Below are 122579 nucleotides of genomic sequence, written 5' to 3'. Positions count from 1 at the left end.
CAGCTCTTTGCATCAGGTGGCCAAAGTATTGGAGTTTCAGCTTCAGCATCAGTCCCTCCAAAGAACACCCAGGGCTGATCTCCTTTAGGATGGACTGCTTGGATCTCCTTGTAGTCCAAGGGACTCTCAAGAGTCTTCTCCAACACCACAGTTCAAAAGCATCAATTCTTCAGCGCTCAGCTTTCTTTATAGTCCAACTCGCACATCCATACATGAATACTGAAAAAACCATAGCCTTGACTAGATGGACCTTTGTTGACAAAGTAATGTCTCTGCTTTTTAATATGCTGTCTAGGTTGGTCATAGCTTTCCTTCCAAGGAGTAAGCATCTTTTAATTTCATGGCTATGATCACCATTTGCAGTGATTTTGACTGTGTGGATCACAATAAACTGTGGAAAATTCTTCAAGAGGTGAGAATACCAGGCCACCTGGCCTGCCTCTTGAGAAATCTGTATCAGGAAGCAACAGAACTGGACAAGGAACAACAGACTGGTTCCAAATAGGGAAAGGAGGACATCAAGGCTTATATTATCATCCTGCTTGTTTAACTTATATGCAGAGTACATAATGAGAAACACTGGGCTGGATGAAGCACAAGCTGGAATCAAGACTGCTGGGAACAATAACAATAACCTCAGATATGCAGATGACACCACCCTATGGCAGAAAATCAAGAAGAACTAAAGAGCTTCTTGATGAAAGTAAAAGAGGAGAGTGAAAAGTTGGCTTAAATCTCAACATTCAGAAAACTAAGATCATGCCATCTGGTCCCATCACTTCATGGCAAATAAATGGGGAAATAGTGGAAACAGTGACAGACTTTATTTCGGGGGCTCCAAAATCACTGCAGATGGTGACTGCAGTCATGAAATTAAAAGATGCTTGCTCCTTGGAGGATGAGTTATGATCAACGTAGACAGCACATTAAAAAGCAGGGACATTACTTTGCCGACAAAGGTCCGTCTAGTCAAGGCTATGGTGTTTCCAGTAGTCATGTATGGATGTGAGAGTTGGACTATACAGAAAGCTGAGTGCCGAAAAATTGATGCTTTTGAACTGTGGTGTTGCAGAAGACTCCTTGAGAGTCCCTTGGACTGCAAGTGTTAGGGGAAGCACACTGATTGAAACCACCCATCCTGGCCAGGCACCATAGTAACCATTTGCATGAGTTGTTTTATGACAGGAGATCCTGATAAGGAATACTGAACTAATAAGCCACCACAAACTGGAAGAGTTCGGGAAAGGTCTAAAGGAGACACCGCGTGTCCATCCACTGCCCAGAATCCCTCTCGCTAGCATCCATCTTGGCTGAGCTATGCGTGTGCCACCAGGAAAGACTCTGAATTAGAATGATTGGCCAAAGACCACCCGGAAACTAATCCCATCACCATAAAACCTGAGACCGCGAGCCATGCAGCAGAGCAGTTCTCCTGGGTTCCCTTCCCCTACTGCAGTCCACCCGGGTGCCATTTCCCAATAAAATCTCTTGCTTTGTCAGCACATGTGTCTCCTCGGACAATTCATTTCCAAGTGTTAGACAAGAGCCCAGTTTTGGGCCCTGGGAGGGGTCCCCCTTCCTGCAACACAAGGGGATCAAACCAGTAGAGCCTAAAAGAATTCAGTCCTGAATATTCATTGGATGGACTGATGCTGAAGCTGAAACTCCAGTACTTTGGCCACCTGATGTGAAGAACTGACTCACTGAAAAGACCCTGATGCTGGGAAAGATTGAAGGTGGGAGGAAGGTGACAACAGAGAATGAGATGGTTGGATGGCATCACAGACTCAATTGACATGAGTTTGAGTAAACTCCGGGAGTTGGTGATGGACAGGGAAGCCTGGAGTGCTGCAGTCCAAGGGGTCTCAAAGAGTCAGACATGACTGAGCAACTGAACTGAACTGAGGTTGGTCATAGCTTTCCTTCCAAGAAGCAAGCATCTTTTAATTTCATGGCTGCAGTCACCATCTTCAGTGATCTTGGAGCCCAAGAAAATAAAGTCTGTCACTGTTTCCATTGTTTGCCCATCTCTTGCCATGAAATGTAGGGATGCCATCATCTTCATTTTTTGAATGTTGAATTTTAAGTCAAATTTTCCACTCTCTCACTTTCATGAAGAGGCTCTTTAGTTCTTCTTCACTTTCTGCCATAAGGGTGGTGTCATCTGCATATTGATATTGATATTTCTCCCTGCAATCTTGATTCCAACTTGTGCTTCATTCAGTCCCACATTTTGCATGATACACTCTGCATATAAGTTAAATAAGCAGGGTGACAATATACAGCCTTGATGTACTCTTCTCCCAATCCAGAACCAGTCAGTAGTTCCATGTGCGGTTCTAACTGCTGCTAATTTAAAAAAAAAAAAGAGGAAATTCCTTGGTGGTCCTCAGGGGACCACAGGAGGGCCACACTGTCACTGCCAAGGGTGAACCAAACAAAAACAAATGAAAACAACAAAAAAATGAGTCTATGGGGTAATGACTGAAAAACTTTTAGAGTGTACCCAAATCATCTAACGCAGTTCAAACTTTACAGTGTTTCAGAAACTCACCTCAACTTAGGAAAAACGAAGATTTCTTGGGTCCACCTTCCAGCAGTTCTATGACTAAGGAAGCCTTGCTTTCAGAGAAAATTCCAGGTAGTTTTGATGTGGACAGGATTCCACTGCTCTTTGAGAATAAATGATTGTCAGATGGTGCTAAATGCAGGTTGAAAAGACTCCCACTTAGTGCTTGCCATTTGCAAGGTTTTGGAAGGAGCCAGGAATCAGGGTTTTCATTATACACACAATTGGAATTCAACACAGGTATTCCAAAGACTGCCCTTTGAGAACTCAAGATAAGGACTTCCCTGGTGGTCCAGTGGTTAAGTATCTGCATTCCAGTGCAGGGGGTGCGGGTTTGATCCCTAGTAAGATCCCATGTGCCCCGGGGCAACTAAGCCACAATGCTTGACCTCTCCTGCCACAACTAAGACCGAACGCAGCCAAATAAATATTGAAAAAAATAAAGAACTAATGATATAATGATATGGTTACTGTCTCTCACACTTCTAAAATTGCAAGCCAAAGAAATACATTTAACCTTTTATTGAGTACATATTTATGTACGTATATGTAAATATGTGTGTATGTTCAAAATGGGTACAAAATTCTGGGAACAATACTTACCCTGACATAGCCTAAAATTCTAAAGGTTAATGTAACAAAAAATTTCATTTTCCTCCCTCTAGGTCCGGTTTCTCTTTTTTGTTCCCCATAAAGGGGAGAGTCCTCCACTTCTCTTTTAAATGTATATTTGGGTCCCTTTCCAAATGCAAATTCTACCTTATCTATAGTTATTTAGGGTAGATTTCAAAGCTTGTGATTTCAAAGGTAGATTGTGTTTACTTTTCAGGACTTCCCAGACTGCAGTGTAGATATTCAAACCAACGGTATTTGGAAGGTGAGGGTGTCTCCTTTTGTTCTCTAAAAGCACCCATAAAATTGTGGAAATGGGAACTGTAATGAAGTTAACTAGTGGTTTCTTGATGATGGATACTCCCCTCAGTCTTCCTTCTTGCAGATATTGAGAAAACAAAAGCCCTATTTCAGAAATACCTGAGTCTATGGACTCATTTCCAAACTAGAGCAATGTGCTCTGATATTTCATCTCCACTAGTCTCTTCTTTTAAAAAAAAAAAAAGTGAGTGTTGCCCCACTACATTGATTAACCCATGTGCAACTCACAGGGTGAAATGCACCAGTCTAAGACCTGTTGGGAAAGGAGGATTTGCTGCAAGGTCCCAGGTTTAAAGGGTTCCCAGGTTGTGCTAGTGATAATCTGCCTGCCGATGTAGAAGACACAAGAGATGCTGGTTCCATCCTTTGTGTCTGGAAGCTCCCCTGGAGAAGAAAATGGCAACCCACTTCAGCATTCTTGCCTCAGAAATCCCATGGATGGAGGAGCCTTGCCAGCTACAGTCCGTGGGGTCGCAAAAAGTCATACCGGACAGAACAATCCAGGTTAAAAGAGCTCCCTGTTCTCATTCTGAATGGCATTCAATAGGTAACTTGCAGATTTTTTTTTTTTTTCTTAATCCCCCAATAGGAAAGACCCTGATACAGGGAAAGATCAGAGGCAGGAGAAGGGGACGACAGAGGATGAGATGGTTGGATGGCATCATCGACTCAAAGGGCATGCATGAGTTTGAGCAAGCTTGGGGAGATGGTGGAGGACAGGGAAGCCTGGTGTGCTGCAGTCCATGGAGTCACAAAGACTCAGAACAACAACAGGAAATGTGCTGCTGCTGCTGCTAAGTCGCTTCAGTCGTGTCCAACTCTGTGCGACCCCATAGACGGCAGCCCACCAGGCTCCCCCGTCCCTGGGATTCTCCAGGCAAGAACACTGGAGTGGGTTGCCATTTCCTTCTCCAATGCATGAAAGTGAAAAGTGAAAGTGAAGTCGCTCAGTCTTGTCCGACTCTAGCGACCCCAAGGACTGCAGCCTACCAGGCTCCTCCGTCCATGGGATTTTCCAGGCAAGAGTACTGGAGTGGGGTGCCATTGCCTTCTCCAAGGAAATGTGCAAAAGGTGCTATCAGAGAAGTCACTGGAAGTGGCAAGAAAGGGAAGGCAAATTCACAAAACCTGGAGAGTAGTTGTAGTTTGAGAAATGGAAGCTCAGAATCGGGCGAGATTTTCCCTGTGGCGATGGTTCTCAAATATAAGACCAGTTTTTTATTTGCAGATGTGAGGAATCCCCGCAGGCACAGACCAGCAGGGGGCGCAAGAAAGCCCAGGGAGTGCCATGCCTTTTGTTCCTGCTCATTCCTTCTATTTCTGTCATCAAATCCAAACAATAGAGAGGCATGAACCTGCTAGCTTCTCCTTCTTCCTCTTCTTTTTTTCATAAATCTCCCTAAGAAAACTACTTGTATTTAAAATTTCTTTAAACAACCTTTCACCCTAGAAATGGGAGAACTGAAATTCTGGTTAATTCTGATTTCAAACATCTGCCCAGCATTTTTGGAATAGATATTGATCCCCGAAACCTCCCGCAATTTCACCCTTACAATGGTGTTAGGGCCAACACGAGATTTTCTTACAACAGAGTTGGTGTCACAGAACCAAAGTTGGTAACGGGTCATTACCTACTGTGATGGGCAGCTCCTGGGTCTGGTCATTTGCAGGAGTCCAGCGCCAGGGGGTAGGCTATTTGAAATATATTGCCCACCCTCAGAAATTCCTGAGCCAAGGCAAAATGTACTTGGCTAGATGTGCACACATCTGGACCCTCCCCTTCCCAGTCCAAGTGACTGATTAGGAGGCCACAGTTCTAGACTCTCCCTTATGGCCAGCCCATCCCTCCCTCAGTTCGTGGCCTTTGTAAGGCTCAACCACCCCTGCGTCAGAGAAATTGGCTCTGGCAGGGCAGGCCCCCAGAAACTCCTGGAGGCTGGTGTGTGTGTGTGTGTTGGTGGGGGGTGGGGGGTGCCCACAGGTTGAAATGGTCTAGGAGAGACATCACTTTGAGGACAAAGGTCCATATAGTCAAAGTTACGATTTTTCAATAGATGGATGTGAGAGTTGGACCATAAAGAAGAAGGCGGAGCATAGAAGAATTGATGCTTTAAAATTGTGGTGTTGGAGAAGACACTAGAGAGTCCCTTGGACAGCAAGATCATACCAGTCAATCCTAAAGGAAATCAACCTTGAATATTCACTGGAAGGACTGATGCTAAAGCTGAAGCTCCAATACTTTGGCCACCTGATTCGAAGAGCCAACTCATTGGTAAAAACCCTGATGCTGGGAAAGATTGAAGGCAGGAAGAGAAGGGGTCGATAGAGGATGAAATGATTGGATGGCATCACTAACTCAATGGACATGAGTTTGAGCAAATTCTGGGAGACAATGAAGGACAGGGAAGCCTGGTATGCTGCAGTCCATGTGTTAGGGGAAGCACACTGACTGAAACTGCCCACCCTGGCCAGGCACCACAGTAACCATTTGCATGAATTATATTTTAAGACAGGAGGTCCCAGTAAGGAACACAGAACTAACAAGCCATCACCAATGGATGAATTTGAAAGAGGTCAAAAGGAGACGCCCCGTGTCCTCAGTTCAGTTCAGTTCAATTGCATCTTTGTGACCCCATGGACTGCAGCATGACAGGCTTCCCTGTCCATCACCAACTCCCAGAGCTTGCTCAAAGTCATGTCCATTGAGTCAGTGATGCCATCCAACCATCTCATCCTCTGTTGTCACCTTCTCCTTCTGCCTTCAATCTTTCCCAGCATCTGGGTCTTTTCCAATGAGTCAGTTCTTCCCATCAGGTGGCCAAAGGATTGGAGTTTCAGCTTCAGCATCAGTCCTTCCAATGAATATTCAGGATTGATTTCCTTTAGGATTCACTGGTTTGACCTCCTTGTAGTCCAGTGGACTTTCAAGAGTCTTCTCCAACACCACAGTTCAAAAGCATCAATTCTTCAGCACTCAGCTTTCTTTATAGTCCAACTTGCACATCCATACATGACTACTGCAAAAACCATAGCTTTGACTAGGTGGACCTTTGCAGCAAAGTAATGTCTCTGCTTTTTAATATGCTGTCTAGGTTGGTCATAGCTCTTCTTCCAAGGAGCAGGTGTCTTTCAATTTCATGGCTGTAGTCACCATCTGCAGTGATTTTGGAACCCAAAAAAATAAAGTCTGTCATTGTTTCCATTGTTTCCCCATCTATTTGCCATGAAGTGATGGGATTGGATGCCATGATCTTCATTTTCTAAATGTTGAGTTTTAAGCCAGCTTTTTCACTCTCCTCTTTTACTTTCATCAAGAGGCTCTTTAGTTCTTCACTTTCTGCCATAAGGTGGTGTCATCTGCATATCTGAGGTTATTGATGTTTCTCCCCATGTCCTACTACCTCCCAGAATCCTCACTGGCATCCATTTTGGTTGAGCAATGCTTGACCCACCAGGAAGGACCCTGAGTCAGAGTGATTCGCCAGAGAAAATCTGGAAACTAATCCCATTACCATATAATCCAAGACTGTGAGCCATGTGGCACAGCAGTTCTCCTGGGTTCTCTTACCCTACTCTTCTTTGCATAGGCACCTCTTCTTAATAAAGTCTTTTGCTTTGTCAGCTTATGTGACAATTCATTTCTTAAACAATACATTTCTGAGTGTCAGACAAGAGCCCACTCTTGGGCCCTGGAAAAGGGGTTCCCTTCCTTCAACACATGGGGTCTCAAAGAGTCAGACATGACTTAGCAATTGAACAACAACAAGGAGGAATTATGAAAGGTGAGAGGGTCCAGTGGAGAACAGAAGAGAAGGCCAAGGGCATGGATTGTCCAGCCTCCAGCAACCAGAAGGCTCTGTTATAACAGACCAGGCAGCAGTCCCTGTAAAGAGTCCCAGAAATCAGAGGTCAGATGAACTTGTTGAGTCCCTGGAAATTCCTTAAATACCCTGTTAACTTTTCCAGGCTTTGTTTTCAACTCAGTTAAGAAGTTTGATGCTGGATAACTTCTGAGGATTTTTCAGGGTGTTAACTCTGCACTAGTAGAATAAGTAAATTTTAAAACAAAACAGGAAGACCAAGTTGGGTCTCTGCCACCATTGTGCCAGCTCTTTGGATCTCAATGAGGCTGGGTGATGCTTCAGAATGGGAGACAAGCCAGTTTGGGAGCAAATTGGCTCCAGCTTCATTCAACATTACTACCAGTTATTTGATAATGATAGAATCCAACTAGGAGCAGTTTATTTCGACACCTCAGGATTCACATGGGAAGGACAGCAATTCCAAGGGAAAGCTGCCATTGTGAAGAAATTGCCTAGCTTCCATTCCAGAAAACCCAGCACAGCATCATGGCTCAGGACCATCAGCCCATGCTGGATAGTTGCATCATCAGCACAGTTTTGGCCAGCTCAAGGCCAATGAAGACCCCATCATGTGGTTCCACCAGATGTTCCAATTAAAGAGCATCAAGGTTGCTTGGATTTGTACCAATGACATGTTCAGGCTTGCCCTGCACAACTTGGACTGAACCCCTCCCAGCCAGGCATTCATGCTATTTCTTCTTCCTCTTCCACTTACTATTCAACTATTCACATTCCTTCAGATGCTCCTAATATCAACAAATAAGCAGGGCCTTGGTGGGAATGGATGCAGTGTGCTGCTCTACTGAGCTGTTTTGCATGATATTTGGATTCTAGACTAGCTGCATCTGATAGAAGCTTGTGTTGTACCAGCGTATACCTTGGAATGACTTAAGTAATGCAAAAGGTTGTCTTTTTTTCTTTTTTTGAAAATCTACTGACAAATTGCTTTAGTAACCCATAAAAGTGAAGGAGAAAGCCTCATTACCCAGATACTGATTTGTTCAGATGTTTCAATGCCTCATCATGCAATAAAACCATAAATATTTTCCTAACAACAACAACAAAAAGAACAAGCAATTATATCAAGTAATTGTGAGGATAAAGGCAGATTTTTTTTTTTTTTTTTTTTAAAGTGAGGCTAGGGCTTCCCTGGTAGCTCAGAGGTTAAAGCGTCTGCCTGTGATGCGGGAGACCAGAGTTCGATCCCTGGGTTGGGAAGATCCCCTGGAGAAGGAAATGGCAACCCACTCTAGTGCTCTTGCCTGGAAAATCCCATGGATGGAGGAGCCTGGTAGGCTACAGTCCATGGGGCCGCAAAGAGTCGGACACGACAGAGCGACTTCACTTTCACTTTCAAGGATACAAGTAGATGATAACCTTTCATCTAGCCTAAATAATGTAAAGAAAGAAAATAAGAATACAAAGTAACATTTAAACTATCTGTTTCTAGTTTGGGAGGCCTGGATCATTCAGGCCACAGAGGAAGACAGCTGTGTTCGCATTGAGTTGGTTATAGACCGTACATCTGTCTCATTTGTTAAGTCCCAGTAGCCTGCCTCCCTTCTGACACAGCTGGGGAGTCTCCAGGAAGGCTACCAGCATGAGTCAGACCCAGGGCCCACCCTACAATTCAGAATTCTGGGTATTACTATTTGTGATGAGGTTTAGGAGCCAGACCTTTATTCCCAAAGCCCACAACACAGGCTTTAGAATGTTATTTCTCAGCAAGTTACTACAAGATGAGTTTTTAGTTCCCAGACTTTCTACAGTTCTGGGAGAGAATTTTTACCTGACAATGCCTTTCCACAACCTAATGGTGACTGAGACATACAAGACCCCTCATCAGTGATTGGACTCAATTACAGTTACGGGGCAGCTGACTTTCTGGCCTTCAACTCCCATACTCACTAACAACTGTCTGTTTTCTTGTCAAGTCAGTAAGCCAGCAGCCCACCTCTCTCCTGGGTTTTCCCAAAATACTTAACTGAACTCTGGTACACATCACAGTTCCCTTAGCCTAAGGAGAATGCTTCATTAACACTCCACTGTGTTAAAAGACCCATAAGAGCCTATAATAGTATTAAAAAAAAATTATTCATGACACTATTTAAAGCACAATAAGACAGTCTTTATTCAGGGGACTACTGGGATAGGTGTACAGACCACCGAAGTGGGATTCTGTAATGGAAAGAATGATTGGGCTCAACTCCAAAGGCAAAAAGGAAAGGTTGAAATTCATAGCCAAGGAGCAAGGTCAGTGGATAGAATATTACCAAGGGAAAACCTTAGGAATAAAGGGGCATTCAGGATAAAGCAACCTGACCTAAGGGGATTCTTGTTTAAGGTAGGCCAGGGTAATCAGATATCACCTGAGGGATGGTGGGGAGGATGAGCAACCTGATCAGAGATTTCAAGGGTAATCAGAAATCTTGAGGGTGGGGGCTTCTGGTTAAACTGACTGAGCAGGATTCCTCCTAAAGTTGGACAATGTAAAGCAAGAATGGAGGCCTGAAAGTCAGATCTAGTTGGAAAAATGCTCAGGGAAACCTGGGTAGAGTTTGGCTGAATAGAGCATCTGCCAACACTCCAGCCTTTTTTCTGCATAATAGAATAGAGCAGAAATTATTGGCGTGAATCATGATTTGTATGTCTTTGGGCTGCAGGCAAAAAAAAATCGTGAGAAGTACTAGCTTACCAGTGAAATCCAAATTCTTTAGCCTCTAACCTCATCTGCAGGTTGGTCACACAATTCCCTCCAAATAACAAGTATTTTGCATAATGGTCATTCATTCACTTATTTCATCTTCGTGTTGTGCCAATGAGGTTTTCCCATCTTCCAGAAGAAGCTCCATTTGCTCACCCTTGAGCCAGGCTGCTCTGAGTTGACACCCAGTAAATGCTAAATTGAATTAACTCAGAGAGGAGAGTGATTAGGACAGCATATGTGCTGGCAATTATCTCTGTGTTCCGAGGAGATGACCTCAACAAAAACAACCAGAATGCAAAAGAGATGAATGGGGGCTCTGTCAGTTTTAACCAGTTAGGTAGGTCGGGGAGGTAAAAAGCAGAGAAAAGCAGATAACTTTCACATTTCAATGCGGGGTCTCAAATTTATCTACAAGAGACTATGAGCAAGGCTGGAAATAATCACAAACAGGCAGAAGTAAGACTGTGACAAGTATTCTAATATTGTAAGCCAAATTAGTGGGTGTGTGAGGGTGGGTGGGTCAAGGCCTGTGTTTGTTTGTTTGTTTTTAATATTTACTTATTTGGCTGCACAAGGTCTTAGTTGCGGCATGCAGGATCTAATTCCCTAACCAGGGCTCAAACCCAGGCCCCTTGCATTGGGAACACGGAGTCTTAGCCACTGGGCCACCAGGGAAGCACCCAGGCCTGTGTTAGTTCCTTAGGGCTGCTGTAACAAATCGTACAGACTGGGTAACCTGAAACAACAGGAATTTCTTCTCTCAAGTTCTGGAGGCCAGAGTGTGAAATCAGGGCGTGGCAGGACCATACTCTAGGGGGAGAATCCTTCCTTGCTTTCTCTTAGCGTCTGGTGATTACCAGCAATCCCTGGCATTCCTGGCCTTGTAGACACACCACTCCCATCTCTGGCTTCATGGTCACATGGCCTTCATCCTGGTATTTATCTTCATATGACCTACGAACCCATCATTGGACTTCAAGGTCACTCTAATTCAGTATGACCTTGTCATAACTTGTTCACAACTACAAAGATCCTATTTCCAAATAAGGCTACTTCCACAGTAATAAGAGATCAGGATTTAAGTATATCATGTTGTGGGATACATTTTGACCCATTACAGGACTCTCACTGCCATCCCTATCTGCACGTGAAATAAACTGAGCTTGAGAGAATGGGGCTGAAGGGAGACTGGAAAAATTAGAAGGGTCAGTAGTGTCAGGAAATTCCTGAAATAGATCATGCTATGTTTAAAAGATTTAGTGAAAGCACTCAGAGTATCTGAGGAATAAGGACTCAGAATTCAGAATTCTCTATGTCTGGAGCAAATATACATAGTGACTACCATCCAGGTGTTCAGTAGCAGAAACTCAAACTGAGATGCACTATAATTACAGGTGTTGAACACTAAGAAGTTTAAAAGTTCATGTACAGCTAACTGAGGAGGAAAGGGGGACTATGACATGTAAGTACCTCCTAAGTATCCCTGACTCTGTGCTGGGGTGCGTGTGCATGTGCTAAGTCACTCAGTCATGTCTGACTCTTTGCAAACCTATAAACTGTAGCCTGCCAGGCTCCTCTGTCCATGGGATTCTCCAGGCAAGAGTACTGGAGTGGGTTACCATGCCCTCCTCCAGGGGATCTTCCCCACCCAGGGATCCAACCCATATCTCCTGCAAATCCTGCACTGCAGGTGGATTCTTTATCATTGAGCCACCGGAGAAGCCCCTGTCACTGGAGTACTTATGCAAAAAATTTTGTTTGATTCATGTGACCCAGGGATTGTATCATCATATATGAGTAGAGAAACTTATCCACTGCCTCCCAACATCTAAGCAACCAGCAGAGCAAGGGAACAGAAATAAGATTTCCCTGTTCCTGAGACTGACTGAGAAAAAATACCTAAGATAAAGGTACTCCATGGTTATATGACTTAAACCACACTTGAATAGGAAGGCTAGATAGAGATGAAGGGGCTAGCATAGGTTCTGTGCTCTGAGAAGGGATCAGGACACACCTTAGAGTATGGGATCCAGCATGTAGTGAACACTTCTGTCCTACAGGACAGACTCCAAGCTCTTCATGTGGCCCTGAGGGCTCCAGCTTCCTGGGATTCCAGTGTGCATTAAGTGATAAAATGCAGATGGTAAGCCTAACATATGCTGAACATATTGTGCATGACATCTGCCTTCCCCACCCCGATCCCCATACATCTGGGATCCTTGACCAGTTTTCTCTCCCTGAGCTCCAGCTTCCTGAAATTCCAGGATCCTGGGATTCACCTCACTTAAGGAACAGACAGAATGAAAGGGAACATTCAAAGAACTGCAATAGCCAGGGTTGATTCCCTCCAGAAAGAGTCAAAGACTATGCAGGAGCAAAACTGAAAATTAGAGTGGACAGAGAAAACAGGCAGGAGGATTTCCCTCATGATACAGTGGTTCAGAATCCGCTTGCCAGTGCAGAAGACACAAGTTCCATCCCTGCTCTGGGATTTTCCACCTGCCTTAAGAGAACCAAGCCCGAGGGTGAGCTCTAGAGACTGTGAGCCACAACTTCTGAAGCTTGCCTGCCCAGAACCCGTGCTCTGCAAGGCACAAAGCCATTACAATGAGAAGGCTGAGCACAGCAACTAAAGAGTAGCCCTCGCTCGCTGCAACTAGAGAAAGCCTGTGCACAGCAATGAAGACCAAGCACAGCCAAAATAAATAAAAATTTTTTAAAAAAACAGGCAGGAAAGACAGACACAGTAAAGCATCTATGTGTTCACAGGAAGCATGGTTTTCCTAAGGTTTTAATAAATAAAATTTTTTAAAAAAGAACAGGCAGGAAAGACAGACACAATAAAGTATCTATGTGTTTACAGGAAACATGGCTTTCCTAAGGTTTTGCCACAACTGTGAAATGCCACAGTGCACCCATCTTGGAGTGACTCTTATTTTCTTACCACCCACACCCCAGATCTGCTTGCTACACTCATTTGTGACTATTCCATTATGTCACCCTCACCTCCTGACAACTCATGATCCTTAGTTAATCCCACCTGTCCTGAGTCCACCTCTAAAGAGCATCCAAAGTGCAAATGACCCCTACTTCCCTAACACCCTCCTCCTTCTCCTCCATCCTTGGCACCTTTTTCCAGTGAACAACTGGGTTATTTTAGGTGCTTTCATTGGAGCACTTGAATAGTTGGTTATGTTCGTCTTTGTGTAGTTCTCAAAGTCTTTTTGACTTTGGCAAAAGGAACAAAACAAAACAAAATATAAAAATAGATGAGCAGCCTTCACGTGACAGCTGGGAGGCCTGTATTGCAAGAAAATTAATCAAGCCAAATTTCTTCACTCAGTGGGTTCTCAGAGCCCTTTTTATCAGCCATAACCTCTGCTGGATATTGGGGTACCAGGTCAGAACCCTACTGTCCTTGCTTCCTAGAAGTCTATGAATAAGTCATAGTAATACTCAGCACTGTTATTCTTAGGACTGCTAGTCAAGCTATAGTTTGTTGAGCATCTACTCTGCCCAGAATCATGCTGACTCCTTTACAACAGAGCTTCCCAAACTGCAAAGAGCTGGACTTCCCTGGTGGAAGTGGAAGTGGAGCTTCCACTGCAAGGGGCATGGGTTCAAACACCGGTCAGGGAACTAAGATCCCACATGCCATTCAACTCACCCAAAAAACAAAACAAAACAAATTGCAAGTAACTAGAAAGTCTAGTCCTAGTATTTGGTTAACGATTCAGACTGTGTTTGGGACCCGAGGGTTCTATTTCTAATGAGCTCTCAGGTAAGCCAGATGTGGCTGTCCAGGAATCAGACAACAAGGTGGCACATTTTATACACCTGTATTTGTCATTCATCTACAAGTACATCCTGTGGAATGATGACCTTCTCCCCAGGGGAAGATGTAATTGCTGCCCTTCTGTTTGTAGATACGGCATTTTTAGGAAAGCTATACATGGTACTTTATGGTGCAAAGTTCACTTTCCATGTTTGGCATAATCTATGGTTTCCTTTGCTACAGTCCATTCACCTTTCTACTCTGCAAGGTGAGTGTGTCATGCCTTCCTCCTGCTCTCACATCTCTACTATCTCTTGTTCCTTCCTGTCAGTCAGGGTTCTCCAGAGAAACAAAACCAATAGGGTGTGTGTGTGTGTGTGTATGAAGAGGGGAGGGGACTGATTGATTTATTTCACAAGACTGGTTCACATAATTGTGGAGGCTTGCAAGCCCAAAATGTGCAGGGTAGGCCAGCAGATCAGAGACCAAGGGAAGAGATGATGTTGCAGTTCAAGATAAAAGGCAGTTTGCAGGCAGAATTCCTTAAGTGTGGGATGGGGGGAGGACAGTGTGTGTAAACCTCAGTCTTTACTCTTGTTTTAATCTTTTGGCGGTGCTGCAGGGCATGTGTGATCTTGGTTCCTCAACCAGGGATCAAACTCATGCCCCCTACATTGTTAAAACTCTGTGCCGTCGTAACCACTGGACCACCAGGGAATTCCCTTGGTCTTTACTCTTAGAGACTAACTGATTGAAGCCCATTTATTTATGGAGGATAATCTGTTTTATGCAAAGTCTACCAATTTAAATGTTAATCTCATTCAAAAAGTATCTTCACAGCAAATTTGAGACTTCTGTGTGATCAAATAACTGGGTACCAAGACCTTGCCAAATTGATGCATAAAATAAACCATCACATCCTGCTTCTTCTTTTGCTGAAGTGTCTGTGTATTCAGAAGTCCACCATGGACTTCCACTCACTTGCTCCCTGTTAGGCTCAGGGTCCAAAGACCACCTTGCCTCCTCTTCTCCCTTCTCTGCTCCTCCTGGCTCCTGCCCAGCCCCTCCTTCCTTTAAGCCACACACTGTAATTCTCCCATCTTTAAGATGGGACCCATTCTCCCTCAGCCACTGCCACTTTTTTCTACCCAACTGTCTCCACTCCCTCACCTCCTTTCTCTCTCTAAACTACCCTATCCCAGCAGCTCTACCTCTGTTCTGCTCAGGGAGCCTCTATACCAAATACTATGGGTCAATGCTCTTATCAGTGGTTTTGCCTCATTTCATTGGATCTTGCAGCAGCACTTATCCTCATTGACTATCCCTCTTTCTTGAAAACACCTTTGCCTGTATGGGATTCCAAGGCTCAGCACTGCCCAGACTTCTCTCCACCTCATAGTGGCTGCTCCTTCTCCTCCCCCTACCCGCTTCCCCCTTTCCTCTTTTTCCCCTCTGGATCTCTCTCCTCTCTTTCTAGTCTCCAAAGCTAGTGTGGACCATTCAACTCCTCCAAGACAGCTCCTCTACCCATGCTAGTCTATTCTAGGATCTCAACTCCTATTGCGTGCTGTGACAACAGATTTCCACCTCTAGCCTTGGCTTTCTCCCAGAACCATCATAGCTATTTGTCTTGAGCATTTCAGACCTAGCAAGTCCAAAACTCATCTTTGTCTCCCAACCCCTTCCCAGAAACTGTTTTGCAGTTTCCTGGGCAGACTCTCCAGTCACCCAACTGGGGCCAAAACTACACACGTTTCTCACTCCTTTCACACCCAGTAGCACACCATGGAGGAAACCACTACTGCTCACCAGCCTCACCTCCACCAGCTGACTCTGGAATGGCCCATGTCCTGCTTGCATTTCTGTGGCTGCTTCAAAAATAGCCTCTGCCTCCCTCTATCCAGATCCAATCTGCTCTGCACAGTGATAATGATAAAATTAAAACCCCATCAAGCCATGCCCTCACTTGAAAATTTCTAAGTGTAAAATCCATGGTCACTCCATTCCAGTCTCCCCTTTCTCTAACCAGGGGACAAACCTCCTTCTTTATGGCCTTTGCATATGCTGTTCCTCTGCTGCACACTTCTGTTCAATTTGCCCTCCACCTGCTCTCTGCTCAAATGTTATCTTATGAAGGTCCTACCCAACCACCCTAGCAGGCTCCTTCTTACTTTATTTTTTCATGCCATCTATCATTTGATTCCTCTTCTAGCTTCTAAAAGCCAGGACTGTCTATCCACTATGATCTCCCCAAGGTTGACAAAATTGGTGGCACACAGCACTTTATAAAAATACATTCAATCAGCAACATAATAGAAACCAAATGAAACATTACTTGTGAGATGGCTCAATGGTCCTTAAGTAGGATTTACATTCAGGGTTTTCTGTTGCTTTACTCGTGGTATCTGTCATAATCCCATTTGATGTCAAAGAAAGTACCTTCCCATGGTCTCCAGTTGCCACCCCACCTCCACCCCAAGCTGACACAGCATGGCCCTCACTAACTGCCTCCCTGTGCTTCTACATGTTTAGGGCCTTTGCTGTCATGGTGGCCTCCACTTGGGACCCTGTTTTCACCCATGCTTGGGCTTGATCAACTCCCTCACCTCAGATGTCACTATCACAATGGAACCTGCCCTGACCTCTTTCTTAATACTGTGACCATCCCCAGCTCATCCCCAGTATTCATTACCTGATATTGCTCAACGTTCTTCTTCCTCTCCAGTGCGAATCAAACATAGCAGATCATGTTATTGATTTTGTCCTGCCCTTCTCACCGATCCCCTCAGCCAATCACAGACACACCCTGAGAACCTGGAATAGAACCTAGCACCATGAATGCCTAGTGAGTACTCAGTACACATTTGTCAAATAACTGAATGGCCCCACACATTCAGTAAGGTAGACAGCATTATCCATTTTTTGGGTGAAGAAACTGAGCACAGAAAGGTTAAGTATAGCCAAGATCATCTGGTTAGGAATTGACAAGGCAGGTTTTAACCTGGGTGCTCTGACTCATAACCACTGTACTGAGCAAAATGCAGTAAATAAACACAAAGCTTCGAAGAGAGAGTTCACAGAGAGGTGTCAGTTCAGGGGAAGAAACTAGACAGGGCAGTGAGGACTGATCTGATGCTGTGAGTTAGGGATTTCTGGGCTCTGAATGTACCTGCTTTAGAACTGCAATGGACAGAACTATGAGCTCAGATTACCAACACTTAACAGGTAGTTCCCTCACCCAAGCGATCACAGGGCTGGAAACTCAGGCATATAGGATCTGGACTTTTAGAGCAGGCTGTACTATTTGCCAAAGCACCTTAGTCTGACCTGCCTTGGCTAATCCTTGGTTCCTCCCCTGCTCTCCTCCAAACCATGGTACCTGGCTGGTGCTCCTGAGAAAGGGGTACACATGAGTTCTGTTGAATCCAGTTAAATCTGAAGGGGGTAGTTCCCACTGGTATCTGCAGGTTCCAGGGAGATGGGTGACCCTGCCTGCACCTGGCTGTCATTTGGGGGACCAATCACTGTTCACAAAAATGAATTTTACTCCTTTGCTTTATCTCCTGCAAAAGTCACAGAATCCAAGCATATCCCAAACGGCGGCTCCCTGTTAACTCCCTTACTCAGGAATGATTATTTGTTATTTAGAGGAAGGAACAAAAGGCTCCCAAGTCCTTGAAATGAGGAAAGCAATGCCAAGAAATCCAGTTCCAGACCCCCCTTGGTGGTCCAGTGGTTTAGATTCTGTGCTTCCAATTCAGAGGGTGCATGTTCCACCCCTGGTTGGGGAACTAAGACGCCACATGCCATGCAGCACCACCAAAAAATATATAAATAAATAAATAAAGTTTCAGGGTCCATCCACCTCTTTCACATCTGTTCAACCAGCCCACTTCCTTTCTTTAGGGGAACTGGTATTGTTCTGCTTGATCTGACCAGACATTAGTTATCTGCAGTAGTGTATCCTCTCTAGTCTGTCTGCATGCTCAGTCATGGCAAGAATACTGGAGTGGGTTGCCATTTATTTCCTCCTTCAGGGGATCTTCCAGACCCAGGAATCCAATCCGCATATGCAGTGGCTCCTGCATTGGCAGGAGGATTCTTTACCAATTCTTTACCACTGAGCCACCTGGGAAGCCCATCCTCTTCAGCAGATAGAGACATCTCTGCCTTCTTCTATGGGAAAGTTCAACTTCAGTGCTCAGCAGATGAAAAAAGAGAACTGTCGGTGTCAATCAGCTCTGCTCAGGACCCCCAGACATGCTTTCTCCCAAGCTCCAGAACTGGAAGATTAAGGATGGTCCCAGGAAGACCTGTCTTCGAGCTACATGTTCAGCATAGTGTAGTGGCAAGGAGCCCTGTCTAGAAGTCCAGAGGCCCTAATTCTTCCTGGCCTTCGCCACGACTCGACTTCAAGTCAAAGTCCATTAGCCCGTTCCCCTGACCCAGTGTGAACAGCTAGCTACACCCTACACTTAAGGGAGCAATAAGCACCCCGACCACCCACTGGGGGCCAAGACGGACCGAAGTCCCTCTGGGCCCTCCCTGGGTTGTCCTGATGCCCAGAAGGGACGTGTAACGAGTAGCTGTGAAACTCCGCAAACCCTCTGAAAGCCAGGGCTGACACCTTGGGCATCCGATAGAGGACAGAGGCGGGAGGTGAGTCTTCCTTTCCCGAGCCTTCCTTGCCTCTCCAGCGGCCGCGGGTCGAGGGTAGAGGAGGGGTTTAGGCTGGAAGGAGGTTGGGCCTGCAGGCGTGGCGGAGGGGGGGGCGGGTGCCACACCGGGATTCTGAAATGTAACGGCCCGCGGTGCGCCGCAGCCTTCTTCCTCCGCTCCCCCTCCCAACTCCAGCATTCAGCCTCGGCTCCCGGATCGGCCCTTCTGGGAGTAAATAAGCCACTCGTACGAGTCCCAAGGCGGAGAACAGAGAAGAGAGGAGCCCCGAGACCAACCTTCCCACAGGCGGCCGCCCACAGCAGGGCGCACCCGCGCGACCCTCCCGCTGGCCCGGTTCTCTGCCCCGCCACTTCGCCACTCGCCTCCAGGCGCGGTCCCCGTCGCGCCTTCGAGGCCCCTGCCTCCAGCCCCGCCTCGACGCGCGCCCCCGGCGCAAGCCCGCGGGGAGGCCCGGCAGAGACGGCTTGACGGACCCACAAAGCCCCCGGCCAGGCGCCGAGGCCTGGGCGCGCGCGAAGCGGGGCGTGGCAGGGCGGGGCGCGCCGGCCGGGCCGGGCCGGGGGTGTCGAATGTCACCCCTAGCGCACACCTCGGCCGGGGGGCGGAGGAGAGAACCACTGAGATGCGGAGACCTCCCCGGTCCTAGAGCGGAGCAGGAAGTGTCCCAGGGGAGGGAGCCGGAGGGCTTCGGCCTTTCCTTTCCTCAGCGTCCGGCGGGCTCCGGAGGCGGTCAGGCCTGTACGGCCCGCCAACTGGGACTCGGCGAGGAGGTGAGTGCGGCCCCGGCGGCCCCGGCTTCTGCGGCCCGCGCACGCGACTGCGCGCTCCTCGGTCCCCTGGCTCCCAGCCCCGCGCGCTCCGGCCTCCCTTCCCAGGGCTGAGCTCTGAATCTCTGGGCAGGGGGATGAGACGACACAAATGTTTTTCAGGCGCCTGCATTTGATCCCACTTCTTCCCTCTTAAGCGGAGCCGTGGTTTTCTGGATGAGCAGGAAACAGGATCTTGGCTAGCCAGGGACAGAGTGGCCCTCGCAGAGAACCCGCCTCAGGAAGGACACCCGGGAGACCGGGCTGGAAGGATGAGGAGCTGCCGCCGTAGACTTCCGCCGCAGGAGGGCTTTGAGGTAGACGCTGAGAAGGAGTTCCATGCTGTGAGGTGAGGAGCCGGGAGCTGGCTAGAGTGGAGGTGGGTGCGGGTGTATAGGGAGGGAAAAAGGAGAGAAATCTGGATCAAAGGAAAGCTTGCCCCTTTCCTTGGCATACGGTATGCTCATCCCCTTCCCTTTCAGCTCGTCCAGCTCCGTTCCTTCTCGTAGAGCGGCTTATAAGTACGCCCCGCCCCCTGTTGGATCCTCTTGAATTAATCAACGTTAATTCATTCATCACTCATCATTTCTGAGCTTCCTACGTGCCGGTGCCAGGGTGACAGGCTGTCTGGTTAGGGATGATGGGCTAAGCCCAGAGCCAGATGCCCTAGAGTACTAAGGGTGGGTGCAGACCTGAGGAACCTCAAGGCCCTGGAGGTGTGTGATGGCCGAGTTCAGGGAAGGTGGAGTTGAGTAGGACTGAGATTGGGTGTCAGATGCATGAGCAGACACTGGGGGAAATCCGGTGGTTGGGGCAAACTGTAATGTGTGCTGGCATGCTGGGGAGCCTCCTAAACCGGGTGTTGAGAGCAAGGGACCACGTCCAATGATCTCAGAGGCCTGATGGTGGGGGAGGGGACCGTATTTGCCATTCGTTTTCCCTGGGTCCCGTACTCTGGTTTAGTGGCTGCTACTCTGATGTTGCCCTGCATATGTTCACTGAGGAGATGCAGGGGCTCCTGAGCCCCTCATATGTGGAGGCTGTGCCATTAGTGCCCCACCTCTGTCCTGCCTGGGGAAGGTCTGTGAGGTGTGTGTGGTTTTCTTCATTGTGGTTTGAAGATGACAAGAGAAGAGAAGGCAAGATGGGTGGAGGCCAGGTCAAAAGTCCAGACATCTTTAAATATATACTGAAGTTTACTATTCAGACTTTAGTGAATTGGGTGGAGGCTCCTTTTAAAACCCCGATGCTTTTAAATACTTACTGTTATTTTTCTGTAGTTAACTCAGGGTGTGCCTCTTTTGACTCTCCCCATCTCTTGTTTGGGGGCTTCCCTGGTGGCTCAGCAGTAAAGAATCTGCCTGTAATTCAGGAGATGCAGGTTAGATCCCTGGGTCGGAAAGATCCTCTGGAGGAGGGCATGACAACCCAGTCCAGTATTGTTGCCTGGAGAATCCCCATGGACAGAGGAGCCTGGCAGGCTACAGTCCATCGCATCACAAAGAGTCGGACACAACTGAGCAACTGACATGCACACATGCTTCTTTTGTCTGGGTGTCTTCTGGGCTGTCTGCTTTCTTCCCTGCTTCCTGGTGCATACTCCACTGAGCAAGGCTTACTCGCTCTGTGTTGGTCTAACTCTGATAGCACTCACTACCAGCAGGGTGAATTTCCTGTCCTGGATCAGCTTTGAAGGCTTTTCCTGTGCATGTCTGTCTTTGTCTTTTCAGCTCATTTTGTAAAGGTCTCAAGGGCAAGGACGGTGACTTTGGCTCTGAAGCCTCAAGATAGCGGCCTTCTCAGCTCGTCCATTTCAGGTCCCTTCCAGGAGGACCTGGCCATCGAAGGTACCACAGAGTGTTAATTACCATCTCTCTCCTGCATGCGGCCCCATTGGTCTCCTGGGATGCTTGGAACACCAGTGCCACGTTGAAATGTCACTGCTTTTCTCCTGGACTGCCTGCCTTGTTCATCCAATCCTCAGTTAGGGAAATCATATAATGATGCTTTTGGGAATGGGGTTGTTCCTTCTCTGCCTTTATGTAAGGATCATCCACACTGACAAATGTCACATATCCTGGTGCTTCTCCCAAAGGCTGATCTCTGTGGGCTTTTTCACTTTTCCCATCACCACCCCCAAAAAACTACTACAGGAGACCAGAACATTGAAGCCAGTGATTTCTGTTTGGAAATAGGGTCGTCTTCTGCTGCTGACCCCCATCAAATCCCATCATGCCCACAGCCCTGTGCCCCCGAGTCTTGGCTCCAAAGGAAAGTGAGGAGCCCAGGAAAATGAGGAGCCCACCGGGAGAGAACCCTTCCTCCCAGGGTGAGCTTCCCAATCCCGAGTCCTCCCGCCGCCTCTTCCGACGTTTCTGCTACCAGGAGGCTGCAGGCCCCCGGGAGGCCCTACACCGCCTCTGGGACCTATGCCGGGGCTGGCTGCGACCTGAAAGGCACACCAAGGAGCAAATCCTGGAGCTGCTGGTGCTGGAGCAGTTCTTGGCCATCCTGCCCCGGGAGGTCCAGGGCTGGGTGCGGGCCCAGGAACCTGAGAGTGGTGATCAGGCTGTGTCTGCTGTGGAGGCCCTGGAACGAGAGCCGGGGAGACCCTGGCAATGGGTGAGCAGAGGGGGCTGGGCTAAGCTGGCTGGGAGGATGGGAAGGGAAAGGGAGAGAGTGGGGCTGGGCAGCAGATGTGGAGAGGGTGGCCACGCGCTTTGATGCTTTGGTGGGGTCACGTATTCCCTGGCCAGGGATGAGGAATTCCATCTAGAGCCATGTGCTTTCGTTATGTCCACATTGAAGTTTGATACCCCCAAAAGGCAGAATCCATTACCTAAAGGCTCTAATTTGTGACACGGTTATGTCATCTCTCTTTATAGCCTGAACAAGGTGGGTCTGTGCTTCTAGTGGTTGTGTTAATGGTCAGCAGGCCCAGGGAGGGGGAAGTTTGCCCAGTCCCTGGCACCATTGCTGGTCCTCATCTGGCCAGGGACCTCTCCACCGAGCTCTAAAGAGCCCTCTCTGGGATTGCAGCTCAAGCACTGTGAAGACCCTGTGGTGATTGACGATGGGGACAGCCCTCCAGACCAAGAGCAAGAGCAGCTGCCAGCAGAGCCCCACAGTGACCTTGCAAAGAGCCAGGATGCCCAGCCCATAGCTCTGGCTCAGAGCCCTGGGCTTCCAAGCAGGCTCTCAGGCCAGCTCAGCGGGGACCCAGGTAGGGTGCCCATGGGAGTGGGGGAGGGGCGTTTGTTCCTGGCCCTGTGCGCTTGGAAGTAGCTCTTGACATTTTTGGTTCTCTCCTGCCCCCTGAGTGGCTCTGAACCTTTTTCAGGGTCTGGTCCTTCCCTAGAACAATTGAATGAGAATCTCATGAGAGTGTCCTCTTCGTGGTGCCAGGTCTGCCCAGAGGGACCTCTTCTGTGAGTAGGTGTTTTTTGAGGCTGCATCATCTCACTGCTTTGAGGGCGCATCTCTGAGTTTGTTTTGTTGGTTTGGAGACAGCTGGGCACCATCACTGTCCAAATAGGGCCTGCGTGGGGAGCTGAGTATAGCCATGTCCTCTTATCTCTCTGAACATCTCTTTTCTCACTTAAGTAGCTTCTGCTCTCAAGATTTTATAATGTTGAAAGAAAATATAAAAATGCCCCCTAGGGAACAGGGTGATATGTGTGTCTCAAAATTGTACTTATTTTAATTGAAAATATTTTATTGTTAACCATTGTGTGAGCCTTCAGCAAGTTGAAATCTTTTTGCTGATGAAAGGTCTTGCCTCCGTGTTGGTGGCTGCTGACTCATCAAAATGGCAGTTGCTGAAGGTTGGCGTAACTGGCAGTGTCTTAAAATGAGACAGTAATTAACTTTTGCCTCATCGATTGAATCATTCCTTTCAGGAACAATTTTTCTATAGTATATAATGCTGTTTCATAGCATTTTACCCACAGAACTTCTTTCTTTTTAAAATAGAATCAGCCCTCTCACTGTCATTGCTGTATCAATTGAGTTCATGTAATATTCTAAAGCTTTTGTTGCCATTTCACCAGCAGTCTTCACAGCACCTTCACCAGGAGTAGATGTCATCTCAAGAAACTGCTTTCTCTACTCATCCATAAGAAGCAACTCTTCAAGTTTTATCATAAGATTTTCACAAGTCAGTCACATCTTCAAGCTCCACTTCTAATTCTGTTTCTTTGCTATTTCTACCACATATGTCATCTCTTTCTCCACTCAAGCCTTGAACCACTCAGAGTCATCCATGAGGATTGGTGTCAACTTCTTTTAAACTCCTGTTGTGTTGATGTTGATATTTTGGTATCTTCCCATGAGTGGTTTTTTTTTTCCTGGCCATGCCGATTTGTGGGATTTTTGTTCCCCGACCAGCTATTGAACCTGAGCCCTGGCAGTGAAAGTGCTGAGTCCTAACCACTGGTGGTGGTGGTTTAGTCGCTAAGTTGTGTCCAACTCTTACGACCCCATGGACTGTAGCCTGCCAGACTCCTCTGTGCATGGGATTCTCCAAGCAAGAATACTGGGGTGGGTTGCCATTTCCTTCTCCAGGGGATCTTCCTGATCCAGGGATCAAACCTGAGTCTCCTGCATTGCAGACAGATTCTTTACCTACTGAGCTATGTGGGAAGCCCCTAACTACTAGACCACCGGGAACATTCTCATGAATATTCTAATGGCATCTAGAACAGTGAATCCCTTCCAGGAGATTTTCAGTTTACTTTGTCCAGATCCATCAGAAGAATCACTGTGTATGGCAGCTATAGCTTTGTGAAATGTATTTCTTACCTTAAATAATAAGACTTGAAAGTTGAAACTACTCTTTGATCTATGAGCTTCAGAATGGATGTTGTGTTAGTAGGCATGAAAACAACATTAATCTTGTATATCTCCATCAGAGATCTCTTGGGAGACTATTCAAAAAGCAGTACTATTTTGAAAGGAATCTTTATTTCTGAGCAGTAAGTCTCTTCAGTGGGGCTTAAAATATTCAGTTAACCATGTTGTAACCAGATGTGCTGTCATCTAGGCTTTGCTCCATTTATAGAGCACAGGCGGAGTGGCTTTAGCATAATTCTTCAGGGTCCTAGGAGTTTTGGAATGGTAAATGAGCATTGGTTTCAACTTACAGTCACCAGCTGTATTAGTGCCTAACAAAAGAGTCAGCCTGTTCTTTAAAGCTTTGAAGCCAGGCATTGCCCTTTTTGTAGCTATGAAAGTCCTATGTGGCATCTTCTTCCAATATAAGGCTGCTTTATCCACACTGAAAATCTGTTGTGCAGTGTAGGCGCCATCGTTAATGATGTTAACTTGATCTTCTGGATAACTTGTTTCATCTTTCACTTTTATTTTATGGAGAAGAGCTTTTTTCCTTGAATCTTGTGAACCAGCATTTGCTAGTTTCAAACGTTTTATTTATGGCTTTTTTACCTCTCTCAGCCTTTGTCGAATAAAAAGACGTACGGCCTTGTTCTGGATTAGGTTTTGGCTTAAGGGAATGTTGAGGCTTGTTTGATCTATCCAGACCACTAAAACTTCCACTGTACCAGCAATAAGGCTGTTGCACCTTCTTGTGTGTTCATTGGAGTAGCACTTTTAATTTCTTGCAATAATTTTTTGTTTGCATTCGCAACTTGGCTGTTTGATGCAAGAGGCCTAGCTTTTAGCCTGCCTCAGCTTTTTTTATTTTTAATATTTATTTATTTGGCTGATGGCATGCAGAATCTTTCATTGCTGCATGCAAACTCTTAGTTGCTGCTTGTGGGATCTAGTTCCCTGGCCAGGGATTGAACCCAGGCCGCCTGCATTGGGAGTGCAGTCTTAGCCACTGGGCCGCACAAGGGAAGAGTTTCAGTCTGTTTCAGCTTTTGATATGCCTTCCTCACTGTTTTAAATCTTCTAATGTGAGAGGTATGTGGCCCTTCCTTTCATTTGAATACTTAGAGGCCCTTGTAGGATTGTTCATTGGCCTTATTTCAGTATTGTTGTGTCTCACAGAATAGAGGTCCAAAAAGAGGGAGAGAAATCAGGGAGCCAGCACAACACACACAACATTTATCTGTTAAATTTGCTGTCTTATGTGGGCAGAGTTTATGGCACCCCAAAACAATTACAATAGTAACCAAAGTTACTGTATAGTAATAGTAATCAAAGATCACTGATCACAGGTCACTGTGACAGATAGGATAATAATGAAAAAGTTTGAAATATTACAAGAACTCGCAAAATGTGACACAGAAACATGAGGTAAGTAAATGCTGTTGGGAAATTGGCACCAGTAGGATTGCTTTGAGGCAGAGTTGCCAAAAATCTTTACTTTTTAAAACACATAATATCTGCAAAGTGCAATAAAATGAGGTATGTCTGGCTACCCATAAAATACTGACTGGGGGGGTGAGTTGCCCATGATTTTTTATTTTTTCTTGGCTGCACTGTGGCGTTCACACTCTTAGTTGTGGCATGCAAACTCCTAGGGTTTTTGTTTTTTAATTTTACTTATTTCTTTTTGTCTGTGCCAGCTCTTCGTTGCTGTGAGGGTTTTTCTCCAGTTGCGGTACATGGGCTTTTCATGCAGAGCCCAGACCCTAAGGTGTGCTTCAGTAGTTGCGGCGCATGAGCTCAGTAGTTGTAGTTCCCAGACTCTAGAGCACAGGCTCAATAGTTGTAGCGTACACACTTAGCTGCTCCAAAACTTGTGGAATCTTCCTAGACCAGGGATTGAACCTCCTGCATTGGCAGGTGGATTCTTTGCCACTGAGCCACCATGAAAGTCCAGGGAGTTTTTTTAAGATTTTTTTTTTTTTTGCTGCACCTTGTAGCATGTGGGATCTAGTTCCCTAATCAGGGATTGAATCTGAGCCCCTACATTGGGAGCATGGAGTCTTAAACGCTGGACCACCAGGGAAGTCCCCTGCCCATGATTTTTAGTTGTAATCACCATGGAAAAAATTGGTGCTCTCAGGTGGAAGAGAGTGACCTGTATGGTGTGAGGATTAGCTCAGGTGGACTTACCACTTTGTACTACAGTTATAGATGGCAGAAGAAAGCATAAGGAGACCAGAAATCCATTCTTGATGATTCACAGAAATTGTCTTTACTGTAATAAGCTTTGGAGTATAGAAAAGTTACATAGTACGTTTCTTTATGTGTGAAACTATACTAATTTTTGTACAAATCAAATAAACTCCAACCTTTCCTTGGTTAAAAGTCAAGACAGATGTGCTAGTTTTTTGGAGCTGCTGTAATACAGTCCCACAGACTGGGCAGCTGAAACAACAGAAATTTCTGTGTCCTAACATGGTCTTCATTATGTATGTCTGTGTCTTAATCTCCTCTTCTTATGAGAGCATCAGGCATATTGGATTAGGGCCCACTCCCATTACCTCATTTTAACTTAATTACTTCTTGAAAAATCCTATGTCCAAATATATTCCCGTTCTGAGGTATTGGGGGTTGGGTCTTTAATATGAATTCATTGGAGATGCAATTCAGCCCACAACCACAGGCATGAGAAACAACCATTTGCCCAGATAAACAATGTTTCCCAGGTGGTACTAGTGGTAAAGAACCCACCTGCCATTGCAGGAGACCCAGGAGATGCAGGTTGAATCCCTGGGTTGGGAAGATCCCCTGGAGGAGAACCACCATGGCAACCCACTCCAATATTCTTGCCTGGAGAATCCCATGGACAGAGGAACTTGGTGGCCTATAGCCCATAAGGTTGCAAAGAGTCAGACACGACTGAAGTGACATAGCATGCATGCCCATGCCAGCAGCCTGGGTTCTACAGGTTCTACAGGTGGCTATGAGAGGGTCTTAAGGAACTGTGTCAGCCTACTCACTTCCTGGTAGAGTTCTGAGATAAGCCAGCTGCTGCGTGTCAAAAGGGTCAGTGCTGCCATTTCCCTGAGCAATAATAAATGGACAAAGAAAGCATGATGAGAGTTAGCTATTAGCAATACCTTAAACGTTCAGGTGATTGATCACTGGGAAGAATTTCCAGTAAAAACCATATAGTTACTAGTCTTGAAGATTTTCCCCAAAATATAGTTTTTATTTAGAGGCTGAAAGCTTTTCAAAGTAATCCTCAAAGTATTGATATGCTCATTTATCATGCTGAAAGGTAGGGTAGGGCTGTGTTTTATCCCTCAGAAGGTGGTAGATATGAGAGCAAAATTAAAACATCCCTTCTTCAAGGGACTTCCTGGGTGGTCCAGTGACTGATACTCACTCTATGCTCACAATGCAGGTGGCTCAAGTTTGATTCCTGGTCAGGGAGCTAGATCCCACATGCTGCAACTAAGAGTTTGCATGCTACAACTAAAGATCCAGCATGCCACAATGAAGATAAAAGATCCAGAGTGCCACAGCTAAGACCTGGCACAGCCAAATAAATTTAAAAAATAATTATTAAAAAAAAATCCCTTCCCCAAATCCATACCCACCAACCCTGAGCTTCTGGCAGCAGAGTGATGAGGCTGCATCCCATAGGGAACTGCTCCCCAAATGTCACTGCTGGCTGAGCTGGCTCCTGTCTTGGGCTCTTGTTCCAAGTAGTCACACCTGCCCCTGTTTGCAGAAAGCTTTGCATCCCAGGTGTGAAAGGTGAGGAGCATTGGCTTCTATTTGGCACTGATTTTGCATTATGAACTGGGGTTAATCTGAATTTTCTCTAAACTGAGAGATGATAGTACATCCTTCCAAGTTTATTCTATGAAAGGAGCACTTTTTGAAACACAGCTCATTTGACATGACTGCACTGCATATACATGAGCCAGGTATATGGCTCACTTCTTGCAGAAGTGCAGGCAGGAGCTTGTCAGGGGAGAGAAATCACATGAGAATATAGCAGAGGCTCTTGATAGCCCAGGATAAGGGAGAGTGAGATGATCCCAATGCTACACTCTACATTTTTTGTGTACATTTTTGTGTGATTAGTGGTTAGGGTATTGTGCCAAGTACTCTTCCAGGAGCATCTAATAGAGATAAGAAAGATAGGCTTCCTTAAGGAGCTTTGCAATTTATAAACTTATAAATGTATAAATTTACATTACACTAGAGTCCCACAAAATCTTTGTTGCCAACAGCTCTTACTGACCTTTTACTCCTTGGAGTTTTAACCTTTATTTCCCTCATATTATGGATGATAGAGCTGAGGTCCCTGGACCTGCAGGGAGTCACATAGCTGGTTGGTGGCAGAGCCAACTGGAACCCAAGCATTTCGTTTTAAAGCCCACATTGACATGTCTTAAAGCAAAGCAATAGAAACCCTTATGATTTGCAAATGCTTTTTACGTACATCATCTGGTAATCCTTTTTCTACAGGTAAGAAAAGAGATTCAGATTTTTATGGGATTCTTTTCTGATCTCTTTCAGTCCTGCAAGACACTTCCATTCTTCAGGAAGCGAGTTTGAGGGATGCACAGCAGGTGACTACCTTCCAGCTACCCCCGGTGAGTGATTTCTGGGGCAGTCACTCATGAGCCTTAGTGCTTGGCACATGTGTTTCAGTATCTATCAGGTACTGTGATGGTTGTTGAACATACACGACCCAAAGGAGATGAAACTCATATTTCTTATTAAAAATTGATATATCTTTGATTAGTGTGACACACAGGGAGATATTGTAAATTCAATATCTAATGAGCCTTGATATGCATCTTGTGGGAAAAAAGATGTATATTTTGATATTCAGTGTTGTTTTATCACTCTGTTGAAGATAGTTGCTGCCTAATGAACTAGAAATCACCATCATGAAAATCTTTTTTTTTTTTTTTTTTTGGTTTTAAAAAATTTATGGTAGTATAGGCATAACAAAATATACTATCTTAACCATTTTTCACATAGTGTTTTTAAGTGTTCAGTAATATTAAACATTGATATTGTTGTGGAGCCAACCTCTAGTGTTTTTTCATCTGGTGGTGGTGGTGCTTTAGTCTCTAAGTCATGTCTGACTCTTGTGATCCCGTGGACTATAGCCTGCCAGGCTCCTCTGTCCATGGGATTCTCCAGGCAAGAATACTGGAGTGGGTTGCCATTTCCTTCTCCATCTGCCCAAGTTGAAATTCCTCACAAATTAAGTAACTCCCTCTATTCCTCATACCTCCCAGCCCCTTGAAGCCACCATTCTGCTTCTTCTATGATTTGACTACTCCAGATATCTCCTATAAGTGGAATCATACAGCATTTTTCTTTTCATGACTGGCTTATTTCATTAAGCATAATGACCTGAAGGTTCATCCTTGAAGTAACATGTGCAGAATCTCCTTCCTTTTTAAGGCTGAATAGTATTCCCTGTTATGTATATAATGCATTTTGTCTATCTGTTCATTCATTGATGGACACTTAGGTTGCTTCGGCCTTTTGGCTATTGTTAGTAATGCTGTTCTGAGATCATGGTGCACATGAAATTTATATATTTTTAATTTTTTTACATAACTAAAATCACATATAGTTCAATTTACATGAAGTTGAATCTCTTATACTCATAAGAGATCCCTTCACTTTTATACTAAGTATAAGATTGCTTATACTTTTATACTAAGTAATACTTGTTATTGTTCAGTCACTAAGTGATGTCTGACTTTTTCTGACCCCATGGACTGTAGCATGCCAGGCTTTCCTGCCTTCACCATTTCCTGGAGTTTGCTCAAACTCTTGTCCATTGAGTCAATGATGCCATCCAACCATTTCATCCTCTTGTCACTCCCCTTCTCCTGCTGCCCTCAGTCTTTCCCAGCATCAGGGTCTTTTCCATTGTGTCCGCTCTTCGCATCAGGTGACCAGAGTTTTGGAGCCTCAGCTTCAGCATCAGTCCTTCCAATGAATATTCAGAACTTATTTCCTTTAGGATTGACTGGTTTGATCTCCTTGCAGTCTAAGAGACTCTCAAGAGTCTTCTCTCACACCACAGTTTGAAAGCATCGGTTCTTCAGCACTCAGCTTTCTTGATGGTCCAACTCACATCCATCCATACATGACTGCTGGAGAAGCCATAACTTTGACTATACAGAACTTTGTTGCCAAAGTGATGTCTCTGCTATTTAATATTCTGTCTGTGTTTGTCATAACTTTCCTTTCAAGGATCAAGTGTCTTTTCATTTCATGGCTGCAGTCACCATCCACAGTGATTTTGGAGCCCAGGAAAATAAAGTCTGTCATTGTTTCCCTATTTGCCATGAAGTGATGGGATTGGATGCCATGATCTTAGTTTTTTGAATGTTGAGTTTTAAGCCAACTTTTTCACTCTCCTCTTTAGAGCCTCTTTAGTTCCTTTGTGCTTTCTGCCATTAGGGTGGTATCATCTGCATATCTGGGTTATTGATATTTCTCTCGTATTTCACATGTTAGTAAGGTAGTCCTCAAAATCCTTAAAGCTAAGCTTCAACAGTACGTGAACCAAGAATTTCCAGATGTACAAGCTGGATTTAGAAAAGGCAGAGGAACTAGTGACGAAATTGCCAGCATCCATTGGATCATAGAACAAGCAAGGGAATTCCAGAAAAACGTCTATTTCTGTTTCATTGACTACGCTACAGCCTTTGACTGTGTGGATCATAACAAACTGTGTAAAGTTCTTAAATGGCAATATCTTGTGAAAATATACAGTGTCACAACTAGCGAGTTGACATGGATACATAAAGGATACAGGTCATTTGCTTCATTGGAGAATCCTTCATTTTGCCTTTTATAACCAAACCCACTTCTCTTTTACACCATGCTCTCATCTTTCTCTGACAACTATTAACTTGTTTTACATCTCTGTAATGCTTACTCCTTAGAAGAAAAGTTATGACCAACCTAGATAGCATATTGAAAAGCAGAGACATTACTTTGCCAGCAAAGGTCCGTTTAGTCAAGGCTATAGTTTTTCCAGTGGTCATGTATGGATGCGAGAGTTGGACTGTGAAGAGAGCTGAGCGCCGAAGAATTGATGCTTTTGAACTGTGGTGTTGGAGAAGACTCTTGAGAGTCCCTTGGACTGCAAGGAGATCCAACCAGTCCATTCTAAAGGAGATCAGCCCTGGGTGTTCTTTGGAAGGAATGATGCTAAGGCTGAAACTCCAGTACTTTGGCCATCTCATGCAAAGAGTTGACTCATTGGAAAAGACTCTGATGCTGGGAGGGATTGGGGGCAGGAGGAAAAGGGGACAACAGAGGATAAGATGGCTGGATGGCATCACCGACTCGCTGGACATGAGTTTGAGTGAACTCTGGGAGATGGTGATGGACAGGGAGGCCTGGCGTGCTGCGATTCATGGGGCCGCAAAGAGTCGGACGTGACTGAGTGACTGGACTGAACTGAACTGAACTGAATGTTGCCGTTTCAAGAAAATTATATGAATGGATTCATATAGTATGTAACATTTGGGAATTTACAGCATAATTCTGTGGAGCTTCAGCCAGGGTTTTGCATGTATCAGTAGTCTGTTCCTTTTTTAGTACTGAGTAGAATGTCTTGGTATGGCTATACTACAGTTTGTTTAACCAGTCACCCATTGAAGGACATTTTGGTTGTTTCTAGTTAGGGCTCTCTTGCTGATCCTGCTCACAGTGCCAATTGTCTCTCTTTTCACACTGTCCACACTGTTCGCTGAACCCAGGGTAGGCAAGGCACAAGCTAAGAGGCTGGAAGAAGACTTGAGGAGCCATAGGAACTGCAGACACGTTTATTCTTTCCTGGCTGGCATGGCAGCCATAATACAGCCTCTCTCCTGGCTGTTGTGGGAGCCATAGCAGCAGCCACAATGTAATCATAATGTAGCCATAACAGAGCCATAATATAATCTCATATACCATAATCATGATGTTCCTCCAGCATGGCCCCAATGTAGCAGCAGCCAGAGTTTTTCATGGTGAAGCTCATACAGGGATACCCCACAAAGTAGCCAAGGGAGTAGCTCATGAGTGCATGTGCAGTGCTATAAAAATGATTTCAACTGTTAATAGTCATTATTTACAAAATGTGGGGCGAGAGAGCCTGAACACAGCCATCTTGGCTAATTTGCTCTCTCCCCACAGAGGCCATTTTGCATAAAGCTGCTGTAAACATTTGTGTACAGGTTTTGTGTGAATGTCAGTCTTTGTTTCTTTGGGATAAATGCTCAGGCATGCAGTTGTTAGGTTTAATGGGAAGTGTATATTTAGTTTTGTAGGGAAACTTTTATTTTCCAGAGTAACTTCCTTTTCAAGAGTAACGGTTCCATTTTGCATTCCTGTGAGCTATGTATGAATAACGACATTGTCTACATCCTCTCACCGTTCATTGTTGTCACTTTTTTTTTTAGCCATTCTGATAAGTGATATTGTGGTTTAAATTTGCATTTCCCTCAAGGCTAATAAAGTTGGGTATCTTTTCCTATGCTTCTCCGCTATCTGAATATCCTCTTATGTGAAATGTTTCTTTATGACTTTTGCCCATGGTTCTAATTGGACCATTTACTTTTTTACTATTGTTTTAAGAACTCAATATATATTTGTCCTTTGTTGGATATGTGTTTTGCAGATTTTTCCTCTTACTCTGAAACTTGTCTTTCCATCCCTTTAACAGAGTTTTTAACAGAGCAAAAGTGTTAAATCTGGATTAAGTCCAGGTTGTTAGTTTTTCCTTTTAAGTATCAGGCTTTTGGTATAAAGTCTAAGAACTCTTGGCTTAGTATTAGATCCCAAAGATTTTCTCCTATTTTTTCCTAAAAGTGAGATAGTTTCACATTTTACATTTGAGTCCTTTTTACCTTTAATCCATGATCTGTGATCCATTTACATTTAAGTCCATGACCTCTAATTTTGTATAAATGTGAGATTGAGGTCAAGGTTCATATTTTTTACCAGTGGATGTCCAGTTGCTCCAATACCATTTGTTGAAAAGGCTGTCTCTCCCCCACTGAATTGCTTTTGTCCCTTTGTCAAAAATCTGTTGAGCATATTTGTGTGAGTCTTTTCCTAGGTTCTCTATTCTGTTCCATTGATTTATTTGTCTCTTTCTCTGCTAGTACTGTACAAGTTTGATTACTGTAGCTATATGCTAAGTCTTAAAGTTGGGTAGATTGATTTCTTTTATTTTATTCTTTCTTTTTCAAAATTATTTTAGCTATTTTAATCCCTTTGATTTTAGCTATTTTAATTCTTTTCTCTGTAAATTTTAGAATAATCTTGTCCGTGACTACAAAGGATCTTACTGATATTTTGATAGGGATTTTGTTAAACCAACCTATATTTCAGTTTGGGGAACATGGGCATTTTTATCATCTGAGTCTTCCAATCTATGAATGCAATATTGTTCTTCATTTACTTTTTTAAACATTTATTTCATCACTGTTATATAAATTCTTAGATTATATATTTTCTATGTGTTTTGTTAGATTTAGACCTAGGTACTTCACTTTATCAGCAGTTGTAAATTATAATATATTTAAAATTGTGGTGACAACACATTTATTTATAGGATAAGAAACATACTTGATTCTTGTAAGTTTATTTTGTATTCTGAGACCATGCTAGAATCATTGGTGAGTTTAAGAAGGGTTTTGGTGGGGTTTTGGTTTTTGTTTTTAATTTTAAGCAGTTCTGGATTTTCTGTACAGTTATGTCATCTGCAAATTAGGGCAGTTTTATTTCTTTCTTTTCAGTTTTTATTCTTTTATTTCCTTCTCTCGCCCTATTCCACTGGATAGAACTTCCAGCATACTGTTGAATAGCAGAGGCGGGAACAAATCTCCATCCTTGCCCTGTTCCCCATCTTGAGGGGAAAGCATTTAGTCTTTCACAGTTAAACATGTTAGCTGTAAAATTTAAATAAATTCTCTTTATCAAGTTGTTCAAGTTTCTTAATTCCTGTTTTTCTGGAGTTTTTATTATGTGTGATTGTTGAATTTGTCAAAACCTTTCCTTTATCAGTTGATATGATTATTTGAATTTTCTTTAGACTGTTAATATTGTGGATTGTATTGATTGACTTTTGAATTTGAACCAGCTTTTCATCCCTGGAATAAATGCTTTCTTGTCATTCATGACTTCTTGATGTGAAATTCTCTTTATATATTGCTGAATTTTATTTGCTATTATGTCATTAAGGATTTTTTATTCTTTATTCATGAGAGATGTCTGTCAGTGTTTTTTGTTTGTTTTCTTTACTGTCTTTGCCTAAATTGGCCAGGGTAATACTAGCTTCTGAAGATTAACTGTAAAGTGTTCCCTCTTCTTGTTTTCTAAAAGAGATGGTGTAGAATTAGTGTTCATTCTTTGAATGTTTGGTAGGATTCTTTAGGGAAACTACATGAACTATAAAGATTTGAGGGTGGAGTGGGGTGTGTGTGGTATTTTAATTATAGATTCAACTTCCTTAATGGTATAGGACTGGTCATGCTATCTATTTCACAATGGATGAGTTGTGGTAATCTGTGTTTTTCTTTTCCTTTTTAAAAAATATTTATCTATTTATTTGGCTGCATCAGATTTTAGCTCCAGCATGCAGGATCTACATTGCAATGCAAAAGCTTTAGTTATGGCACACGTGCTCTAGTGTTTGTGGGCTCAGTTGGCCCCAAGGCATGTGAAATTTTAGTTCCCTGACCAGGGATCAAACCTGTGTCTCCTTCATTGGAAGACAATATTCTTAACAGGTAAACCACCAGCTGCTGCTACTGCTGCTGCTAAGTCGCTTCAGTTATGTCCGACTCTGTGCAACCATAGACAGAAGCCCACCAGGCTTCCCCATCCCTGGGATTCTCCAGGCAAGAACACTGGAGTGGGTTGCCATTTCCTTCTCCAATGCATGAAAGTGAAAAGTGAAAGGGAAGTCACTTAGTCGTGTCTGACTCTTAGCGACCCCATGGACTGCAGCCAACCAGGCTCCACCGTCCATGGGATTTTCCAGGCAAGAGTACTGGAGTGGGGTGCCATTGCCTTCTCTGGTAAACCACCAGGGAAGTCCCCAAATGTAAGCTTTTCTTATGTAAGCATTTTCATGCTATCCTGCTTTAACAACATCCCACAAATTGTAGTACAGTGTGTTTTTGTTTTATTATCAATCACTTTAGTGTATTTTTAAATTCTCTTGAGCCTTATTCTTCACCATACTTTAGAAGTGTGGTGTTCAGTTTCCAAAGATTTGAAAATTTTCCTTTTATGTTTCTATTATTGATTTCTAGTTCAATTTCATTGTTTTCAGAGAACATATTGTATGATTTCAAATTTGTTGGGAGTTTCTCCTCTTCTTCCAGGATTTTGATGATCCAGTATAGGGTTGTCTAGTTTATATTCTGTGAGCATTTAAATTAAAAAAATGTTGCAGTTGTTGAGTGAAGTAGTGTATAAATGTTGCTTAGATCTTATTTTTGATGGTGCTATTGAGTTCTATATTCACGCTTCTTTTCTTTTTTAAAAAAGTTGCTTTTTTTTTTTTTTTTTGACTTTACTGGATCTTTGTTGCTCAGTTTGATTCAGTAGCTTGGTTCTGTCTGACTCTTTGCAACCCCATGGACTAGAGCATGGTCCATTACCAACTCTGAGAGCTTGCTCAAACTCATGTCCATCAAGTCAGTGATGCCATCCAACCATCTCATCCTCTGTCGTCCCCTTCTCCTCCTGCCTTCTATCTTTCCCAGCATCGGGGTCTTTTCAAATGAGTCAGTTCTTCCCATCAGGTGGCCAAAGTATTGGAGCTTCAGCTTCAGCATCAGTCATTCCATTGAATATTCAGTGTTGAATTTCTTTAGGATTGACTGCTTTGATCTCCTTACAGAACGAGGAACTCTCAAAAGTCTTCTCCAACACCACAGTTCAAAAGCATCAATTCTTTGGCGTTCAGCTTCTTTACAGTCCAACTCTCACATCCATACATGATTACTGGAAAAACCATAGCATTCACTAGGTGGACCTTTGTCGGCAAATTAATACCTCTGCTTTTTAATATGCTATCTAAGTTGAACATAGTTTTCTTCCAAGGAGCAAGTGTCTTTTAATTTCATGGCCACAGTCACCATCTGCAGTGATTTTGGAGCCCAAGAAAATAAAGTCTCTCACTATTTCCATTGTTTCCCCATCTATTTGCCATGAAGTGATGGGACTGGATGCCATGATCTTAGTTTTCTGAACGTTGAGCTTTAAACCAACTTTATCACTCTCCTCTTTCACTTTCATCTAGAGGTTCTTTATTTCTTCTTCACTTTCTGCCATAAGGGTGGTGTCATCTGCATATCTGTGGTTATTGATTTCTCCCAGCAATCTTGATTCCAGCTTGTGCTTCATCCAGCCTGGCATTTCACATGATGTACTCTGCAGAGAAGTTAAATAAGCAGGGTGACATTATACAGCATTGACTTACTCCTTTCCCAATTTGGAACCAGTCTGTTGTTCTATGTCCAGTTCTAACTGTTGTTTCTTGACCTGCAAACAGATTTCTCAGGAGGCAGGTAAGGTGGTCTGGTATTTCCACAGTTTCTTGTGATCCACACAGTCAAAGGCTTTGGCCTAATCAATAAAGCAGAAGTAGATGTTTTTCTGCAACTGTCTTGCTTTTTCTATGATCCAGAGAATGTTGGCAATTTGGTCTCTGGTTCCTCTACCTTTTCTAAATCCAGCTTGAACATCTGGAAGTTCATGGTTCTTGTATCGTTGAAGCTTGGCTTAGAGAATTTTGAGCATTACTTTGCTAGTGTGTGAGATGACTGCAGTTTTGAGGTACCTTGAACATTCTTTAGCATTGCCTTTCTTTGGGATTGGAATGAAATTTTTCAAGTCCAATGGTCACTGCTGAGTTTTTCAAATGTCTGCCATATGGAGTGCAGCACTTTCACAGCATCATCTTTTAGGGTTTGAAATAGCTCAACTGAAATTCCATCACCTCCACTAGCTTTGTTTGTAGAGAAGGCCTGCTTGATTTTGCATTCCAGGATGTCTGGGTCTAGGTGAGTGATCACAGCATCATGTTTATCTGGGTCATTAAGATCTTTTTTGTATAGTTTTGTGTATTCTTGCCACCTCTTCATAATATCTTCTGCTTTTGTTATGTCCATACCATTTCTGTCCTTTATAGAGCCCATCTTTGCATGAAGTATTACCTTGGTATCTCTAATTTTCTTGAAGAGATCGCTAGTCTATCCCATTCTATGTTTTCCTCTATTTCTTTGCATTTATCACTGAGGAAGGCTTTCTTACCTCTCTTTGCTATTCTTTGGAACTCTGCATTCAGAGGGATATATCTTTCCTTTTCTCCTTCGCCTTTAGCTTCTCTTTTTTTCTCAGCTGTTTGTAAGGCCTTTGCAGACAGCCATTTTGCTTTTTTGCATTTCTTTTTCTTGGGGATGGTCTTGATCCCTGTCTTCTGTACAATGTCACAAACCTCCGTCCATAGTTCATCAGGCAGTCTGTCTGTCAGATCTAATCCCTTGAATCTATTTCTCACTTCCACTGTATAATCGTTAAGAGATTTGATTTAGGTCATACCTGAATGGTCTAGTGGTTTTCCCTACTTTATTCAATTTAAGTCTGAATTTGTCAATAAGGAGTTCATGATCTGAGCTCCCGGTCTTGTTTTTGCTGACTGTATAGAGCTTCTCAATCTTTGGCTGCAAAGAATATAATCAGTCTGATTTTGGTATTGACCATCTGGTGATTTCCATATGTAGAGTCTTCTCTATTAGTCTTTGCCCTGCTTCATTCCGTATTCCAAGGCCAAATTTGCCTGTTATTCCAAATGTTTCTTGACTTCCTACTTTTGCATTCCAGTCCCCTATAATGAAAAGGACATCTTTTTTTGGTGTTAGTTCAGAAGTTCTTGTAAGTCTTCATAGAACCATTCAACTTCAGGTTTTTCAGCGTTACTGGTTGGGGCATAGGCTTGGATTACAGTGATATTGAATGGCTTGCCTTGGAAATGAACAGAGATCATTCTGTTGTTTTTGAGATTGCATCCAAGTACTGCATTTCAGACTCCTTTGTTGACCATGATGACTATTCCATCTCTTCTACGGGATTCTTGCCCACAGTAATAGATATAATGGTCATCTGAGTTAAGTTCACCCATCCAGTCCATTTTATTATTATTTTTTTTTTTTTTTTTGCATCCAGTCCATTTTAGTTTGCTGATTCCTAAAATGTCGACGTTCAGTCTTTCCATCTCCTGTTTGACCACCTCCAATTTGCCTTGATTCATGGACCTGACATTCCAGGTTCCTATGCAATATTGCTCTTTACAGCATCGAACTTTGCTTCTGTCACCTGTCACATCCACAGCTGGGTGTGCTTTTTGCTTTGGCTCCATCTCTTCGTTCTTTCTGGAGTTACTTCTTCTACTGATCTCCTGTAGCATATTGGGCACCTACTGGCCTGGAGAGTTCATCTTTCAGTGTCCTATCTTTTTGCCTTTTCATGCTGTTCATGGGGTTCTCAAGGCAAGAATACTAAAGTGGTTTGCCATTCCCTTCTTCAGTGGACCACATTTTGTCAGAACTCTCCACCATGACCCATCCGTCTTGGGTGGCCCTACACAGCATGGCTTATAGTTTCACTGAGTTAGACAAGGCTGTGGTCCATGTGATCAGACTGGTTAGTTTCCTGTGATTGTGGTTTTCAGTCTGTCTGCTCTCTGATGGAGAAGGATAAGAGGCTTATGGAAGCTTCCTGATGGGAGAGACTGACTGAGGGGGAACCTGGGTCTTGTTCTGATGGGTGGGGCCATGTTCAGTAAATCTTTAATCCAATTTTCTGTTGATGGGTGAAGCTGTGTTCCCTCCCTGCTATTTACCTGGGGCTAAACTATGGTGGAGGTAGTGAAGATAATGAGGACCTCCTTCAAAATATCCCATGCCAAGCACTGCTACACTAACTGCCCCAAACCCCGCAACAGGCCACCACCAACCCACACCTCCGCTGGAGACTCCTGGTGCACAGAAGGTTCTGTTTGTGCCCTGCAAGAGTCTATTTCCCAGCCCTGTATAAGTTCTGGCAGTTCTCTGGTAGGGTTAATGGCAACCTCCTCCAAGAGGACTTACGCCATACCCAAGTCTGCTGCACCCAGAGCCCCTGTCCCTGTGGCAGTCCACTGCTGACCCATACCTCCACAGTCAGTCAGCTCAGTCATGTCCGACTCTGCAACCCCATGAACCTCAGCACGCCAGCCCTCCCTGTCCATCACCAACTCCCAGAGTCTACCCAAACCCATGTCCATCAAGTGGGTGATGCCATCCAACCAGAGAGTCAGCTCTTTGCATCAGGTGGCCAAAGTATTGGAGTTTTAGCTTCAACATCAGTCCTTCCAATGAACACCCAGGACTGATTTCCTTTAGGATGGACTGGTTGGATTTCCTTGCAGTCCAAGGAACTCTCAAGAGTCTTCTCCAACACCACAGTTCAAAAGCATCAATTAATTCTTCTGTGCTCAGCTTTATTTATAGTCCAACTCTCACATCCATGCATGACTACTGGAAAAACCAAAGCCTTGACTAGACGGACCTTTGTTGACAAAGTAATGTCTCTGCCCTTTAATATGCTGTCTAGGTTGGTCAACTTTCGCTTACTTTCCTTCCAAGGAGTAAGCGTCTTTTAATTTCATGGCTGCAATCACCAGGAGACACTCAAAACAGTTCTGTCTCAGTCTCTATGGGGTCCCTGGGTCCTGGTGCGCACAAGGTTTGTTTGAGCCCTCTGAGCGTCTCTGACAGGAATGGGGTTTGATTCTAAATGCGAATTCGCCCCTCCTACCCTCTTGCTGGGGCATCTCCTTTGCCCTTGGATTTGGGGTATCTTCTCACAGCTGCTCGAGCACCACACAGCCGCCATTCCAGCGCCTTCTGTCTTGCTGAGGTTTCTCTGACCTTGGATGCGGGGTACCCGGTCACGGCCACTCCAGCAAAGTTTAGCCGCAGCTCCTGACCTTGGATGTGGGGTATCTCCTCAGTTCAGTGTAGGCTTCAAACTCCTATGAGAATCTAATGTTGCCACTGATCTGATGGGAGGCAGAGCTCAGGCAGTAATGCAGTGATGGGGAGCATCTGTAAATACTGATGAAGCTTTGCTCACTTGTCCACCACTCACCTCTTAACTGTGTGGCCTGGTATCTAACAAGCCACAGACCGGTACCAGTACATGGCCCGGGCACTGGGGACCCCTGGACCAGGGTGATCAGACATGACCTAGGGGGTGGTAAGGGATGAGGAACACAATCAGTTGTGGAAGACAGAAGATTCTGGTTAAACCACTCTGCTGTGCTAAGCTTAGTTGCTGGTTAAACTGACTTAATGCTGAAATTGGGTTTTATGAGGAAGTGCACAGAGGGCATAGGGGAAGGTTCAGGAGCCTGACTAAAGTTTGATCAAGCAAAGAATTTTTGTCATATAACTTTTTAGTGATAGTGTTGCAGAAAAAATATGGCACACAGGAGAGGATGGTCATGTCCTAGGTCTTGAATGATTCCCTGGGACAGTCCACCAAGTGAGGGTCCTTGGCTTTGTGCAGGAGGGAATACACTAGCAGACCATAGTAAAGTGGAAGCGAGTTTAGAGAAATACACACTCTGTAGATGGGCTTCCTTGGTAGCTCAGGCGGTAAAGAATCCTCCTGCAGTGTGCAAGACCCAGGTTTCATCCCTGGATTGAGAAGATCCCCTGGAGAAGGGAATGGCTACTCACTCCAGTATTCTTGCCTCGAGAATGCCATGGGGTCACAAAGAGTCAGACATGACTGAGCAACTAACACTTTAACTTTCACACTCTGTGGACAATGTGGGTCATTTCAAAAGTTGAGAGCAGCAGCCCCAGAGCATGAGGTCAGGGTCTGGGGAAGTACGAGGCACTGGGAGAAAATACTCCACAGTGTATATGGTCTGGGAAGGCAAGAGTGGCCCTGAGGTGTGATGGTGGTTATTTTTATTAGCTGAGTAACTTCATAGGCTAACGAATGGGAAGATTATTCTAATTTGGGGAAGGAGCAGAGATTTCCAGGAATTGGGCCACCACTCACTTTTTGGCCTTTTATGGTTGTCCTCTGAACTGCCGTGGCCTCTGTGGATATGTCATTTAGATACTAATGTGTTTCAAGAGTGTATAATGAGGCTCAAGTCCACTAGAAGGGAAATCTTCCACCCTCCTGGGCTTAGTTGGTTCTAACCCATTTATATCCTATTCTGTTGTTAATGGTTGTGTCATAATGGTTGTGCCCTGCCCTCTTCCTTCCTGTCTCACTTTCTCTAGGTATTATACGGAACTTATCCCAATGCTTTACATCCCTTCACCCTTCCCATTTTATAATACGATTGATTTAAATATTTTTTCTGCATACATTAAGAACCATGTCTGATACTTAGAACTATGTTAGACAGTGTTACAACCTTTGCTTCAACTGTCAAACATTATTTAATAAACCTAAAAAGAAGAAAAGCCTATTGTCTTTGCTCATATTTTGGCTTAACATTTTCTTCCTTTCTTATGTTCCACAATTCCTTTTATTGTTTCCTTGTTTCCCTTCTGTTTAGGGAACTTTCTTTAGCCATTCTTTTAAGATAAATCTGCTGGTGGCAAGTGTAACTATTTTTTATTCCTCTGGGAATGTCTAGATTTTCCCTTCACTCCTGAAGTATATTTTCATCAATATAAAATCTACAGTTGACAGTTATCTTTCAGCACTTGATAAGTACGTTTCGTGCACAGTTTCTGACCAGAAATCTGCTATCACATGAATTTCCTTTCTTCCTATAGGAAAGATCCCATTTTTTAAAATTTTGTCTTTAGGTTTCAGAAGTCTCTTATGATGTATCTTCTGGGTCCTTCACTATCTCCTGGAGTTTGCTCAAATTCATGTCCATTGAGTTGGTGATGCTATCTAACCATCTTATCCTCTGCTGCCCTCTTCTTTTGCCTTCAATTTTCCCCAGCATCAGGGTCTTTTCCAGTGAGTTGGCTCTTCACATCAGGTGGCCAAAGTATTGGAGCTTCAACACCAGTCCTTCCAATCAATATTCAGGACTGATTTCCCCTAAGATCTACTGGTTTGATCTCCTTGCAGTCCAAGGGACTCTCAAGAGTCTTCTCCAACACCACAATTCAAAAGCACCGATTCTTTGGCTCTCAGCTTTCTTTATGGGTCCCACTCTCACATCCCTACGTGACTACTGGAAAAACCATAACTTTGATTGTGGACCTTTGTTGGCAAAGTGATGTCTCTGCTTTTTAATAAGCTGTCAAGGTTTGTTATAGCTTTTCTTCCAAGGAACAAGCGTCTTTTAATTTCATGGCTGCAGTCACTTTCTGCAGTGATTTTGGAGCCCAAGAAAATAAAATCTGCCACTGTTTCTACTTTTTACCCATCTATTTGCCATGAAGTTATGGGACTGTATGCCAGGATCTTACTTTTTGGAATGTTGAGTTTTAAGCCAGATTTTTCACTCTCCTCTTTCATCCTCATCAAGAGGCTCATTAGTTCTTTGCCTTCTGCCTTCAGAGTGGTATCATCTGCATATCTGAGCTTATTGATATTTCTCCTGGCAATCTTGATTACAGCTTGTGATTCATCCAGCCCAGCATTTAGTCTGATGCACTCTGCATGTAAGACATACTCCCTTCCCAATTTTGAACCAGTCTCTTGTTCCATGTCCAGTTCTAACTGTTGCTTCTTGACCTGCATACAGGTTTGACAGGTAAGGTGGTGTGGTATTCCCATCTCTTTAATTGCGCTCATTAAGTACAACTAAAATCCCAGGAAATTATACATTTTTTAAAAACACAGCAAAATCTTAAAGATGGAGAGAGGAAAACGAGCAGGTAGGCTACCATATTACTGACAGGTGAGGGAACAAATCAAGCTTCCTCCTTAACTTGTCTCCATTGGCTCCAAAGTCAGAGGGCTCCTGAGGGGGGTTGGTAGTTCCTGATACTGGTTGGTAGTTCCTGATATGGTCTCCACTGATGCAGTGGTGGTAGTGGGGAGGACTGTTAGCAGCAGCAGGGACGGAAGTTCCAGATCCCTGCTTGGCATTCTCTGAGACCACCCCAGTGGGGGTGTTTAGACACTTCATTGCAGCCTAATGAGGGTGGAAGTTTAGACTCTCACTCACTCCTATTATGAACAAGGTTGGAGAGTTTTTTTCTGTGGTGCTTGGCTGGAGTAGAGCAGGTATTGTCTGTCTAGCTACTTTCTCAGTCCTGTGCCTGAGAGAACAGGCTTTTGTTAGGGTTTTATTTTTATCTGTGCCTATTGGGGTTTTCATGCCTGGAAAATCCCATGGACCGAGGAGCCTCGTGGGCTACAATCCATGGGGTCGCAGAGAGTCAGACATGACTGAGCAACTTCTGTGTATTGGGGTTTTGGAGTCACTGGCTCCTTCAGCTTCAAGTTTTGATTTAATATATGAGGCCGAAAGAAAAATGAGGGTACTCACCACTGTTGTTCCTCCTGATCCAAGGTTTCTAGCTGGTGTGCCTCTCTTTCTCCACTTTTCATAGTCTGCTGTGTTTGCTTGTTTTTTAATATATCATTTCCTAGGATTTTAGTTTTACTTAGTGGGAGCACTTAAAGAAAGGTATGTCTCCTCCATCTTCAAGAAGGAAACAGAGGTCTCCTCTGCAAATCTGATTTTAAGTGGACCTGTATATTTCCCCCACCCATTCCTCTTATAAAAATTGGCATGATTTTAGAAAAGCAAAACAATATTACATGTTTCCAGTTTTCTGAGATTTCTGAGTGTTTTCATGAATTTCTTTCTTTTCTATTTTTTCTGATTTCTTTCATATTTCATCAATAGTGTCAGTTACTATCTTTTCCTTATCAATTGCTCATATGGAGAGACTTCCCAAGGAGGGGGAAAATAAAACTTTTTCCTCTACTTTCTAAGGTTTAGTGGCCAGGAAACTGCAAATTGAACTAATAGAAGACAGATTAACAGGTGAAAATTTTTTATTTTGTATGCCTATGGGATGCCTTACCAGATCCAGAGATTTATATACCACTTTAACCACGTGTGTGTGTGCTCAGTCATGTTAGACTCTTTGTGATCCCAAGGACTGTAACCCACCAGGTTCCTCTGTCCATGGAATTTTTCAGGCAAGAATACTGGGAGTGGGTGGCCATTTCCTCTTCCAGGGGATCTTCCTGTCGCAGGGATCAAACCGGAGTCTCTTGTGTCTACTGCTGCTGCTAAGTCACTTCAATCATGTCTGACTCTGTGCGACCCCATAGACGGCAGCCCACCAGGCTCCCCCTTCCCTGGGGTTCTCCAGGCAAGAACACTGGAGTGGGTTGCCATTTCCTTCTCCAATGCATGAAAGTGAAAAGTGTAAGTGAAGTCACTCAGTCATGTCCGACCCTCAGCGACCCCATGGACTGCAGCCTGCCAGGCTCCTCCATCCATGGGATTTTCCAGGCAAGAATACTGGAGTGGGGTGCCATTGCGTTCACCAGCAGGCAAATTCTTTACCACTGCACCACCTGGGAAACCCATTTTAACCACAGGCAGTTCATTTATGGAGAAATGACAAGAGGATTTTGAGCTTCAAGGGCTAATAAATTGTGGGAAGGTGGATATGTAAACTAATGGAAGATAAAGATGATTTAGTTAAGTTCACTGTGCTGTCTCTGGGCTGATAAGAGTCTAGAATTCTGTCTGGTGATTAAGTCACCTTACCTCCCTGGTAGGAGGGGAGGCATACTTTCACAGAGGAACATTTACGACCTGCCTTTAGGCAAATGGGGGGAGGGTACTTTTTTTTGCAGTCTTTCTGTTTATCCATTCCCTACAACTCAAAGATCTTTGGGCCAAAGCAGTGTATTTCAGGGTGACGTATTTCCTTTAAGACCAATAACAATTTCTCTCCTGCAGGCCCTTGAGAGGAGAGCCTGTGACTTCCTGAGCCTTGTCTTCCATTCTGTGGAACTTATCTTGAAGGACAGATTTCTCTCCCCCACTGGCCTCTGGCTAGCAATAAAACCCCTTGAGAAATGTGAGCTCTCAGGTTCCACCCTAGACCTGCAGAGGCAGAATGTGCATTTTTACCAAGGTGCTTGAGTGATATGTATCCAAGTTTGAGAAGTCCAGTTCCAAACTGATTCAGCCTTAGAAAGTTTTGATTTTTTTTTTTTTTTTTTTCTTGCTGCACTGCACACCATGCAGGATCTTAGTTCCCTGACCAGGGATTGAACCCATTCCCCCTGCAATGAAATCAAGGAGCCTTAACCACTGGACTGGCAGGGAAGTCCCTGAAATATTGTGTTTATTTTTATTTTTAACTTTTTCTTTGGCATTGATATCAATTTTGGGGAAGATTGCCAGGATAGTAGACTTGCAAAGAGCCTTACTTTATTTATTTGTAATTTATTATATTTTTATTTTTGGCTGTGCTGAGTCTTCATTGCTGCCAGGTTTTCATCTAGTTGTGGTGCACAGACTTCCCATTGCAGTGGCTTCTCTTGTTGCGGAGCATGGGCTATAGGGCATACAGGCTTCATGTGGCTTAGCAGTTGCAGCTCCTGGGCTCTAGAGCACAGGTTCAATAGTTGTGACACATGGACTTAGTTACTGTGCGGATCAGGGATGGGACCCATGTCACCTGCATAGGCAGGAGGACTCTCTACCACTGAGCCACCAGGGGAGCCCTGGTCTTTGCTTTAATTCCCCCATCCTCGGTCACTTTCTCTCGCTTGTCCCTCCCTCTCTCCCACTGTCTTTCTGTCTCTGCCTCACCTCTACCCACCCCCTCCCCCATTTTTTTTTCCCCAGAATTTTTAGGGAGTTATATGTAGAAATTCTACCCCTTTTATCGCTTTGTTCATGCCAAGGGGGCATATTTCCTAAAAGCCAGGGCAGTTCCTTGCATAACCATAATGCAGTTACTACATTCTGGAAATTCAGCATTGAAATAGTAATCTTAGACCGTCATGCTTCCCAATTAGTTGTCCTGTGTCTGACATTCTCTCCTTGGAATTTCAGTGTTTGCACAGTGTCAACAGTTCTGAAGGGTGAAGACTAGTCATACTGCAGACTCTGCTCGGATAGGTTTTAACTCACATTGAGATTCAGGTTGCATGTTTTGGTGGAAGTGCCAAGCTGGGTAGTGTCTTTCCCCGTGTGGCATGTTTTGGCCATTGAAGTGGTTTTCCCTATATGGGTGATGTCAACTCTGACCTCAGGGGTAAGGATCTCAGGTGATTTTTAATGTGACCCACATATGTAGAATTTATGTATAATTGTTACATAGGTATTTTTTAATATTAATGTTGTTTTTAAATCTTTGTTGAAATGATGGCTGAAGATGGTCTCTATATTTTCACTTTTTTTAATCTAGTTTTTGTGCTATAATTTGCATACAACACACCTATTTTTGGACATGAATCTGAGTAAACTTTGGGAGATAGTGGAGGAGAGGAGCCTGGCATGCTATAGTCCATGAGGTTGCAGAGTCAAGACATGACTTAGCGACTGAACAACAACAACACCTGTTTTAAATGTAAAGTTTAGAGAGTTTTTGACAACTGTCTACCCATGTAACCATTAACCAATCAAGATATAAAACATCTCCATCATCCTAGGAATTCCCTGTGTCCTTTTGCATGCTCTTTTTCCCAGACCAGCATTGATTTCCTTTTTGTCACAATAAGGTTTGTTCTTGTTTTAAATTTTTATATAAATGGAATCATATAGTATGTATCTTTGGAGTCAGGCTTCTCTTTCTCAGCCCAGTGATTTAAGCATCATTCATCCTGTGTGTATTAGTAGTTTGTCCCTTCTTATTGCCGAGTAGTATTCTGTTGTATAACTGTGTCACAGTTAGTTTATCCAGGGTAATTCTCTGGCAGTCCAGTGGTTAAAACTCCCCTCTCACTGTAGAGGGCCCACACTGGTCAGGTAACTAAAATCCCACAAGCCATATAGTGTGGCCAAAAACAAACACACATAGTTGCTTTATCCACTGACCTGTTGGTGAATATTTGGGTCACTTCAGCTTTTGAATGTTATGAATGAAGCTTTTATGAACCTTCACATGCAAGTCTTTTTGTGAATATATGTTTTCCTTTCTCTTGGGCAATTACCTGGGAATGAATATGGTATATACACTTGCCATAGGGGAAGTGTATATAATGAATTATAGAACTGGCTGTTTTCTATAGTGATCTAACCACTTATACTCCTACCTGCAATGAATATGAGTTCCAGTTTTTACATATCTTCACCATAACCTGGCACTGTCATTTTTAAAAACATGTATTTTGGTTATTGAAATGGATATCTTAATGTGGTTTTGATTTGTACTTCTCTGTTGACTAATGAAGTTGGGTATCTTTTCATGTGCTTGTGCATCATTTCTGCATCTTTTTGGAAGTGTCCAAATGTTTTCCTGCTCATCGGGTTGCTTGTCTTTCTGTATTTTAGGAACTTTTTAAAGCATATATGTTCTAGATTAAGTCCTTTGTCAGATACATGTATTGAAAGTATGTTTTACCAGTCTTCAGCTTGCCTTTACATTGTTTTAATGATCTTGAAGATCGTAGCTTCCCTGGTGGCTCAGATAGTAAAGCGTCTGCCTGCAATGCGGGAGACCTGGGTTTGATCCCTGGGTCGGGAAGATCCCCTGGAGAAGGAAATGGCAACCCACTCCAGTACTCGTGCCTGGAAAATTCATGGACAGAGGAGCTGATAGGCTACAGTCCATAGGGCTGCAAAGAGTCAGACATGACTGAGCAATTTCACTTTCACTTTTGAAGATCGTATATCTTCAATCTTAGTGAGACTGAATTTATCAGTTTTTTCTTTTATCATTTAATACTTTTTGTGTCCTATCTAACAAATCTTTGTCTAGCCTATGGCCACAAATATTTTCCTACTGTGTTTTATAGTTCTGGGTTTTGCATTTAGGTCTTTGCTTCCTTTTTTTTTTTTTTCTCTTTTTTCCCCTCCAGCTGCAATGAGCAGCATGTGGGAATCTTAGCTCCCTGACCATGGATTGAGCCCCCCTGCCATGGAAGCATGGAGTTTTAACCACTAGACAGCAAGGGAAGTCCCTTTGGTTCCTTTTAAAATATTTTGTGTATGGTACGAGGCGTAGGGTTTGTTTTTTATTTTGGTTTGGTTTGGTTTTTTTATTTTAATATTTAGTTATCCCGATTTACTGAAAGATTTCCCTTTCTTCCATTGAATTGCCTTGGGACCTTTGTCATAAATTGATTGTCCACATATGTCTGGACATCTGGGCTCTATACAGTGCACTGATTTATGTTTTGATCCTTTATGTCAAGAACACTATAACATTATACTTTGTCCTTGCAGTTGGTAGTGAGTCCTCCAGGTTGACTTTTGTTTTACAGAGTTCTTTTGGCTACTCTTAAGTTCTTCAGTTCAGTTCAGTTCAGTTCAGTTCAGTCGCTCAGTCGTGTCCGACTCTTTGCGACCCCATGAATCGCAGCACGCCAGGCTTTCCTGTCCATCACCAACTCCCAGAGTTCACTCAGACTCACGTCCATCCAGTCGGTGATGCCATCCAGCCGTCTCATCCTCTGTCGTCCCCTTCTCCTCCTGCCCCCAGTCCCTCCCAGCATCACAGTCTTTTCCAATGAGTCAACTCTTCGCATGAGGTGGCCAAAGTACTGGAGTTTCAGCTTTAGTATCATTCCTTCCAAAGAACACCCAGGGCTGATCTCCTTCAGAATGAACTGGTTGGATCTCCTTGCAGTCCAAGGGACTCTCAAGAGTCTTCCCCAACACCACAGTTCAAAAGCATCAATTCTTTGGCGCTCAGCTTTCTTCACAGTCCAACTCTCACATCCATACTTAAGTTCTTAGTATGTCATAAATTTTTGAATCAACACATCAACTTAAATAAATAAAGCCTCCTAGAATTTTTATATGAAATTTCACTGAATTTATAGATCATTGTGGGGCAATTGACATCTTAATAGCTTGAAGTCTTCCCATCTAGAAACATTTAAATCCTTCCATTTACTTAGTTCTTCAGTGTTTGGATAGGGTACATATTTAGTAAACATTTTCCTTAAGAATTTCATGATTTTTGATGCTATTGTAAGTGGTATGGTTTTTTAATATTTTGTCTTCCACTTGTTCATATATAGAAATAAAATTGATTTTTGAATATTGACTCTCTATCCAGCAACCTTGTTAATTTTACGTATTGGTATAGAAGCTCTTATGAAGATTCCAGGGGATTTCTGTGATTGGATTGTAGGACTTTTGACCTCTGGGGTCAGATGAAATTTATCACCTTTCTTTTTGAAACTTCATCAAAGAGAACATTGGTACTGGTATTTTATATACATTTTTTTCATGTACTAGTACAGGTGAATTTTTTTTTATATGTTTTAAAATATTTACTTGGTTCCCTCACCTTTTTTTACTATATTAGAAAGCTATACCAGTTGTGTTGTAAGGGCTCCATATACTTTAAGTACTCTTTGCCTTTCATTAATGGTATATCTTTGTTCCCAGTTTGTCATTTGTCTTTTAATTTCATTCATGATGTTTCATTACTATGAATATTTATAATTTATGTGGAGTATCTGCCAATTACTTTTTCATATGGCCTCTCTATTTTTAGTGCTTGAAAGCTTTTTAGTTGGGGGATGGGCCTCAAGGCTTTTTTTTGTTTGTTTTTGTTTTTTGTAGTAATTATGATAAAAGACCAGAATCTAGTTTTATTTCTAAGTAGTTAGCCAACTGTATCAGGCACATCAGATGAAAATCATATTCCCCCCCCCCCCCCACTGATTAGGGTCCTGTTTTTACTTATAGATTTTTTTCCATAAGTAAAATTTATTAATTAAATTTTTACATATTACCAAATTTTGTTTCTGAACTTTTTCTTCTCTTCTGTGTTGCCCTGTTTTTGTTCCAAAACCACATTTCTGATATTGAAGCTCTTTTCTAAAATGATCACCCTACTAACTTGTTAAACATTTTCTTGCAATTCTTTCTGTGTCACTAATATTACTGATTAATTACTCATACCACCATAAAGTGATTGAAGTATACTTAGAATTTTTCTAATTGAAATCGTATTATTATTTTTTATTTTATGATAGTTAAGTATAGCCACAGTTAATAACAAGCTGATTTTTCTTAAAAAAAGGAAGAGCAACTCATTAGATAAACAAGCATCTTCTCAACATTGCTAATTATTATTGTTGTTGTTTAGTCTCTAAGTTGTGTCTGACTCAATCCCACCAGGCTCCTCTGTCCAGGGATTTCCCAGGACAGAGGGCAAGAATACTGGAGTGGTTACCATTTCCTTCTCTAGGCATTCTCAACCCAGGGATCAAACTCATGTCTCCTGCATTGGCACATGGATTCTTTACCACTAAGCCACCAGGGAAGCCCTAAGCTAATTATTAGGGAACTGCAAATCAAAACTGCAGTGAGGTTACCACGTCACACTGGTCAGAATGGTCATCATTAAAAAATCTACGAATAATACATGCTAGAGAGCGTGTGGAGAAAATGGAACCCTTCTACCCTGTTGGTGGGAATGCAAGCTTGTGCCACCACTATAAAAAGTAAGTGGGAAAAAATGTATGGAAACATATGGAGGGTCCTCAGAAAACTAAAAATAGAACTGCCATATGGTTCAGCAATTCCACTCCTGGAAATAAACCCATATAAAACTATAGTTCAAAAAGATATATGCACCCCAGTGTTCATAGCAGGACTATTCCCAATAGCCAAAACATGGAAACAGCCTAAATGTCCTTGGACAGATAAATGGATAAAGAAGATGCGGTGCATATATACAATGAAATACTACTCAGCCATAAAAAATAATGGAATATTGCCATTTGCAGCAATATAGATGCAACTAGAGATTACCATACTAAGTGAGTCAGAAAGAGAAAGACAAATACCATATGGTATTATATGTGGACTCTAGAACAATGGCACAAGTGAACCTATCTACAAAATATAGACTCACAGACAGAGAACAGACTTGTGGTTGGGGAAGGATGGAAGGGTTGAACTGAGATTTGGGATTGGTAGATTCAAACTCTTACATTTAGAATGGATAAACAAGGTCCCACTGTATTGCACTGGGAACTATATTCAGTATCCTGTAATAAACCTTTATGGAAAAGTATGTGGAAAAAAGGAATGCACATTTGTGTATAACTGAGTCCGTATAGCAGGGACTGGCACAACATTGTAAATCAACTATACTTCAGTGAAAACTAGCATAAATGAATAAATGAGCCTCTTAAGACAAAACCCAATTGACCAGTAAATCCACAACAAGATGTTCATCGAGGTAAGGGGAGTTACACTGCCATGACTGCCTCATACCCACAGTGTTGCTAGAACCTTAGATTTTTCACAATACCCAATGTATTGGCAAAGGTGTATGGAAACAGGCATGCCACTGGGTTGCCAGTGGAAATGTCCTTTAGGTACTCTACCTGAAAACCAATGTGGAAATACTTAATATCAGTCAAAATGTGTGTTCCCATTGCTCCCTCTACACATATACTCTGGAGACACTCTTACACATGGATGAGGTGACAGATGAAAACTTACAGAGCAATGCTGTCATTTCATGCTGTATTCGTATGTAGTGGGAGTTCGAAAGACATGCACAGAATATTAAACACCAATTCCATAGCGAAGCCGCCTTCTGGGAAGGTTTAGTGGTGGGACCTTCAGTTTTACTTACATCTCTAATGATTTACTAGAAATAGAATTACTAGATCACAGGGTATCCTTCTGCTACACTCTCTCAAATGTTGTTCAAGTGTTCATTTTTCCTAATTGTGTATAAAGGCCTACTTTTCTACATCCTGAAGTACCTAGGGGAGAATCACACTTTTAATTTTTTCTAATCAATGGATTTTGGCAAAAAAAAAAAAAAAAAACCCAAAATTATAAATAAGTAATTGTAAGCATACACCTATGGTTATATGAGCATAAGACTGTTGAATTTTATTTATATTCAGATGATTGACATTTTAAGGCAATGCATGTTTAGAAAGACTTCTAGGGGCCTATTAGAAAGCTTTAACCCAGCAAATTCCTATCTTGACTTCTTGTCATAGTTACCTATGTAATTCTTCATGATTTTTTTCCTTGAAAGTATAATGCTGTTTCATAATTCAGAAGATGCTTATTGAACCAGTGTTGTTTCTTGGGTGTTGTAGAACAGTTTCTTGCCCATGGCTCTGTTGACATTTTGGCTAGATAATTCTTTGTCGCGTTGGGCTGTCTTGGGCACCACCACCCAGGGATGTGTTAGGCAGCATCCTTGGCCTCCACCCCCTCGATACCAGTAGCACCCACCCCTCAGTGGTGATAAAAATGTCTCCAGACATTGCCAGATATCCTCTGAGCACAGAATCAGTCCTCCTTGGTTGAGAACCACTGTGCTAAAAAAAAAAAAAAATTGTACTGATGTCGGAGGATAACTTTTTAGTAGTAGGAGATTCACATTGATGCATGTTGGGAGAAACGTACTGTGGACAAAATGTTAATTTATTGACTCTAGCTGCAGAATTGTATATCCTTCATGTTTATTGTATTACTCTGTTTTCTCTATGCTAAATTTGAAAAAATTAAAAAGTATGTATGTGGCTGGGAGGAAGGGTCCTAAGATACTGGAGGAGATTCACTGAAAACTCTCCTGGGACTCCCCTGGTGGTCCAGTTTTTAAAACTCCATGCTTCTAATGCCGGATACATGGGTTCAACCCCTGTTCAGGCAATTAAAATCCCACATACCACATGGTCAGTAACAGAAAATTAACAAAAATTCTCCTTACCCAGCCATTCCCATGTCCCTTCCTCCTGGCACCTGGCCCCAGGGCAACCGTATGGCAATAACTGGTAATATTTTGAAGTCTTTTCCAATTAAGTGTATAAAGGGCTCTTTTTAAAAACCCCAAATAGAATTTTATTTTAAATGCTTTGTGATTAAAACCCTTTGCAGAAAATATGTGCACGTTAAGCCAATGTATAGTGACATGCTTAGTAGAAATGTACTTATGTATTTCTGTTCTGGAATTAGAAGGTGCAAACAGAAATCTCAACTAGACCAGTAATTGTCCATCTTTCACATTTTACATCTCCCAACTATTCTGTCAAATGATCGAGGTTCCAGATTACTACAAACTGAGTAATTTTTCAGTGACATTTACATTTGCCATTAATCTATTGTTATATCAGTATTTACAGGTAATTTGAGAACCTAACATCATGCTCTAACTGGCAAAGTATTGTAATTCCATATTGTAAAAGACTTATTTTTATGGTCTCTTGATATTATGTGGATGTGCCATCATGTCACAAATCAAAGTTAATTTTTGATACATTCCCATGGTTCATGACACAAAGTATAAGAAAAGTCTCAATATTACACTTATCTGGGAAGTCCTAGCTCACTCTGCAGAAGCAGCCAATGGTCAAGACTTCTAGGTGGGATCTAGACCATCTTTGCACGATGCTTTTTTCATGTAACAATACACCTTGGAGGGCTTCCTACTCAGGACAAATAAGCTCTTATTTTTTTCTAATACTGGTGATTATGCTTTATAGGATATTCTGCAGCATACATAAACAGTCTTCTATTGAGAATAAATTTAACAATCATCACCAGTGCTGCAGCAGAGGAGCTCATATAGACCTCATGCTGCACATGTGTAGAATAAATTCTAGAACTGGGATCTCTGCATTACATTGATCATTTGAGCACATTCTGCATTTGCCTGCTTAGGGTTGTAGATATGCAGCCTCTCCAGCACTGTGTAGGAAGACCTGTCCTACACATCCTTGGCCACCCTGTGAGGTATCCACTGTTTGGATTCTGCCAAACCATATACATCTGAGGGTGGATCTCAGGCTAGAACTGGGGAGACTGTGAGCTCTGGAGCAGCCTCTCTGCTTTGTCTTTATCCCAGCTGTATGTGTTGCTAGGGGCTTTGCCTCAGACTCATCTTCCTTCCCACATCCCTCTCCTAGCTTGTGCCTGGATTGAGGTGTACTTGTTCTGTGGTTTCAGAACCGGGTTTCTCCTTTCAAGGATATGATCTTCTGCTTCTCAGAAGAGGACTGGTCCCTTCTAGACCCTGCCCAGACTGGCTTCTACGGAGAGTTCATCATTGGAGAAGACTGTGGGGTCTCACTGCCTCCAAGTAAGACTTAACTCAGCTCTCTCCTGAGACCAGGGACCTGGGGGTCCACATCTTACCTCACTGTCCACCCTAATGGGAGGCACCTGTGCACAGCGGTGCCAAGGCCACTCTGCAGATTAACCATTGCTTGGTGCTATCACATGAAAGTTAGGCTTGTTACCTGTTTTACGTACACAACCAAGTATAACTTGTATCCCTTGCATTTACTCTTCTTCTATCGTTCTTATTCTGACTCTTTTCATTGCTGGTTTTCTGATAGGCCTGAAAGAGTTATCCCAAGCCCACAACTTCCCCTTTAGTGTCCCCCTCCCCTGCCCTCTCCCTGCTTGCCCTGGTCCTTCCACATTCCCTGCATGGTCCCTGTTGGTATTCTTGGTGTGTTGTGTGTCCCTCCAACTTCTCTCTCCTCTACCTGTCTCAGAGTCACCACTGTCCTCCCACCCTGGTTTCCTGTGGGAGCAGAGGCCTGATAAATGCATATCCTTCCCTTTCTGTGAATAGATGATGCAGCTGCCCAGCTGGATCTCTCCCAGGGAGAAGAGAATGAGCCACGTGTTCCAGAGTTGCAGGACTTCCAGGGGAAGGACGTGTCCCAGGTCTCCTACTTGGGTGAGGAATGATACCAGAACTCAGTGGAATGGAAGGCTGCTGCTGGCCAGAGGCAGGCCTGCTCCTTCTGCCACTCCCTGAGACCTCTATCACCCCTGGACCATGTCTTGGTAGAATGAATCCTGCCCCATCCCTCATTCCTTATGGAAAGAATGTGGTATTTCAGTTTTCCCAGGTGTGGGGATGCCCTCTTTCAACCAGGAACTAGGATATAATAGGAATATCTTTCTCCTCTGCTGTAAGTAACACCTGGCTTGTGGTAACAACGCAATGACCCCTTTAAAAGTGAGGTCAGATACTCTCCAAAAGTCAGGTAGGAGAAGAGGAGGGCATGCCACCTCTTAGCTGCGCACTGGACACAGTGCCTCTGGGTGCCTCACCTGTCTTCTTCCAGCCACATACTTCAGGAAGTGTAAGGAAACTGAGGCTTGGGGAGGTGCTGGGGTTTGGTTGACATGCCACAGCTCAGAAGCAGCATTTCCCACCCCTCTACCCCTACCCCCAGCTTTCCATGTCACCAGAGCTTGTGTTTGTAGCCACTGTGCTTTAATGCCTTAAGATGCCTGCTTCTTCAGGGGAAAAGCTTTGTACCGTGCCAGCAGTACCACCAGGCCTCCTTTCTCTTGGGACTTTGAGCTGGCACAGAGCAGACCAGTATTCCACTCGCCACCCCCACCTGGAACAAGCAGCCAGGGCCTCTGGTGTGCTCAGTTTCCCATCCCGTCTCTGCCCCAGCAGACTGTCCAGACCGTGTTTATGCAGGGTCTGCGTGGAGTACTGGAAATCCCACCACGGAAAGTGAAAATGACAGCGTGGGTGGCAGTTCCTTGTCCGCAGTCAAGTGGATGGGGCAGGACCCAGATCCACGTTCATGCTCTCTAGCTTCAAAACCCACGTTTATGGTGTTGGCCCATTTTGCCGGCAGATTCATTTGCTCATCAGACATTAATTTACTGAGAGACTGTCCTGAGAGAGAGCCCAGGCCTGCTCTTGGATCATAGCCTGACATCTCTTAAGATGCCTTTTCCAGGTAGTGCTGCAGCAGCAGGAAAAATGAATTTTTCATTTTCTTCTCTGGAAAGACTTTCCAAGTCTCCAGCCATTCCAGGTAGAAGAAAGAAGAAAGCGGGATGAGCTGCAGGTGCCAGAGTTCCAGACAAGCCAGCAGACAGTGCTCCCTCAAAGCACCTGCCCAGGTAAAGGAATTCTTAGGAGGGTGTGGGGCTGGGTGCACCTGTGTGTGATGTGTGGCTTGAGTGTGTATATATGTGTGTAGTATGTGGGTGCATGTAGCATGGGGGTATGATGTGTACATGTGCATCCGTGTATGTGTGTGCATGAATGTGGTAATGGCATGTATGCTGTGTGTGTATGTAGTATGTTTGGTGTATTGTGTGTGAGTGTGTACATGTGCAGGGTATGTGGCATGTGTTGTATACATGTGAGCATGCCTGTGGGCATTTATGTATGTGGTACATGTATGTTTATATAATGTCTGCTGTGTTGTGTGTGTGAAATTGTGCATATGTGATATATGTGCATGCATGTGTGTTGTATATGTATATACATCTGTGCTGGTGGTGGTGGGGGTGATGTAGGTTCAGGAATTGAACTTTCTGAAATTTCTGCTGACAGTTCCTGAGAGTTCCTGAGGCTGCTTGCCCTAGCTTTGTTTTTCTAGGATCTTTTCCAGCTGACTCCCAATCTGAGGCCTTCCCCTCCATGCCTTTCTCTTGTGGGTTGGTTGAGGCAGGGTGCTGACATAGTGCTTTTGGACACATGGTCTGTGTATTTCTTCTCTGAGCATAAAGACCAGAGTCCCTGGGCAATGTTGCAATTAAAGAACAGGTTAGCAGAATGCTAAAAGGAGGACCACTGGAGAGTGTGCCCAGCAACATTTAGACTCCTGAGTCTCCAGTCCTTACTTAAATCCACTACAGTGACTCATGCACAATTTGATACCTTTTGGAGGCAAGATTTGCGTGATATTCTGGTATTTCCACCTAGTATCATGCAGAGTTCACAGTCATTTGCATTCACCCCCTATCCTGTGTAGACTAAAGGGATTTTCTGTTTTTGTAAATCTACAGCAGATCTAGGTTGACAGTACTCCCTCCCCACAAACTTTGATGCCCTGGTTTTCTGAGGAGCCTGCTTCTGCGTGCCGAGGGTGATCGTCCCTGTGTGGCTTATTCCCAGTTCAGCTTGATTCTCAGGATGAAGTTTGAATCCTCTCTGCTTCTGCCTGCTCACAGGAAGTCTCAGCCCTGGCAGCATACTTAGAGAATGTGGATTTTCATTACCACAGGGGAGTTTTTACTCTCCCATTGCTGAGCTCTGATACCAAATCTATTTTGAAATGGCAAGAAGCTAAGGGTTGCTATCTGTCTAAGATCAGTGAGATGATAGATTGCAGAGAATAGGCATCGTTTTTATTTTGGTAGTTCTTCCCACACTTCCTGACAGCAGGTGAAGGGTCTGCATAGCCACATCCACGCTCAACAAAGGATCCTTCCAACCAGTTCCATTTGTGTCAGTCCAACCACACATTATAATGCTACCACTGAGACTGAGTATCTTGCTTATTGTGTTTTTTCTGTGAATTGCCTAGTGAATACTCTTTGGTCCTTTTCTTTTTTCTTCATTTTTGCCCTTCCCCCTTCACATTTGGTAAGCTCTGTGTCTTTATGTCCCAAGCACTGCACCAGTATAAGGTCTTTATGTGATTATATTCATGTATCTTTATGCACCTTCTGAGATAAATACCATCTTAGTCAGCACAGGCTACTAGATCAGAATACCAAAGAGATATGTTCTGTTAAACAGTATAAATATATTTCTCACAGTTCTGGAGATTGAGAAATCGGAGATCAGGTCAGCAGCAGATTCAGTGTGTGGTGAGGACTCTCTTCCTGGCTTTTAGTTGGCTTCCTTCTCCCTAATGTGCTCACATGACCTTTCCTTGGTACACAGAACTCTTGTCTCCTCTTCTTATAAAAGTACTAATCCTATCACAAAAGTCCCACCTTCAAAATCTCATATAAACCTAATTACCTTCCAAAGACCCCACTTTACATACCATCACATTGGGAATTAGTGCTTCAGCATAGAAATTTTGGAAAGACACAAATCCTTGGCCCATAGTATCAGACTGAGGATCTGAACCCATGTGATTAGGCTCCAGACCCCATGCTCTTTATTCCATATCTGCTTGCCTTTTCCGTGAATTGCCTCCTAAGTGCATACGTGCGTTCTCAGTCGCTTCAGTTATGTCCGACTCTTTGCGACACCATGGACTGTAGCTTGCCAGGCTCCTCTGCCCGTGGGATTCTCCAGGCAAGAATACTGGTGTGGGTTGTCATGCCCTCCTTTAGGGGATCATCCCAACCCAGGATGAATCTCCTGTGTCTCCTGCATTGCAGGTAGATTCTTTACTGCAGAGCCACTGGGGAAACCCTGTTCTAATTATTTGTACATAATTCTTACTACTTTTTAACTTTAAGTGTCTTTTAGCACATAATTTTTAAATTTTATTTATTTATTTATTTTTGACTGTACTGAGTCTTTATTGCTGCTTGCCAGTTTTCTCTCGTTACAGTGAGCAGGGGCTACTCATCATTGTGGTACATGGGCTTCTCATTGCGGTAGCCTTTCTTGTTGTGGAGCATGGGCTCTAGGCACTCAGGCTTCAGTAGCTGTGGCGCATGGGATTAGCTACCCTGTGACAACATGGCTCTTTCTAAAGAAGGGGTCAAACCTGTGTCCCCCACATTAGCAGGCGGATTCTTAGCCACTGGACTACCAGGGAAGTCTGCACAGAAATGTTCTTTTAAAAAACATTTTAAATATGTAAATACAATTATTCATCTCTTTTTTTGTGTATCTTGCTTAAGAAAGCCTCCCCATCCTAACGTTATAAGGATATATTTGTTACGGTGTCTTTATTTACTTATTTTTTTACATATAGCTTCCTATCCTCCTGCTTCTCTCCTTAGCACCTCCAGCTGACAGGGAATGATTTATTCCCAAGCCACAGCTTACCCTTCTTGAGGAGTTAGCCATCAACCTGGTCATGAGCTTTTTGTTCTTGAAAATACAAAGCAGCCTTTGTTCCTTGGCCTTGGAAGAGCATAGTCATAATCTTAGTACATACCCCTACCCCCATCCCCAGTTAAGCACAGTTCCCCTGAACCTTGGGCTATTTTATCTCTGTTTTAAATTTTTCTCCTGTAAGATAGAGATAATAGTCAAGTCTACCTTATGGGGTTATTGTTGAAGATTGATACAATACAAGTAAAAGCACTTATAACCAGTAACTTTTCCCTGTTTTCTCTACTGTTATCCTAACAGTTTAGCTTCTCTCTTGCCCTGCACCTTCCCCCAATCACCCATAATATTATCTCAGTGCTGAGCTGAGACATCCCTAATGTTACTTTCTCTCTGCAGTGTTATGGACACACCTCTGTAAGTCTCATCTCATCTACTAGAAATTCTTTACACCGTTGTGTCAGTGGCACACAGCAACATTATTGTTGAAGTATTTTCCCCTTTTTAGAAACTTTGCATCCATTTTTAGTCACTTCATCTGGTTTCAGGGGGCTGTCATCCCATATGTGGGCTTCCCAGGTGGCACTGGTGATAAGGAAACCATCTGCCAATGCAGGAGACCTAAGGCACACAGGTTCGATCCCTGGGTTTAGGAGATCCCCTGAAGGAGGACATGGCAACCCACTGCAGTATTCTTGCCTGAAAAATCACATGGACAGAGGAGCCTGGTGGGCTACAGTCCACAGTGTTGCAAAGAGTCAGACACTACTGAAGTGACTTAGCACATATGCATGAATCCCATATGTATTACATTAGTCTCCTAGGAATGATATAATGAAGTACTGCAGACTGGGAGGCTCAAACAACAGAAACTGATTTTCTCAACATTGTGGAGGTTTAGAAGATTGAGATCGAGTTTTCAGTAGAGAGGTTTCTCCTGCGGCCTCTCTTCTTGGCTTGCAGACAGCTGTCCTCTCCCTGCGTCTTTGCATGGTCATCTCTCTGCATGTCTATGTCCTAATCTCTTCTTCCAAGAGGTCTCTTGCATATTATCTCTTGAAAGATCTTATCTCCAACTATAGTCACATTCTTGATTACTGGGGGTTAAGACTTCATCTTGTATTTTTAGGAGGGTGCAATTCAGCCTGTAATACTTCACCCTCTGTTCCCTCATAATCCATACTTGTTCCCGTTCACTCTGTTCTCCCATAATTCATACTTCTCATATATAAAATACATCCATTCTATCCCAACATCCCTTAATCTCTTCCAGCATCAGCTCTAAATCCATAACTTAATCTAAATATCATCTAAGAAGAAAGACTGATGGTTCCCAGGAAAGTCTGAATCCTAACAGGGCAAATTCCATTAGATGTTAGGGTTTGAGATTCATCTTTGGCTCAGTGCTTTGTCCATCCTATGTGCCTGTGGATGCAGTGGCAGCTCTGTCAACCTCTGAACTGCCTTTGGGGCTGTCTTCCTTTTCTTTCAAGGATAATCCATGTTTGCATCCAGATAGCTCTATTAGTTTATTTTAGAAGTTTGATAGAGGTAGTAGTGTTAGTTGCTCAGTCTTGTCCAACTCTTTGACATCATGGACTGCCTTTGACATCTGAAAGCCTTCCTTTAGTTCATCCTCTTTCCTTTTTATTCCAAGATGGATATTCTCAGAAACTCTGTTGGTCGCCCATGAAATTTACAAGGATCCAGGCCATCGGACAAGAGGGTCCTCTACAGACCATTCCTGGATTATCTCATCTCCACTCTTGGCTTCTTAGATGGTCGATAGGATCCGTGGTTGTCCTGCCACATGCTTGGTATTCTCTCCAGAACATACTTTCTCATTTTTTGCAGAATAGATAGACTGAAAATTTTCTAATCTTCAAGTCTTTCCTTCCTACTCCCCCATTTCACATTGTACCCAGTCCCCTCACACTTGTGCTCTGATGTATGGGTAAATACCCGCATAGACTCTTCCACTGCCCAGTGTCTCTCCTGCTTGCTATGGTATTGGGTGTTCCTGCTAGGTTCTGTCCAGTTTCACCTGCCCTCACTTCCCTAAGCTGCCACAACTCTCCTTCTTCTAGCAGTTAAGTCCAGAATAACCATATTCCTATTATTGTCTCAAAGGACCTGGCACCACTATCCCCCACCCCTGTTTTAGACCTGAGCCCCTCATTTCACAAAAATGAGGAAACAACTGTAAGGAAAGCTGTGTAATGGTCTCTGGGCTGCAGGCAAGGACCTCATATCAGGGTCCCCACTGCCCACCCAGCTCCTCCCCACAGTACATCTTTCCAACATCACAGACTCAAGATCCATTGAGCCAGCTTTAGTTAGTTTATAAAGTCCAGTGCATCTTTATGCATTACCACTAGTGGCTGTTGGTTGGCCTCTGATATGATACAGAGAGGGAGAGATGACCTTGAGTAATCTGGAGCCTTTGAAAAGCCCTACCATCACAGCAGGGCTCAATATCACTAGCCCTGAGCCCTTAAGCATGTGACCTGAGTTTGCCTATGTTTATAATGGCAAGTAGTACATTATTGGCTTGTGTCCAGGATCAAATGGCCTTGTGCATGTCAGAAGTCTTGAACAGCCCCTAGGGAATTTAAGTGCCTAGAATATGGTAGCTGGCAGCCTCCTGTCACTGTTTATAGAATACAGGACCCTTCTCTGTCTTAAGACTTTTAATGCACCCTGACAATTTTTCCCTTGTCTCATTAAGAAAGGTAGAGTTAAATAATGTGTAAATGGTCAAGGCTTACACAGATAGATACAGTCTTAGAGCTTGGAGGGATCTCAGTGGCTAGAAAAGAAATGAATAAAAGGACTGGATCTGGGGATTTAGGAGAAAAAGGTAGGGAAGTGAGAGAAGAAAGAGGTATGCAGAATGGGTTAGCAGTGTGGCCCATGCTAAGGGATTCCTTCTCACAAGGCATACCACAGAGATAGCTGCAGGGGAAGATTCCTTACAAAAATGTGGGTTTCTGGACCAACGCAGAACCTTCTTGGGTAGGGTTTGCAGGGGCTCGAATGTGGCCTGGGCAGCATCACTGATCACCTTGTTGCTTTCTGGTAGTGGGAGGTGATGCACCATTCCCCGAGAATAGCCTGGATGAGGAGGTGACAATCGAGATTGTGCTGTCCAGCTCTGGAGATGAGGACTCCCAGCTTGGCCCCTACTGCACAGACGAGCCGCGGAGCCCCACAGAGAAGCAGCACAGCCTCCCCATCTCCCACCGGAGCGGCATTGAGGCAGCGGGTGAGGTGCAGACCTCCTCTAAAAAGTCCTACGTGTGCCCTAACTGTGGCAAAATCTTCCGCTGGAGGGTCAACTTCATCCGACACCTGCGGAGCCGCAGGGAGCAGGAGAAGCCACATGAGTGCTCGGTGTGCGGGGAGCTGTTCAGTGACAGCGAGGACCTAGACGGGCACCTGGAGACCCACGAGGTCCAGAAACCTTTTAGGTGCGGTGCTTGTGGGAAGAGCTTCCGCCTCAACTCCCACCTGCTCTCACACAGGCGGATACACTTGCAGCCAGACGGACTAGAGTTAGTGAAGAAGAAAGAACAGGAGGCATCAGGGACCACGGGTGGGGATTCTGACGACCTGCTGACAAAGGGCAAGGCCAAGCTGCGCTGCCAGTGCTGTGATTGCGGGAAGGTGTTCCAGCGGCCTGAGCACCTGGCCCGGCACCGCAGTAACATTCACATGGACAAGTCCCAGCCCTTTCAGTGCAGGTACTGCGTCAAAAGCTTTTCCCAGAACTCTGACCTCCTCCGCCACCAGCGCCTGCACATGAAGCGCCGGTCCAAGCAGGCTCTGAACTCCTACTGAGTCGGGGGCTTAGCACACATTTTTGCGTGCAGCTCCAGCGTGGGTAAAGTGTATCCCACTTGTGCTTGGTACTGACTGGTTTCAGACTCCCCCAGGACAGAGACCACGTCCTCCTGACCTTTAACTCTCAGGTAGAAACGAGACAGTGGCCAGTTAAGTATTTGCTCTGTCTCTGCTGTGCCGAAAACCAGGAGAGTGTGTCAGCACCAGCTTTGACTTGCCCGGTGATTCGGGTCTAAGAGAACCCTGTTCAGTGCTTCCCACCTGGTGAAGGGACTGGGGTACCCCCTACCACAGGAAACCTTTGAGGGGTCTGTCCCTTGCCAGCTTGCAGTGTACTCCCTTCCTGCCCTGTCTGAATTCCTACCCCATCCTGACGTCTGGAGGTAATTTCTTCCTACCTGACAGCAGGAAGCAGGTGGGGTGATAGGTTAGGAGGAAGACAGTAAGGTGGGGCTGGACCTGTTGGCACAAGGGCAGCAGGGCCAAGCACACCAAGCCATGTCACGTCATCAGAAGTCTGTGTCCCAGGCACCATCTGGTCCATAAGAACACCTCAGAATGATCAGATGGCCCTTCCAGGCTCAGAAGCCTTTGTGGGGGACTTTATAGCTTGCCAAAGGGAAGTCTGTCTTTTATGGTGGTGACTGGTTATTGGGAATTGTGAGCTCATTCATGGCAAAGCCCACGTTAAAGCCCACATTTTAATTTGTTTGTTGGCACACACTACAAAGAAAGTGTCCTTTCTTTGTACCTTGAAGGTCCTTGGTATACTCAGTTGTGGGATAGAAGTGACAGCACCATCATTTGAAAGGCGCTTAACTTTCCCTTCCCCATTGTGTCATGTCTAGGAAAGGAGAGCTCACTCAGGGCCCGTAAAGGAGAGCTCAGGTCCATGAATGAGAAGTTCTTGTGTCTGGATGAGCTGAGCAGGAGAAACATAACTTTTGGTGAAGTCATTCTATATATATATTAACTTCGTGTGCCAGTTGTATTAATTCCTTAAGGCTGCTGTAACAAAGTACCAAAAGCTGGGTGGCTCAGAACAACAGAAATTCATCATTTCAGTTCTGGAGGCCTGGAGTCCAAGATCAAGGTGTCAGCAAGGTTGGATTCTTGTAAAGGAAGGATCTGTTCCTTGCCTCTCCTTTAGCTTCAGTGATTGCTGACAATTGTTGATGTTCTTTGTCTTGTTGAAGCATCACCCCATCTTCTCTGTCTTTACATGGTGTTCCTGTGTATGTGTCTGTCTCCAAATTTCCCCTTTTTGTAAAGATACCAGTCATGTGGAGTAGGGCCTGCCCTACTGATTCCAGACTGTTCCCATCTTAATTATATCTGCAATGACCCTATTTCCAAATAAGTTCACATTCTGAGGTACTGGGGTTAGGACTTCAATATGAATTTGGGGGATGGGAAGACAATTTAACCCACAATACTAGATAATCCTGAGGTTCTGCTGATATTTCTCATTCTCAAATGAATTAGTACAAAGTTGATTTAGCTTACTCTGAGTTCCATTGGAAGCAGAACTCAGATTCAAGATTCTGTTCCCAGAGTTGGGAATCCTCTGCAGGATAGCCTTTAAAGTTCGTAGCCTGGGGTTCTGGACTGGGAGTGACACTGGTAGTGAAGCCTCAAGCAATGAAAACCATCGTCTTGATCCTGAGAGACTGGCCAGATTGGCTCAGCTCAGTGATGAAAAAGCATGGAAGCTGTGGTGTATCGATGGCTGAGTCAGAAAGCCGGCCACCAGGCCTGTGTTTTATATTTATATGTCAGGTCCCATTAGCAGGCAGTAAGGCCGGGCAAATGAATGCAAGACCCTTTGCTCTTTGTCACTTCATTACCACATCAAGAGATAACAAAGCCAATGGAATAGTAACAGTTTTACAGTTATGAGTTCTGTGCCTGTGTAGATGCATCTATATACCCAGGAACAGTAAATACAATAAAATAATTTGGTTATACCCTGAACAAGAAATAAACTATTGGGGCTCTTTGTTTTCTAAATAGTTTCCCTCTTGGGTTGACCTTGCCAGAAAAGGGGAAAATATGTATCTTGAAGGACAAGGGAAGAGAAAATTTCAAATAGAGGCCAGATTCTGTGTACATTTGCCCTACCCACCTATGCACTCTTGCCCAACAGTCCCATTAAGGGAGGAAGTTATGAACTCACCCACTTTAGATATTTGTATAAAAGAAGAAAACTGGTCTATTTAGTATATTTTATCTGTAAAATCAGATCATAAGTAAGAAAGACAAAAGGGGGTATAACAGAATTGAAACCCATGGGGAGGCTATATATCTTATCAGTACCCACCAGATATTGTGAGGGAGTATCAAATTCACTGACTCAGACCTGACCAGGGTACCTAGCTAATCAGAAGTTCACCTTCCCCCTGGATTCAGAAGCCCCTCTGGATGGTGCAGCTCAAATCCTAGGTTCTTCCCATGCAGAGGAACCATTGGGTTCTGGAAAAAGCTTCTCCAGAAGATAGAACCAACTCACTTCATCCTTCCTCCCCTCCCTTCCTGGGTGGCTGGGCAGACAGATGAACTGTGTGTGTACCTTCCCGTGGATGTGCAGACCCCACATCCAAAAAGTATCTGTCCTCCCCCTTCCTCTGATCCCTTGGCATTGTTCCCATAAATTCACAGGTGCAAAATAAAAATTTGACTTGCTGAATTAATATTCGTGTTTGACTTTTCAATTAAAACAGTATGAGTAGCACAGCTGAGAGAGCTCATCAGTTGGCCTGACAAAGAGAACTTGAGGGCTCCCTGGTGTCTCAGTGGTAGAGTCCGCCTGCCAACGCAGGAGTCTCGGGTTCAGTCTCTGATCTGGATGATCCCACATGCCACAGCGCAACTAAGCCTGTGCGCCACAACCACTGAGCCTGTGCTCTGGAGCCCGTGCTCCACAGTAAGAGAAGCCACCGTAATGAGAACCCTGCGCGCCACAACTAGAGAGCAGTCCCTGCTCGCCACAGCTGGAGAAGGCCTATACAAAGCAAGGAAAACCGGCACAGTGAAATAAATATAAGTTTTAGAAAAGAACTTGAAGTGGGAGGATGCTGAAAATAGCCCTTCTGGATGTCAGACATCACCTTATAAAACTTTTAGGCCTCAGATAGGTAGTCCTGGTCACCTGATCTGATTACCTGTCTTTTTAGAAGAGAGAGGAAGTAATGACTTACTTTTTTTTTAATGTTTTGTTTATATATATATATTTGACTGTACCAGGTCTTAGTTGTGGTATGTGGGGTTTTTCTGGCATGCAGGATCTTTAGTTGCAACATGTAAACTCTTAGTTGTGGCATGTGGGATCAAACCTGGGCCATGGAATCAGCCATTGGACCACTAGGGAAATCCCTGTAACCAGGAACAGGATTAGGATACACTCCTGATCGCACCATAGCTGTTAGCTGTTTCACCCAACTTCAGCCATTTTCATACAACCTCTCCTAACCTCTTGCCCCAGCTGGGAAAAACCAAGATTAAGCCAATGGTGGAAAGGTCCCTTGCTAATAAGTTGTCAACTACAAATTGGCACTTGCCAAGAGCATTGCCAGTGACTGAACAAGGGGATCTGCCTCTGTGGACATTGAACCCTGTGCCGCTGCAGCTGTTGACCTTCAACACCCCGAGGGAGTTCAGGATGGAATGGAGGCACTTTGTGCTCCAGGGAATCTCGTGGAACCAGGTCTTCAGATAGTTTTTCAGGAACTGATTTCATGATCCCAACCCTTGCATCTATTCATATCTTGAAAAGCACTAAATCACTAAATGATGCCATCAGCTCCTCATGACTGGCAGAAAGACTTTCATAAAGTGAACATTTCATTGTATTGAACTCCCCTTTCACCAAAATCTTATGTATTGCCCTTCCCCCACCGCCTCTTTGGAGCAGTCTCAGAGCTGTCTGAGGTGCTGTCCTCCAGGTTGCAGTCCTCATTTTGCCCTGAAATAAAACTTATCTCAAAACTCTCAAGTTGTGCGTCTTTTTTAATCAACAAAATCATGATACAAGTGGAAGAGAAGGCACAAGTCTGTGCCAACCTTAGAGGTTGGTCCTGGTTGCTTTTCTGCCATGGGATAGTTTCCATCCTCTACCAAAAGCAGAATTTTGATCAGGCACAAACACTTCTGCTTGCAGTGTAATACAGGGAATTTGATGACATTTATGTCACCTCCCCCTCCCACACACACCCCGTTCCACCAAACAAGCCCAGGTGTTTTTCTGTTAACAACAGAAGTTAATGCTGTTTTATCTTATAAGTAATAGTCAATGCCCACCAGTGCTCCAATGCAAACAAGTCTACAGATTAGGTAACATGTGAACCTGTGCTTGACTAGGAAATGAACATCAGGATGAAGTTTGGATGACAGGCTCTCCTGCTGCCTCATCCCACATCTAAGGCATCCAGCATCTGCTGGCTAGTTATTAAGGGCCATAAGTTCATCAAGTACAAAGCCCTGGGTTCCATCCAAACCTGCTTTGACCATCCCATACAGACTGGGAATTTTATCCTCTCTCTAAATCATAGTCAACAACCAAGGTACCATGATTAATGTGCATATCATCACCAAGGTACATTGCAGTGTTATCAATTCCCCATTTAAAAAAAAAAAAAAATGCAGACGAAATGGAAGACCAGATTCATATATAAGTGGGAAGGGCCAGGCTTCCCTTTTGTATCTAGGCTATAGCCAAGGATATTGAAACGGGAATCTGAGTTCTTGTTCTCAGAGTTAAAGAAAGAACTTCACAAACACGCAAACACTCAGGGTAGCAAGCAGACAGAATTTATTTCAGAGAGAAGACAAGTACAAAACTCTCAGCATAGATATTGATAGGGGATGAAGTGTCCCCTGAAAGCGTTATCTGTAGTAGTTTATATTCTTACTAGTATTGATCTATACGTTTCTGGTTGGCTCTACCCTTAGCATATGTCATTTTTAACCAATCAAAGGTCACAATTTTTATTGTAGCATTCCTGAGTTATCTTTTGATCCTCAAGTTTTAAGTTGTCTTAGACATTTAGTTGCCAACCATGACCCTTTTATATGACCTCCAGCCATTTTACAATGGACCAGATGTATGTGCTAAAAATTAATGATCACCAGTTGTTTTTCCCTCAGGCATATGGAACAGAAGTTAATTACCTTTCCTGGATCTGAGTGCTGATAATTTATCAGACCCAGAACACATTTCTCTGAGAGCCAGGAATTTGGGACAAAGGATATAATTTTAGGTTAATGGAGTGGGATGTTTATTGAAATAGGCTGAGGTCTCAGAGTTCCTACACTAACTGCCTAACAATTTCTACCTCAGTGTTACAGCCAGGTTGGTAACCTTCACAAGTCAAAGGACTGTACTCTTAGCATGTAAGTAAATGGCATCACCTTTTCCATCACTCATTAAAAAAAAAAAAAAAAAAAAATTTGATACAGTTGTGTCTATACTAGCCTATTATATACAGGTCTTGCTACATCTTGTCAAAATATAAAGGGGCCAGGATACCTGCCCTGAAAATGAAAAAGTGCAGATTTAATAGCTGGGGTAAATTGATCCTATCCAAATCAAGCTGCATCCCCTTTGAAGGTGTCTGGGTGCTCAGAAGAGATGGGAGCCTGCTTCTAGTCCATCAAAGGTAAATTCAAAACGAGATTTCTACACATTTTTAAGTGTTTTCCCTGAGTATTTTTGAGGAAGAAGATCTGGGTAGAAAAGTATGTAAACTCATATGGGAATCACACCAACAGTTTTCATCTTCAGCAAACTTTAAGCTGTCAGGTTGCAGATAGGGGGAGTGGGGTGTGGGGTGTGGGTTTGCTGAGTGGCTGGACCAAATTTATCTTGAACTCCCTTTTTTGCCACGCATGTTTTTCTAGAATGGCTTGCCTAATCTCAAGATGATATGGGAGTCATGATCTGAAAACTTAACTAGCAACTTCCTTTAACCATCTGCTCGAGAAGCCAAAAATCTAACCAGATGTGAACTCACCAAATTTATAGATGCAGAACCAGGTGTTCCAGCAAAGATGGCTACTGAAACAGGGGCCCCAGCATCCTTAAAGCTTTCTCTCATGCCTTTGGAGAGTTTCATGTGGTTACCTTTGATGACAGACAACACATAACTTTGGCTTGGGCACACTCTGTCCTTTGAGAAAGTGCTAGGCAGGTGGGCAGTATTGGAGTTTAGAGAGGGTGGCATAGATCCACACTGTAGTTGAGAAGGAGATTGCTCAATGCTTTCTCCACTGCTAATCACCAAGAGCAGAAATCTCATTGAGTTTATCTGTCTACATTGTCAGCTCAGTATCTGATACAGAGTTGGATATTGATAATGTGCAATGTGCACCTTGTCACTTTTGGCCTCCCAAGAGAGAATGGACTCCTGTTGGACTCCTGAAAACCAGCTTGGGTCCAGATGCTGAGAAGAGCCTGCTGCTATCCTGACACCACTGCTCTAACACCAACTGGGTGGGTGTCCACTGTGGATAGGGAATATTGCCTATCATTCTGTAAACAAGGATCAAGCTATCAGCCACTGTAGCCCTACCATCCCCACCCCCTACTCTCCTGACTGTGTCCTGAGGGGAATTCATGAGACAGAAAACCAGGAAGCATTGTGTGCTTTGCATCAGTTAAGTTCAGTTCAGTCACTCAGTTGTGTCTGACTCTTCCCGACCCCATGAATCACAACATGCCAGGCCTCCCTGTCCATCACCAACTCACTCATACTCATGTCCATCGAGTCAGTGATGCCATCCAGCCATCTCATCCTCTGTTGTCCCCTTCTCCTCTTGCCCCCAATCCCTCCCAGCATCAGAGTCCTTTCCAATGAGTCAACTCTTTGCATGAGGTGGCCAAAGTACTGGAGTTTCAGCTTTAGCATCATTCCTTCCAAAGAAATCCCAGGGCTGATCTCCTTCAGAATGGACTGGTTGGATCTCCTTGCAGTCCAAGGGACTCTCAAGAGTCTTCCTCAACACCACAGTTCAAAAGCATCAATTCTTTGGCGCTCAGCTTTCTTCACAGTCCAACTCTTACATCCATACATGACCACTGGAAAAACCATAGCCTTGACTAGACGAACCTTTGTTGGCAAAGTAATGTTTCTGCTTTTGAATATGCTATCTACGTTGGTCATAACTTTTCTTCCAAGGAGTAAGCGTCTTTTAATTTCATGGCTGCAGTCACCGTCTGCAGTGATTTTGGATCCCAAAACAATAAAGTCCGACACTGTTTCCACTGTTTCCCCATCTATTTCCCATGAAGTGATGGGACCAGATGCCATGATCTTCGTTTTCTGAATGTTGAGTTTTAAGCCTACTTTTTCACTCTCCTCTTTCACCTTCATCAAGAGGCTTTTTAGTTCCTCTTCACTTTCTGCCATAAGGGTGGTGTCATCTGCATATCTGAGATTACTGATATTTCTCCTGGCAATCTTGATTCCAGCTTGTGCTTCTTCCAGCCCAGTGTTTCTCATGATGTACTCTGCATAGAAGTTAAATAAGCAGGGTGACAATGTACAGCCTTGATGTACTCCTTTTCCTATTTGGAACCAGTCTGTTGTTCCATGTCCAGTTCTAACTGTTGCTTCCTGACCTGCATACAGATTTCTCAAGAGGCAGGTCAGGTGGTCTGGTATTCCCATCTCTTTCAGAATTTTCCACAGTTTATTGTGATCCATACAGTCAAAGGCTTTGGCATAGTCAATAAAGCAGAAATAAACGTTTTTCAGGAACTCTCTTGCTTTTTTGATGATCCAGCAGATGTTGGCAATTTGGTCTCTGGTTCCTCTGCCTTTTCTAAAACCAGCTTGAACATCTGGAAGTTCACGGTTCACATATTGCTGAAGCCTGGCTTGGAGAATTTTGAGCATTACTTTACTAGCGTGTGAGATGAATGCAATTGTGTGGTATTTTGAGCATTCTTTGGCATTGCCTTTCTTTGGGATTGGAATGAAAACTGCTTTTCTGAAAGGTCACATCCTAAAAGATGATGCTGTGAAAGTGCTTCACTTAATACACTAGCACATTTGGAAAGCTCAGCAGTGGCCACAGGACAGAAAAAGGTCAGTTTTCATTCCAATCTCTAAGAAACGCAATAAGTAATGATAACCCTGTATACGAGACAGCAAAAGAGACACTGATGTATAGAACAGTCTTATGGACTCTGTGGGAGAGGGTGGGAAGATTTGGGAGAATGGCATTGAAACATGTGAAATGTCATGTATGAAACGAGATGCCAGTCCAGGTTCGGTGCACGATGCTGGATGCTTGGGGCTGGTGCGCTGGGAAGGCCCAGGGGGATGGTGTGGGGAGGTTGGGAGGGAGGAGGGTTCAGGATGGGGAGAAAAAAAAAAATAAATAAATAAATTGAAACAATCAATGAAAAGGGGTGGTGGAGGATGAGGACAGCAATAGCAACAACAAAAAAACAAACCTGGAAGGAGAGAAATAATACAAATCAGAGCAGAAATAAATGACACAGAAACAAAGAAAATAATAGCAGAAATTAATAAAGCTAAAAGCTAGTTCTTTGAGAAGATAAACAAAATTGATAACTTTTAGACAGGCCCATCAAAAAAAAAAGAGAAAGAGACAGGATTCAAATCAGTAAAATTAGAGATGAGAAAGGAGAAATTACAACTAACACAACAGAAATACAAAGGATTATAAGAGACTATTACAAGCAACTATATGCCAACAAAATGGACAAGCTGGAAGAAATGGGCAAATCTTTAGAAAGGTAGAATCTTCTAAGACTGAACCAGGAACAAATAGAAAACATGAACATATCCATCACAAGTAAAGCAACTGATAAGAAGAGATTAATCTTCAAAATACACAAACAGCTCATGCAGCTCAATATAAAAAAATTAAGAACCCACTCAAAAGATAAGCAGATTTAAATAGCCATTTCTCCAATATGCACATGAAAAGATGCTCAACATCACTAATTATTAGAAAAATGCCAATCAAAACAACAATGAGGAGTCACCTTATGCTGGTTAGAATGGCTATTGTCAAAAGATGTACAAACAGTAAATGCTGGAGAGAGTGTGAAGAAAAGGGGATCCTCTTGCACTGTTGATGGGAATGTAGATTTTACAGCCACTATGAAGAATGAGATGGAGTTTTCCAAGAAGTCTTGGGTGGTGTTCAAAATAGGAGGAGTTAATGAATCCTTATAAAGAGAAACCTTATAGGAATTGTCAATCATCTCCAGCTATCCAGCTATCGTTATTGCTGTGGAGGGTGTCATAGTCTAGCAGTGAAGCATACAAAGCACGAATGGTTTGAAAGCAGCCAATAGAGAACAAATTAAAATAACCAGTATAACCAGGTGCAATCCAGATCACAATAAGGCATCAAGACAAGAAGGGCGCCAAGTGAAGAAGATTTTATGGGTTGAAGCTTTTTTTTTTTTTTGCAATTTGAAATGTCTCTGATTATGTCATTGGGTGTTCAGGTAAACTTTCTGAGTAACTCATACAGCATTAGACATGAAAATTTCATGTGAGCTGTTATGGTGATTTCTCTGAAGTTTATGTCATGTTATCCAATGTTAGCTTGAGTGTCTTCAGAAAAGGAGCAGTTTCGGTTCTTAACAATTTCAAGTTAAGAGAATGGGAGAAAAATGGAAATGTTTGAATAGTCGATAGTGAGAAAACTAGAATAATTCAGGACATTTTCCAGTTTACAAGTATCATGACAAATTGTGGGAAATTCTTAAAGAGATGGGAATTCTAAACTACCTTACCTGTATACAGGACAAGAAGCAAGAATTAGAACTGGACATGGGATTACTGGTTCAAAATTGGGAAAGGAGTAAGTCAAGGCTGTATGTGGTCACCCTGCTTATTTAACCTATATGCAGAGTACATCATGTGAAATGCCAGGCTGGATGAAGCAAAAGCTGGAATCAAGATTGCCGGGATAAATATCAATAACCTCAGATATGCAGATGACACCACCGTTATGCAGAGGCGTTAAAGAGCCAGTTGATGAAGGTGAAAGAGGAGAGTGAAAAAGCTGGTTTAAAACTCAACATTCAAAAAATGAAGATCATGGCATCTTGTGCCATTACTTCATGGCAAATAGATGCAGAAACACTGGAAACAGTGACAGACTTCATTTTACTGGGCTCCAAAATCACTGCAGATGGTGACTGCAGCCATGAAATTAAAAGATGCTTGCTCCTTGGGAAAAAAAAAAAGCTGTGATCAAGCATATTAAAAAGCAGAGACCTTACTTTGCCAGACAAAGGTCCGTATAATCAATGCTATGATTTTTTCCTGTAGTCATATATGTATGTGGAAGTTGGACCATAAAGAAGGCTGAGCACTGAAGAATTGATGCTTTTGAACTGTGGTGTTGGAGAAGACTCTTGAGAGTCTCTTGGACTGCAAGGAGGTCAAACCAGTGAATCCTAAAGGAAATCAATCCTGAATATTCATCGGAGGGACTGATGCTGAAGCTGAAGCTTCAATACTTTGGCCACCTGAAGCGAAGAACTGACTCACTGGAAAAGACCCTGATGCTGGGTAAAATTGAAGGCAGGAGGAGAAGGGAATGACAGAAGATGAAATGATTGGATGGCATCACTGATTCAATGGATATAAGTTTGAGCAAGCTCCAGGAGTTGATGGACAGGGAAGCCTGCTGCAGTCCATGGGATTGCTAAGAGTTGGACATGACTGAGTGACTGAACAACTTGACTGTAGTCTGACCTGTGGCATCCCAACTTGTAGCCATTTACAAAAAGTTTTGAGGATCCTCCCTGGACTTATGAAATTCATTTTATTTTTTTTTAAACATTTGCCCCATAGACTTCTTCTTCTTCTTTTTTTTTTTTTTGCTTCACTGGTTTTTGTTGCTGCACACAAGGTTTCTCTAATTGTGGAGTGTGAGATATATTCTCTAGCTGTGGTGCATGGGCATCTCTTTGTGTGACTTCTCTTGTTGCAGAGCACAGCATCTAGGGTGTGCATGCTTTAGTAGTTGTGGCACATACGATCAGTTGCCACGAGGCATGCGGGATGCTAGTTCTGAGGGAATCTGTGCCATCTGCATTGGCAGGTAGATTCATTTTTTTCTTTATTTATTTTTTAATTGAAGGATAATTGCTTTACAGAATTTTGTTGTTTTCTGTCAAACCTCAACATGAGTCAGCCATAAGTATACATATGTCCCCTCCCTCTTGAACCTCCCTCCCATCTCCCTCCCCATCCCACCCCTCTAGGTTGATACAGAGCCCCTGTTTGCCCTGAGCCATATAACAAATTTCTGTTGGCTATCTATTTTACATATGGTAATGTAAGTTTCCATGTTACTCTCTCTATACATCTCGCCCTCTCCTCCCTTCTCCCATGTCCATAAGTTTGTTCTCTATATCTGTTTCTCTATTGCTGCCCTGCAAATAAATTCTTCGGTACCATCTTTCTAAACTCCGTATATATGAGTTATTGTAAGATATTTATCTTTCTCTTTCTGACTTACTTCACTGTATTATAGGCTCTAGGTTCATCCACCTCATTAGAACTGACTCATATGCATTCCTTTTTATGACTAATATTACATTGTGTGTATGTATTACAACTTCTTTATCCATTCATCTGTCGATGGACATCTAGGTTGCTTCCGTGTTCTAGCTCTTGTAAATAGTGCTGCAATGAGCACTGAGTGCATGTGTCTTTTTCAGTTTTGGTTTCCTCAGGGTATATGGATGAAATCTCCATACCATCTTCTATAGTGGTTGGATCAATTTACATTCCCATCAACAGCACAAGAGGTTTTCCTTTTCTCCAACACCCTCTCCAGCATTTATTGTTTGTAGACTTTTTGATGATGGCCATTCTGACCAGGGTGAGGTGATATCTCATTGTAGTTTTAATTTGCATTTCTCTACTAATGAACAATATTGAGAATCTTTTCTTGTGTTTGTTAGCCATCTGTATGTCTTCTTTGGAGAAATGTGTTTCAGTCTTTTCCCCACTTTTTGATTGGGTTGTTTGTTTTTCTGGTATTGAGTTGTATGAGCTGATTGTATATTTTGGAAATTAACCTTTGTCAGTTGTTTCATTGGCTATTATTTTCTCCCATTCTGAGGGTTGTCTTTTCACCTTGCTTATAGTTTCATTTGCTGTGCAAAAGCTTTTAAGTTTAATCAGGTCCCACTTGTTTACTTTTCAAAAAATTTCCATTAGTCTAGGAGGCGGGTCATAGAGGATCTTGCTTTGATTTATGTCACCAAATGTTCTGGCAGGTGGATTCCTAACCACTGGACTACCAGGGAAATAGTTTGTTAGTATGCCTTTCAGTTTGGCCTTGTCCTGAATAGGATCACGTACAGTCTCATGTAGTCCCATTTTTAAAGGCAGCATTTTAAGTCTTTTCACAGTGGAAAGGCAATTCAAACAGAGGATTGCTAGAGTGAGTACTCGAATAAAGGAGGATAGAGGGGAGCAGCAGTTACATAGGTCTTACAAATTTTTGTTTTAAATACCTTTTATATCATTAGTCTTTGATTAGCCTTCTATAGCAAATCCTTCAATGAGATTATTTTGAAATTTTGGAGCCTTTTGGGGGCTTCTGCATACGAATTAAAATTTATACAATAGTTTAAGATGAGAGAATTCTAAAATTTTACCAATTGTCTTTCCAGTTCAAAGGGTCTAAGGAGCTAGTCCCACAAATATTTTCTCCTGGTAATGTAATTTTAGAAAAGATAAAAGCTCTTACCACTCTTGCTTCCAATAGACCCTGCAGGCCAGGATCAAGGAGACTGACTGACCTAATGAGAGGTCTTTCCTTCCATAGGGTTTCTCTAACTGTACACACAAAAATCAATTTTGGAATCAGGTCAGGATTTACTTTAATTCCCAATATTTCTTGTAAGTATTAGTTCTACGTTATACATAAACCCAGCTGGTATACACATAGGTGGCTCTTCCATCCGGGAGCTATTTGGCCTTTGAGACACCATTTCCCAGTACTATTATGTCTAATTCAGATATGAAATACGATCTGAACAAGTTTCTGAAAACAGTGTAGTGGATTGGACCTGTGTTGCTTCTGCATCTAGCTCCTCAAAGAGTCACTCTTGGGTCCGCTGGCCTCTTTCGTATGTCTCAGCTTCTCCCTCTGACAGTCTAAAACCACTATGAATGCTCAGACCACTAGGTGATCAGTCTCTATTATGCATCCCTGAAAGAGGAAAATTTACTTAACTGTTGTAGTGGGATACCCTGTGAGACAGCTCCTTATCAAAAGGATTGATCCTCAGACAATTCCACTAGGTTCTCAGTCACCTGAGGACACCTTGTGGCTAGAAGAAGCAAATGTCTTCTTGGGCTAAATAATTCAGTAGTGAACCATTTGTTCAGACCATAATTCAACTTTTTTTCCCCCAATTTAAACCAAATTTAACAAAAACCCACCCACCTCTGTTTCCCTGGACCTCCTACCCATAACCTCCTTAGGCTCATGCCTAGAAAATGCATCAGTCTTAAGTCTTAAGTAAAAATGGTTCAAATAAAAAAAATTTAAGATTACCATTTAAAAAAAGGTGAAACCCAGATATCAGGGGAACTCATCAGAACACTAAGGAGTACCAAGAAGTTGGTGGGGCTCAAAGTGCCAATTTTATTAAAAAGCAGAGACATTACTTTGCCAACAAAGGTCTGTCTAGTCAAGGCTATGGTTTTTCCAGTGGTCATGTATGGATGCGAGAGTTGGACTATAAAGAAAGCTGAGCGCCGAAGGATTGATGCTTTTGAACTGTGGTGTTGGGGAAGACTCTTGAGAGTCCCTTGGACTGCAAGGAGATCCAACCAGTCCATCCTAAAGGAGATCAGTCCTGGGTGTTTATTGGAAGGACTGATGTTGAAGCTGAAACTCCAATACTTTGGCCACCTGATGCGGAGAGCTAACTCATTTGAAAAGACCCTGATGCTGGGAAAGATTGAAGGCGAGAGGACAAGGTCACGACAGAGGATGAGATGGCTGGATGGCATCACTGACTCGATGGAGGTGAGTCTGAGTGAACTCCGGGAGTTGGTGATGGACAGGGAGGCCTGGCGTGCTGCAATTCATGGGGTCGCAAAGAGTCGGACACGACTGAGCGACTGAACTGAAGGTGCCGATACTGAGCACCAGTTCAGGGTAGACTATATGTTCACTGTTGGGTGCCTTTTTTTCTTCCCCCCAACTTTTTAAAATTTATTTTTAATTGGTAGATAATTGCTTTACAATGTTGTATTGGTTTCTGCCATATAACAATGTGAATCAGTCATAAGTATACATATAAGTCATAAGTATACTGATAGCTCAGTTGGTAAAGAATCTGCCTGCGATGCAGGAGACCCCGGTTTGATTCCTGGGTGGGGAAGATCTGCTGGAGAAGGGATAGGCTACCAACTCTGGTATTCTTGGGCTTCCCTTGTGACTCAGTGGGTTAAGAATCTGCCCACAATGCAGGAGACTTGGGTTCAATCTCTGGGTTGGGAAAATCCCCAGGAGAAGGGAAAGGCTACCCACTCCAGTATTCTGGCCTGGAGAATTCAACGGCCTGTATAGTCCATGGGGTTGCAAAGAGTCGGATGCGACTGAACAACTCTCTCTTTCACTTTCTTTTTTTCAAGTATACATATCCCCTCCGTCTTGAATCTCCCCTTATCCACCACCCCCTCCCACCGCCCCCACCAACCCCACCCCTCTAGTTGTCACAGAGCACCAGGTTGAACTCCCTGTGTCATATAGCAACTTCCCACTAGCTATCTACTTTATATATGGTAATATATGTACTTCAGTGCTACTCTCTCAATTTGTCCCACTCTCTCCTTTTCCTGTTGTGTCCACAAGTCTGTTCTCTACGTCTACGTCTCTATTCCTGCCCTGCAAATAGGTTCATCAGTACCATTTTTCTAGGTTCCACATATGTGCATTAATTTACAATATTTGTTTTTCTCTTTACTGGGTATCTTTGATATCCTGCTGGTTCTGCCACAAAAATGTAGGCCAAAAACTTAATCAATATAAATAGTCAAACTAAAAAATAAAAAATTTTATATGAGCCAACCTGAGGATTATAACCAGGGAGACAGTCTTTCAGAAAGCTGTAAGGCCTGTTCCACCCATTAGAGGTCAAGAAACAGTTACATACATTTTTGAGACAAAGGGCTATATTTTAAACTATGTATTGACAGTTTACACAATCCAGATTTGCACTACAAAGTGAATAGTGAATCGTTGTGAACCCTTACTGAATTAAAAAGGAATGTTTTCTCCTATGGAGGTCTAGATAATACAGAGCATGAAACACATCAAAAGGGAGGAAAGAGGACTAAACGGGCATAGAAAAGTTTATATTTAAGCTTGTATCTTGTCATAAAATGTAAATTTGATTTTATTAGGATTATCTTAAGCTGATTATTTTAAAGAAACTGCAGATATACAAGCTCTGAAAATTGAGTAAATTTGTCCTTTTAAAAAATTATTTTTAATTGGAAAATAATTACTCTACAATATTTTGTTGGTTTCTGCCGTACCAACACAAATCAGACATAGGTATACACATGTCCTCCCCCCGGACCTCCCTCTCACCTCCCTCTGCCTAGGTTGTCACAGAACACTGGGTTTGCATTCCCTCATCATACAGCAAATCCCTCCATCATACAGCAAATCCCCCCTGGCTATTCGTTTTACCCATGGTGTGTACATGTCTCAATGCTATTCTCTCAATTTGTCCTACCCTCATTCCCCCATTTTGTCTGCAAGTCTATTGTCTATATTTGTGTCTCCAAGGCTGCCTTGCAAATAGGTTCATCAATACCATCTTTCTAGATTTTATATATATGCATTTATATATGATATTTGTTTTTCTCTTTCTGAGTTATTTCACTTTATAGAGGCTCTAGGTTCATCCATCTCTTTAGAACAGACTCAAATGTGTTCCTTTTATGACTAATATTCTACTATATATATATATATACACACCACAACTTTTTTGTCCATCCGTCTATTGATAGATACCCAGGTTGCTTCCATGCCCTAGCTATTTTAAATAGTGCTGCAATGAACTTTGGAGTGTGTATGATTTTTTTCAATTATGGTTTTCTCAGAATATATGCCCAGTATAGGGATTGCTGGGTCATATGATCATTTTATTCCTAGTTTTTTAAGGAATCCCCATACTGTTCTCCATAGTGACTGTATCAATTTGTATTCCTACCGACAATGCAAGAGTGTTCCCTTTTTTCCACACCCTCTTCTGCACTTACTGTTTGTAAATTTTTTGATGATGACCATTTTAACTCATGTGAGGTGATACTTCATTGTATTTTTGATGTGCATTTCTCTAATAATTAGTGATGTTTAGCATCTTTTCACATGTTCACTGGCCATTTGTATGTCTTCTTTGGAGAACTGTCTGTTTAGGCCTTCTGCCCAATTTTTGATGGGGCTGTTTGTTTTCCTGATATTGAGCTGTACGAGCTGCTTATATATCCTGGAGAGTAGTCCTTTGTCAGTTATTTCATTTGTAATTATTTTCTATTTTGAGGGTTGTCTTTTAATTACGCTTAGTTTTAATTATGCTTAGTTTCCTTTGCTGTGCAAAAGATTTTAAGTTAATTAGGGCCCATTTGTTTATTTTTATTTCCATTACTCTGGGAGGTGGGTCAAAGAGGATCTTGTGGTCATTTATATCAAAGAGTGTACTGCCTATGTGTTCCTCTAGGAGCTTTATAGTTTCTCACCTTACATTTAAGTCTTTAATCCATTTTGAATTTATTTTTGTGTTTGGTGTTAGGAATGGTTCTAGTTTCATTGTTCTACATGTAGCTATGCAGTTATCCCAGCATCACTTATTGAAGAAGCTGTCTTTTCCCCATTGTATATTTTTGCCTCCTTTGTCAAAGATAAGGGGTTCATAGGGGTGTGGGTTTATCTCTGGGCTTTCTATCTGTTCCATTGGTCTATATTTCTGTTTTCATGCCAATACCATACTGTCTTGATATATGGCTGTAGCTTTGTAGTATAGTCAGAAGGGATGATTCCTCCAGCTCCCTGTTCTTTCTGAAGATTTCTTAGGCTATTTAGCATATTTCATGTTTACATATAAACTGTGATTTTTTTTTTTTCTCGTTCTCTGAAAAATACCCTGGGTAGTTTGGTAGGGATTGTGTTAAATCTATAGATTGCTTTGGGCCATATAGTCTTTTTTACAATATTAATTCTTCCAATCCAAGAACATGGAATATCTCTGCATCTGTTTGCATCATCTTTGATTTCTTTCATCAGTGTCTTATAATTGTATGCAGGTAGGTTTCTTCCTAGATATTTTATTCTTTTATTTGCAATGGTGAGTGGGATTGTTTCCTTAACTTCACTTTCTGATTTTTCATTGTTAGCATACAGGAATGTAAGGCATTTCAGTGTATTAACTTAATATCTTGAAACTTTACAATATTCATTGATTAGCTTTAGTAATTTTCTGGTGGCATCTTTAGGGTCTTATATGTATAGTATCATGTCATCTGCATGTGAGAGTTTTACTTCTTTTCCAATCTGGATTATTTTTCTTCTCTGATTGCCATGGCTAGGACTTCCAAAACTATGCTGAATAATAGTGGCAAAGTGGGCACCCTCATCTTGTTCATGATCTTAGAGGAACTGCTTTCAGTTTTTTCAGCATTGAGAATAGTGTTTGCTGTGGGTTTGTTGTATATAGCATCTATTATGTTGAGGTATGTTCCTTCTATGCCTACTTTCTGGAGAGTTTTTATCATAAATGAGTGTTGAACTTTGTCAAAAGCCTTTTCTGCATCTACTGAGATGATCATATGGTTTCTATCTTTCAGTTTGTTGACATGTTGTATCACATTGAATGATTTGCATATGTTAAAGAATCCTGGCATCACTGGGGTAAATTCTACTTAATCACAGTGTACGATCATTTTAATGTGTTGTTGGATTCTCTTTGCTAGAATTTTGTTGAGGATATTTACATCTACATTCATCAGTGATATTGGCCTCTAATTTTCTTTTTTGGTGTTATCTTTGTCTTGTTTTGGTATCAAAGGGATGGAGGCCTCATAGAAGGAGTTTGGAAGATTTCCTTCCTCTGCAATTTTCTGGAAGAGTTTGAGCAGGATAGGTGTTAGCTATTCTGTAAACTTTGGTAGATTTCACCTGGGAAACCATCTTGCCCTGGACTTTTGTTTGTTGAAAGATTTTTTTATTACAGTTTTGATTTTGGTGCTTATGAATGGTCTGATCACTTCTATTTCTTCCTGGTTCAGTATTATGAGATTGTACTTTTCTAAGAACTTATCCATTTCTTCCAGTTTGTCCATTTTATTGGCATATAGTTGCTCATAGTAGTCTCTTATGATCTTTTGTATTTCTGAGTTGTCTGTTGTAACTTCTCCTTTTTTGTTTCTAATTTTATTGATTTGAGTTTTTATTTTTCTTAACAAGTCTGGCTAGTGGTCTGTCAATTTTATCTTGTCAAAGAGCCAGTTTTTACTTTTACTAATCTTTGCTATTTTTTCCTTCATTTCTCTTTCATTTATTTCTATTCTAATCTTTATGATTTCTTTTCTTCTGCTACCTGTGGCTTTTTTTTTTTTTTTTTTTTTTTTTGGTTCTTTTTCTAGTTGGTTTAGCTGTAGTTAAGTTGTTTATTTGATGGTTTTTTCATTGCTTGAGGTAGGCTTGTATTGCTATAAACCTCTTTCTTAGAACTGCTTTTGCTGAATTCCATAGGATTTGGTTGCAAGGAGATCCAACCAGCCCATTCTGAAGGAGATCAGCCCTGGGATTTCTTTGGAAGGAATGATGCTAAAGCTGAAACTCCAGTACTTTGGCCGCCTCATGCAAAGAGTTGACTCATTGGAAAAGACTCTGATGCTGGGAGGGATTGGGGGCAGAAACAGAAGGGGACGACAGAGGATGAGATGGCTGGATGGCATCACTGACTCGATGGACGTGAGTCTGGGTGAACTCCAGGAGTTGATGATGGACAGGGAGGCCTGGCGTGCTGTGATTCATGGGGTCGCAAAGAGTCGGACACGACTGAGCAACTGATCTGATCTGATCTGATTGCTATTTTCTTAGTTGTTTAGGGTGTGTTTTTGTTGAACTTTTTTTTCTCTTATGCTTCTTGCTAGAAAAGTTCCTTTAGTATCTATTGTAAAGCTCATTTGGTGGAGCTGAATTCTCTTAGCTTTTATTTGTCTATAAAGCTTTTGATTTCACCATCAAATCTTAATGAGATCCTTACTGGATAGAGTAATCTCGCTGTTCAGTCAACAAGTCACAATCGACTCCCTGAAACCCCATGGACTGCAGTATGCCAGGCTTCCCTGTACTTAACTATCTCCTGGAGTTATTCAAACTCATGCTTATTGAGTTGGTGATGCTATCCAACGATCTTATCCTCTGTCACCCCCTTTTCCTCCTGCCCTCTATCTTTCCCAGCATTAGAGTCTTTTTGCCATGTGTCTATTTGCCATGAAGCTATAGGACTGAATGCCATGATCTTAGTTTTTTGAAGGTTGAGTTTTAAGCCAGACTTTTCACTCTTTTCTTTCACCCTCATCAAGAGGGTCTTTACTTCCTCTTTGCTTTCAGTCATTAGAGTGGTATCATCTGCATATCCAAGGTTGTTGATATTTCTTCTGGCAATCTCCATTCCAGCTTGTGGTTCATTCAACCTGCATTCTGCATGATGTTAAATAAACAGGATGACAATATAGAGCCTTGATGTACTCCTTTCTCAATTTTGAACCAACCCATTGTTCCATGTCTGGTTCTAACTTGTTTTTTGCCTTGCATACGGGTTTCTCAGGAGACAGGTAAGGTGGTCTGATGTTTCCATCTCTAAGAACTTTCAAGTTTGTTGCGATCACACAATCAGAGGCCTTAGTATTATAGTCAGTGTAGCAGAAAGTAGATGTTTTTCTGAAATTCCTTTGCTTTCTCTATGTTTCGATGAGTATTGTCATCTCTGATTCCTCTGCCATTTTAAATCTAGCTTGTACATCTGGACTTCTCAATTCATGTACCATTGAGGCCTAGCTTAAAGGCTCTGGGGCATTACCTTGCTCCCATGTGAAATGAGTGCAATTGTATGGTAATTTTAACCTTCTTTGCCATTGTCTTTTTTGGGGATTATTATGAAAACTGACCTTTTAGAGTTCTATGGTTGGAAGTAATCTTGGCTATAGAGTAGTCAAGTCAAAGTCAATCAGTTGTGTCTGACTCTTGCGACCCCATGGACTATGTAGCCCACAAGGTTCCTCTGTCTCTGGGATTCTCCAGGCAAGAATACTGGAGTGGGTTGCCATTTCCTTCTCCAAAGGTGATCAGCTTAAGTCAGGTTTAAATCCCTTATGAGCTTGCTGATGACATTTTGTTGATGCTGATCACCACAATTCTTTCTCTGAACTACCATACTACAATGCCCTGTAATTTTTTTTTTTTTTTTTTAAAGGAGGCAGGTGTTTAAAAATGCACTCATTTGTTGGTTTTTTAAGACAATTCCACATAATGTTACTAGTGGGCTAATGATGGAATTCAGCTTGCCACCCCTCCTCCCCCCACTCCACCCCCACCAGGCCACTCTTCAAAGCAAGCTGCTTTATAGAACTTTCCCAAATGTGTGAGAATTTTGGAGTTAACTAGCAACAAGTCTGAAAATTTGGTTATGTATATAAGTACAAAGCTGGTTCATCAAATCCCTGTTCTGGCCTTCAACCCAGGGCATTTCAACTAAGGTGTCATCTACCTCCTTCTTAACGTTTATCAGACACTTGAATAAGTAACGTCCAGCCACTCCTTGGAGATGGTTCCCTTTTTCAGATACTGGGCTGCTGAAGGGCTCAGGAGCCTCGTGGCCCTGGGCTCCATTACTAGAGCCTTTACAACCTTCCAGAACCTCCATGCTCCCCTTTTCCTCACTCCTTTCATCCTCCGTGGGTTCTCGGTTTTCCTCCTGGGAAAGCGAGTCCTGGCTGGGGCCGTGGCCCCTCACAGTGGCAGACTCACCTTCCGGTGGAGCAGGGCCCCCCAGGTCACTCTCCTGGGGGCCCTGGGCAACATCCTGGCTACTGCCAGACTCTGGGGGGAGACTTTTTGTCTTCCAAGGCTTCAGTTACATTCTTGGGAGCTAGGGGCACTTCTCTCAGTTGTCTCACTCGGTCTCTTTTCTTCCTCCTTAAGTGAATCCAGGAGTTTTCTATGGCCATTAGGAAAAGGCTGATTTCCTCCTTTCCACAGGGAACTCATTTATGCTGGACCTTTAGATCAGTGAGGATTTTTTCAATCCATGTTGTCACAACCACGATGCCTTCCACTATCTCAGGGACCAGAGATGACGCTTTGAGGGCTAATTCTTTCATCACAGACCCCAGGACTACAAACGTAATGGGCTTCCTTGGCTTTTCTAGTTTTCTTCGCTTACTGGGTGGTGATGGTACTGTTACGTCATCATAAAAACTCCAAGCCAAAGCCCATCTCATTGTCCGACCCTAGCAGAATTCAGTATAGGTGACTTTAGGAACCCCTTGTATGTGAAGTTCTTCCTTCAGAGGAGCCAGGCTGCATTTCTTTCCCAGCACACAGCTATACCATCTTAATCTTATTTTAAGCTGTAAACTGTCATGGATGGTCCTTTTAACAAACTCTAATTCACTTCCTTCTGGCATGATCTCTGTGATTCCTCCTGTATTTATGGAACTGGGTGGGGGTCTTCAAGGACTTCAAGAATTTACTCCCTTGGCGTCCAACTGATTGGAAAAAAAAGGGAGGGTTGCACATGCAAAAGTCATAAATTATCTCAGATTCTTCTTTAAAAGCATCCATCAGGAGTGTCTTCTGTGGTACTTTAACCACTTTTATAAGATCAGGTAAGTTATTCTGCTCCACGTTCTTCTTTGCTTAGTTGAAGCACATATCATCTACTTCTGTTGCAAGGAAATACCAGCCGTTTAAGGTTGTTCCAAGTAAAGGACAGATGCAGGATGCCCCAGTACCTATGTCAATTCCTCTTCGGAGGGTACTTTTGTCACAGTTCTGATGACCGATCAGATCTTCTACCCAGTGAATATAATTGAGTCTCAAGGGAACTGTAGAAATCAGTCTCTCTGGAGGAATATCAGTAGAAAATCCAAAATCTTCCCTTAGCAGAGTACAAGTCAGAGCTCTGACTGCTTCGAGGTCTTTAAAATTAAGACTCACTCTTCCATTCAAATTTATCTGAACATCTATAATCTTGACTATATATATATATAAAATATATATATGACTATATATATAATATATACATATTTCCCCCCCTTTCATACTTTAAATATATCCTGTCACTCCCTTTTCATCTACAGAATTTCTGCTGAAAAATCAGCTGTTACCCTCATAGGGATTCTTTGTATGTTATTTTTTGCTTTTCCTTCGCTGCTTTTAATAGTTTTTCTTTGTGTTTAATTTTGATTAGTTTGATTAATATGTGTCTTGGTGCATTTCTCTTTAAATTTATTCTGTACAGGACTTTCTGGATTTCCTGGACTTGGGTGGTTATTTCCTTTCCCATGTTAGGGAAGTTTTTGACTATAATATCCTAAAATATTTTCTCATAACTTTTCCTTTTCTTAGGGATTTAATATTTAATTTAATATTCAATATTAATATTATCCCAGCAGTCTCTTAGACTGTCTCTTTTCATTCTTTTTTTTGTTTGTTTTTTTGTTATAAGATTTTATTTTATTTTTTTTTTATTTTTATTTTTTTTTATAATTTTAAAGTTAACCTCCTCCCTCCTCCCTCCCCATACCATCCCTCTGGGTCGTCCCAGTGCACCAGCCCCAAGCATCCAGCATCGTGCATTGAACCTGGACTGGCATCTCATTTCATACATGACATTTCACATGTTTCAATGCCATTCTCCCAAATCTTCCCACCCTCTCCCTCTCCCACAGAGTCCATAAGCCTGTTCTATACATCAGTGTCTCTTTTGCTGTCTCGTATACAGGGTTATCGTTACCATCTTTCTAAATTCCATATATATGCGTTAGTATACTGTATTGGTGTTTTTCCTTCTGGCTTACTTCACTCTGTATAATAGGCTCCAGTTTCATCCACCTCATTAGAACTGATTCAAATGTATTCTTTTTAATGGCTGAGTAATACTCCATTGTGTATATGTACCACAGCTTTCTTATCCATTCATCTGCTGATGGGCATCTAGGTTGCTTCCATGTCCTGGCTATTATAAACAGTGCTGCGATGAACACTGGGGTACATGTGTCTCTTTCCCTTCTGGTTTCCTCAGTGTGTATGCCCAGCAGTGGGATTGCTGGATCATAAGGCAGTTCTATTTCCAGTTTTTTAAGGAATCTCCACACTGTTCTCCATAGTGGCTGTACTAGTTTGCATTCCCACCAACAGTGTAAGGGGGTTCATTCTTTTTTCTTTATTCTGCTCCTCAGCAGTTATTTCCATCATTCTATCTTCCAGTTCACTGGAATCATTCTTCTGCTTCAGTTATTCTGCTATCAATTCCTTCTAGAGTATTTTTAATTTCAGTGATTGTGTTGTTCATCACTGTTTGCTTTTTATTTCTTTTATGTTTTTGTTAAATATGTTAAATATTTCCTGAATTTTTTCTATTCTATTTTCAATATTTTTAAACATCTTTACTATCATTACTCTAATTTCTTTTTCAGATAGGTTGCCTATTCCCTCTTCATTTATTTGGTCTTGTAGTTTTTCACCTTGATTCTTCATCTGTAATCTATTTTTTGTCATTTCTTTCTTTCTTTCTTTCTTTTTTTTTTTGATGGGTGTGTCTCTGCTCCTGTCTCACTAGTTGTTTGGCCTGAGGTTTCCAGCAGTGGAGTTTGCAGGAGTGAAGGGGTCCACAGAGGAGAGGGACCCTGGAGGGAGGAGGGAACCAGAGAATAGAGGGTGACCCTGGAGGATGGAGGGAGACTCCTGGATAGCAGAGGGATCAGCCTGGAGGGAGGAAGAGGGCCTCAAAGGAAGAAGAGGGCCCTGGAGGGCAGAAGAGAAACTGGCCCAGTCCAGAGGCCAGATGGGTGTCCCTAGAAAGAGGATGGGGACCCCAGGAAAAAGGGGTCCCAGAGGGAGTTGGAAACTAGAAGGCAAAGGGCAGCCTGGAGGGTAGAGGGGGGCCCTGGAGGACCGAGTTGGCTCCAAAGGGTGGAGAAGGTGGCCTGGGGACCTTAGGAGGCTCCCCAGGGCTGAGAGGGTGGGAGAAGACCAGTCAGTTATCTGTTCCTGGAATCCCGCAAGGTCCTCCCCTAGCTGGCCCACCTTTTCCTCTCTCCACAGGAACCTCCTCCCTCCTTCTCATGTCCACAGGACCCACACAGGTAGAGGAGCCCCTGAAGAGTAGAGAGTGCCCCAAAGGGGTGAGGGCTCAACTGGAGGTAGATGGGGCTTCAGAGGCCCAGGGGTCCCCAGAAGGCTCCCTGGGACCAAGTGAAATCGGAACCACAAGGGATTCCTCAATGGATCCTCTGATCCCATCAGGGGTCTCTCTTGGCCAAGCAATCATGTTGCCCCTAGCATCCAAAGACACCCAGATGACTCCCCCTCCCCCAGCAGCCCCTCAGTCAACCTGGCTGAGTGATGGAGAGCCCCAGAGGCTTCCCTCAGTGGATCCTCCAATCCCAGGAGATTCCTCCCTTTTGGCTGTGCCAAAGTGTTTCTACCGGCACCCAGGGAACCAAAACCACTTCTGCACCCAAACAGTTTTTTGAGCCCAAATCTCTCCCCTTCCCCCAGCAGCCCCTCAGCCACTGGTCCCCCAACTTCAGCCTCCCCCATTCCCCCCTACCCAGTACCAGGTTTCCCCCTGGGCTTTTCCTGCAGCCTGTCTGCCAGAGGCCCCCCACCAGCACCTGCTAAGTATCCTAGGCCTGAGGAGACACAGACTCTGTGTCTTCCCTCATTGCCATCTTGATTCTGCCCCCTGTCCATTTTTTGATTGGGTAGTTTGTTTGTATGCTGTTAAACATCATGAGCAGTTTGTAAATTTTAGAGAGTAATTCCTTGTTAGTCACATCATTTGCACATATTTTCTCCCAATCTGTAGGTTGTCTTTTCATTTTGTTTATTGTTTCCTTTGCTGTGCAAAAACTTTTGAGTTTAAGTAGGTCCCATTTATTTATTTTTGTTTTTATTTCCATTATTCTGGAAGACAGATTGAAAAAGATACTGCTGTGATTTGTCAGAGAGTGTTATGCTGGTGTTTTCTTCTGGAAGTTTTATAGTGTTTGGCCTTATATTTAGGCCTTTAATCTATAATGAGCTTATTTTTGTGTATGGTGTTAAAAAATGATCTGATTTCATTTTTTTGCATGTAAAACTGTCCAGTTTTCCCAGCACCATTTGTTGAAGGGACGATGTTTCCAACATTGTGTAGTCTTGTCTTGTGTAGTCTTTGTCATAGATTAACTGACCATAGGTTCATGGGTTTATTTATGGGTTTTTTGTTATGTTCCATTGATCTATATTTCTGTTTTTGTGCCAGCACCATGCTGTTTTGATGACTGTAGCTTTGTAGTATTGTTGGAAATCAGTGAGCCTGATCCCTCCAGCTCTGTTTTTCTCTGTCAAGATTGCTTTGGCCACTCAGGTCTTTTGTGTCTGCATACAAATTTTGAGATTTTTGTCATTGTTGTTCTATATAACTGAGTATTTTCAAAATTTTTATTTATTTATTTGGTTGGATTGGGTCTTAGTTGCAGCATGCAGTATCTTTAGTTGCAGCATGTGAACTCTTGGTTGTGACGTGTGGGATCTAGTTCCTGAAAAAGGATTGAACCTGAGCCCCCTGCATAGGGAGTATGGAGTCTTAGCCACTGGGTCACCAGGGAATTCCCTGGTCTTGCAAGTGAATATTAAAAAAAAAAAAAAAAAACTTTATTTCTTTTAATATACTTAAATTTCACTTATGGAAAGCCATTAGGAAAGAAATTATTTGAAAACCAAGATGGCCAGTTTTCATGATGATGAATAGCTATGTTTGTCCTGAGGGACAATGCCTTTTGAATCTGTGTGAGAGAAATATCCCTTCTGTATGTGGCTGCTACTGGAAAAAGTAAAATTTACTATGTTCAGGTCAATTCAATAAAGATTTAACAGAACATACTTGTTGATGAGTCAGAAAATCACCCAAATAAATGAGGCTCCATAAGAAGCCAAAATGAGGGACGTATTTAAGCAACCCAGGATAATAAAATACCAGATAAACAAAGTGATTTACCCTGCCCACCCTCCCACATAGAGTCTTGTTTTAAGCAAAATGCAAGGCAATAGAGAAAAACAAATTGTTTAATGGGTATCTAGGGACTCCCTTCCTCTGTGGTTTCCTACTTTTCTCAAGGATCCTCTGGAGTACTTACTTTTATCAAATGTATGTGTAATTGTCTATATGATCTCAGAAATATTGCTTGCACATGGAAAACAAAATGCTCCAGTCTCCCACAACAAGCCTTCTTGGGGAAGTAACCAGGAGCATCACTTCTTTGGGGGAAGCATGTTGTGTTGAGGAAAACCCAGTGTGTGTGGGTACACAAGTAAAGGTAAAATGAAGAGACTGGCCTGGCTTCCAATAATTCTACCTACTGTTTTGCCTCTCTTCAAGGGAGTATTTCCACTTAATAGAGTCCTTTGTAGCATCTTGAACAACCAGAGGGGAATATTTTGTTCAATTAACTGGGTGCAACTTAAGGATATGGAACAAACATTAGGAACATTTTTATTAAACTAAATCACCTCTTGCATCTGATTCTTCAACTTTCACCTCCTTGTCTCACTGTTCGTAAGAGTTTTCCATAACTTCTGTCTAGAAATTTAGTAGTCAGCTGATGGGAAAATGCAATTATTGGGTCCCAGGAGTAAGTAAATCTAGTAAACATCAATGAAACAACATTAAGAGTAAATTGTCAGTGTTACCTTCATTTTCAGTGGTAAAATGAAAATGAAATTTACACATAATCACAGTTGCCACCAGGAGGTACTTGGTGGTATTGGTTGGGAAAATGGGAGATCTTAGAGCTTTTCATATCCCAATCAGAGCTTTCCCTTTGAAATTTGTCCCTTGTAGATTGAAGTTTTCTTACTGCCTACATACAACCTGAGTAACTAGTGATACAGACATAAAAGTTAAAGTTCATGCTTAGTTGCTTCTAATCTGTTTCAAGCTATTTAGAGTAGAAAATTCTCCATTTCTATTTCCATAAACTTGTAGAGAGGAACATCCTCCCTCTTGAATGTAGGCACAATCTTATTTCTCATTTAGAGTTTATGAAATCTAATTTCATTATTATTTCTGAATTTATCTTGATGTGGTTTATATAAGTTTCTATGAAAAAATATAAAGGAGAACACAGCTTTGACTATATTGGTTGATTTCTTGGCTAATGTATATTGTTTTAGAAAATGACCCCCTAGATTCAAGTACAAGACAACAGTTTCATTTTGACATACTCTATTTCATATTTATCTATGGTTTCTTCCATAAATATATGTAACTAGATCCACAGGTAGAGGAGAGCTAAGAAAAAATTTATGTATTTACCTATTGCATATCTAGTCATGAATGTAAGAAATTGCTACATATGACCTCAAGGCATTCTTTATAGTGAAAATAGTTTGTGATCATAGGAAACCCATAGATCTTTATTACTGAGTCTCAGTAGAGCGTATTAAATAGGATACTAAGAAATTATGAAATATCTGAATACCCAGCATTAAGATCATAAAATTGAGAATGATAGAGGCAGGAATTCTGAGAAATGTAATAGATCATATTAATTGTTTCTAATTCTCTCTTCATGCCTCATCATTTTAGAGTTTGCCGTCGGTGGAGCTTACTTCCCCATCATATTGATGTTGGGTTTCTGCTTGTGACTTACTTTAGTCAGTGGAACATGGTAGAAAGTAATAGAGTCAGATTTAAGTTCTGCCCTTAGGGGAAATCCCTGGTGACTTAGAGGGTAAAGCATCTGCCTGCAACACGGGAGACCCAGGTTCCATCCAAGACCCAGGTTTGATCCCTGGGTCAGGAAGATCCCCTGGAGAAGGAAATGGCAACCCACTCCAGTACTCTTGCCTGAAAAATCCCATGGATGGAGGAGCCTGGTAGGCTACAGTCCATGGGGTAACAAAGAGTCAGACACTACTGAGCAACTTCACTTCACTCACTTAGGGGAAATCAGGTAATTTGCTTGTCCCTTTTTGGCTCCTGCCATCTTCTTTGAGAAGAGCAAGCCCCAGAGTGAGAGACTTATGGTGGAGTATATCTGTACTTGACAGGCATCCTAAAGCAAAATGCCTCCACCTGACTTACAAATATGGGAGCAAGAAAACACATGTTTACTATCATAAGCCACTGAAATTTGTGGAGTTACTTTTTACCTCATATTATTACAGCAATACCTGACCAATAAAAATATTTTCAAAAGCTTTTATTTTATTTTACTTCTGTTTCCCTTTCCTTCTTCTTATAGCTCAACCAGATCAGTCAACCATGGAAGAAGAAAATGAGACATTAACAGCAGATTTTATTCTCTCAGGACTCTTCCCCAATATGAACTATGTCAGTATTCTTATCTACATTATCATCTTAATTTATCTTGCTGCAGTAACAGGAAACTTCTTCCTGCTCCTCCTGATACGGATGGACTTGAGTCTCCACACTCCAATGTACTTTCTGCTTAGTCAGCTTTCTCTCATAGACCTGGCCCTCATCAGCAGCACTGTTCCAAAGATGATGGTAAACTTTTTCTCTGGAAGGAAAGACATCACTCGGGCAGCCTGTGGAACCCAGGTATTTTTCTTTTTTACTCTTGGGGGTGCTGAATGTATCCTCTTGACTCTCATGGCCTATGACCGATATGTGGCTGTCTGTAACCCCTTGAGATACGCAGTCATTATAAACCATGGGGTCTGTCTGAAAATGGTCATAGTGTCTTGGACTGGGGGAATTTTAGCTTCCACAGCCCACACATTCTATACTATGAGCCTGCCTATCTGTGGCTCCAGAGAAATCCACCATTTCTTCTGTGAGATGCCAGCAATCATGAAGATCTCATGCAAAGACACTTCCATCTATGAAGTGGTGGTCTTCGTGATGGGCATTTGTTTCATCATCATCCCTTTTGGATTTATTATGGCTTCCTACATGCTCATCTTCCACACTGTCCTTCATATGAAATCCCCCCAAGGCAGGAGCAAAGCCTTGGCCATCTGCTTCTCCCATCTTACAGTGGTAAGCTTTTATCTAGGACCATGTGTTTATATGTACATGACACCTGGTTCTTCTCATACCCCTGATCAGGAGCAGGCTGTGTCTGTATTTTGCACTGTGCTCACACCCATGCTCAATCCATTCATCTATAGCTTGAGAAACAAAGATGTTTGGGGGGCTTTTCAGAAGGTCCTGAGGAAGCATCCAGTCTTTAAATGGACCACATACATATCAAGGTGGAAAACAGTTATCTAGAGGGTCAAAAACAAAGACTTCAAGAGCATCTCAGTGGCATTTTCAAGCATGAGGAACTTTGCTGTAACCCCATACACAAACCACATTATTGAATTCAATTAACAATATTAATTCAATAATAAATAGTTCATAAGGAGCTTTTTCTCAGTTTCTAATAGCTTGTTTTCAAAATAGATCAATCCAATTGCTATTAATCAAATCAGCTCATAAGCACAGACAAATTTCCAATCTTCTCTTCTTAAACATCAAATATTTAGACATTTTTAAGTGTCCTTAAGCCTCAGCTTTATTTGGCATTATTGGTAATTCAAGTCTTGTTAATTTCCATTGTTAGAAGTACAAAGTTCCTGTGAAAGACATATGTGACTGATGTAAAAAAAGAATTGATTTTATCAAGGACAATAAAAAGATAATTTTTTTCGGTTAAATACCTGACTCTTTGCGACCCCATAGGCTGTAGCCTCTGTCCATGAAACTCTCCAGGCAAGAATACTGGAGTGGCTAGATAGTCCCTTCTCCAGGGGATCTTCCTGACCCAGGGATTGAACCTGGGTCTCTCACATTGCAAGAAGATTCTTAACCATTTGAGCCACCAAGGAAGCCCTAAATACCCTAGAAAACGCAATATGTTGTCTCTATTCTCTCTGCCTATCTTGGATAGAAGCTTTTCTTGGACAAGCTTTGGATTCTTCATTCATTGAGTGCATTTGTAACTCAAGATAAAAAGTAGAAATAAGAGTATCAGAAGGCTACACCTACCCATCAGCTATTTAGAGGAGGTACCCTCTGCCTATGCCAAATATTTCCCAGACTCTGGAATCAGTCCATATTCACACCTGTTTTGTTTTTTTTTTTTCCCCCCGTATGGGATACTTTTAAGCTCTTATAAAGCACTGTCATTTATCCGTAAAAAATGTGTAAATAAGTCAACTTTGATGCACAGAGTTAAAAAATTGGAGTATTTTTGAAGAAACTTATGTAAAGCAATTGCAAGTTTCATCAAAAAATGAAACACATTGAACTACGAATGAGGCTGAAGTAACCAATAAAAGTTAGCAACATTTCACAGTTGATTATATAAATATTAGAGAGATGTTGCATTGAACTCCCAAGAGGAGATCCATGACTGCATGTGGAAACACATGCAAACCCAGATTGCTAACTAAAATTAGAGTGGGTGATGCCTCTATTGCTTAGGACATAGACTATAGACTCTCTATTGCTTAGAACATAGACTACAAGCAGGAAAGCGGACCAGCTGCTACTGAGAACATGGGCTATAAAGAGCATTCGGGCAAGGCTCTCTCTAACATTGTGTCATGTGAGGCAATCCCACATTTCACATGACAAAAGAGGATAAAGTCAGGTTAGAATTGTGAGTCCCAGTAATAAGGCCCAAGACAAGATTTTCTAGATGCAGAAAAGATTTTATTTAGTTTTCTATGTCTATGAAAATAGTCCTTGATATCAGGCCATATGAATCATAATAAAACTTTGTGATTGAAATACATTACAAAATCTAAGCTTGTTTTCTACCTTCATGAGTCTGTTTCTGCTCTGTATATAGATTCATTTGTATTATTTTTTAGATTCCACACATAAGTGATATCATATAGTATTTTTCTTTCTCTGCCTGATATACTTCACTAAGTATAATATTCTCTAGGTCCATCCATGTTTCTGCAATTGGCAATATTTTATTATTTTTTTACAGCTCAGCAATATTTTATTGCATATGGATAACACAACTTCTTAAGCCAATCATCGGTTGATTGATTGGGCACTTTGGCTATTTTCATGTCTTGGCATTTGTAAATAGTGCTGCTATAAATATTGAAGTGCTTGTGTCTTTTCAAATTAGAATTTTCATTTTTACCAGATATATACTCAGGATCACATGATAGCTCTACTTTTAGTTTTGAATGAAAAATCCAGACTGCTTTCCATAGTGGATGCAACAATTTATAGTCCCACCAATTTAAGCTGGATTTGGAAAGGGCAGAGGAACCAGAGATCAAATTGCCAACATCCATCAGATCATAGAAAAAACAAGACAGTTCCAGAAAAACATATACTTAGGCTTTATTGACTATGCCAAAGCCTTTGACTGTGTGCATCACAACAAACTGGAAAATTCTTCAAAAGATGGAATACCAGACCACGTTACTGCCTCCTGAGAAATCTGTATGCAGGTCAAGAAGCAACAGTTAGAACCAGACATGAAACAATGGACTGGTTCCAAACTGGGAAAGGTGTAAGTCAAGGCTGTATATTGTCACTCTGATTTATTTAACTTCTATAAAGAGTACATCATGAGAAATGCTGGGCTGGATGAAGCAAAAGCTGGAATCAAGATTGCCAGGAGAAATATCCATAACCTCAGATATGCAGATGACACCACCCTTATGGCAGAAAGCAAAGAGAAAGTGAAGAGCCTCTTGATGAAAGTGAAAGAGGAGAGTGAAAAAGCTGGCTTAAAACTCAACATTCAGAAACAAAGATCATGGCATATGGTCCCATCACTTCATGGCAAATAGATGGAGAAACAATGGAAACAGTGTCAGACTTTATTTTCTTGGGCTCCCAAATCACTACAGATGGTGACTGCAGCCATGAAATTAAAAGACACTTGCTCCTTGGAAGAAAAGCTATGACAAACCTAGACAGCATATTATAAAGCAGAGACATTACTTTGCGAACAAAGGTCCATCTAGAGTAAAAGCTATGTTTTTTGCAGTAGTCATGTACGGATGTGAGAGTTGGACCATAAGGAAAGCTGAGCACTGAAGAACTGATGCTTTTGAATTGTGGTGTTGGAGAAGACTCTTGAGAGTCCCTTGGACTGCAAGATGATCAAACCAGTAGATCCCAAAGGAAATCAGTCCTGAATATTCATTGGAAGGAATGATGCTGAAGCTGAAACTCCAATACTTTGGCCACCCAATGCAAAGAAATGACTGATTGGAAAACACCCTGATGCTGGGAAAGATTGAAGGCAGGAGAAGGGGATAACAGAAGATGAGATGGTTAGATGGCATCACCCACTCGATGGACATGTATTTGAGCAAGCTCCAGGAATTGGTGATGGACAGGGAAGCCTGGCATGTTGCAGTCCATGGGATTGCACAGAGTCAGACATGACTGAGTGACTGAAATGAACTGAACTGAACTGAACTACCATCTCTCTGTGGCTTCTTCTTTGTCTTTGGATGTGGAATATCTTTTTTTGGTGGGTTCCAACATACTTCTGTTGATGGCTGTTCAACTTCTAGTTGCAGTTTTGGTGTTCTTGCAGGAGGAGATGAGCGCACATTCTTCTACTCCACCATCTTGAGCTAAAAGCCTGAAGTAGCGTATGTCTTTAGACTAAAGAGCGTTTTTTAGTTTTTCTTTTAGATAGGTCTTCTAGTTTTAAATTGTCTCAATGTTTATTGATCTGGAATGTCTTCTTTGTATATTTTGGAATTTTTATACATTTTTTAAAGGTTATACTCCATTTACAGTTCTTACAAAATATTACTGTATTCTTTGTGTCATACAATACATACTTGTAGCCTGCTGCTGCTGCTGCTAAGTCACTGCAGTCGTGTCCGACTCTGTGCGACCCCATAGACGGCCACCCACCAGGCTCCCCCGTCCCTGGGATTCTCAAGGCAAGAACACTGGAGTGGCTTGCCATTTCCTTCTCCAATGCATGAAAGTGAAAAGTGAAAGTGAAGTCGAACAGTCGTGTCCGACTCTTAGCGACCCGATGGACTGCAGCCCACCAGGCTCCTCCATCCATGGGATTTTCCAGGCAAGAGTACTGGAGTGGGGTGCCATTGCCTTCTTGTACCATTATTTGTACCACTCACTCTCACATCCTTTCATTGTCCCTCCCTACTCACCACTGAAAACTACTAATATGTTCTCTGCTCCTTTTTTCTGTTGTTTTTATATTCACTAGTTTCTAGTATACTTTCGATTTTACATATAAGTGATATCATATAATATTTGTGTTTATCTGACATTCCACTCAACATAATGCACTCCAAGTCCACCCATGTTTCTCCAAATGGCAAAACTTTATTCTTTATGGCTTAGTAGTATTCATTGCATATATCTATATGTACCACTACTTTATCCATTCATCTGTTGATGGATACAGGTTGCTTCCTTATCTTGGCAACTGTAAATAATGCTGTTATGAACATTGGGGTGTATGCATCTTCTTGAATTAGTGTTTTTTAATATATATATATATACACTCATGAATGGAATTGCAGGGTCATTGGGAATTTTATTTTTAGTTTTTTGAAAAAACTCTACACTGTTTCCCACAGTGGCTGACCAAATATTATGTTCCCAGCAACAGCACAGGAGGGTCTCATTTCCTCCACATCCTTACCAATATTTATTACTTGTGTTCTTTTTCTGATAACCATTCTAATTGGTTTGAGGTAATATCTTATGGTTTTGACTTGCATTCTTTTGATGATTAGCAATGTTAAGCTATTTATCACTAACAAAACAAAAAGGCAGCCTACTGAATAAAAGACAATGGTTGCAAATGATATGTCTGATAAGAGATTAATATCCAACATATATAAACAGATCATACAAGTCAACATCAAAAAATAAAACAACTCTAAAATAGGCAGAACTGAATAGACATTTTTCAAAGTGGAAATGCAAATCATCAATAGTCAAATGATACCTTTATTGTATTTTTTACATATACAATTGTGCTGGGTATAATATTCTTGCTTCACAGTTTTTTTCACTGAGCACTTGGCAGAAATTTTTTGACATAAAATTTAAAATATTTCTTTGTGGTACTTACATACAATGGAATATTACTCAGCCTTAATAAGGAATGCATTTGAGTCAGTTCTAGTGAGGTGGATGAACCTAGAGCCTGTTATACAGAGTGAAGTAAGTCAAAATAGAAAAACAAATACTGTATATTATTGTGTACACATGGAATCTAGAAAGATGATACTGATGAACCTATTTGCAGGGAAGCAGTAGAGATGCAGACATTGGGAACAGACTTATGGACCTAGTTGGGGAAGGAGAGTGTGGGACAAATTGAGAGAGTAGAATTGAAACATATACATTACCATATATAAAATAGGTAACCAATGGCCATTTGCTATATGAAGCAGGGAGCTCAACTTGGTGCTCTGTGACAATCAAGAGGGATGGGATAGGGTGGGATGTGGGAGGGAGGTTCAAGAGTAAGGGGACATATGCATACCTATGGCTGATTCATGTTGATAAATGGCAGAAGCCAACACAACATTGTAAAGCAATTATCTCTAATTAAAAATAAATTTAAAAATTTTAAGAAAGGAAAATTCCAAGAAAGAAAAGAGGCTAAAGAAAGTCATATGGAATGCACAATGATGTTATTACAATGGTAGCTAATGATGGTTTGAAAACAGCAGGGAGAAGTGTGTTCCAGACTGCTTCAGTTTGTGAGATATATGTTCATGAGTCCAAATAAATGGTTTGAAGAGGGTCAAAATGAAACGTGAGATGTACATCATATCAAGCCCAAACAGGTTGAGAGTTTATGATCTGTGCTAATATTCCTAGTGCTAGAGGATTATGTTTACCACTTTAAAATCAAATGGTGCTTAACAAAGAGGAACACAAATGTCACAGTCATAATTAAAGTTAAGTTTAAGGTTAGTTGGGCTTCCCTTATGGCTCAGCTGGTAAAGAATTCGCCTACAATGCTGGAGACCTGGGTTCAAATCCTGGGTTGGGAAGATCCCCTTGAGAAGGGAAAGGATACCAACTCCAGTATTCTGGCCCAGAGAATTCCATGAACTTATATAGTCCATGGGATCACAAAGAGTCAGACATGACTGAGTGACTTTCACTTTCACTTAGAGTTAGTTATAAAAACAATGTGGTTGGTAGGTGTCAAAGTAACAAAGAAAAATTGACATTTACTGAAGAATGGGTGCCCTAAAGTTGGCAGTTGAAATCACTGCCAAACTCTCCCGTGAAATGAAACAGAGAATACTGAAGAATGACAGTGACAAAATATGCTGCCACAGTAGTCTGATACTTCAAGTAAAATATCTCTGGAAGGACAGTCCATACCCCAAATTTCAGTACTGCTTGAAATGAAATTGACCTTCCTATTGTCAATAAATATATTGATAAAATATAAAAAGCATCTTTTATTTTTCGGCATGTAGTTACCAGTTTTCTGCTCATCATTTGTTGAAGATACCATCCCCCTTGGGAGTTCTTCACTCAGCATATATTAGGGTTTACTTCTGAGGACTCTACTCAGTTCCAATGAACTATGGAGTCAGTGTCTTGCTGTTTTAATTACTCTAGCATTGAATCCAGGAAGTATGATGCCTCTTGTTTCTTTCTTCTTTTTCCTGATTGGTTTGGCTATTTGTGCTGCTCTGTGGTTCCACATATATTTAGCATTTTTAACTAATTTATATTTAATTGAATGATAGTTACTTTACAATATTGTATTGGTTTCTGTCATACACCAACATTACTCAGCCATGGGTATACTTATGTGCCCTCCCTCTTGAACCTCCCTCCTACCTTTCAACCTATCCCACTCCTCACAGAGCCCTGGTTTGAGTTCCCTGACTCATACAGCAAATTCCCACTGGCTATCTATTTTACATATGGTAATGTATATCAGTTCAGTTCAATTCAGTTCAGTCGCTCAGTCGTGTCCGACTCTTTGCAACCCCATGGACTGCAGCATGCCGGTATTCCCTGTCCATCACCAACTCCCAGAGTTTACTCAAACTCATGTCCATTGAGTCAATGATGCCATCCAACCATCTCATCCTCTATCATCCCTGTCTCCTCCCTCCTTCAACTTTTCCTAGCATTAGGGTCTTTTCCAAAGAGTCAATTCTTCCAATCAGGTGGCCAGAGTATTGGAGTTTCAGCTTTAGCATCATTCCTTCCAATGAATATTCAGGATTGATTTCCTTTCAATGAATATTCAGGATTGATTTCCTTTAGGATTGACTGGTTGGATCTCCTTGCAGTCCAAGGGACTCAAGAAATATTTCCATGCTGTTCTTTCCATTCATCCCACCCTCTCCCCACCTGTGACCGCAAGTCTGTCCTCTATGTCATCATCTCCATTGCTGCCCTATGAAAATGTTCATCAGTACCATCTTTCTACAATTCATATATATGTGTTAATATATCATATTTTTCTATTTCTGACTTACTACACTCTGTATAATAGACTGTAGATTCTTCTACCTCATCAGAACTGACTCAAATGTATTTCTTTTTATGGCTTAGTAATATTCCATCGTATATATGTACCTCCCTTTCTTTATGCACTCATCTTCGACGGACATCTAGGTTCTTTCCATATCCTAGGTATTGTAAATAGTGCTGCAATGAACATTGGTGTTCAAGAGTCTTTTTAAATTATGGTTTCCATAGGGTATATGCTCAGTAGTGGGACTGTTGAGTCACGCCTAGGTGGTGCTAGTGGTGAAGAACCTGCCTGCCAATACAGGAAACATAGGAGATGTGGGTTTGATCCCTCAGTTGGGAAGATCCCCTGGAGAAGGACACAGCAACCCACTCCAGTATTTTTGCCTGGAGAATCTCATGAACAGAGGAGCCTGGCAGACTATAGTCCATTGGGTCGCACAGAGTCGGACATAACTGATGCAACTTAGCACGCACCCACACGTGGAAGTTCTACTTCTAGTTTTTAAAGAAATCTTTATACCGTTTTTCATGGTGGCTGTTATCAATTTCGGGAATTTTTACATTCCCACCAACAATGTAAGATGATTCCCTTTTCTTCACATCTTCTCCAGCATTTATTCTTTGTAGATTTTTGATGATGGTCATTCTGACCAGTGTGAAGTGCTATCTCATGGACGCAGAGTCAGACACAACTGAGAGACTGAACTGAACTGAACTAGCTCTTACAATATACCAGGCTGGTTATTGGAAACTGCTCTTTTGTTTTCCACAAGGTGGCATTATAGTCTTTCTTGCCAACCATCATGCTCTCTCTTCAGGCATCACTCCATGTTTATCAGAACTTGTTCTCCCAGACACACTTGGGAGTGCACACAAGGCGCCTGTGGCAGAGATGGGAGTTCTGGGCTTAGTGTTCATGCCCATCTGGGTTACCAGTGCACCTGCTAGGGAAATCCCTGGGGATGGTGCCCTGAGAGGCTTATGGGATGTTTTCCTGTTGAGCACAATCTTTTTAATAACCTTTAAATTCTTTTCTGTCTCTTTCCCAATATCCTCCATGCCATCAGTTGTAGAACTCCCACCTTACTACTTGAGAGGCTGGTGGAAAAAACTGAATCTTTCCAGCCGTGACTGTCACTTACTCAACACTTTTCTTTTCCTACAAGGAGTGGTCACCTCCATCGGATAAATCAGTGTTACTCAATATTTCCTTGGGGAAGGGCAGCACAGGGAAAGTTTCTTTTACTGTCCCTGCTGCAGTCAGACTGGCATTTTTCTTTTCACTCCAAGGATGAGCTTGACTTCTGCAAGTTTTCCCATGGGTGAGTGCCTGCCCAGTTCAGCATTTCCCTCATTTTTTGTCTGGTAGCAGACTAAGGAGTCTAAGCAGTTTCTCTGGCTCTGCTAGTTCTGCAGCCATATAAAATTTTACCTGTTGCTACCAGTTTGGCTCATGGAAAAAACTGCTCCCAAGTCCTTGAGAGTAAGATGCTAGGTAACAAGGTCTTGATTCCCAGGAGTCTGGAGCCCAGGATGGAGTAGAGAAGGCAGTACTCTTGTTTATATAAGACCCCTTGTTTCCACTGGGCCTCCCTGGTCATTCTGTCATGTCTTCCAGATGGTGTAAGTGAGGCAAAAGCAGGAAAAGCAGCACCCCCCTTGCTTGTGTTGTTAAGAGTCTGCTTCTAGCTGGTTTCTGCTTTGAACTCTGGGTGCAACAGGGACAGCAGCTGCTGTAGGGAAAGTGGCAGGTGTGTAAGGAAGTGCTTTCTAAATGTAAGAGCAGGAAGATAGCTAGATATGAGCAGAGAATAACGGTTCATTGATCAGGTGGTAGGAAATCATACATCTTGTGAATGACAGGGAGTCTTGGGCAGACAAAACAGTAACCTCCAGATTGACAGAAACCATATATCTTGGCTGACAAGGATCCTAGAGGCAGACAAAGAAAGGTGAAGAAATGTGGGAATCTCTGGTGTCAGAAGGTAAGTTTTCCCTCATTATGCTCTCATTACAATATAATTAGGCTTACAGATAAGAAGTTCCCATCATGCATCAATGCCTTGATACATCTAACCAAGATCAGATAAATATTATAAAGCAATCATCAATCAATTGATAGTAAATAAATATTTAAAAATGAAGACAAACTGGAAAACAAACAAACAAACAAACAAACAAGAACAAAAATCCCTCCTCCCCTTGGGAAAGTGGAACTGGGATAAAAATCAGAAAATACCCTTCCATCCTCAATGGATATTCTGCCCAAACATTTTTAACCAGTTTGCCAAAGGAACTCAGGGCAGTCACTCACATGATCCTGCCCACTCTCCCTTTCTGAGAGTGTACTGTCACTTAATAAATCCTCAGTTTGCTTTCTTGGACTCCGTGTCTTGTCTCTGAATTCTTTCTGCAATGAGACAAGAACCTACTCTCTAGTAAATTAAATAGAACAATGTTGCCTACACAAACACAAGGTTGGATTTACCACCCCTAGTTCAGAACTCATTCTTTATTGATATGAGGGAACGCTGTGGAATGTAAGTGACTACAGTAATAACTGTAAGAGCAACTGCCTAAGATGAAAGTTGTGACTGCAAGGACTATTTACTACATTATTATATTGCATATGGAAATTGCTTTAGCTAATGAAGAAAGAGACCAAGACTAAAATCCTTCTCAGAGAGCTGGGCAGATCACATGCAGATTTGATCTCACTGTACCAAAAATTACTGCCCCACAGGTTCCTTATCTTAATGGACAAGATACTGGGTCATCTGAGAGGAAACTGGGTTACCCTCACTTCCCAGCCATGTGCCAGGTCTGAAGCCTGACCTACTGGGCACAGGGACCCTGGGGACTGTGGGACAAATACAAGACTGGCAGGGGAAGGGATGAAGATCAAACTTCTTGAAGAAGATTAACTGTATTTTTAGAGTAGCTATAAGCAGTTGAGGCAGAAGAATAGCAACTTATTATAACTTGAAATGAAAAATCACTGTGCATTTGCCCTAGGCCTGCTTTCCTAAAGAAAAAAAAGGCTGTTAAAAACTTTTTAGAAACATTTTAGAAACATTTCAAACAGGCACTGAAGTAGAAAGAATATAATGACCTCTCCTTATACCCACCAACCAGGTTCAGTTCAGTTCAGTTCAGTCGCTCAGTCGTGTCCGACTCTTTGCGACCCCATGAATTGCAGCACGCCAGGCCTCCCTGGTTACATAACAGTTAATACCACGTTTCCTGTGTCTCTGTCCATTTCTTTGCAGAATACAATCCCAAATCAAATCCTAGACAACTTGTTATTCTGCTCCAACATAATTCAGGAAGGAATTTCTAAAAACCAGGGGCATTTTCTTACAGAATGTCATGACCTTGGCACATCAGACAAAATCAGAAGTAATCCTTGGTATTGGTTAATGCCTGGTGCACAATTAAATTTTCATAATGGATATAAACATATTTTGAGAACTAGTTTTTGGATTCAACATCTATATAAGGCCCACTCAGTCCCCTTTCTGTCTGTAACCGCCTCCCCACACCTGCCAGAGGTTAATTCTTACCTTATTCTTTCTTGTAGAATGACCTCTGGAGTCCACTTATGCTTTCTATTTTCTAATAATCTTTGTAGTAGAACACTGTATTTTCTTGTTATTTACTCATATGCTATTTTTAGCTTACACAGGACAACATTCTTGTCCCTAGAAATTCCGAGGTTAGAATTTAGGATATTTGCCTTACTGACTAAAACATATTGCAGAAACTAAAAGTTGAGAATTATGTTTTATTCAGTGACCTCAGTAAGGATCAATAGCCAAGATACAATCTCTCCAATAGCTCTGAGGAACAGTTCCAAAAATGTAAGGAGGGGGCCAGGATATATAAGAGATTTTGCTAGGAAAAAAAACAACAACAACATATAGTTGAACACCAAAAGATTACTGGTAATCACACAAAAAAGCCAGACATCTGAGGTTAATAAGTTTGGTGTTTTTCTATGTAAGGGCAGATCCAAGAGTCTGGGCCTATTGAAATCATTCTTTTGAGATATATCTTAATCATCTATGATGGTATCACATTTTTCTCCATACTGAATTCCCCTCAGGGGATAGCTGCAGGGGCTGATGGCTTTAAGGCCCCAACATCCTTCATTTACTGAAAAGGCAGGTGATCTTTGTCCACACACTCATGTGAGAAGAGAGAAAATAGATTCAGACCATGTCTCCTGGGTTCTGTAGCTCCAGCAGACATAGGGATACTCTGAGGTTGTGTGTTAAATGTTAAGTGTGTGCTTTTTCGGGTTGGTGGTAGTGGTGGGTGGGTAGGGGATTGTTGCTCAAAGATTTAATAAAGTCCCTTTGACCAGGGAAAGGTGACAATTAACTTAGACATGCACTCCCGCAGATCCTTTCAAATGAAACAATTCTGGCATCCCACTGCCAAAAGGAACAAAATGAGAGGACAGAAGTGGGAGAGACTAGATAAGGACAGAGAGACAAAAAATGAGCAGAGAGAGAGACTGCTGGGAAAGGCATGTTCTGTGATAGCCCCACAAGATGGGCAGAGGCAAAAACCTACTTCTAATATCAAGCCCCTTGCACCCTGTCAGTGTTTTCAGTTCAAACCCAAGTGGATTCCTCAGTGGGTAAAAACCAGTCCCAGAGCCAAGGTCTGGGCAAGATCATTCAGGATTGGTCTGGTTGGAACCACACTGTCCAGTGAAAGTCAAAGTCAAACTAATGAAGCGTCATCTGTTATCAGACAGATTACTCCTTTTAATTTTGTATCAGTGAGGTGTAAACACCTCACCTGTTTTCTTGCTGGATTGGTCTTAACAGTTTAAGGGAAAAAAGAGAGTGTAATTCAAGTTTGTTAATTTACTCACTTATGTGAGTACCGATTTGGTCAGCTGGCCAGGTAGTTTGCCAAGTAACCAAGCAAGAAATGAACCATCACACATTTTGAGCCATTACACACTTTGGCTCTGATATAGCAGTTTGACATATGAGGACTCATAGAACTTAACTTCTTCTCTTGACTATACTTGGTTCTGGAGAATTTGTTTTTATCCTTTATGTGAGGGAAAATGTCTGTAATACTGGAAACAAAAAGTGAACAGAGAACTGGGGGTGAGGATGAGAGCAGGTATTCATCCATTCAGGGGCGCATGCCCCAGCATGACCACTGACTTCTCAATCCATCTTCACTTCTTCATTCCAACTGTCATTTCTTCCTCTACCCACAACTCTGATCACTTCTGGCTTGAAAAGGACAGCAGTGAAGTGCTGGAACAGTCTAGACAGGAAGGTGAGTAGCAGGTCTGGAGAGGGAAGGTGTCCCCAGGTGCTTGCCTGCCCTGTGCTGCCATCCCAGATGCCCCCCTCTTCTTTCTTCTCTTGTTCTGCTCTCACTCTCCACCACAGGTTGCAGAGAGGTTCCCACAGGCCTGGCAGGTACATCTCAGCATCTCCCCAGTGATGGCCTCCACAAATGCTCACTTCTGTATAAGGGAGCCTCATGTCTGGAGGCTTGTCCTAGGCCACTTTTCAGTGTGCTCTGCACCTTGGGTCAGCTCTTTCCTGACCAGTAGCCATCCAAGCATTGATTTCCTGAGGGAAATTTAGACCAAGAATGTCACCTGTCATTTTGGTAAATGAAGAATGTTGTAGCTTCCAAGTTATCAGCCTCTGCAGCCAATTCAGACTGTGCACGCTTAGGGGAACTGTGGATGGGATGGAGATAAATAGGATGCTGTCCCTAGAAGTTAAGATGCATATCAAAGGTGTAATTCAATATGCCTAGGCACTTGCAGCTTCCTATACTTAGAAAAGCATTAAATTCATTAACTTGAGATGTCAGATTTTCTTTCATTAGAAGTAATCTTTTCATGTTCAGACTACCTGGGCTTCTTTGCTTTTGTTTGCAAAAACTCCTATATGTCCTGACTCCTCACTTACCTTTTTGTTTTGCTGAAAGTTTTCACTTTCATCTCAAGTTCAAAAGATTTGTTAACAAAATAAGCCACTCGCTATATACAAATAAATAATACAAATATTTATTTAAAAATTATCTAGCTTACTTTCAACATACTAACAGTAAAAGAAAAGAGAAACAGAAAAAGCAGAAGATACATCCCCAAATTGGGTTTTGACCAACATCCAGACTCAATCAGCACTGGGAAGTCCCGTGTCACAGCACATCTGGAGTCCCAATTGGGAAAAATGTCCCAGGCAGCGCATCTGCTCTATGGGTGAGACTTCAAAGACTGCAGTTTAGAGTTCCTGCTTATAATCTCAGGATGGATTGCTCTTCTTTGTCTCTGAAGTCTAAACAAGACTATTCATTTAATTTCCCTAACAGTCGGCCCCAGGATTGTTTAGGCTGAAGAACATAGGAATAAGGCAAAATAATAGAGTCTTATTCATTCTATAAGTAACGATGTAGAACATATTGTAGGTTTTAGTGAAAACAGTCCATTCACAATAATTGATGGAGTGTTCCAATAAGCAGAGTTCTCAAACTTCAGTTGGTCCATACAGCAGTCCTGCCATGGCCCTGTCACAGTCTGTCAGCAAATGGGTGCTATCAAAGCCTAGATAATTTAACCACCTTTGCAAAATTATATGATTTTATGCTTCTATTGGCCAACAGTAGGGCAGGGGATATTTTTGTGTTACCGTTTGGAGATCCATTTGCTATATTCTCAAAGAAACAAACTTATAAGAGGGTTAAAAGTGCATAAAAGCAGAAGAGCTGTCAAGGTGCCTAGAAGAAAGGCTAGAGAGGAGAATCAGGACCAGACACTGGCCCATGATGTTAGTGTTTCTGTAGGTATGAGAAGTAAAGTGAAGTGAAAGTCACTCAGTCTTGTCCGACTCTTTGCGACCCCATGGACTATCAGTCCATGGAATTCTCCAGGCTAGAATACTAGAGTGGATAGCCATTCTAGGTATGAGAAGGCTCAAAAATTTGGGCTCATTAAAAAAAAAGAAAAAAAAAATCATTACTTGAAAAATCTGACTGTCTGAAGGCCTGCTTTGTCCATTTTTTCCACAGAATGAGTGCTTTTCTGATATCCACCCTGAATTCCTTTCAAGGGGTTGTGAAGTTCAGCAGTTGTAGTGGCCATGATTTCATCTTTGCAAGCGCAGTCTACAAGTGCCAGTTTCCAGTCAGCAGGGCCCCTTTATAGCTACTGATTTGACCATGCTTTGGGGGAATTTCATGGCCATTATGTCTCATGGTGCTGGAAAGGCTTATTTCCAGGTCTAGTGAAGATTCCATTGGTATGCCACTCAGTGTGCTGTTACTGGACCAGGCCCTGTGAATAGCAAAAGTCTCCAGACCATTCCTGTCTTGCTAGTCTCTTGGTCCAGGAAAATATTCCCTCTTGTCGCTTCTTCCCATATCTAGAGTTACATTATTACAATCATCAATCATTGATCTCATATGGAACTATATATATATATATATATATATATATATATATATATATATATATATATAATTTTGTCAGTGGCTCAATCACCTACTTGGTAATGTAAGAGACAGAAATTTTTTGAAACAGGCAACATAGAAAATAATATAACTAGCAGTTATCAGTAGGGTCACAAGCCAGAATTTAAGTCAAGAACTTTCATTAGGTATAGCCCAGTATACCACAAGTTATCTGACTTAGTTAAATGATTATAGCCAGGGGTTAATCTCCTGGTTTGTACATCATGGAGCATTTGATCTTTATCTAAAGATTAACTACTGATACAAGTTTTAGAAACAAAGTTAGAGTATCCTTTTAACAACTTAATTAAAATCTAAACAATACAACATAACAACAGGGAACTATCTCAGAAGTGAATAACAAGATTAGAATTAGATGTTAGGTGAAACATAAACATTTTTCATTGTGAGGGCATTAACCCTGCAGCCAGGGAAGGCTTTAAACCTATATATAAAAATGAGGTTTGTCAAGGAGATGTCTCAAATTTCCCATAGCCCTGACTGCTTAATTTACAACTTCAGCAATTTACAATTTAATTGCTTACTCATTTTAAACCACCCGATTTAGGAGGAGATTATTCCCATGTTTTAAGAACATCAAGGGGCTTCCCTGGTGGCTGAGCTTGTAAAGAATCTGCCTGCAATGTGGGAGACCTGGGTTCAATCCCTGGGTCAGGAAGATCCCCCTGGAGAAGGGAAAGGCTACCCACTCCAGTATTCTAGCCTGGAGAAGTCCATGGACTATAGTCCATGGGGTCACAAAGAGTCAGACATGGCTGAGCGACACTCACTGTCAAGGACATCAAGATAGCAATAGTTGGACAGTCAGGGGTTAATTCTGTAGAAGCATGAGAAGCTTTATCTACATGTACCATAATCTTCATAGATCCCTGTGAAATACTTCTTTACTGCACCAAAGTAGCAAAAGATTTTAAAAAACAAATATAAATCACTTAAATTCAAAGAAATTCACAATCTGTTATCAAAAGCTGCATTCTAAGAAAACTTTGTCCTCTTAACAGAGAGATAAAACCAAATTCCAGTCTGCTACCAGGTTACTGTTAATAACAAAATTTGTTTATCTGGTTAATCTTAGAAAAGTCTTTTTCATAAATTTTGAAGAACTAGCAGTATTCCTCTAAAGGCATCAGAGCAAAGCCATGGAAAGTATGTTTAACATCTGATTATATTGCAATTGACAAAGGAACCTGGTAATTGCTGTGACATGTAACACTTTAATATGATAACCAGAATTAAAATTGACAATATTTTATCAGGACATATCAGATCTTTATGAATTCCACAGAATTTAGGATATCTATATTAGTAAAATCAACCATACAGTATAACCTGAGAAGATTTATCATTACTTCAACAGTACTTCCCATGTACTTTCATGTGTCAAATGAACCCATGCAGTTTATTACCTCTATGGGAGATCTCAGGGCTCTCTGAAGCATCCCAAAGTCAGCTAGAGGTCAAAAGAACTTCATTAATCTTAGGAAGTTTTGCCAAAAATTAACAGGGTTTATAACACTCAGTCAGATAGGATCATATAGGTCATTGTGAAACAGCAGTTATTTGCTTAGCCACAGTTAACAAAAGATTTCAAAGGTGAACATATAACAGATCACTTCAGAGGTAAAGACATTTAAAATCCATTATCAAAGGCAGTTCAACATCTCAAGAAAAATTATTTTATGCACAGAACTCTTTTCTTGGAGTCCACTTTCAATAAAATATCTCTTTAAAAAAAAAATCATTTTGTTCATTTTAAAACAACCACCTGTAAGTCAGACCTACTTTCATTTTTTTCTTAATAAAATGTAATTTCATTTCTCGTAGTTTTTTCTTTTCTAAAAATACATCTTATTTTCCTTAAGCAACCATTAACTGTCCTTTATATTAGCATACTGTAGATTGTTGAACATAAATACCAGTGATAATTTCTAAAAATACTTGCTTTCATATACAAAACATCTCAGGATGGCACCAAACATATTCATTAATAGTCCAAAATCTCTCTAGCTTTTCTGTGAGAGGAAGTTAGTGTTCAGTAATTAATGTCTTCAAATCTTATTTTGTTGACCTAGCTATTCAATAAATTTTCATCACTTAGTTTAGCATAACTCTAGAAATTCAAGTTACCCCAACCTGGAGAGACTAATTTAGACAGACAATTCTAAAATACAATTATTCTTAATAGAGTTCATTTAAAAGCCCTTGTCCCATTTATATTTCTCTTTTTTTAAGAAAAATTTTCTTCACTTGAGTTATTTTCCTTGTTGACAAATTTAGCTTACATTAAAGCTATGCACAATAAAAGTATTATACAATGTTGATGACTCAAGACATGTCTTAATTATGTCAGGCGAGTGTATTCCCCTCAGTTCTGTCTCATCACAACAAAGATTTGGACTGACGGACATTAAAGCCCTCGGCGTGTCACAGCTCTCAGGTCTTGGACAGACCGTGTTATAGCTCTCAGGTCTCAAAAGGACTGTTTTATAGCTCTTAGACAAATCAGTGTTACAGCTCCGTGTTACAGCTCTATTTTATTTAGATAATAGCAGGAAAATCCATCCTCGAGGCGTGAGGACATGTCGACCCAAAGATGCGAAGAGAAGAGAGCCTGAGACCGCGTGCACACGCGCGCGTGAGAGCCCCAGCCCTTTGGCTCTTCTTTTTATAGGTTTTTTTCTCCCCCTGGGCCTGCCCTATGTAAATTGGACTAGCCAGGAGTGTTGTTTGTTCTGCCTGAGGTCCTCACTCAGGTCCAAGGACCTTCCTTTGTTCTATTTTTGAGGGCTTTTCCCTTCCTTGTCTTTTAGCCACCACCATTCTGGACTCCTGTTTCCTATTCTAACTACCTAACAATTAGATCAGCAAATAAACATTAATACTAGATATTTAATATTGAATATTTCCCAGTTCACGTGAACCTGAAATTCATTTAGGTTAATTTCTCTTGTAATTGATTTGTAAGCACTTAACTATTCTTTAAGCCAATTGAATTAGAGCTCATTTAGAAATCAACCCCATATTATCCAAAAACAAAGACACATACTGAGACATAGATAAATCCAGACAGATCTCATAGTTTTCCACTTGAAATTTAAAATGTCTCTTTGACTCTTTTCTCTCTTTTTTTTTAACCTTGGCTTGAAATTCTAATTTGCTCTGGCAAACTGGGCTCTGTATTTCAAGGACGTGACAAAGGTTGCATGCTGTGCTAAATCACTTCAGTTGTCTCCAAGTCTATGTGACCCCGTGGACTGTAGCCCACCAGTTTCCTCTGTTCATGGGATCTTCCAGGAGATCCTCCCAACTCAGGGATTAAACCCGTGTCTCTTGGATCTCCTGCGTTGGCAGACAGATTCTCTGCCACTAGCACCATCTGGAAAGCCCAGGCAAAGGTTGGCTTCAAGTTTTTATCTAGGCAGGCCTTTGTAAAAAGCTAGCTGTTTTAAATTGCATATGCAAAAAGAACTGGTTTTGCAGTTTCGAAGGAAAAAAAAAATCATTTTAACCAGTTTTCTCCAGAGTCTAAAGAATATCATGGCCATCCTGTGTCATAAAAGTCATTTTTCCTTTCTCCTGTGTTTCATAGTTTTACAGCTAAAATATAGACCAAATAGTGTTCAAATTGACTCTGGTAACAGGGGCAGGGGAAAAAAAAAAGCTTGCTAGAGGAGAAGGAGTGGAGGAAGTTGGGGTTCCCTTGCCCCTACTGAGAGATAGGGAAAGATAGAAGGGGATTAGCTGATGGAGAGGGAGTCAGTGGCAGATGGGGCCCGGGGTGGGGTTGGGGGCGGGGCGGGGGGGCGAGGATGGGGTGTGGGGAGGGGGCGGAGTGGTGTAAGGCAGCAACAGGACAAAGAAAGGAGAAAGAAAGGGGGGTGGGGGACACTGTTAGAGCTGTGGGCTATCTCAAGGGAGAGCCGACTTAAAAAGTGACGATATGATCAACTAAAATACAATTTTGGCATTGTAACATGAACAATCATCCTCACAAATAGCATAATTCTTTTTTCCAACTGTAACTTCTTTTCAGACAATTTCAAGTTAAATTCATGTGCCTTCCAGTAAGGAGAGGAAGATCCAACCTCTCACCTAGCATGGCACATTCTTAACCTTGCTCAGTCATTCTTAACCTTTCTCAATCAGCACAAGCCGCAAACATTCAATAGCTTCTAAAGTTTTGGCCTGCTTTAAGTTTCCAATTCTCACACAATTCAGTGAATACATCCCATTCATTAGCTAATGAGCCATAAGGTGAATCTTTCCATCCAGGAATAAAAACGTCATCAACTTTAATCTCTTGCTTCTCAAAGAGTGGCATTGTCTCACAAATCCCACTCACAGCGCCAATTAATGTTTTGCCGAAAGTTTTCACTTTCATCTCAGGTTCAAAAGATTTGTTAACAAAATAAACCACTCATTATTTGCAAATAAATAATACAAATATTTATTAAAGAATTATCTAGCTTACTTTCAACATACTAACACTAAAAGAAAAAAGAAATAGAGCAGAAGATACATCCCTAAATTGGGTTTTGACCAACATCCAGACTTAATTAGTGCTGGGAAGTCCCGTGTTACGGCACATCTGGACTCCCAATTGGGAAAATGTCCCAGGTAGCACATCTGCTCTGTGGGTGAGACTTCAAAGATTGCGGTTCAGAGTTTCCGCTTATAATCCCAGGATGGACGCAAACTGATATCATCATCAATTTGTGACCAAATTGCAAGCCTGGTTTCCTGTTAATGCTGTTTATTTTGCCTTGTAAAACTTGGAATGCTGTTAAGACTGGGATTTGGTTGGCCAGGCCCCTTCCAATTCAGTTCAGTTCCGTCGCTCAGTCTTGTCCGACTATTTGTGACCCCACGGACTGCAAAACGCCAGGCTTTCCTGTCTACCACCAACTCCCGGAGCTTGCTCAAACTTATGTCCATCGCGTCAGTGATGCCATCCAACCATCTCATTCTTTGTTGTCCCCTTCTCCTCCCGCCTTCAATCTTTCCCAGCATCAGGGTCTTTTCAAATGAGTCAGTTCTATCAGGTGGCCAAACTATTGGAGTTTCAGCTTTAGCATCAGTCCTTCCAATGAATATTCAGGACTGATTTCCTTTAGGATAGACTGGTTTGATCTCTGTGCAGTACAAGGGACTCTCAAGAGTCTTCTCCAACACCACAGTTCAAAAGCATCAGTTCTTCAGGACTCAGCTTTCTTTATAGTCTAACTCTCACATCCATACTTGACCATTGGAAAAACCATAGCTTTGACTAGATGGACCTTTGTCTCTGCTTTTTAATATGCTATCTAGGTTGGGCCCCCTCCAGGGGCTCAACAATCTCAAGATTCCTCCCCCATTTTATCTCCGCTGCTGCAAGTCTTACACTCATACCAGGCAGTCACTCCCAGTCACTCCTAGTCAAGGCGGTGTCCAGCAGGTTAGAAGCAAGGTCAGAGGCCCACTCCGCTTTGTCTCTGAAGCTAAGCAAGACTATTCATTTAATTTCCCTAACGCTCTTCAAAACAGTCCTTCAGAGCTATCTGAGAGGCTGCTTCCCAAGCTGAAATCTTCAATAATGCCCTTAATAAAAGATAATTCTCAACTTTTAGATTCTACGGTTTTTTGTTTTTTGTTTTTTTAGTTGACAGAAGTAGCTAAGACCACAGAACTTGAAACTGGTTTCTTTCCACCTTGGTTAGTGTGTGTGCATGGGGTCAACCTCTGCTGATGGGTACTGAATTTGGACTAGTAGAAATGGAGTTAGGGTGAGGCAGAGACTAAAAGGCTTGTACCCTGGAGTTCCCAACACCCATGAGCTAGAAAATAGGGGGCTTGATTAGGAGAAACCTCTTCCAGACTCTGTTTTTTTAGTTTCTGATCCCTATTAAGTTGGGGTCATAAACACCAGGTTAAAGGAGAGTGGGGAGTCAGAGCTGTTGCTCAAATAAACCTGTGCATTTGTGAAGTGGCATATGTCCATAATTGTTTATTACAGATTTACCATAGATGGAAAGAACCCAAAACCTATCCATGGAGACTAGCTAGGTATGTGATGATGTATCCATATGAGTAGACTATTGTGTGACATGAAAGAATGAGAATGTTTTCTATGTGCTGACATAGAAAGATCTCTACACTAGATCGTTTAGTGAGAATGAATGTCTATTGTGCTATTTTTGCAGAGGAAAAAAAAATCAATGTTATTTCCTCACATATGCATAATGAAGCTATGAAAATATATCTACAAAAAATTAGGCTGACATGTAAGAAGACTCACATGAAATATGAATAACAAATAAATAAACATTTTAAAAGACATAAAAGACTTACATAAAGATTTATTCACATGTTAGAACTTCACTATTGTAGTAGTGTAGTGACCAGTATCGGAGAAGGCAATGGCACCCCACTCCAGTACTCTTGCCTGGAAAATCCCATGGGCAGAGGAGCCTGGTAGGCTGCAGTCCATGGGGTCGGGAAGAGTCAGACACAACTGAGTGACTTCACTTTCACTTTCATGCATTGGAGAAGGAAATGGCAACCCACTCCAGTGTTCTTGCCTGGAGAATCCCAGGGACGGGGGAGCCTGGTGGGCTGCCGTCTATGGGGTTGCACAGAGTCAGACACGACTGAAGCGACTTAGCAGCAGCAGCAGCAGTGACCAGTATGTAGTATGATCAGTCATTCTGTGGATTCAATTCAATCTCAGTCAAAACTTCAGAAGGATGAATGGATTGACAGATGGATGGATGGACTGATGGAAGGATGGGTGGACTGATGGAAGGATGGGTGGACGGATGGGCTTGTGTTTTTTTTATATTCCTTCCCTTTTGAACGTCCTTCCCATCTCCCTCTTCATCCCACCCCTCTAGGTTGATACAGAACCCCTGTTTGAGTTTCCTGAGACATACAGCAAATTCCCATTGACTATCTATTTAGTGTAAGTTAATCTATTTAACATAGATAAATGTTAAACAGTGTAAGTTTCCATGTTACTCTTCCCATACATCTCACCCTCTCCTTCCCTCTCCCCATGCCTATAAGTCTATTCTCTATGTCTGTTTCTCCATTGCTGCCCTGTAAATAAATTATTCAATACTATTTTTCTAGATTCCATATATATGTGTTAGAATATGATATTTATCTTTCTCTTTCTGACTTACTTCACTCTGTATAATAGGTTCTAGGCTTACCCATGTTATTAGAACTGACTCAACTGTGTTGCTTTTTATGGCTGAGTAATATTCCATTGTGTATATGTACCAAACTTCTTTATCCATTCACCTGTCAATGGATATCTAGGTTGCTTCTATGTTCTAGCTATTGTAAATAGTGCTTCAATGAACAATGGGATACATGTGTCTCTTTCAATTTTGGTTTCCTCAGGGTATATGCCTAGGAGTGAGATTGCTGGGTCATATGGTGCTTTTATTCCTAGTTTTTTAAGGAATCTCCATACCATCTTCCATAGTGGCTTACATTCATTAATTACATTAATTACATTACATTAATTAATTACATTACATTCCCACCAATAGTGCAATGGATGGGTTTACCAATTTAATATTCAAAACTAGAGATAAAGTTCACATAGCATAACATTTGCCATTCTAAATGACCAACTTCCTGGCTTTAACATTCACAGTGTTGCACAATATTCATGTAGTTCCAAATATTTTTATTGGCAATGCAAATTTGGAATATTTGCCAGAACATTTTCAGTACCTGAAAAGGAAACTCTCTACCCATTAAGCAGTTACTCTTATTTCCCCTCTTCTGATTCTTCTAGCACCTCTCAGTTTCTGACGACTGCTACAACAGAGTACAATAACCTGGTAAGCATACAGAAATGGAAATGCATCTTCTCACAGTCCTGAAGGCCAAGAGTCTTAAATCAATATGTTGGCAGAACCATGATATTTCCAAGGTTCTAGGGGAGAATTCCACTGTCTGATTTCTGAGTCTGAAGAAAAATGCACAACCTAAAAGTTTAGAGTTTTTTATTCAGAGACAAAATTGAGGACTTAAGCCTGGAATGCAGGCTCTCAAATATCTCTAAGGGACTTCTCTGAAGAGGTAAGGGAGGAGCCAGGATATATAGGACATTCTGCAAAAATGACCAGGTTGTTGGACCATCAGGAGATTACTGTTGACAAGGGTGTCCACTCTCACCACTATCATTCAACATAGTTTTGGAAGTCTTAGCTACAGCAATCAGAGAAGAAAAAGAAATGAAAGGAATCCAGATTGAAAAAGAAGTAAAACTCTCACTGTTTGCAGATGACATGATACTATACTTAGAAAATGCAAAAGAAACTAACACAAAAATTATTAGAGTTGATCAGCAAATTTAGCAAAGTTGCAGGATACAAGGTCAATACACAGAAATCACTTGCATTTCTATATACTAACAATGAAAAATATACAAGCAACTCCTACAGCTCAACTCCAGAAAAATAAATGACCCAATCAAAAAATGGGCCAAAGATCTAAATAGACATTTCTCCAAAGAAGACATACAGATGGCTAACAAACACTTGAAAAGATGTTCAACATCACTCTTTATCAGAGAAATGCAAATCAAAACCATTATGAGGTACCATTTCACACCAGTCAGAATGGCTGCGATCCAAAAGTCTACAAATAATAAATGCTGGAGAGGGTGTGGAGAAAAGGGAACCCTCTTGCACTGTTGGTGGGAATGCAAATTAGTACAGCCACTATGGAGAACAGTGTGGAGATTCCTTAAAAAACTGGAAATAGAACTGCCTTATGATCCAGCAATCCCACTGCTGGGCATACACACTGAGGAAACCAGAAGGGAAAGAGACACGTGTACCCCAATGTTCATCGCAGCACTGTTTATAATAGCTAGGACATGGAAGCAACCTAGATGTCCATCAGCAGATGAATGGATAAGAAAGCTGTGGTACATATACACAATGGAGTATTACTCAGCCATTAAAAAGAATACATTTGAATCAGTTCTAATGAGGTGGATGAAACTGGAGACTATTATACAGAGTGAAGTAAGCCAGAAGGAAAAACATAAATACAGTATACTAACGCATGTATATGGAATTTAGAAAGATGGTAACGATAACCCTGTGTACGAGACAGCAAAAGAGATACTGATGTATAGAACAGTCTTATGGACTCTGTGGGAGAGGGTGGGAAGATTTGGGAGAATGTCATTGAAACATGTGAAATGTCATGTATGAAACGAGATGCCAGTCCAGGTTCAGTGCACGATGCTGGATGCTTGGGGCTGGTGCGCTGGGAAGGCCCAGGGGGATGGTATGGGGAGGTTGGGAGGGAGGAGGGTTCAGGATGGGGAGCATGTGATTTTTTTTTTAAAAATAAAATTAAAAAAATAAATAAATAAATAAAAAGAAAAAAAAAAAAGACTGGAAGGAAAAAAAATCAGATTTTCTACTTCATCTTGACTACTAAAGATATCAAAAGACATTGTTACATAAGATATGATATTTATTTAGTCTGTTTCCAAGCTGTGGATTTGTGATATATAGAAATCTACAGCAACTAAACTGAAGTAGGTTCTAAAATTGGATTTGATTTGTCTCCTTGTCAGTTTAGAAACAATATTATGAATATAAGTGACAAAGTTTGAGGGAAAGGCAACAACATGCCACTATGCTAGCTTTCACAAAACCTAATTTTCCATGCAATCTCTAGTGCATTAAAAAATGAAATGTAACATCAGTGTTGAAGGGTGTTTCCAGATGGCCTTTTATTAGCAAGAAAAAAAAAAAAAAAAAGAAAATGCAAAAGAAACTAACACAAAAATTATTAGAGTTGATCAGCAAATTTAGCAAAGTTGCAGGATACAAGGTCAATACACAGAAATCACTTGCATTTCTATATACTAACAATGAAAAATCAGAAAGAGAAATTAAGGAATCAATCCCATCCACCATTGCAACAAAAAGAATAAAATATCTTGGAATAAGCCTACCTAAGGAGACAAAAGAACTGTATATGGAAAATTATAAGACACTGATGAAAGATATCAAAGATGACATAAACAGATGGAGAAGTATTCCCTGTTCCTGGATAGGAAAAATCAATATTGCGAAAATGACTATACTACCAAAATGTGATCTACAGATTCAATGTGATCCCTGTCAAATTACCAATGGCATTTTTCACAGAACTAGAACAAAAAATTTCACAATCATACGGAAACAAAAAAGACCCCAAATAGCCAAAGCAGAAAGAAGAATGGAGCTGGAGGAATCAACCTTCTGACTTCAGGCTATACTACAAAGCTACAGTCATCAAGATAATATGATACTGGCACAAAAACTAAATAAATATATATATATATATATATATATATAATCCATAAAAGATAAATTCACAGAGGAAGACTGCCTCTAAGTTATTCTTTTGCACATAGTTGTCCAGTTTTCCCAGAACCACTTATTAAAGAGGCTATCTTTGCCCCATTGTATTTTCTTTCCTCCTTTGTCAAAAATAAGGTACCCAAATGTGTATGGGCTTATCTCTGGGCTCTGTAGCTTGTTCCATTGGTCTATATTTGTTTTTTTTTTTAGTGTAGATTGCCATCCTGATTCTAAAATTCAGGTAGATGTGCCAAGGACCAAGAATTAGCAAGGCAACTCTTGGGTTCCAAGACTCGTTCTCTGGAAACCTTTTAGGTACCAAGAACCTGCTTCCTTTTGCCAGCTCCATGTAGGTGGGAAAGACATCTTAGGAGAGGAGAAGTGCAAGGAAGTCACAGCCCAGGGAAGTTGTTCAAGGTCCAGGGAGGCTGACACTGTCTATCTTCCTGAGCAGATGGTTTCAGACCTGGAAGACAGCATAGGAACTGAGATTATGTGAAGAGCTGCAGAGGCATGACTAAGAGCAGATTTCAAAGCAGTGGGATGGGAGGAGACTTGTGAGTGCTAAGTCGCTTCAGTCATGTCCTCCTCTTTGCGACCCTATGAACTGTTGCTTGCTAGGCTCCTCTGTCCATGGTATTCTCCAGGCAAGAACACTGGAGTGGATTGCCATTTCCTTCTCCAGGGGATCTTCCTGAACCAGGGAATGAATCTGGGTCTCCTGCACTGCAGGCAGATTCTCTACTATGTGAGCTACCAGGGAAGCCCTATCAGTCTGTTATTACTCACAGCACTGTTTGTCATCTGATGTTCCTGTTTCCAGAGCAGTGAGGACCTTACTATTTGCCAGGATAATTCTGCCTGGTCTTACTCTTCCCTCTCCTTCCTTTCTTTCCTCCTTCTGTAAAGCAATCACCTGGATTACAGGGGATTGCTGGTCACTTGAGGGAGGCAGGAACAGAGAGATTTGGAGCAATCACTTGTTTACTTCCTTTCTCAGCAAATTCAGAGTCAGGGTGACAAGACTCCACTCTGGAGAGACTGACTCTTGCTCCTCAAGATCCAGTTATCAAGAGATTTGATAGACTGTCCAGGTCCTGTGAATAGAGTACCTAGACAGTATCAGATCAAATTAATGGGCACCTCAGAAGTAAGCATGTTTTCTTTTTATTGTTTGCATGCATCTAATGTTTTGCCTTAAATAAGTTTAAAAACAAGGTAGAAGCATAAATATAAGGTAAACATTAGGTGTTTAAAACACACACACACACACACACACACAGCTGTTTATGAATTTTCCACCCTGAGGGTAGACGTGGGCAAGCACTGGGTTAGACAGTTCCTTCACTTTGCATGTTGAATTGTGTCTTAGTCCAATTTCCAAGGAAAACAGAGCCTGAGAAAAATATGTGCTGACACTTTAACATATCCCTTCAGTGAGGGCTTCATCAACTTATCTTCTTTCAGCAAATAATTAGAAACACTCCTCATGTGTACCACCACTACAAGAGTGGTCTCAAACTTGAGCATATAGCAGAGTCCTGCAGAGGAGAAGAGGTCCTAAAAACTGGTTCTGGGCCCACCATTGCCTCTCTAATTGAGGAAGTTTACAGTGGGGCCTAGAATTTGAATTCCTAACAAGACCTCAGGGCACGGTGATACTGAAGATATGGGATTATTCTCTGAAAACCACAAACCATCATCATGTCACTTCTAAATTTTACTTCAGCACATGTCACCTCCTCTGCAAAGCTCTGGGCCCTTCAGCTTTAGGCCCTAGCACCCTTGAAAGCCATATCTACAGCTCCCTCCTGCCAGCATTTTGTATAAACAGTGTTTCCTTTCTCTTCTTGATAATTTTATTTTAGAAATAAAGGTGTGAAGAGTCCATGTTGAAATATTGTCTACTGATTGTGCCTGTGGGCAGCTGCTCATCACAGCACAGACTTGATTTTGAAGAAGTTGATCTCCTCCCTCAATAGTTCCATGTGTGTAGAGATAACATTTCTGAAGATCTTGTGTTAACTCTGGGGAATTTCAGAGGAAGAAGCTATGAGTAAGAGATAAAGGGAAAATCAGAGAGAGGAAGAGCTGAGGATGTAGAATACCAGATGTGAAATCAGAGGAGTTTTTTATAGCCCAAACATGCCCTTGCCCTGGAAGGAGTCTGGGGTAAAAGAGGAGGTGATCAGCAAACAACACATGCCCAAAAAAGTCTATACCTTTGTGGAGTACCCTAGAACCTGAACCTGAACAGCTTAGGTTCCCATAACCTAGGAAGTGCACGAAACCCAGTGCCCACTTTGGAGTTCCCCTGCAGAGCAACACGGAGCCTCAGCAGTATAGACCAGGATAGCATACACGCTGTGAGCTGGGGCAACCCCAGCGTGGTCCATACACTGCGAACACTCCCCACACACGCCAGTGATATTTGTTTGCAGTATTCCTCCCTTCCCAGAGCACATCTGAACAAGTGAGCCTAAATAAGTGACCACCTTAGGCCCCTTGTGTCAGGGCAGAAATTAAACACTGAAGAGACTTGCAAACAGAGGAAGCCAAAATAAACAAGAAGAGGGAACTGCTCTGGAAGTGACAGATGCAACAGATTAAAACCCTGTCGTTACCATTGACTAAGCATTGGAAAGGGCCTATAGACCTTGAGAAGAAGTATAAGCTGGAATAAGGAACTATCTGAAACTGAACTGACCCCATACTGCCCTCAACAGCTCCAGAGAAATTCCTAGATATATCTTGCTATTATCATTTTTTATTTTTAAGTTCTTTATTACTCTTTTAATTTTCATTTTTATAACTTACTATTACCTTGCAAAAAAAAAAACCCTTCTATTTTTAAAACAAATTTCATATATATATATTTTGTGATTTTGTTTTGTATTTTTAATATTATATTTTTGAAAGTCTAACTTCTACTCTAGATTTTTAACCTTTGCTTTTTGGTATTTGTTATCAATTTTGTACCTTTAAGAATCTAATCTTCAGTACCCATTTTTACCTAGTGGTGTGATTACTGGCTTGATTGCTCTCTCCCCTTTTGACTCTCCTTTTTCTCCCGCACATCACCTCTATCTCCTCCCTCCCCCTTCTTTTCTGTACTTAACTCTGTGAATCTCTTTGCATGTTCTGGGCTGTGGAGAACACTTAGGGAGCTGATTACTGGCTAGACTGGTCTCTCTCCTTTTGACTCCCCCTCTTCTCCTCCTGGTCACCTCTATCTCCTTCTTCCCTCTTCTCTTCTCTGTGTAACTCTGTGAACCTCTCTGAGTGTTCCAAACTGTGAAGAGAACATAGGGAATTGATTACTGGCTAGATTGCTCTCTCCCCTTTTGATTCCCCCTCTTCTCCTCCTGGTCACCTCTATCTCCATCCTCCCTCTTCCTTTCTCATGTAACTCTGTGAACCTCTCTGGGTGTCCCTCACTGTGGAGAATCTTTCACCATTAACCTAGATGTTTTATCATCAAAGCTGTATGGATGGAGAAGTCTTGAGGCTACTGTAAGAATAAGACTGAAAGCCAGAGGCAGGAGGCTTAAATCCAAAACTTGAGAACATCAGAAAACTCCTGACTCCAGGGAACATTAATCGACAAGAGCTCATCCAAAAGCCTCCATACCTACCCTGAAACCAAGCTCCACCCAAGAACCAACAAATTTCAGAGCAAGACATACCATGCTAATTCTGAAGCAACACAGGAACATAACCTTGAGCATTAAAATACAGGTGCCAAAAGTCACAACAAAACCATAGACACCTCAAAACTCACTACTGGACACTTTATTGCACTCCAGAGAGAAAAGATCCAGCTCCACCCACCAGAACATTGACACAAGCTTCCCTAACCAAGAAACCTTGACAAGCCACTCGTCCAACCCCACCCACAGGGAGGACCTCCATAATAAAGAGGAACCACAGACTTCCAGCATACAGAAAGGCCACACCAAACATAGAAATTTAAACAAAATGAAAAGAAAGAGTAATATTCAGTAGGTAAAGGAACATGATAAATGCCCACCAAACCAAACCAAAGAGGAGGATATAGGGAGTCTACCTGAAAAAAAATCTAAAATAATGATAGTAAAGATGATCCAAGATCTTGAAAACAAAATGGAGTTACAGAAAAATAGCCTGGAGACAAGGATTGAGAAGATGCAAGAAATGTTTAACAAGGATCTAGAAGAAATAAAAAAGAGTCAATCAATAATGAATAATGCAATAACTGAGATCAGAAGCACTCTGCAGGGAACCACCAGTAGAATAACTGAAGCAGAAGATAGGATAAGTGAGGTGGAAGATAGAATGGTGGAAATAAATGAAACAAAGAGAAAAAAAGAAAAAGAATTTTTAAAAAAATGAGGACAACCTCAGAGACCTCTGGGACAATGTTAAATGCCCCAACATTCAAATCATAGGAGTCCCAGAAAAAGAAGACAAAAAGAAAGACCATGAGAAAATACCTGAGATAATAATTGAAAACTTCCCTAAATGGGGAAGGAAATAGCCATCCAAGTCCAAGAAAACCACAGAGTCCCAAACAAGATAAACCCAAGGCAAAATACCCCAAGGCATATACTAATCAAATTATTGAAGATCAAACACAAAGAGCAAATATTAAAAGCAGCAAAGGAAAAGCAACAAATAACACACAAGGGGATCCCCATAAGGATAACAGCTGATCTTTCAATAGAAACTCTTCAAGACAGGAGGGAATGGCAAGACATACTTAAAGTGATGAAAGAGAAAAACCTACAACTCAGATTACTATACCAAGCAAGGGTCTCATTCAAATATGAAAGAGAAATCGAAAGCTTTACAGACAAGCAAACACTGAGAGAATTCAGCACCACCAAACCAGCTCTCCAACAAATGCTGAAGAATCTTCTCTAGAAAGGAAACACAGAAAAGGTTTATAAAGTTGAACCCAAAACAACAAAATAAATGGCAACAGGATCATACTTATCAATAATTACCTTAAATGTAAA

The 122579-nt window shown here is 42.0% G+C and overlaps 2 protein-coding genes and 2 pseudogenes across 8 annotated transcripts; 3 read left to right on the top strand and 1 right to left on the bottom strand.

Moving 5' to 3' along the window:
* Positions 1-7591: 7591 nt before the first annotated feature.
* LOC147369169 (nuclear transport factor 2 pseudogene) lies at positions 7592-8030 on the top strand (annotated as a pseudogene).
* An 11080-nt stretch (positions 8031-19110) lies between these two features.
* ZNF496 (zinc finger protein 496) lies at positions 19111-65630 on the top strand. 7 transcript variants are annotated; one of them, XM_086411077.1, is made up of 10 exons: positions 19111-19297; positions 19457-19682; positions 21064-21180; positions 21529-21955; positions 22373-22556; positions 28721-28797; positions 54309-54441; positions 54943-55050; positions 56133-56246; positions 62180-65630. In XM_086411077.1, the coding sequence occupies exons 4-10, from the start codon at positions 21566-21568 to the stop codon at positions 62935-62937; spliced, it is 1764 nt and encodes a 587-aa protein (XP_086267203.1). In that variant the 5' UTR covers positions 19111-19297; positions 19457-19682; positions 21064-21180; positions 21529-21565; the 3' UTR covers positions 62938-65630. The 7 variants fall into 7 exon arrangements, with proteins under 7 accessions (XP_086267203.1, XP_086267205.1, XP_086267208.1 ...); XM_086411079.1 differs by having other exon boundaries at positions 19144-19297; positions 54330-54441; XM_086411078.1 differs by having other exon boundaries at positions 19194-19297; positions 19492-19682.
* An 18005-nt stretch (positions 65631-83635) lies between these two features.
* Positions 83636-85302, bottom strand: LOC147369167 (RNA N(6)-adenosine-methyltransferase METTL16 pseudogene; annotated as a pseudogene).
* Positions 85303-91442: 6140 nt separating this feature from the next.
* Positions 91443-92835, top strand: LOC147369166 (olfactory receptor 2T27-like). The gene has a single exon (XM_086411104.1). It carries the CDS (start codon positions 91514-91516, stop codon positions 92486-92488), a length of 975 nt encoding a protein of 324 aa, XP_086267230.1. The 5' UTR covers positions 91443-91513; the 3' UTR covers positions 92489-92835.
* The last annotated feature ends 29744 nt before the right edge of the window (positions 92836-122579 follow it).

Source organism: Bos grunniens, chromosome 7 (assembly GCF_055505025.1).
Source record: "Bos grunniens cultivar Pamir isolate PY7600 chromosome 7, Bosgru_T2T1.0, whole genome shotgun sequence".
NCBI lineage: Eukaryota > Metazoa > Chordata > Mammalia > Artiodactyla > Bovidae > Bos > Bos grunniens.
Note: the sequence above shows the minus strand (reverse complement) of the source record. Positions and strands in the feature narration are given on the sequence as shown.

Bases quoted from the DNA above. Each gene is read 5' to 3' on its own strand.
- LOC147369166 (XM_086411104.1), top strand. From the start codon at position 91,514: ATGGAAGAAGAAAATGAGACATTAACAGCAGATTTTATTCTCTCAGGA.
- ZNF496 (XM_086411077.1), top strand. From the start codon at position 21,566: ATGCCCACAGCCCTGTGCCCCCGAGTCTTGGCTCCAAAGGAAAGTGAG. The intron at 22,557-28,720 runs GTAGGGTGCCCA...GATCTCTTTCAG, and splicing joins CCAGCTCAGCGGGGACCCAG to TCCTGCAAGACACTTCCATT. The intron at 54,442-54,942 runs GTAAGACTTAAC...TTCTGTGAATAG, and splicing joins TGGGGTCTCACTGCCTCCAA to ATGATGCAGCTGCCCAGCTG.